This window comes from Pongo pygmaeus, chromosome 3, assembly GCF_028885625.2.
Source record: "Pongo pygmaeus isolate AG05252 chromosome 3, NHGRI_mPonPyg2-v2.0_pri, whole genome shotgun sequence".
NCBI classification, from domain to species: Eukaryota; Metazoa; Chordata; class Mammalia; order Primates; family Hominidae; genus Pongo; species Pongo pygmaeus.
Window position 1 is genome coordinate 203,271,017 of NC_072376.2, and position 144,179 is coordinate 203,415,195.

A 144,179-nucleotide genomic window follows, 5' to 3' on the forward strand; every position below is an offset into this window, starting at 1 on the left:
GCTGCCTCCTGCCACAGCCCTGTCCTTGACCAGGAAAGGAACTCTTGCTAAATACCTCATAGGCCCTGGGTTTCCTCAGCCTGCTCTCAGGGGTGTTCCCCCAAAGGCACAGCTTGTTATTCATGCTATCTCTTCCCCAGGCAACCAGAACCGGGGCCCTGTCCTGCTCTCCCTTGGATCAGGCCCCCTAGGCCACCAGGTGCTTGACTCAGCCTTAGACAGCCTCAGCTAGTTCTGGCGCAGAGCAGGTCTTTGACCTGTTCCATAAAGTCCACAGCTTTGCATAAAGTCATTTTCTGTGATCCTACACTCATTTCCTTTCCCCTTACAGGACACATCCTCACCTGTCAGGAGTAAGCTAGAGCTGGCTTGCACTGGCTAGGGAAGTTGACTATGCTAATGCCTTCCAAACTCTGCTCAGTAATGAGATGTTGATAGCTTAAAACTGGCCATGGAGGGAGTATTTACACCTCGGAAATGCAACAGATGTACATTAGAACTTTTTTACCCAGCTGCCACTCTGCCTCAGACCTAGAGGTGTAGAATTCCCCCAACCTCACTGTCTCTGGACCCCTCGGTGTAGACCAGAATCCTGGGCCTTTTGCCTAGTTGGAAAGAAAGGTGGATAATATTCTCCTTAAATGGTCTCTTATGTAATTCCAATTTCTTCTCCACACTGTTGCCAAAGTTTTCTTTATAAAACACATACTCTAATATGCACAGTTTAAATTTTAACATGACATTCACAGTCCTTCTAATCTGGCCCTAACCTTTCTTTTTACTGCTTTTATCTTAACACATATTTATACATTCTCTTCTTGATCCCAGTGACCACTTGCTATTCCCCAAAGATTACCTGCACTTTCAGGCCTCCGTGCCTTTACCTTCCCATAGGATGCTCAGCCTTTACCTACCCATGGGATGCTCAGCCTTTACCTATCCATGGGATGCCCAGCCTTTACCTATCCATGGGATGCCCAGCCTTTTAGCCTTCTTAGGCCACATGGGAAGAAAAATAATTTTCTTGGGCCACACATAAAATATACTAACACTAGTGATAGCAGATAAGCTAAAAGAAAAAGAAATCACACACAAAAAAACTCATAATGTTTTAAGAAACTTTACCAATTTGTATTGGATTGCATTCAAAGCCATCCTGGGCCCCATGTGGCCTGGTGGCTACGGGCTAGAACAGCTTGACCAATACTGTTTCCTTGTCCTAGAATGTGCCGTGTTTGAAACTGACCTCTGAGGCCATCTTCCTGCCTGTGGAGAACAGCCCTGGTACATCCCTTCTTCATCCCTCCAGTAGAATATTAGCAACACCTAATTTTAGATGGCTGTGCTCGTATTTCCTCTTCCCTGCTAAGTTTTCTGCTCCCAAATGGCCATCTGTGTCTTACCTTTATATCTACTAGACCAAGATAGACCTCCGCAAAATATCCATGCTCAAAACAACATTTGTGACTAAATTAATGAAGGTCTGGAAAAGCCATTGAAAGAAAACAATGGGAACAAAAACTCTTCTTTCTCTTCCCTTCCTGAACAATTCATTCCAAAGGCCATTGAGTGGGTTTGGGCAGGAAAGACAACTATGCCACCAATGAGCAGACGGGGACAGAGTGCGGTGGCCCCCAGCACAGTGGCAGAGCCTGGGTGGGAAAGGAGGGCAACCAAGACAGTGCCAGGCAGGAAAGATGCCGGTGTCAGAGCCCAAGCAGGGTAAGAAGGGCACCCACACAGAACTGTGTCAAAAGATACCAAGCCACCTGAAAGAGGCTCCGACTAGCAAAAGCCAGAAAGCAAAATCACAATCAAATAAATGATGGTAACTGGATAAAATTTATAGAATAAAATAGAAAACCACAAATCGTCATGATGTAAATAAATATATAAATCAATTGGAGTTTGATGAGGAACCTCATGTTTTTATAGTCTCAACATACTTCCCACCAAGTATGTGCTAATTGCAAAGGAAAATAAATAACTTTAATGAATAACTTTAACTTTAGTATATTACATACTAGACAATGTGCAATAGTTTATGAACACAAAGTACTATTATTATGGCAGCACTAAATACTCCATCTGCCTGTGGAGTAGACTGGTAGATATTATTTTAATCAAGTGATCCAACTACACATTATCAGTAATGGGGCATATCAAAGTTGGGCACCTCCTCTTATGATGCAGTGATAGAAAAAAGCAAAGTGTCTCTTTTTCACGGTATTTCCACCATGTTTTTAGTGGCATTTCTACCAGCGATGCGTATCTTGTATATAATCATGAAGAAACATCAAACAAATCCAAATTAACGGGCGTTCCACAGGCATTGGCCTGTCCTTTTCAAAGGTGTCAAGATAATGAAGGTCAAGGAGAAAATGAGGAGCTTTTCCAGAGTGAAGGAAATGAGAAGGCTGCGACACTCCCTTGATATGTGGGGATTACAATTTGAGATGAGATTCAGGTGGGGACACAGAGCCAGACCACACCAACATTTAAGTGCAACAGGGGATTCTGAACTTGATACGTTTGCTATGAAGAATAATATTGTTAAGACAATTAGCAAATTTGAATTGACTCTGCAAATTAAATAGTAGAAACATATCAATATTAATTATCTGATTTTGATGATTATATTGAGCATCAAATATATAGGAATATTCTTGCTTATAGGAAATACAGCACAGAATAGTCAGAGCGATGGAATATTAGATCAGTAATTTGTTCTCAAAAGGATAAGGAAAAATCATTCTTTGCATTGTGCTTATAACTTTTAGAATAAAAACTATAAAAATTGTGTTAATGTATAAATTATTTCTAGTAACTGATAATCAGTCTTTTCTGGAGAACCAACTACATTGATTCTCTGTGTAAACTACTTTTACTAAGTATTAGCAATAAGACCTTTTGATTTTCTTTCTTTTTCTCTTGGCATATTTGGTGCATGTTTTTAATTGTAAAAAATTAAATATATGTTTACTTCATAAATATTGTATTTTTTTAAACTTCTGAGTATGAGTATTGAATTTTTATGCTAAGAAAAATAATTGTGTTTTGGTTTGGCTTCAGTGCTATTTTTTAAAAAAATACTAGTAGTAGTAGCAAAAATTAATTTCTTTAACAATCTCTTTTCCTAGATCCACATTTGGTTTTCGGATGTTTGTGAATAGACAAAAGTAGTTTGGTCCCTGTTGCCTCAAGGTGTTTTAAAACCGAAATGGAATATATCAAAGCAGTCAACCACAAACACATACACCTGTGCCCTCAGAGGAGGCAAATGGAGCTAAGTGATGACCCTATGCCGTGCAGGTACAAACCTGACCTCCCAGCTCCTTTGTCCAGCCTGTCATCTTCCTGGGAAGCAACATGACTACTTGGGTTTCAGTTGCCCTCTTTTCCTTGATTCTGAGATTATGTGTCTTCATATTTTAACATTTCTGAAATAAAGAGTAATTTTTAAATCTATGTTCAAAGACATGTGATTTCCTGTACATGTATAAGCATAGCTAAGTATGTTGGAATAGATGACAAAATTTTTAGAGCAAGGAGAGTTGAACCCATGAAGAACCATAAGACAGGCTCAAAAATACTATCTAGCAACAGCATCAAGCAGTTGACCTCTCAGAGATCCATGAGTCAAACAAGGAAGGTGTGAAACAACAAGTGCAGACACAGCTTTTTCAATGGGCATCGAAGGCATAGAAGCCAGTCACTGTCCTAGCGCTGAGGAGGCATGAGCAGGAACATGGGTTGCAAGACGCAGAAGTCATTGCAATATTGCCATCACGGCAGATACTAGAAAATGATTCAGGAAAAACCTTAGACGTAGGATGTGATAAAGGTTTAGACTCAAACTTCAGAACATAGCATAAATTGGCATAAGTAGTGGCAGCCAAGATGGCCGAATAGGAACATCTCCCGGTCTACAGCTCCCAGTGTGAGTGACACAGAAGACAGGTGATTTCTGCATTTCCATCTGAGGTACCGGGTTCATCTCACTAGGGAGTGCAAGACAGTGGGCGCAGAACAGTGGGTGCAGCGCACCGTGCATGAGCCAAAGCAGGGCGAGGCATTGCCTCACTTGGGAAGTGCAAGGTGTCAGGGAGTTCCCTTTCCTAGTCAAAGAAAGGGGTGACAGACGGCACCTGGAAAATCGGGTCACTCCCGCCCTAATACTGCGCTTTTCCGACGGGCTTAAAAAAGCGCACCAGAAGATTATATCCCGCACCTGGCTCAGAGGGTCCTACGCCCACGGAGTCTCGCTGATTTCTAGCACAGCAGTCTGAGATCAAACTGCAAGGCTGCAGCAAGGCTGGGGGAGGGGCACCCGCCATTGCCCAGGCTTGCTTAGGTTAACAAAGCAGCCTGGAAGCTCGAACTGGGTGGAGCCCACCACAGCTCAAGGATGCCTGCCTGCCTCTGTAGGCTCCACCTCTGGGGGCAGGGCACAGACAAACAAAAAGACAGCAGTAACCTCTGCAGACTTAAATGTCCCTGTCTGACAGCTTTGAAGAGAGCAGTGGTTCTCCCAGCACGCAGCTGGAGATCTGAGAATGGGCAGACTGCCTCCTCATGTGGGTTCCTGACCCCTGACCCCCGAGCAGCCTAACTGGGAGGCACCCCCCAGTAGGGGCAGACTGACACCTCACACAGCCGGGTACTCCTCTGAGACAAAACTTCCAGAGGAATGATCAGACAGCAGCATTCACGGTTCATGAAAATCCATTGATCTGCAGTCACCGCTGCTGGTACCTAGGCAAACAGGGTCTGGAGTGGACCTCTAGCAAACTCTAACAGACCTGCAGCTGAGGGTCCTGTCTGTTAGAAGGAAAACTAACAAACAGAAAGGACATCCAAACCAAAAACCCATCTGTACATCACCACCATCAAAGACCAAAAGTAGATAAAACCACAAAGATGGGGAAAAAGCAGAGCAGAAAAACTGGAAACTCTAAAAAGCAGAGTACCTCTCCTCCTCCAAAGGAACGCAGCTCCTCACCAGCAACGGAACAAAGCTGGATGGAGAATGACTTTGACGAGTTGAGAGAAGAAGGCTTCAGATGATCAAACTATTCGGAGCTACAGGAGGAAATTCACACCAAAGGCAAAGAAGTTAAAAACTTTGAAAAAAATTTAGACGAATGTATAACTAGAATAACCAATACAGAGAAGTGCTTAAAGGAGATGATGGAGCTGAAAGCCAAGGCTCGAGAACTACGTGAAGAATGCAGAAGCCTCAGGAGCCAATGCGATCAAATGGAAGAAAGGGTATCAGTGATGGAACATGAAATGAATGAAATCAAGAAGGGAAGTTTAGAGAAAAAAGAATAAAAAGAAATGAGCAAAGCCTCCAAGAAATATGGGACTATGTGAAAAGACCAAATCTACGTCTGATTGGTGTACCTGAAAGTGACGGGGAGAATGGAACCAAGTTGGAAAACACTCTGCAGGATATTATCCAGGAGAACTTCCCCAATCTAGCAAGGCAGGCCAACATTCAGATTCAGGAAATACAGAGAACGCCACAAAGATACTCCTCGAGAAGAGCAACTCCAAGACACATAATTGTCAGATTCACCAAAGTTGAAATGAAGGAAAAAATGTTAAGGGCAGCCAGAGAGAAAGGTCGGGTTACCCACAAAGGGAAGCCCATCAGACTAACAGCGGATCTCTTGGCAGAAACTCTACAAGCCAGAAGAGAGTGGGGGCCGATATTCAACATTCTTAAAGAAAAGAATTTTCAACCCAGAATTTCATATCCAGCCAAACTAAACTTCAGAATTGAAGGAGAAATAAAATACTTTACAGACAAGCAAATGCTGAGAGATTTTGTCACCAGCAGGCCTGCCCTAAAAGAGCTCCTGAAGGAAGTGCTAAACATGGAAAGGCACAACCGGTACCAGCTGCTGCAAAATCATGCCAAAATGTAAAGACCATTGAGACTAGGAAGAAACTGCATCAACTAATGAGCAAAATAACCAGCTAACATCATAAGGACAGGATCAAATTCACACATAACAATATTAACTTTAAATGGAAATGGACTAAATGCTCCAATTAAAAGACACAGACTGGCAAATTGGATAAAGAGTCAAGACCCATCAGTGTGCTGTATTCAGGAAACCCATCTCACGTGCAGAGACACACATAGGCTCAAAATAAACGGATGGAGGAAGATCTACCAAGCAAATGGAAAACAAAAAAAGGCAGGGGTTGTGATCCTAGTCTCTGATAAAACAGACTTTAAACCAACAAAGATCAAAAGAGACAAAGAAGGCCATTACATGATGGTAAAGGGATCAATTCAACAAGAAGAGCTAACTATCCTAAATATATATGCACCCAATACAGGAGCACCCAGATTCATAAAGCAAGTCCTGAGTGACCTACAAAGAGACTTAGACTCCCACACAATAATAATGGGAGACTTTAACACCCCACTGTCAACATTAGACAGATCAACGAGACAGAAAGTTAACAAGAATACCCAGGAACTGAACTCAGCTTTGCACCAAGCAGACCTAATAGACATCTACAGAACTATCCACCCCAAATCAACAGAATATACATTTTTTTCAGCACCACACCACACCTATTCCAAAATTGACCACATAGTTGGAAGTAAAGCTCTCCTCAGCAAATGCAAAAGAACAGAAATTATAACAAACTGTCTCTCAGACCACAGTGCAATCAAACTAGAACTCAGGATTAAGAAACTCACTCAAAACTGCTCCACTACATGGAAACTGAACAACCTGCTCCTGAATGACTACTGGGTACATAATCAAATGAAGGCAGAAATAAAGATGTTCTTGAAACCAATGAGAACAAAGACACAACATACCAGAATATCCGGGATGCATTCAAAGCAATGTGTAGAGGGAAATTTATAGCACTAAATGCCCACAAGAGAAAGCAGGAAAGATCAAAAATTGACACCCTAACCTCACAATGAAAAGAACTAGAAAAGCAAGAGCAAACACATTCAAAAGCTAGCAGAAGGCAAGAAATAACTAAAATCAGAGCAGAACTGAAGGAAATAGAGACACAAAAAACCCTTCAAAAATTAATGAATCCAGGAGCTGGTTTTTTGAAAGGATCAACAAAATTGATAGACCGCTAGCAAGAGTAATAAAGAAGAAAAAAGAGAAGAATCAAATAGACGCAATAAAAAATGATAAAGAGGATATCACCACTGATCCCACAGAAATACAAACTACCATCAGAGAATACTACAAACACCTCTATGCAAATAAACTAGAAAATCTAGAAGAAATGAATAAATTCTTCGACACATACACTCTCCCAAGTCTAAACCAGGAAGAAGTTGAATCTCTGAATAGACCAATAACAGGCTCTGAAATTCTGGCAATAATCAATAGCTTACCAACCAAAAAGAGTCCAGGACCAGATGGATTCACAGCCGAATTCTACCAGAGGTAAAAGGAGGAACTGGTACCATTCCTTCTGAAACTATTCCAATCAATAGAAAAAGAGGGAATCCTCCCTAACTCATTTTATGAGGCCAGCATCATCCTGATACCAAAGCCGGGCAGAGACACAAACAAAAAAGAGAATTTTAGACCAATATCCTTGATGAACATTGATGCAAAAATCCTCAATAAAATACTGGCAAACCAAATCCAACAGCACATCAAAAAGCTTATCCACCATGATCAAGTGGGCTTCATCCCTGGGATGCAAGGCTGGTTCAATATACCCAAATCAATAAATGTAATCCATCATATAAACAGAACCAAAGAGAAAAACCACATGATTATCTCAATAGATGCAGAAAAGGCCTTTGACAAAATTCAACAACCCTTCAAGCTAAAAACTCTCAATAAATTAGGTATTGATGGGCTGTATCTCAAAATAATAAGAGCTATCTATGACAAACCCACAGCCAATATCATACTGAATGGGCAAAAACTGGAAGCATTCCCTGTGAAAACTGGCACAAGACAGGGATGCCCTCTCTCACCACTCCTGTTCAACATAGTGTTGGAAGTTCTGGCCAGGGCAATTAGGCAGGAGAAGGAAATAAAGGGTATTCAATTAGGAAAAGAGGAAGTCAGATTGTCCCTGTTTGCAGATGACATGATTGAATATCTAGAAAACACCACTGTCTCAGCCCAAAATCTCCTTAAGCTGATAAGCAACTTCAGCAAAGTCTCAGGATACAAAATCAACGTACAAAAATCACAAGCATTCTTATACACCAATAACAGACAAACAGAGAGCCAAATCATGAGTGAACTCCCATTCACAATTGCTTCAAAGAGAATAAAATACCTAGGAATCCAACTTACAAGGGATGTGAAAGACCTCTTCAAGAACTACAAACCACTGCTCAATGGAATGAAAGAGGATACAAACAAATGGAAGAACATTCCATGCTCATGGGTAGGAAGAATCAATATTATGAAAATGGCCATACTGCCCAAGGTAATTTATAGATTCAATGCCATCCCCATCAAGCTACCAACAACTATCTTCACCTAATTGGAAAAAACTACTTTAAAGTTCATATGGCACCAAAAAAGAGCCTGCATCACCAAGTCAATCCTAAGCCAAAAGAACAAAGCTGGAGGCATCATGCTACCTGACTTCAAACTATACTACAAGGCTACAGTAACAAAAACAGCATGGTACTGGTACCAAAACAGAGATATAGATCAATGGAACAGAACAGAGCCGTCAGAAATAACGCCACATATCTACAACCATCTGATCTTTGACAAACCTGACAAAAACAAGCAATGGGGAAAGGATTCCCTATTTAATAAATGGTGCTGGGAAAACTGGCTAGCCATATGTAGAAAGCTGAAACTGGATCCCTTCCTTACACCTTATACAAAAATTAATTCAAGATGGATTAAAGACTTAAATGTTAGACCTAAAACCATAAAAACCCTAGAAGAAAACCTAGGCATTACCATTCAGGACATAGGCATGAGCAAGGACTTCATGTCTAAAACACCAAAAGCAATGGCAACAAAAGCCAGAATTGACAAATGGGATCTAATTAAACTAAAGAGTTTCTGCACAGCAAAAGAAACTACCATCAGAGTGAACAGGCAACCTACAAAATGGGAGAAAATTTTCGCAACCTACTCATCTGACAAAGGGCTAATATCCAGAATCTACAATGAACTCAAACAAATTTACAAGAAAAAAACAAACAACCCCATCAAAAAGTGGGTGAAGGACATGAACAGACACTTCTGAAAAGAAGACATTTATGCAGCCAAAAAACACATGAAAAAATGCTCACCATCACTGGCCATCAGAGAAATGCAAATCAAAACCACAATGAGATACCATCTCACACCAGTTAGAATGGCAATCATTAAAAAGTCAGGAAACAACAGGTGCTGGAGAGGATGTGGAGAAATAGGAACAATTTTACACTGTTGGTGGGACTGTAAACTAGTTCAACCATTGTGGGAGTCAGTGTGACTATTCCTTGGGGATCTAGAACTAGAAATACCATTTGACCCAGCCATCCCATTACTGGGTATATACCCAAAGGACTATAAATCATGCTGCTATAAAGACACATACACACGTATGTTTATTGCGGCACTATTCACAAAAGCAAAGACTTGGAACCAAGCCAAATGTCCAACAATGATAGACTGGATTAAGAAAATACATCATGGAATACTATGCAGCCATAAAAAATGATGAGTTCATGTCCTTTGTAGGGACATGGATGAAATTGGAAATCATCATTCTCAGTAAACTATCGCAAGAACAAAAAACCAAACACCACATATGCTCACTCATAGGTGGGAATTGAACAATGAGAACACATGGACACAGGAAGGGGAACATCACACTCTGGGGACTGTTGTGGGGTGGGGGTAGGGGGGAGGGATAGCATTAGGAGATATACCTAATGCTAAGTGATGAGTTAATGGGTGCAGCACACCAGCATGGCACATGTATACATATGTAACTAACCTGCACATTGTGCACATGTACCCTAAAACTTAAAGTATAACAATAATAAAATTTTTAAAAAAGAAAAAAAATTGGCATAAGTAAACATATGCTATGGTCAGCATTAAAATTTGTCTACATTTCATGCATTTTTAATGCATAAAAGCTGTATATCTTAAAAATGAGCGTGTCATAGATTTTTTTAAAAACACCAATTCCATAGCGTTTTCACTGACACAATGACTAAAATGGCAAATCATTCTTCCTTTTCAAAAGCTAACGATAACATGAACAAGGATGGAGAAATACGGGATTTGAATTCCTAATTCCTTAATGTCTTGAATTAGAGAATTAAATCTCCATAAGGAAAGGGTAGCTGAAGAGCTTTCTCAAGGCAATGAGCCTGGGAAAACACGGCACTGTGCAAACAGCGTGATGTCATTATCAGATGGCTTCATTCTTCAGTTTATGACTTCTCTTTCACTTCCTAATTATTCTCTTCCATGTGTGCCAGTGGAAGACTAGGTAGGGTTACAAGATCTAATAATGTTGTTGACATAGAGTCAGCCCTCAATAAATATTTGCTGAGGGCCAACTAAATAGCTGCTAAATAAATATTTGTTTATTCATACTGGCTATTTGAATAAACCAATTGATTGAGTAGAATTAGTTCAACCACACAAAAAAGAGTGTTACCATCCCCTCTGACATGGAAAATGTTCTGAGCTCCATTTTCATTCTGTTTATGTGAACTTTAAGTGTCTTACTGTGGGACTGCTGAAGTTCTGTGAAAAAAATACATCTTACAGATCATATTCAACTACAAAAGAAACTTGTCAGTTAGAGAATTTTATTCTTAAAATGCCAAAACACCTGTCTGTTTTGAAAGCTAACCTATAAACCTTTTCCTTTGTAGATTATATTTCATTATGCTGTTTTGATTAGAACTCTGTTTTACTACACCCCAGGGTGTCAGCATGAAGAGTGAGGCTGAAATAAAATTCTGATTCATGGACTAATGAAAGTCTTGATACTTCACTTCCAACATGACTTTTATCTTCACTCTGGAGCTCTCACTCAAAGAGCTAAAAGGTCTTTCTGGGCTCAGGCATTCTATATTGTCTCTTTCTTCCACAGTCTAGATGCCAACGTTTGTAATTGTGCAGCAGATGGATATCAAAAACATACAAATTAGATACAAATGGGGTCATCTTTGGCCTCTCCAACTTGGCCCATTCTTTTTTCATCAACAGCAAAGGTGCCCCGTTTCAGCACACACTTCCCATTTGTCAGTCACTGGCTTCTCTTGTTTTAGGTGTCCTCTTTGATAAGGGGGGACAAGCAATCAAATCCAACAAGAAAGGTTTTGGCCCTTATTTTCTCCTGATGAAATTTGCACAAATATTAAAAGAAATATTTTGGCTGTGTGGACACAGTACACAAATGCAGACTTCTTTTTTTTTTGAAGGACTGTATCTGGTCAAAGTCCACAGGATGGTTTTAACCTAGTCCTTGGATTAGAGAAATCCTAAAACTCATACAGGACTCTTAGGTGTTTACTTCATAGTATCATGTAAAGTCAGTAAGCATTAAGTCAGAAACAATGGGTGAGGTAAGGTATTATATTAAATTAAGTGGTAAAAACAGCACAGAATGTGGAATTCGAAGTTCTGTTCTCGATTTTCAAGCACTGTCCATCAGTTAAAATTAATTAGATGTGTGACTTTTTCAGAAATTTGACCTCTTCATCCTTAAAACTGAGAATATGTATTTATACCTAATAATATCAAGAACAACATAATTACTATATTTACTTCACAAGATTATTTAGAAACTCAAAGAAGATAACAGTTGTGCAATAATTTATGACCACAAAGTACTATTATTATGGCAGCACTAACTCATAAACAAGAAGCCATCACATTTGTTGACCCTACAAAAGCACTGTACCTTCCAATAATTCTAGATACCTGGGAATGTGGCATGATTTCAGTATCCATGCTGCAGGATCATACGCCAGGGAATGCACACGATCCAAGACAATCTCTTCAGTAGCAAATTCATCATGGTCAGAGGTAAAGGCACGGTTAGAAGCTAACGTAGTCATGTGTAACACCATAATTAGATTGCTTGAAATTGACCTATGTCCAGTGCCAATATTTCCTAGGTTCTTTTAGGATTGTCCATAGTTTATTGCAAATTTGAGAAAATGGAATGAAGATAATATGTACCGTACACAACTTATGGGAAATGTAAACCCACAACGTGGTACATTTGCTGTGAAGTCGGTCTGGATCACTTTCAAGGACTCAGAGGTGGGTAAGCCTACACAAGACTATTCTACATAAGTGAAAACTAACTTCAAGGAGCACCTGGTGAAGTGAGGAAGGCCTAGGGCTTGGGAGTGTTTAAACAGAAACTAAATAACCCTTGGTAAGAAATGTTACAGGAGGGGCTTAATCTTTTGGTAGGACGTTGGGCCACCTTTGAGGGTTTTGAGTCAGTCTCTGTGACTCAGTGACGTTGCTTGTTTGATCAGTTTGTGTAACTAGACACTGCAACTAATGAAGTAAATAACACATATACATTAACTGAAAATTTTTCCAAGATTCAGATGTCAAATTTTATACCGTGTAACTTCTCTTAGACCACTTCTTTTGACATTTCTATAATCTAAAGACAGTATCTGCCTAAATCTTCCCCAAAAACAATAATTTTAAAGTTTGATATCCAAAATTTAAAAAGATACAGCAATTATTCTCACACACTCTTAATATTGGAGGGAAATTAGGAGGCTTGAAAAATGCTTATCCCTTTCTGGTTTGGTACCTCTGGTAATTCTTCTAGGAACTTATTCTAAAAATGGTCAAAACATACACAAAGTTTATATATAAAGATACTCAATTGGGAGTTATTTATACTGGTTAAAATGTTTTGTCCTGTTTTGAGATGGAGTTTCACTCTTGTTGCCCAGACTGGAGTGCAATGGCATGATCTTTTTTCACTGCAACCTCCACCTCTGCCTCCTGGGTTCAAGCTATTCTCCCGCCTCAGCCTCCCAAGTAGCTGGGATTACAGGCACCTGCCATCACACCTGGCTAATTTTTGTATTTTTAGTAGAGATGGAGTTTCACCATGTTAGTCAGGCTGGTCTCAAACTCCTGACCTCAGGTGATCCACCCACCTCGGCCTCCTAAAGTGCTGGGATTACAGGCAGGAGCCACTGCACCCAGCCTAAAATTTTAAAATAAACTTAATGACCAAAAATAAGGGATTAGTTAAATTATGCACATTTATATAATGAAATAATCTGCAGCCTATTAAAAGTCATGTTTTATAAAACTTTATTAAAAGAAATGCTCATGATATAATAAATTTTAAGAATATGTCTAAAAGCAATGTATATTGTGTGATCTCATTTTTATTTTATATTTGTATAAAAAAATGACATTTCCTCTGGTTTTTTCTTTGTGCACACACACACATACACACAGATACACACACACACAGACACACACACACAGGCTAGAGAAAATATGCCAAAATATTAGTAGTAATTGCTATCTCTGAATGATAGAATTAGGCATGATTGTTCTTTTATTCCTCATGTTTTACAGAATTTTCCAACTTTCTACTATGAACAAATACTTTTGTAATAGGGAAAATCATAAATGTTATTTCCCTTTTAAAGCTCTTCAAATAAGTTCTTCTGAATTCTACGGCTACCATTTAATTCAATAAACACATTCTGAGGATTAAGTTGGGCCAGTGTTTCATCATTACTATCAAAATAAGAGAGAATGATGGAGACAAAAAACTTCATATGATACACTTTGATGTGTTACATAATACAATGTTTAAATATAATTATATTATTAAACATAATACTTAGAATAATTAAATATATAATTATTGCTGAGTTGCTCTGTTTTATTTATTTACTTATTATTTTTTTTGAGACAGGGTCTCACTCTGTTGCCCAGGCTGGAGTGCAGTGGCACAGTCATGGCTCACTGCAGCCTCAATCTCCAGGGTTCAAGTGATCCTCCTTCCTCAGCCTCCCAAGTAGCTGGGACTGCAGCCGTGAGCCACCATGCCTGGCTAATTTTTGTACATTTTGTAGAGACAGGGTTTTGCCATGTTGCCCAGGCTAGTCTTGAATTCCTGGGCTCAAGTGATCCACCTGCCTTGGCCTCCCAAAGTGCTGGGATTACAGGCATGAGCCATGAACCCGAGGGGCTCTGTTTAATTTATATTCACAATTTAAAGATTTATACTATATGACACGTAATAAGGTACTTGTATTGTTTCCCATCATATTCTATTCTTTGTACATAATCAACACTCAGTATTTCTTAAGGAAAGAACAAAGGAAGGGAAAGAGTAACGATTAAATGTGTTCCTTATAAAAATGAGTATAGTTCCCTACTATGCTATTTCTATGAAAAACTTAAATTTGACATCACTATTTTAGCATTTGTCCTATTTTTTCAGAATATATTCCACAGAACGAGACCAAAAAAAAAATGGTGATTCTCCAAAGGCCACCAGTGAAGCAGGGACGGAAGTTTGTAGATATCACCCCAAACACACTTCGGCTCCAGGAGGCCACCTCAACAAATCCTGTGTTCAGTTTGGAGATGGAGACTTTCTTCACCATTTGACTTGCTCAGTACGACCTTGAGAAAAGGGAAGGCTGCAGCTGAGCTGCTGGTCCTGAGGTCCCTCGCCTGCCTGGCCACTGCATTCCTCCCACTGCCTCCCTTGTCGCTGTGGACCCATCAGACTGCTGCCTCTGCTGATTAGTTACGCAAGACCAACAGTGGTTCTGGAGAGACAAACTAACAAATTACACAGATTTAGCACATAAGTGTGGAAAACAAAAAATTCAGGGCAGAGCTTGGTTTAGGCAGCCTTTTGGTAAACAAATACAGTCAAATCTGTTTCGGATGATTATCTACAGAGTTGGACGCCATGGGAAAGTCAATCCTTTCATAAAAAACATGACTCAAAAGCTCATTAACTATTTTGGAAACGAAAGACTCAGTAAACTCATAAACTTTAATGAAAAAATTAACATATTAGGTTTTTTTAATTTAATAATATAATGTCCCTAAAGTTCCATGATATTTCTGAAGAAATTGCTTTGTATGAAGTCACACTGTTGGGGCTCAAGCTAAAAGCCATCAGCCAACCTCCATGGAAATCAAACACTGGTTTGAGTGGTGGCTTGGGAGAAATACACACCAACAATCAACATGTCCTGTCTCAGTATGATGTACCTGAGCGTCCTGTCTCAGTATGATGTACCTGAGCGTCCTGTCTCAGTATGATGTACCTGAGCGTCCTGTCTCAGTATGACGTACCTGAGTGACCCGAATCTTTAAGAGGCAAGAAGCAACTTGGTATGTGGTTCATGTTTTTAAGGAGAAGGGATGGTTTCTCTCCAGGGCTGATAACAGTTAACAGGCTGAAGATAACACAGAAAATAGGAAAAGCTGCCCTTCTCCTAAATGTTCCATTAAAAGTGAAAAGCTTCGCTGCTATATGCAATTGGTTTTGAAATCTCCATGACTGGAAGTCAGAAATGTTAGAAGTTAATACACCATTCAGGGACCAAGTGGATTTCTGATGTTCAGAGAGGATGTTTTCAAGGTGAATCCAAAGCCTATAAACAAACAAAAAACACTCCATCAGCTATATCAGAAACCTTATCCATTATCAGAAAACTTACCCGTATAAATTCTTCATTGCTTAAAATGACAGACTGAAAGCAAAGCCACATGTTGCTTGCTTCATTGCCTGTTGTGGCAGCTTTTAAATCCCTGCCTTCCTAGGAACTGACCTCATAAGAAAATCTTATAAGACTGTCCTGTGGGGAAATCCTCATAACATTTGGGTTAATGCGCTTACACTGCAGGAGAGGTCACCAGGAACATCCAATCATCAGAAAGTCCTACGGGGACGTAATGTTAGCTGGGTCATGGAAGGATCTCTCTCAACACACATCTGGGGTGTTTTGTGGCATATTCTATAGCAGGCCATGTGGCTTAACAGTTAAAATATAGGGCTGAAAGTTACAAGGGTTGGGGGATCATATAGCAGCTGAGCTATTGCCTGACGCGCTGACCCTACACAACTCATGAGTTCGTGGTACTTCAGTCAGTTTAGCTGTAAAATTGGGCACAAAGGCCAGCTTTTACCAAAACCAGATGTTGGACTCCAGCTCTGTTCCTCAACTAATATCTTTTTTTAACGTGGCTGTCAAGTCTCAATGTGTGTGTGTGTGTGTGAGTGTGTGTGTGTAGCAATATATATAGAAAGGCAAAGGCAAACTGGAGCCTACTCTCCGAGTAAGACTGGGAGGGATGAGCAAGGTCCAAGAATGCTGGCCCTGACCCATTCCATATCCTAGCCTCTCCCACCTGGCCAGGCTCATGTCTGTCACAGAAGTTGCAGCAGCTTGTGCACATTCAGAGCCTACTGTTTGGAATAAGTTAATATAACTAGAATCATTTTTACATATCCCTAAGAGAGGCCCTTAATGGGTATAAGTCATGGAAGAGCCACAAATCCCAGCATATAGATTCATACTGACCCTCCTTAGCCCACTACTTTTCTAGGTTGTGGGTCTCTACCACAGAAATAGTTGGTAGACATCAGTTTCCTCCTCTTGAGAACAGTAGAAACTCTTTTAGCTGACTTTCTCTGAAGTCAGCTCCCCCAGTTAGCCAAGCTCCCACTTCCTCTGCAAAGCATGTTGAATAATGCTGTTTCTGGATCCCAAGCACCCCAGGATACGTGCTCCCCTCTCCCCTCCCAGTTGCTGTTTGGGTACCACGAGTCAGTTTACTGTACCATGTACCATGCGTCAGTTTACCAAGCCCATTTACGACAGTTGCCATCATAATTATCTAAAGAACTATTACTGAAACTCAAGTAAGAGTGCACAAAGAAATTTATTGTTTCCTATTCATTAAAAAACTGAAGTGATTATTTTGAAATAGCTCAGTAGGGGTGAGTTCCTATTAAAAACAGTTATAAAATTACATAAAACTCCATAAGGGTTTTGCCTTCAGGATGCTCTACAAGTATCTTTAAATTCTCACTCCATTTGAAAGAAATGGATAATGCATTAGAGTTGTGCTTTCTGGAAGGAAGACAATTAGGATTACAATCAGCCAACCCACCATGACAGAAAAGGCCTTGGATCCATGTGAAAAGTTAGCAACAATCTATTGTATGTTTCTAAAGAGCTGGAAGAGAGGACTTGAGATGTTCCCAACACATGGAAATGATAAATATTCAAGGTGGTGGACGCTCTAAATACCCAGACTTGACCATCGCACATTCCATGCATGTAGCAAAATGTCCCAGGTGCCCCATAAATACGTACAAATGTTACATATTAATTTAAAAGATTGACAAACCGATATATGTGTACACGTTTAAAGTTCAAATAATAGATGCGTATAATAGGTATTTACATGCATAAATAGGTATGCCTATATTTTTATATATATATACATACACACACTAGCACCTACACTTTACATATCAAGTGACTGTTGATTAATCAACAAATAATCCTAATCTTGTCAATCAAGATAACTTTTGTACTATTTCATTATTTTCCTAATTAGTATTCTCCAATTACTAGTGAAGAAGCAAGTCTGTGGTTTCTGACTTTCTTTCTTTCAAGTGTCTCTAACTGTCATTGGCCCATGCAGATTTCACTTGAGCTGTGAACTGAGGTTTTCAGCCCTCACTGGAGCCAGATGGCAGAAAGATTGTTGGTGGGGCTCTAAGCCAGGCAGAAGGCACCCTGCTCTGGGGCACAGCTTTGTTTAATACAACAGCTCCCCTGTGCCCAACATTCATACTGCCCCAGGAAGTCATGCCAAAGCCCAATCCTGCCAACATTCATGATGCAGAGAAAGAAGCCACAGCCTAATCCAACTGGACCAAGCACCCATAGTCTCTCCTTCACTGACTACAGCAAAGCAAGGGCCAACTGGAACATTCAAAACCAGACGGTCGACGATCCTGTCAACTGGAACAGCATATTTTAATAGAAAATATAGTTGATTCCAAAATCCAAGAGCTACCCATCTGTACTCTCAACCAGAAATATAAACAAACAAAAGGATCATGCATTTTATTAATCTTTTTGAAAACTACTGACTCTTGGCTGATAGTGGGTAAGGACTCATATTTTGTCAGTAGTGGCCAAAAAATGACAATATTTTAATAGTAAAAAACTCAGCCTGAGATGTTGTTAGGGAAAGAAAAAGATTGTCTCCCAGTTCTAGTGATCTGTAGGATCCCAGATCTAGTGATCCTATAGGAACGTTTAAGACAGTGAAACATGAAGAGTTAATGGTCACTCATCATAAGAGGACACACAAGGAAGAAATTCTACAGACAACAGCAAAAAGAAATGCTCTTGTGGGGTGAAACTACACTGTCCATGGACTTTTACCACTGCTTTGTGGAGAATTGTTGTGAAAATATAGAATAAGTAGCTGCAGGAATTCTCTCATCAGACACTATTATGCCAGCTCCCAAGTGACATTAGTGTACAGTGCCAAATTTGGAACTAAGGGAAAAAAAACACTTATTTGAGAAAATATTGACATTTACAGGTAGTTACATTACATTTAGCAGCTTGTTGTGCCTTTGATCATCTATGAGCTGCCTAAAGCAGTTTGCTGCTGTATGGAAAAATCTAGACCCAGAGAACCAAAGATATTGTAACATGAGCCAGAATGACATTATCACTGAGAACGCAGCAACATGCGGTGAGAGGAGTCGGCCTGCCTGAGAAACTCAAGATCTCCTTGGAAATGCCTTCTTTTTCTTTAGACATAGTCACTGACTCTTTCTAGCTTGTCTCAAGGTGAGACTTCATCCCAGGTATTTCTTGTGAAGTAAGATTGTTTCACCAGAACCTGAAACATTTTTCCATCACACATTGCCTCACAGTATGTGACAATAAAATGGACTTCAGTCATGTTATTTACATGGAAGAACTGGGCTTGGCAAATTTGCTATGTTCTGTATGAAACCAAGTATACCTTTTAAACTACCTAAGAGTTTGATCTATTACAAATATAACAGGACAAACTCTTTTGACCCATGGTTAAACAAAGTTCTCCAAGACTGGAATTTAAAAGGACACTGCATAAATTCTGTGGTGAGTTGAGACCTTTAGATATCAAGTCTCAGCAAAGTCAAGTCTCCTTCTCACTGTCTCCCAGGCGGAGATTCAAGAATGAACGTGTTGGCTGGGCACGGTGGCTCATGCCTGTAATCCCAGCACTCTGGGAGGCTGAGGCGGGTAGATGACCTGAGGTCAGGAGTTCCAGACCAGCCTGGTCAACATGATGAAACCCCATCTCTACTAAAAATACAAAAATTCACTGAGTGTGGTGGGGGCACCTGTAATCCCAGCTACCCGGGAGGCTGAGTCAGGAGAATCACTTGAAACTGGGAGGTGGAGGTTGCAGTGAACCAAGATTGTGCCATTGCACTCCAGCCTGGGCAACAAGAGTGAAACTCTGTCTCAAAAAAAAAAAAAAAAAAGAAAGAATGAGCATGTTGAGGTGACGCATTCTAGCATGGACCTCCCATTATGGTAGATTATTCAGTCCAGCTTAGCAACTCATTTTATCCCAGGAACAAGGGACTGAATTCTATGTGGGTCACATTTGTACAGCTAAAAACCCCTGTGATCACCAGATAATAATGCATCCTTATGTTCTGCACAGTCTAGTTGTATGTAGTGGGGACACGTGATCACCTTCTCAGCCTTGGTTTTTTTTCTCTCTAGCCAATGGACTTCAGACTGTCAGAGAATCTTCACTTTAGACTGAATACAAATCACCTGCAGAGTTTCGTATACATACAGATGCAGTAGGTCTAGGATGGAGACCAGATCTCCTGTGTTAAAGAACCTTCCAGGTGGTTTGGACACCAATGGGGTGTAAACCACACTGCTGAACCAGAGAGAGATGATGACTTTGAACTCTGAAGGACCATCTCAGTTCTAAAGCATCTAGCACCAGAGTCAGCCCCCAGCAAATTGAGAAACTAGACTTTGGGCTCAGGAAATACCTCCCTGGGTCAAAGTAAACCAAGTTAAGGTGGCAAATTTCCCCCCAAAGTTCTTGTTATTGTCAGCAGCATCAATAGGAATAGGGTATTTGTTCAGCAGCCCTGTTACATTCCCAAAGGTAGATTGCAAAAGTCACGTGGCTGTGTCATTTAAATTTCAGAAATACAAGAGAGTTGGAGCCATTTATATTAGAGTCAGTTTTGTCAAAACAATTTATGGTACATCTCACACCCTGCATGTTTTATAAAATCCTTTCTATAGAAACGGAGATTATTGTGAACCAACCTACCACAGCATTGCCTACTACCAGTGACTGCATTTTGTGATATATTAAGTTATCCTGGTTGGAATTCTACTGTTGATTGTCTAGTGCTATATCCAGTAACAAATCACATGTATGTTATAGGACATCCAGACTGATGTGGGCTCAGAAGGCACCTGCATAAAGTTTTTCAAAGGAACAGTCATAAGTTTTACTAGATGTGACAAAACTTATAAAAGTTAAATAATGTCACGCTTTATAAGCATTTCATTTAATACAACTGAACACATGGAGGGCATTGAGGATAATATTTAATTTTTTCCATATGTGGATTTAATACCACAGAGAAGTTCTAGTCCCAGATTGCTAATTTTCCACCATGTGGTAGCCATTTAGTTGTATTTTTTAAAACACTTACCAAATTACAGAGTCGAGTTTCAGAGGCAGCAGCTATGAGGAGGTTTAGGGTGCATGGTATCCCTTTGGCTTAGCCCTGGGTCTCATGAGGAGGCAGTAAATCATGACAGTATTTTTATGACAGCACTCACTGCTTTTCATAAGAATGAATGTGAGTTTGCAAAGCCACATGCTAATGCACTTCTAAAAATAGATTTGATGAATGGGACTCCTTCGAATTCTGACCAGTTTTAGCCACCTATTGGAATGCAGACCAGCACGGAAGATTCAGCTTTTTCAGACATGTCTATGAATTATAAGGCTTTCAAAAAAATTTTTACTCTGGAAAAGTGAGCTGGATCCAGAGTTTTAATTGCTGATTCTTCAAAGTGAGACTCCAGATATGTCATTTAGCCTCTTCTTTGCTTGTGTATATTCATATCTTTAATTGGGACAATATTTTCCTTCATTTTCATAGCAAAGAAAAGAACAGTCTTAGATAGTCAGGTTAGAGGAACAACACCTCCCAATACCAGCTACAGTTTATCTTCTATGACCATAAACAGGGAATTGAATCTTCTAGACAAGAAAGACCAAACGTCTCTCTATTTATTCATTTTCTGTCTTATTCTAAAATAGCTTTGAGTAGCTGAATCAGTGTCTTGAAGAAATTCTTAGAAAGAGACAAAACCCTATTGGCAGGGTATTTGGGTCGGCAGGTGAAGGCACATATTCACGCCCAGCACCACCATCTAATGTGATAAATTCACAAGAAGGTGCTGTGAAACTTTAACGCTCCATCCAAATGTTAGTGATCATTATTAACTCAGTGAGACTGACCAGAAACCTGGAACCACTGGTCAGAGCCGACATCTGGATTCGATGGTCAGAAATAAGGACACCATGCTGTATACCTATTTGATGATTCATGTCTATCTGGCCCAGGATAAGAGATACCCTTTCAAAATCATCAACCCCTGGGCAGATATGTTTTATCTCCCTGAACCGATTACAGTTAATTCTCCCGGGTTCACATAGTTTGGGACCAAGTCTATTTCACACAAAACTGAATACTCCAGACAACGTACCTAGGAAAACTTAAAAATGCATACATGGGACTCTCCACGGAGCCTCGTAACACAGCGTGGGTGATGGGCACAACTGTCTGACTTTCAGGTTTGCAAAACTAGTGGGCGCAGCCATCAGAACCCCAGAGTGGGAGACTGTCCAGTGAGAGAGACTGCCTGCCAGAATTCTGGAGTGATCTCTCGGCCAAAGAGTATTTAATGGAATCAAAAGTCATACACACTTTTACTCAGGCAAAGAAAAAGTGGCATCTCATTTTCTATGACTAATTGACACTCTCACCCAGTCTCATGGGGCTGGCTACCAGAGGGAGTTGGAGTGAAACGCTTTCAACTTTCCATTTAATGGTGTCTCATTCTCTTACACTTCAAAAAGTCTCCTAGCAACTGGCTGTGTCTCTTGGGGTAAAAATTCTGACTTTCAGGTATCCACAGCAGTGGCCCAGGCAACAGGCATATGCGATGTGAGGAAGAGGCTTTGAGTCTGCATGGGTCCTTTGAGTCTTCGCTAATTTCTGCTATAGAGCCACCAGCTGGCCACGTTTCCTGGGGCCTGGTAGATTCTGCTAAGGCATACCTGGTGAGGTTGTCTTTACTTTATTTTCTGGGACAGTGCCTTGTGCGGCTGTGGGCCCTTTCCCCATCACCTCACCCCAAATCTCTTCCGTGGCCATGTCCGTCTCCTGGAGGGCTGTTTGTGCTGTGACCTTTGCAGCAGGGTCACACCCATTTACCACGGTGGCCCCTGCAAGAAAGGCCTCAGCTCCCAGCAGAGCTGGTGACCGGGGACCTCCCCTGTGCCCTCAGGGCCCCAGCAGGCTAACCAGGCTCCCTCTGCCCTGCCATAGCATGTTCCCTCTGTGATCGCAGCCCTATCCCACCAAAGTTCAAAACAGCGAACAGGAGAACAGGCCTCCTGCCATGGGCTGTCCCTCAGCCTCGACTCCTCTGTGAGATTTCAGCCGGGAGTGGGACCCACGATGCTCATTCGCCGTCTACCTGCCTCTCTCTCCCTTACCCGGCTGCGATGCTTGTCTGTGTCTACCTGCCTCTCTCTCCTTTACCTGCTGCGATGCCTGGCTGCATCTACCTGCCTCTCTGTCCCTTACCCTGCTGCGATGCCTGGCTGCGTCTACCTGCCTCTCTCTCCCTTACCTGGCTGCATCCACCTGCCTCTCTGTCCCTTACCTGCTGCGATGCCTGGCCGTGTCTACCTGCCTCTCTCTCCCTTACCCGCTGCAATGCCTGGCCGTGTCTACCTGCCTCTCTCTCCCTTACCTGCTGCGATGCCTGGCTGCGTCTACCTGCCTCTCTCTCCCTTACCTGCTGCGATGCCTGGCTGCGTCTACCTGCCTCTCTCTCCCTTACCTGCTGCGATGCCTGGCTGCGTCTACCTGCCTCTCTCTCCCTTACCCTGCTGCGATGCCTGGCCATGCTGTAAGGATTCTCCACCTCCTCTGCAGCAGGGAAAGGACTTCCCTAAGGTTGGACTCTGGTTCCCTCCATCCTATTGCTCACAATACACCTCTGTGATCCAGGCTGGTCACGGATATGCTAATAAAGTGAAAGAAATTTAGAAAACTCATTTCCACCTCTCTAGCCCCTGGCTTTTCAGCTTGAGGCAGACTCCACAGCAGGGGCATGTCACACAGACTCAGGAGGCAGCTGAGAGGTGCTCATGTAGGCCCAATAGGGGATAATTTGAACACCAAAATAATTAAGGACAGTAACAAATTACAGGCCATTTATAAGATCTTGTTAATGAGTCCAAGCCAATAATCAATAGGTAAACAAATCAGTGCAGGGAAAAGAAGGATCTCACAGTAGAATGCTAAGCGTCGACTGGGAAACGTGAAGAAGCAACCGTCACTTCGCAGCCACCGTGGTAAACTTCAGTTCAGGCACCAACAGAGGCCAAATCTAGGGGGAGATTTTCATGTGATTTGCATAGTCTCCCAGAGATTAAAGTGATTCAAGTTACCATCAACATTGAAGAACAGATGAACATCGCGTGCCCCTAGAGAAAAACACACATCACTTCTGGCCCGGAATGAGGAACCAGAATCTAACCACGCGGAGCCGTCGGACAAACACAAACCACACGGAGCCGTCGGACAAACACAAACCACGCGGAGCCGTCGGAGAAACACAAGCCACGTGGAGAAACACAAGCCACGCGGAGCCATCGGACAAACACAAGCCACACGGAGCCGTCGGACAAACACAAGCCACGCGGAGCCGTCGGACAAACACAAACCACACGGAGCCGTCGGACAAACACAAGCCACGCGGAGCCATCGGACAAACACAAGCCACGCGGAGCCGTCGGACAAACACAAGCCACGCGGAGCCGTCAGACAAATTCAAAATGAGAAACCATGTCTCTTTCTGAATCGGACTGTATTCTTCAAAACGTCCATGTCATAAAAGGCAAAAATAGGCTTCTGAAATGTTCCAGGAGGCTAGAAAAACGCATGACAATCTCTTCCTAGACTGGATCACGTACAGGAGGCAGAAAAAAGGCTGGGAAGGACTTTATGGGGTCAGTTGACAAAAATGGAACTCCGATGGTAGTTGGATAGGATCACTGTAGCAACATTAACTGTTCTAAAGAGATATCCTTATTCTTCAAAAATAGACACTGAAGTTTTAGGGCCATGATGAATGCAATTTACTCTGAAATAGTACAGGACAAAAATACCAAGAAAAAATTAAAATATGCATAAAACATACATAAGTAAAAATAGAGAGGGCAAAAGTAAAAAGAGAGAGATAAAAAAAGCAAATAAGAGAGAAAAAGGAAAATAATGCTAAAAGTAGATTAATCTGGGTAATCAAGTGTCCTATGTACTATTCTTACTTTAGTAATTTTTCTGTAAATGTGAAACTATTTCCAAATCAAAGTTGTTGTTGTTGTTGTTAATTTCTGTCTTTCCCTTACATGTATTGTATAACTTGGTGGTTTTATTGCAACCTGTAATTTCTGAAAATATTAGACTGGTCGATGAATAAATAAAATAAATTTTATGATGCTTTCAAATAATCTTTAACAAGAAAAAAGTATAGGTAAGGAGCAAAGTAAACATTTGAAAAATAAACTACAGATTTACATATAAAAGCATGATCACTGATTTGATCAGGAAAAAAGCTAAATAAAACTGTGAAAAATGCAAAATTTTTGTCAGTTTAAAAATATAAAGGAATATTTTCTTTAGCTAAAATTAGGCACCGAGTGAGATTATAAAACATATTTTCACATCATATTTTTTCAAAATTGTGTTTTTAATTCACAGATATTTCTAGACTGTCAAAATAGAACAAAATTTATTTCTATAGGGGATAAAGTTGTTAGTGTAAACACAATACATGATTTTTTTTTTTTAGGCAGTGGGAATGCTATTGTTTTCTCTGAATTCATAGGCAAGTTATAATAACCTCCTCTTTTCGATTCTATTAAGTTTTAGAGTTTTGTTTCAGTAACTTAAAACTTCTTTTCAGATTTTTGGTGAACCTTTTATTTTCTCTCTTCAGATGCCTGGTATCTTTATGTATTTTCAAAAGAGAAGCTGAAGATGTACTGAATTTAATGTTTAAATAAAGAAAATGTCTTACTATTCTAAATCTTGTGTTCTAGCAGGATAAACACTTTAAAGAAATGCAATGGAACTCTTTCAACAGAATTTCCGGGTCCAAAAGGTAGGTGGTGATTATTTTGGGGAGAGGTTTCTTGCAACTGGAAATTATGCCAGGTAAAGCCTACTCCCAATTTCTTAAGGGCTATCCTGTGGTTATTGCCTGTAAGACAGCTGACAAATAAACTGGCTTAAAAGAAAAAAGCTAAAATAAAATATGTCAAAAAGCTAAAATATAACATAAACACATAAAATGTAAAACTAACACAAAGCACAAGTTTGTAAGTAGCCTTTGGACAAAGCCTGCATTTCTTTGCCACATGAAATAGAACATGAAAGCACGATAATTCCTGCTTAAACAAAGATCGAGGTTCCTTTAGATCTCTGTGACAAAATCTCACCCACTCTCACTTCCACAAGCAGCACCGTTTTCTGTGGAACTGAGGAGATGCCTCCATCTGAGCAACAACATCTACCTTCTGACCTTCCCCACTTGAACCTCCCTGGCACCATGTCTCCCTGAGCTGTCAACAGTACAGCACACTCCCAGTCACCCACTGAAAATGCAAAAATCTCTTTTAAAGAAAAATAGGAAGACACAAGCTCACTGTGAGCTGGTAAACTTTAGATACATAGAATCCTTATCTGGTGACATAACTTGTAACCTGATTCACTTGAACACCGAGAGCCATGAACAGTCTACAAGGGCCCTTCAGGGAATGAGAAAAGGTTCTCTTTAGACAGAAGCAATCCTCCAGCACCTTCTCCAATTCTGTGGGTTTGCTCCGTGTGATAGCAACTGGAGCTGTGGTTGTCTGGGGTTCAACTGGGCTGAAATACGCGAAATGCTTCACTCACGTGATTGGCATTGGTGCTGGCCATCAGCTGTGAGCTCATCCAGGGCATCTAAGGGAGCATTTCCATTCCCTTCTACATGGCCTCTCCCTGCGTCTTGGACTTCTTACAGTATGGAGACAGGTTCCCAAGACTGAGGATCTCAAGAGCAAGCATTCCAAGAGAAATGAAGTGGCTGTCACTTAAGGCTTGGGCTTAGGAGTTCCAAATGCCATCTCTGTCACATTCCATCCTAAAGCAGTCACAAGGCCAGCTTGGATTCTAGTGACGGGAAATCTGTTCTTTTGACAGGATAGGCAGGAAGCATATGCAGAGAGAGGTGGAATGTTGTGGACCGTCTCAGGAGACCAGCTACCACACTGCACAGCTGACATCGGGCAGCCCTGCCCAAGCCCAGCGGCCTTGCTGATACCCATGTCCTCAGATGATCTGTTTTTGGTTTTGCTTTTGTTATTTTTGCTAGGTTCACAGTCAAATCAGGATAAGTCCGAACTCTCCCAAATCACCCGATCCTCAACCTCATTGTTCTGGCAATCTAAAAAGGAATCATGGTCTACCTACTCACATTTAAATACACATTTTAAAAATAATTCTTTCCTTAAAGCCGATCTTTAAATCAATCATCCTTCTGCATTTTAGCTGTCTGGATGCCAGTCTTATCTTTCCCCTATGGTCTTCTCATTTCCCAGTCATTATAAATTAGCGTGTCAAAAATTCACGTTGCTGTAGCACAACATCACATCCATAATGTAATTCGTGCCCTCAATGAACGAGTTATGCTTCAAAGGCAGATGTCATTAGTAAGTAGTGGAATTTCACATGTGGTTAAAACTTCTTTTTGCCGGTAAAAATAAAACACGAGTCATACTTTAGAGCCATTTTTAACCTCTTATAAAATACAAAAGGTAAGGCAGAAAAGGAGGAAACGATGTTTCTAATCTCTGTTTAATCTATTCCCACTGCGGGCAAATCACTTTTCCTTAGATTTACAAGTTTTCCTATAAATGTGTGACACTGCCTTTGAGTAATTGCTACCCAATAAGTAGCTCTAGCTTCCTCCATGTTTTATTACTGAGAGACAAAACCTTCACCAAATAGACTCATTTCTAGTTGGGAGTCATCCTCAGGGTGTCTGTGAGGACTTTGCTGGGTGCCAGGTCAGAAATGAATGAGCTTTGGCAGAGACTCTGCAGGTGGCCTAATCTAGTCCACATGATGCTCCAGGGAAAGACAAAACCCTCTTACAAAGCAACCTTCTCTTCCAGAAAGGGGGACTATCCCCCAGGGTGGCCATGCCAGACACCTAGTGGGCTCGGATGCTCAGAGAGTAATTGGATGTCAACTACCTGTTTAAGCACCATCTGCCTCTGACCACCAGATATGACAAGCTGTAATATATTATTTAAAAATTGTAGAGTTAAGAGGGTGATAAGTAGAGAAACAACTACAAAAGGAATATTCTTATAGATAGACCAAGTGCTAACAAGAGTTACATGGGAAAAAAAGACATGGTTGAAGTTAGAAGGTGTCAGTAGAAGTGTAATTAACACAGCCCTATAATAATTTTTAACATCAGAACTGGACTATATATGTTGTCATGTTCCTTTTCTTATATAATCCTCATATACTTCACTCTCTTTAAAATAAGTCTGAATTTTTGTATTAATTTCATTTTTAAAGCATTTTCATATTTTTTTCATGCAGCCTTGAGAAGACATGAGGACAGGAATTATTATTCCCATTTTACAATGAAGAAAGCTGAAACCAAAAGTCTTCTTAGATTCTGACCTTTAACATTAGCTCTCCAAACATTCCCTTAAAGGACCAAGTCTAAGCAATTTCAGCAAGAAAATGAGTTTGCACAGATACTAAATTTGCTTTTTTACTGTTTTATCATATACTCAAAACAGAATGGAAAAAGACATCTTGAAACAAATTAAAATACAGTCAGCCCTCCCTATGCATGGGTTTCTCTCATCCTTGGATAGAAACTCACAGATATGGAGGGTCAACTGTGCTATTTTCCATCTGGCTTCAACCACCTACAGATGGGGAGCCTGGGGACACAGAGAGCTGCCTGTATATTTGCCTCATGTGGACACTGGGAATCAGACCTCCTCCTATGTTGAAAGGAAATTATTCCATTTAAGAAGAAAACAGTGTCTTTTAAAATAAATGTAACTATGGAAAAGCACAAGGTGTCATAATTACCAGTAACATCCTTTTATGAGATAAAATGTCTTAATAGGCATCAAGAAAGTAGATCAATGTCCACTTCTCAGTGACTGCAATTATATTCAGTGACAAGATTAAGTGAAGTAACTAATTATTTATTGTATTTAAAATGCTGGTATCACAACTTGGATAATGTATTTTTAAAGGGGGATAATGCACTTTTAAGTTCTAAATTAATATTTGCAAAGAACTTAGAGACCCCTGTGATGTGCAAGTTGGATTTATACAAATGATCTGAAGGACAACGCCCACCCAGCCAAATGAAGGTAACCCTAGGGAAGGAAAGGGGTGCGAGATCATCCTATGATACATGGCACCGAACTGATTACTTTTGCTTGATTTTCAGGCAATCTGAATATACCAGCAGGATCCAAGCTGCTCTGAAATATGGTCTCCAAGGTGGAAATCAATTCATCAAGTCTGTGTCACAAGCAGCCACACAGCGTGAAAACAGCCAACACTTCTCCTGTTGACTGACATCACTTCACGGGTTTAACTTCTGTGCTTCCAAGCCCAACCTCTATATCCTCTCTCCAGGCATTTTACATTTTACTTGCCACTCTCTACTCTCTAAAAGCAGAGAAGCAGCTTTGCGAGAAGTAGTAAAATTATGAGAATAAGCTGGAAGAAATGTTTTGGATAAAGAGCTGGTAACATTTAAAGCAAATTGCTCTGGTATAAATTCAGTCCTGTACTAGCACCATCTCATAGATCACAGAGCAGCCGATCACTGAAATTGATGGGATATTGATTCCAGCAGGAAAATAAAGGGCTATAAAACAAAAGATGATTAACATGAAATCATTGAGTAAAGCAAAGTCTTAATAGACTGGGAGTTGTTAAATGAAAGAGTGGGTGAGAGGACTGGGCTTTCAGATCACTTACAACTGAATTCTTTTCATTGTGTATTAAAATTCTCCTGTGTGTTTTTACTCTCATGTATATTACCAATCCATATTCCCCCAGTGAAAAACATCTGAAATTGCATGTGGGGAAAAGTAACCAAATCCAGGACACATCATCAATCAGAGACAAGGCAACTCAGAAAGCCATGGCAATCAGGGCCTTAAAAACCTATAAATACTGTCAGAAAATGAATATTTTTTGATTACTTTCATGTCATAAAGTGCCACTAATGTTTCTCTACATACCATGTGCACCTCTTTTTTAATAAATGCTGCTGCAATGCACGTTACAGGTTGATTTGTTGCTTAAAATATGCAGTACTCAATGAACAGATATACTTCTAAAATATTCTTGTAGCAAATTTCCAGAGCCAAGTAGTTTTTTGGTCAAAATTACTCTACAAAGGAAACGCACCCCTGATTCCCTCCACCCTGTATGAACACGCACACACACCACCACCACCACATCACCAATGCCGCTAGTACACACACCACCACCAACACCACATCACCAATACCACTAGCACACACATCACCACCATCGCATCACCACTGCACTAGTACACACACCACCACCACCACCACCACTGCTGCTAGTACTGCCACAACCTCAGTTCCCACTAAATATTATTACTCCAGAATCTCCTCTGCCCAGGAAATCAGGCATTCTTCACTTCATGGTTTCATTACACAAGGAAAGAGGCAGCTTTTGTGAAATAGAGTCAGAGCTATTAGGGAAGTAACTACAGAGCTTACTGTGTCCAGTCAGCCACGCAGAACCGAGAGTTAAAGGGACAGCCTTAGGAGTCCCTGTGCCCGCGTTCCAGAGCAGAAACGCTCATCACACCTGAAAATTTCAAGTTCCTGCTGATGGAAGAACTTTTTACCAGAAGATCTCAAAGGCCCCGCAGTACACTCAGATAAAAATTAAACATTTGGAAATGTTAAAACAAGGTTTGCATTGAGTCTTATCTTGGGGGAGCTTCAGCGGAACTATTGATAAAGACAAAATAATCCTTGCGATTGTTCTAATCGTTACCATTCTACACAAAATATCAATGACTGAAAACACCGTTTGACACGGGCAAGATTTTATGAAAAGACTAATTATATAAAGCAAGTCGATTCAACTATTTACTTTCCCAATGTTTCTCTTCTCCCCATTTCACGGGAGTTTTCCCTTGACCTCAGCGGAATATCATGAAACGCCAAATCCAAGTTTCGTTCTTTGGACATACACTTCTCTAATTTAATGCAGGGCTGCCCGACACAGCAAATAAAATCATAGACACCTCATTAAATTCTAATTTCAAAAAACAATGAAAAATATTTCAGCGTAAGTATGTCCCATGCAGTATTTAGTAAATACTTACAACTTTTAAAATTATGTGTTGTTTACCTGAAAATCAATTTATCTGATGTTTTGGGTTTTACCTGGTAACTTTAATTTTACTCGCTGATGATTTACATTGTATTTTAGAACTTGCTCCATCATTAAAGAAAATAAAAACAGCTGTCAGGGATACAACAGCTGGAGAAATCACAATTTGTGAATGAGAAAAAGTACATGAAGGCCCTTTATAGCTTTATATGTGTAATACCAGTAATTCCCAGTGGGTCATGGCAACAAAGAGGGAGGGGAGAATTAGAATCATTGAGGAACGTTTACCTGAGACTGAAACCACTGCACTGTACAAATATTATGCAGTTCTTTCCTGTTTTTATTTTCATCCTGGAGGGCAGTGGTTATAGGCGCAAGCTTTGGAGTGAGACCGACCTGTTGAACCATGGGTCTGCCTCTTCCTAGCTGTTCGATCCTAGACCAGGCATTTAACCTCCCTAAGCCTCCACTTTTTCATATTTAAGATGAAAGCAATGATACCTATCTCATGTGGTAAGCAAAAGCACTGATGGCGGTAGTCCTCTTTCTAAAGCACTGGAACATGACCCGGCTTAAGGTGAGCCCTCTCAAATCTAATGCTGTTATTCTTGTCATATTGTGCAAATGTTTTCACCATGCCCGTTAGCAACAGATAGAGCTCCCTGGCAATAATCTTCACCTAAAATGTTCCCCCTACTTTCTCCAGGAGTCAGCAAGTGAGAAGGGCAAGCAGCCACTTGTAACTTGCAGAATATCAGGCTCTACAGGAGCATTTATTCTGAAAAGTCAGGACTCCAGGGAAAGTCAAGCTCCATTCACAGCCATTTCTCCCCTCATTTGTCCTCGTGCTGACTCTCTTTAGAATCTCCCTGGATGGAATTCCTTCCCAACTCCAATGGACAGAAGCAGTGAGTCCGTCCAGTCTGTAAGTCGAACAGTCCTTCGATGATTCCACTCCAGGGTGTGCTCTGCGCGATCAGAACAAGTGCTTCAGCATAACACGTCTACACATTCGAAAAGGTTTCGCACAGCCTTGTTCTGCTCTTAGACGCCAACACTCCCCACACCCAATCTACCACATAATGGAACAACAGAATCAGCCAAACCCCCTCTTCACGGAGGCAAAGGAGCTGCTGCAACTGACGGAGGGACCGTCCAATTGCTTGGAGGGTCCGTTCAGCCTGTGTGGGCAAAACCTCTCTAATCATTGACCCTGGAGGCTTACATTGCATTTTCAGGCATATTACCTTATTAGAGGAAACAGGGCAGCTGCTTCCCTGAAAGAAATGCTGGCAAAGCCCAATTTGTGAAATGTGTTTCATTTCAAAGGCTGTAGCTTACAGGCAACATGGATTTTGCAGGACCAACTTGTAATGCAGTTTCAAACCCACCCAAAATCTGGAGTTTCTCTTGCAGATTTTTACCTCTCTAACATACTTAAGGAAGTGAAGAATTACTCATAATATTCTTTGCTACCTACAGTGCCGGCAGGTGCCAGCACTGTTAAAACTGCTGTAGGTGGCGGGCGCTTTGCCCCCTGTGTCCTAACACCACACGAATATTTTCCACCTGATCACTTTTAAACTTTTAACAGACACCTAGAATTATGCCACTGAAGAGCAAATAGATAAGTACATAACCTCTTGAGGTTTCTTACAGAAAGAGAAAATGTTTTCCTAGGACTTAATAGTGAAAACGCTTTTGCAAAAATTTTGACAATGAGAAAACTCTGACATTGAAACATTATGACGTGAAACAAATCTGACCTAATCAGGTCCATCTTGCCTCTAACCTCCAAGCTGCCCTTGCTCATCCTTGAGTGTAAGCCATGCTATGGGATCAAGTCCATCTTGCCTCTAGCCTCCAAGCTGCCCTTGCTCATCCTTGAATGTAAACCACACTAACTATGGGATCGAGTCCATCTTGCCTGTAGCCTCCAAGCTGCCCTTGCTCATCCTTGAGTGTAAGCCACGCTAACTTTGGGAGGAATTTAGGTAATAGTTTAACTTTGAAACAAAGACGATAACAGCCCTTCCCTGAAACAACCCCCTCCTTGCCTGGGGACCAGATGACCTTTGGAAAATTAACAAATTAGCCACAAGATTAGAAATTATGGCTCAGGAATCATGCAGCCAGAGGCCACAAAATCACTGGCCTCTCCAATTGTTCCTGTGGATAACATTACTATTGTAAACCTAAGATTGGTGTTCAAGGTATTTTTCCGACCCTGAATTTTGATGGACCAGCTGGCACCACGCAGAAGGGTAAACTGGCTCATCTTGTATTATGGCCTCCATCCAGGAACCAACTCAGCACAAGAGGGCAGCTTCAACTCCCTGTCATTTCATCTTCAACCCAGCCAATCAGCACTCCCCATTCCCTAGCCCCCCACCCCACCAAACCAGCTTTCAAAAATCCTAGCCTCTGAATTTTCAGGGAAGTTGATTTGAGTCATAAGAAAGCTCCAGTCTCCCTTTTAGCTGGCTCTACGTGTATTAGACTCTTTCCCAGTTGCAATCCCCCAGTCTTGACAAATGGGCTCTATCTTGGCAGCAGGCAAAAAGAACCCTTTGGGTGGTTACAGTGGTCTGTTTATTTCAAAGTCACTCTCATTTCCAAACTCACTAGCAGAGAACACCCGCACATGGACAGAGGCACACCGTTTGTTTTCATGGCATTCCTAAGATGCTCTTTCAGAAACCATCCTTTCCCCTGGTGTTTATGCAGAGAAGGAGATGACTAGATGGTAGACATATTACACCTGCACCTCAGTGGTACCCATCCTTCCATCCTCCACATTCCCCTCCAAAGCTCTTCCTTCCTAGTCCTCTCACTAGCCCTATATTCAATAGAGAAACAGGGAGAACTAAGGGTGATGGCAATTCTTGTCCCGTGAATTCTGCCCTCTAGCCCTCTGTCAATGTATCCAGCAGCACTGCTCAGAATGTCTAGGGGATTAATCTATCACCCCTTCAAGTGCACAGGTTAGGAGGTGGATAATAATACTTGTATCGCTTAAAAATTATCAATAATTTTGATTATCTTCAAAATTTAAGGTCAAGAATGCTAAGATCAGAAGGATCTCCCAGGCCCACCACTAGGCAGTGGTGCAGGGCTTTAAATAACATGATCAAGATCCTTGCTCATGAGGCGCAGGAACTCCATGTATAAAGTGTCTGAATTTTAGATTTTCAAGGTGTGTAAACATGTTAAACCACATACAAGTATTTTTTGGTGTGATGCAATTGAGACTGTAAAATGCCTAATATTTGCTGATTACTTCTTTATATTTAGTGTATCACGCCTTTTAGATCAATGCTGAAATTTAAAAGAATACTTTTGACCAGAGATGGGCAGTGGCGCATCTTAAGTAGCATAGACTATCCCTGAAGTTAGAAACAAGTAGAAGTGGCTGTAGCAAGGTCACGTTTTAAAAACAGTGAGGAGCAACAGTCCTTAACCTCTCTGATCAGAAATACAGGTCTTATGTGAAAAGAAAAAAGGAAAACAAAAGGTAAAATCTCCAGAAAGAAGGAAAACGCCGAGAGCATCTGGGACTACCTTGTTAAAACAGCCTTGGGAATGCTGTGATGCACTTTGTTGCAGGGATGGCACAGATATCTAATATATGTAACTATAATCACAGAGCTACTGGTTCCTTGAGTTCTATAGTGGGTGATATTAAAAAGAAAAAACACTCTTCCAAGGAGGTCATTGACTACAAAGTAGATATTTTATATCCTCCTCAAAAATCAATTCTCCTTCAAAGCAAATTTGTCCTCCTAACCCTCTACTCAAGTAGTTGGCTCTCTTGGCAACCAGCCCCATTCTGAAGCTATCTAGGGACCCACCAAGGGTCATTACCATAAACTCAGGCACAGTTGTAAGTGGTTTATTATGAACAGCAAAAGATGGTCCTCTCACCCCATCTCCCAGAAAATTACAAGGGCTGTGGGAACTCTGTGCAAAGAACCTGGGACAAAGGTCAAATATATATTTCTTAGGATGTTGCAAATCACACCGCCGTTTAGCACTACAGCAACTCGAAGCAAGAAGTTTTCGTCTGAGTCTACTAGGAATGAACACACCTTGTCACGATATTGAGATTCAGGCACCATGTTTAGCCTACGGTGGGAAATGAGAAACTTGGGACCTAAAAGATTGAGTTTCTTTTTATCCCATCCTAACAACTTCCAATCACAGAGTCAGTATGCTGGGCACTGCGATGGCGTAACCTCAAACAAAACTCACCTGCTCAAGGACCCTGTTCTACTCTGTGGATCAACAATTGTGGTAAGGAGAAGTACAACAAATTGTAACTTTTTTTTTTTTTACATGGAGTCTCGTTCTTGTTGCCCAGGCTGGAGTGCAGCGGTGAAATCTCAGCTCACTGCAACCTCTGCCTCCCCATTTCAATAGTGCTCCCACCTCAGCCTCCCGAGTAGCGTACACGTCACCACACCTGGCTAATTTTTGTATTTTTAGTAGAGACAGGGTTTCACCATGTCGGCCAGGCTGGTCTCAAACTCCTGGCCTCAAGTGATCCACCTACCTGAGCCTCCCAAAGTGCTCAGATTACAGGCATGAGCCACCGCACCCAGCCCAAATTTTCTTGATAGATCTAATCCATCAGTCAGAAAGAGTTGTTGAATGCTGAACCCACCTTAAACACTAGCAGGGTGGACGACTGTGAGATTCATGTGTTCATTGCTCACATACTCTGAAGTGTCTACTCTGTGTCGCCTACTAGGTGGTGTGTTCTAAAGGGCGGCAACAAAGTCTCCCTGGCAGCCTGGCAACAGCTTGTAAATCCTATGCCCAGCCCCAGCTGCAGGAAGCTGTTAAATCCCAGGCCCAGCCACAGCTGCTGGAAGGTGTCTCACTGCATTTCCCAACATTTGGGCTGCGTCAGCCACCTCCAGCCACACACCCACCAGCACTCACATGTGCAAATCAGAGGGCAAATCAGAAAAATGTTCTCACTCCGTCCCTGAAACAATTTAAAACTGCATGACTTGTCTCCAGCATCGGCCGTAATCAAACAGCTAAGCTGGCAGCGTGGTTGTACTCTGTCATGTTTTCCCTTGTCCTCCAGCCTGACCCCCTCCTACCCCACATCACTCCTCCCAAGCTGACCACCAGGGGCCCTGCCAGGTGCAGCTATGCCCCCGCCTTTTAATATTGTTTTTTGAGACAGGATCTCACTCTGTCGCTTGTGCTGACTTTACATTTTTTAAACCTCTTTCCCTGGCTCATTTCCCTTCTTGCCTCCACTGCATCTGAATCCTGCCCAAGGTAACAGCTAGTTAATTTTAGATGAGATTGAGGAATTCTGCTTGACTTCTTCAGGTCATATATTTGCATTTGCTGAATGCATTCTCAGCAAACAAACCTTATGCAGTTTGCTTTAGGTGGTGCCTGTTCCAGCACACACAAGCCATGAGAAGTTCAGAAAGCAAGTGGGGCGGAGGCGGCAAGGTCAGCAGTTCGGAACACCAGCTCCAGAAGCAGGTGATTTGGGTTGGAATCTGCCCCACAGCTTACTAGTTTAGCAATTTCCCCTCTCTGTGCTCAGTCTCTCATCTGCAATTGAGAGCCATAACACCTAACTCAGAGGATTGCTACAAATATTAGATGAACTGATACAGGCAATAAGCTTAAAACAGTTCCTGTTAAGAACACAATCAATGTCACTTATTATGTTACTATCAGCAAGACGGACGACATAATTTGTGAGGCCCAGCACAAAATGAAAATGCAAGGCCCCTTGTTCAAACATCGTTAAGAATTTCAAGACCATAGCCACAAACCATTAAATCAGATACCGGGCCCTGCTAAGCACAGAGCACTTGTGAGCGCACGGCCACACATTCACAGCACCAATCCTGCATCCCAGCTTTAGCACAAAAACACGTTATTGCCCTAAAATCCAGGGACTCTTCTGGGTGATCACTGAGAAAAAAATCCTGGAAACCCATCTTTTGTTTGCCTCTGGGAGAGTGGGGACTGGCAGGAAAACATAGGTAGCACTTTCCAAAAATACAAATAAAATTGGCCCAGTGCGGTGGCTTAGGTCTGTAATCCCAGCACTTTGGGAGGCCAAGGTGGGTGGATCACCTGAGGTCAGGAGTTCAAGACCAGCCTGGCCAACGTGGTGAAACCCCGTCTCTACTAAAAATACAAAAATTAGCCGGGTGTGGTGGCAGGTGCCTGTAATCCCAGCTACTCAGGAGGCTGAGGCAGGAGAATGGCATGAACCCGGGAGGCAGAGCTTGCAATGAGCCGAGATCATACCACTGCACTCCAGCCTGGGCAGCAGAGCAAGACTCCATCTCAAAATTAATTAATTAATTAATTAAATCAAATGTAATACCCCCACCCCCCAAAAAATCCTAAAGCAGGTTCTGCAAGTGGCCATCTCTTGCACAGCTTTTTGATAGATCAGGAACAAAAATCACTTTGCATATTTCACTAAAGCTGCTCTTCAGTGACAAAATCTTACAAGAAATCCATGTTGGTCATTCACCATAAGCTCCTGCAAACAAAAGCTTTTACTACATAAAAGGAATGTTGGGACAAGAAAGTAGATTTGTAATAAGTTTGCATTCCATCTGAGATTAAAAAAAAAAGATGGCTCTTTAGATTAATTTATTGTTAAAGGCATATCCTTTACTGTTTAATGTTGTGTTTCAATTGCCTGTCAAACCATAAGAAAATAGAGCCTGAGTCCAGAGCTACATAAACCAGTTTTACTTTCACCAGCAATTATAGTTTTTTAATCTTTTTTACCAGTTCATTTTCAACCTCTTTTTATTTTATCAGTTGCAATCGAATCTCAGCAATTTACTCTACAAACGTGATCAAATCCCTTCCATTCATCTTAAGATCTAAACTCTGATGAAATAAGACTATGTGATCAATACAAATAGCATCCTGTATTCAGTTCCAGATCCTTGGTTGTAAATCATGATAGGACAGTGTCTATCCAGAGGCTGAATCACCGGAACCAGTTCACGTTGCTTAGTACCAGATCACAAAATCTTCATGAGTCATATTACTGATAGGACAGTACCTACTTAGAGGCTGAATCATGGGAACCAGTTCACGTTGCTTAGTACCAGATCACAAAATCTTCATAAGTCATATTACTTTTTCCTTTTTTCTTCACTTCACATCTTAGTAAAAACACATTCATTTTCCAAACTCATCATTTCCAGCAGCATTCATTTCAACCATAATTTCCTGGTCAATCTATTCATTCAGGTCCCTTTTCTGGAGTTTGTATTTGAGTACGCTGCACTACAGCCTGTCATTTTTTTAGAACTGTTCTCATCTGCTACATAACCCCTGACAAAAGGTTAATATATCCCCTTAAACATTCTTAAGTTCCAAATCTCTCCTACTCCATGAGCTTAAAACCATACCACGTAATTTCAGATCACTTGAACTATGGTTCCGGGCTGTGTCCCTCAGCTCTCTCCTATTCTCCATGCTGTGTCCCTCAGTTCTCTCCTATGCTCTGTGCTGCGTCCCTCAGTTCTCTCCTATTCTCCGTGCTGTGTCCCTCAGTTCTCTCCTATTCTCCGTGCTGTGTCCCTCAGTTCTCTCCTATTCTCCGTGCTGTGTCCCTCAGTTCTCTCCTATTCTCCGTGCTGTGTCCCTCAGTTCTCTCCAATTCTCCGTGCTGTGTCCCTCAGTTCTCTCCTATTCTCCGTGCTGTGTCCCTCAGTTCTCTCCTATTCTCCGTGCTCTGTCCCTCAGTTCTCTCCAATTCTCCGTGCTGTGTCCCTCAGTTCTCTCCTATTCTCCGTGCTGTGTCCCTCAGTTCTCTCCTATTCTCCGTGCTCTGTCCCTCAGTTCTCTCCTATTCTCCGTGCCGTGTCCCTCAGCTCTCTCCTATTTTCATATTCTCCATCCTGTGTCCCTCAGCTCTCTCATATTTTCCATGCTGTGTCCCTCAGCTCTCTCCTATTTTGGTTAACAAGAATAGCATTAGATTAATTTTCAGCTTTCAAAAAAAAAGAGAAACTTAAAATTTTTAATATACCTTTTATAATTCTCAAAAACTACATTTTCTTAAAAAACTGCCTCTAGAATCAAATGATTTAAAAGTCTAACTTTTACACTTTTAGTAAATAAAACTAGTACAGAAATGTACTGTTCTATGGTCTTTGAAAATCCTCTTAGCAAGCTATTTTTATAAATAGGCTGTCCTGACTAATGATTCTTGGGCTATAAGGTGACATGCCCACCCACCTCCCTTTCAATTCTTGGGCAATTTGTCTCCAACAATAAGATAAATAATAATTAGGAGATGATTTTTAAGTTTACCCAAGTGCACTGCAATTCCTCTGGTTTCTTTACATAACTGTGAATGATGGTGACCCTGAGACAGGACCCTGGGGTTCATTAGGAGAAGTGACACCTGCCATATAGTCACACATTCCTGCCCTACCCCAGTTTCATGCAGTGCTATCACAGTGGCTGTGAGAGGGTGTATATCCTTAATTCCAGACCACAACTACTAGCAAAGTGAATGGGGGTCCACAGTCATGCAGGGGAAAGCACAGCACTTGGAGAAGTGGTGGCCAAATGACTAACTCAAGGCTGGTGGCCCACAAATCTCTCTTCGAATCTATGACAGGGACCCTTAAGGGGAAGAGAAAAGACAATTGTCGATGAGAGTTGTATGCATATCCCCCAGCACCCTGTGGACTTGCTGAGAACAAGGGCCTTGTTTTCCTCGCCCTTTGTGCCTGACACAGTGCTGGACACAATGGTTGCAGCCTATAACTTAGGGTGATTCAATCAATGATCTTGTCTAGAGTGGGAGATAGCTAGGAGCAGTGGTGAAATAAGACCCTGAAAAGGAAGGTTTTGTCAGCAGAGAAAGGTATGGAAGACAGGCCTTAATGGGAATAACAACAGGAGACTGCTGATATCCGAGGGATTGATGGGAGTGACAAGAAAAAAGGAGTAAACAAGCAGAGTAATGGGAAAGGCACCAAGGACAGGTTGCTTAAAAAGAGCTCTGATTGTTCACCAGTAGCAACAAAATGGTGGCATATTAAAAGTTGAGACAGTTTCAACCATGGGGATGTTTAATCATCATATATAGGAAGTGCTAGAATAGTTTCTGGTGGGGAATCTATTTTTTAGTTCAAAATTGACCTTGACCTCTGAACATCTAGTCCCAATCAACAACCCTTGAAGCTTCAGCAGACACTATGTCAAAGGCTGCTCAGAGAAGACACCCAACAGACACTATGTCAGAGGCTTCTCAGAGAAGGGACCCAGCAGACACTATGTCAAAGGCTGCTCAGAGGAGACACCAAGCAGACACTATGTCAAAGGCTGCTCAGAGGAGACACCCAGCAGACACTATGTCAGAGGCTGCTCAGACAAGACACCCAGCAGACACTATGTCAGAGGCTGCTCAGAGAAGGGACCCAGCAGACACTATGTCAGAGGCTGCTTAGAGAAGAGACCCAGCAGACACTATGTCAGAGGCTGCTTAGAGAAGAGACCCAGCAGACACTATATCAGAGGCTGCTCACAGAAGACACCCAGCAGATGCTATGTCAGAGGCTGCTTAGAGAAGAGACCCAGCAGACACTATGTCAGAGGCTGCTCAGAGAAGACACCCAGCAGACACTATGTCAGAGGCTGCTCAGAGAAGACACCCAGCAGATGCTATGTCAGAGGCTGCTTAGAGAAGAGACCCAGCAGACACTATGTCAGAGTCTCCTCAGAGAAGACACCCAGAAGACGCTATGTCCGAGGCTGCTCAGAGAAGACACCCAGCAGACACTATGTCAGAGGCTGCTCAGAGAAGGGACCCAGCAGACACTATGTCAGAGGCTGCTCAGACAAGACACCCAGCAGACACTATGTCAGAGGCTGCTCAGAGAAGGGACCCAGCAGACACTATGTCAGAGGCTGCTCAGACAAGACACCCAGCAGACACTATGTCAGAGGCTGCTCAGAGAAGGGACCCAGCAGACACTATGTCAGAGGCTGCTCAGAGTAGACACCCAGCAGACACTATGTCAGAGGACCCTCAGAGGAGACACCGAGCAGACACTATGTCAGAGGCTGCTCAGAGAAGACACCCAGCAGACACTATGTCAGAGGCTGCTCAGATAAGACACCCAGCAGACACTATGTCAGAGGCTGCTCAGAGAAGACACCCAGCAGATGCTATGTCAGAGGCTGTTCAGAGAAGGGACCCAGCAGACACTATGTCAGAGGCTGCTCACAGAGGACACCCAGGGGACACTATGTCAGAGGCTGCTCAGAGAAGACACCCAGCAGACACTATGTCAGAGGCTGCTCAGAGAAGACACCCAGCAGGAAGGGTTTGGTTATTGAAAAGATAAAATGGCCAAGCTGTATTTTTAGGATGCATTGTATGAAATCACCTTCCTTAGAAGTGTTTGATAAAATATGCTGTCTTTTATGCTGAGCAAAAGATATCAGACACAAATGAATACATATTCTGTCATTCTACTTATATGAAGTTTGAAAACCAGCAAAACCAATCTATAGGGACACAAAGCAGCTGTTGATTTTCTGGGACTGAAAAATTACTGAGGAAGACTGACTGACAAGGGGCAAGAGGGAACTTCTAGAGTTACACAAATGTTCTACACCTTGGGTACACCAGCACATACATTTGTGAAAACACACTAAACTTGATCTTTAAAATGTAGGCCTTTTATTGTATATAAATTATATACCTCTTAAGTTGATTTAAAAAGAAGCTGTCTTTACTTAAATTTAGACTTTGAAACCCTTCAGAAAGTCCTAAAAATTCTGTACAATTAGTTTTGAACACTAGGATACACATGGGCAACCAATCCTACACAGCTCAGCACAGGACAAACAGAAAGGTCATCCTGCAACATGCAATCTAGATGACGAAGAAAGAGAACTCAAATGAGACACCTCAGAGACTTCTCTTCTCCAGTTCTGGCTCTGATTTTCATGAATTACAAAGTAAGGAAGATTCAGAGTTAATACCATAGCCACAATGTAAAATATATTTAGTTTGTTGAATATTAACGTTTTACTATAACTATAATGTACATTTAGTTTGTTTTTTTGTTTTTTTTCTTTTTCTTTTTTTTATTATTATTATACTTTAAGTTTTAAGGTACATGTGCACAATATGCAGGTTAGTTACATATGTATACATGTGCGATGCTGGTGTGCTGCACCCATTAACTCGTCATTTACATTAGGTATATCTCCTAATGCTATCCCTCCCCGCTCCCCTCACCCCACAACAGTCCCCAGAGTGTGATGTTCCCCTTCCTGTGTCCATGTGTTCTCATTGTTCAATTCCCACCTATGAGTGAGAACACGCGGTGTTTGGTTTTTTGTCCTTGCGATAGTTTACTGAGAATGATGATTTCCAATTTCATGCATGTCCCCACGAAGGACATGAACTCATCATTTTTTATGGCTGCATAGTATTCCATGGTGTATATGTGCCACATTTTCTTAATCCAGTCTATCATTGTTGGAAATTTGGGTTGGTTCCAAGTCTTTGCTATTGTGAATAGTTTGTTGATCGTTAATGTTTGTTTCCTGTATGAAAAAAATGTATGCATATATAATTCTCGTTCTACATCTAGGTTCATTCATTCTGTCTACTAATCCTTTTATTGCCTTTTAAAATCTGATGAAGAAATTTATAAGATGACTCTCTAGACCAGAGGAACTCAACTGACAATGGAAGTGATGATTCTGGCAGCTAAGCTAGGTAGATCTTACCCTTTACAGACTGGTGTTTCAAAAGGTCTTGCTCCTGTTGACGGGTGAGTTATTTCACCTCTAGTACAAGCCCAAGGTATCCTAAACCAAACAGCACTAACAGGGTCCACCTGTCTCTGGGCAGCAAAATGTTTTTGTTTGTTGGTGCTGCTATTTTTGTTTATAAATGTGTCGATTTTGTCTAATCTATAGACCATTCTTTACTGAACATCAGGAACAAGGCATCTTTCAGATGTAGCAGAGTTCAGTGCAAAAGCACTGAGCTGACTAATAACTTGGAGACTTGGGTTCCAATACTGGTTCATCATTAACCAGGGGCATTGCTTCAGGCAAGTCAAGGGACCTCTTTAGATCTCATCTATAAACTAGGGGAAAAAGAATAAATGAAATATAAGAAAAGATTCCTTCCACTATAAAAGCTTATGATTCTATATGTCAAAACCACCAGAAAATCTTAGACCTCACTTGGAACTTTAAAGACCAGACTTCCCTACAAAGGGATTCAGGACCCTTTAGGACACATATAAACTCACAACAATGGACCTCATATGCCTGGAGGCTTAACTGACCCAGGTTGTTGCAAATGACCAAGCTTCTTTCTCTTATAAGCTGAAGAGTATTTCATTGTATGTGTATAGACCAGGTTTTATTTATCCAATCATCTGCTGATGGTCACTTAAGTTGATACCGTAACTTGGCTATTGTGAATAGAGCTGCAATGAACACGGGAGTGCAGACATCTCTTTGGCGTAGATATGGGTTTTGTGTCAATACACAGAAGCAGGATTGCCAGGTCATACGGTAATTCTACTTTTAGTTTTTTGAGGAACCTCCATACAGTTTTCCATAAAAGTTGTACTAATTTACATGCCCACGAACAGAGTACAAAAGTTCTCTTTTCTCCACATTCTCACCAAAATTTTTTAATCCCTTCTTTTTTTAAATAGCCATGTTGAGAGGTATGAGGTGCCGTCTTATTGTGGTTTTTTTGTTTTTGTTTTTTTTTTGTGGTTTTAACTTGCATTTCCCTAATGATTAGTGATATTGAGTTTTTTTTCTTTTTACATATATTTGTAGGATATTTGTATATCTTCTCCTGAAAAATGTTTATTCAGGTCCTATGCCCATTTTTTAAATTAGTCTTATTTGTTTTCTAGAGTTGCTTGAGTTCCGTATGCATTTTGGATATTAGCTTCTTATCAGATATATGGCTTGCAAATATTTTCTTCTAATTTGTATGTTGTTTCTGTTGTTCCCTTTGTTACACAGAAGCTTTTATATTTCATGAAATCCCATTCATCTCTTTTTGCTTTTGTTGCCTGTGGTTGTGGAGTAAAATTGAAAACATAATTGCCCAAACCAATGTCATGTAGTTTTCTCCCTATGTTTTTTTCTAGTAGTTTTACAGTTTCAGATTTTATGCTTAAGTCTTCGACCCATTTTGAGTTAATTTTTTCACATGATACAAGAAAAGGGTTCAATTTAATTCTTCTATATATAGATATCCAATTTTCTCAAAAACATTAAAGATATTATCCATTTTATATTGTGTATTCTTGGCACACTTATGATCTTTTGTATTTATTTAGTTTTATAATTGATCCTTTGCAGAACCTGGAGAGGTGCTTGTGGTTTTGACTTGGCTGATTGCGTATTTAGAGTACAATTCAGTATGTTCTTCCAAACTCTGCTTCTGCTGCAAATTGTTAACTGAATCCAGAGGTTTATTTGACAAGACTATACCTGGTAGTGTGTTCTCCCATCAGGAATCACATACTATCTGGTTGACCCTCTATCTCTTTCATGTTGGCAGTCTTTAATGCTCAATGCCTAGATCAGGGGTCAGTAAACTCCAGCCACTGGCCAAATTCTGACAATCATCTGTTTTATTTGGCCTATGAATGCAGCCAGACTCATTTATTTAATAATTGTCTATGGATGCCTTATTGAAAATCAATTGATCATACATGTGTTGGTTCCTTTCTTGGCTCTCTATCCTAATCCATTCATTGATATGTCTATTTTTCTTTTTTTGTTTGTTTTTTGATGTGTTTATTTTTATGGCAGTACTAAGCTGATGTGGTAGTATAGTTTGAAATGAGTAGTGTGGTGCTTACAGCTTTGCTCTTTTTGCTCATGATTGCCTTGGCTATTCAAGGTTTTTTGCAATTCCATGTGAATTTTAGTTGTCTTTTTATTTCTGTGAATATGGCACTGAAATTTTGACAGGGATTGTATTGAATTTGCGTATTGCTTTTGGTAGTATGTACATTTTAGCAATATTAATTCTTCCAATTCACAAGCATGAGATATCTTTTTCCATCTCTTCACTTTTAGTCTATATGTGTTTATATATATATATATATATATATATATAAAAATAATACTTTAAGTTCTAGAGTACATGTGCACAACGTGCAGGTTTGTTACATATGTCTATATGTGTTTTTAAAAGTAAGATGAGTATCTTGTAAGTAGCATGTAACTGGGTCTTGTTTTTAATCCATTCAGCCACTCTGTCTTTTTATTGCAGCATTTAATACATTTACATTCAAGGTAATTAAGAATGTTAAGGACTTACTACTTCCATTTTGTGAATCGGTTTCTGATTGTTTTGTAGATACTTTGTTTCCTCTTCCTTTCTTTCTGTCTTCTTTTGTGGCTTGATGATTTTCTTTAGTGGTATACTTTGAATTCTTTCTATTTTTGTTTTGTGTGTCTACTGTAGATTTTTGCTTTGTGATTAGTATGAAGCTTACATAAAACATTTTACAAGTGTAACAGTCTATTTTGACAGTTCATATAATTGTTATGCTATAACAGTTGTACATAGTCAAAGTCCCACAACTCTCCACTTTTATCTCCCTGATATTTTATGTTTTTGATGTACGAATTTACATTTTATAATATCTATCCCTTGAAAATGTATTTTAGCTAAGTTTTATTAATAATTTTATTTTTTAACCCCCATACTAGGAATAAAGTTGCTTTACACATCATCATTACAGTCCTAGAGCATTCCACATATGATTCTTTATTATGCCATTGAGTTTTGTGCATTTGTACATTTTCTGTTAATAATTACTGGCCTTTTATTTCAGCTTAAGAAACTCCCTTTAGCAATTCCTGTAAGGCAGGCCCAGTGGTGATGACCTCCTTTGGCTTTGGTTTGTCTGGGAAAATTTTTATTTCTCTCTCATTTCAGAAAGACAGATTTTCTGAGTAAAATATTCTTGGTTGGCTATTTTTATTTTCCTTCAACATTTTGAATCTATCATCCCATTATCTCCTGGCCTTCAGGGTTTCCACTGAGAAATCTGGTGAGAGTCTATTGAGACTATTCTAGGTGCTGTGTTGCTTTTTATCTCTTGCCACTCTCAGAATTTTTTCTTTGTCTTTTATTTGTGATAGTTTATTATGTGTCTTGGTAAACTCCTCTTTGGGTTGAATTTGACTGGAGACCTCTGTGCTTGCTATACTTTGATATTGGGATATATCCTCATATTAGGAAAACTCTCAGCCATTATTTCTTTAAATATGCTTTCTTACCCTTTTGTGTCTTTCTTCTCTTTCTGGAATTTATATTATGTGTATATTCAGTCTCTTGAGGGTGGCACATATTTCTGCAGGCTTTCTTCATTCTTTATTTTTTTGGCTGCAAAAATGTCTTCTTTTGAGAAGTGTCTGTTCATATCCCTTGCCCACTTGTTGATGGGGTTGTTTGTTTTTTTCTTGTAAATTTGTTTGAGTTCATTGTAGATTCTGGATATTAGCCCTTTGTCAGATGAGTAGGTTACGAAAATTTTCTCCCATTTTGTAGGTTGCCTGTTCACTCTGATGGTAGTTTCTTTTGCTGTGCAGAAGCTCTTTAGTTTAATTAAATCCCATTTGTCAATTTTGGCTTTTGTTGCCATTGCTTTTGGTGTTTTAGACATGAAGTCCTTGCCCATGCCTATGTCCTGAATGGTAATGCCTAGGTTTTCTTCTAGGGTTTTTATGGTTTTAGGTCTAACATTTAACTCTTTAATGCATCTTGAATTAATTTTTGTATAAGGTGTAAGGAAGGGATCCAGTTTCAGCTTTCTACATATGGCTAGCCAGTTTTCCCAGCACCATTTATTAAATAGGGAATCTTTTCCCCATTGCTTGTTTTTCTCAGGTTTGTCAAAGATCAGATGGTTGTAGATATGCAGTGTTATTTCTGAGGGCTCTGTTCTGTTCCATTGATCTATATCTCTGTTTTGGTACCAGTACCATGCTGTTTTGGTTACTGTAGCCTTGTAGTATAGTTTGAAGTCAGGTAGTGTGATGCCTCTAGCTTTGTTCTTTTGGCTTAGGATTGACTTGGCGATGCGGGCTCTTTTTTGGTTCCATATGAACTTTAAAGTAGTTTTTTCCAATTCTGTGAAGAAAGTCATTGGTAGCTTGATGGGGATGGCATTGAATCTAGAAATTACCTTGGGCAGTATGGCCATTTTCACGGTATTGATTATTCCTACCCATGAGCATGGAATGTTCTTCCATTTCTTTGTATCCTCTTTTATTTCATTGAGCTGTGGTTTGTAGTTCTTGAAGAGGTCCTTCACATCCCTTGTAAGTTGGATTCCTAGGTATTTTATTCTCTTTGAAGCAATTGTGAATGGGAGTTCACTCATGATTTGGCTCTCTGTTTGTCTTTTATTGGTGTATAAGAATGCTTGTGATTTTTGTACATTGATTTTGTATCCTGAGACTTTGCTGAAGTTGCTTATCAGCTTAAGGAGATTTTGGGCTGAGACAATGGGGTTTTCTAGATATACAATCATGTCATCTGCAAACAGGGACAATTTGACTTCCTCTTTTCCTAATCTAATAGTCTTTATTTCCTTCTCCTGCCTAATTGGCCTGGCCAGAACTTCCAACACTATGTTGAATAGGAGTGGTGAGAGAGGGCATCCCTGTCTTGTGCCAGTTTTCAAAGGGAATGCTTCCAGTTTTTGCCCATTCAGTATGATATTGGCTGTGGGTTTGTCATAGATAGCTCTTATTATTTTGAGATACATCCCATCAATACCTAATTTATTGAGAGTTTTTAGCATGAAGGGTTGTTGAATTTTGTCAAAGGCCTTTTCTGCATCTATTGAGATAATCATGTGGTTTTTGTCTTTGGTTCTGTTTATATGCTGGATTACATTTATTGATTTGCATATATTGAACCAGCCTTTCATCTCAGGGATGAAGCCCACTTGATCATGGTGGATAAGCTTTTTGATGTGCTGCTGGATTTGGTTTGCCAGTATTTTATTGAGGATTTTTGCATCAATGTTCATCAAGGATATTGGTCTAAAATTCTCTTTTTTTGTTGTGTCTCTGCCCGGCTTTGGTATCAGGATGATGCTGGCCTCATAAAATGAGTTAGGGAGGATTCCCTCTTTTTCTATTGATTGGAATAGTTTCAGAAGGAATGGTACCAGTTCCTCCTTTTACCTCTGGTAGAATTCAGCTGTGAATCCATCTGGTCCTAGACATTTATGCAGCCAGAAAACACATGAAAAAATGCTCACCATCACTTGCTATCAGAGAAATGCAAACAAAACCACAATGAGATACCATCTCACATCAGTTAGAATGGCAATCATTAAAAAGTCAGGAAACAACAGGTGCTGGAGAGGATGTGGAGAAACAGGAACACTTTTACACTGTTGGTGGGACTGTAAACTAGTTCAACCATTGTGGAAGTCAGTGTGGCGATTCCTCAGGGATCTAGAACTAGAAATACCATTTGACCCAGCCATCCCATTACTGGATATATACTCAAAGGACTATAAATCATGCTGCTATAAAGACACATAGACACGTATGTTTATTGCGGCACTATTCACAATAGCAAAGACTTGGAACCAACCCAAATGTCCAACAATGATAGACTGGATTAAGAAAATGTGGCACATATACACCATGGAATACTATGCAGCCATAAAAAATGATGAGTTCATGTCCTTTGTAGGGACATGGATGAAATTGGAAATCATCATTCTCAGTAAACTATCGTAAGAACAAAAAACCAAACACTGCATATTCTCACTCATAGGTGGGAATTGAACAATGAGAACACATGGACACAGGAAGGGGAACATCACACTTTGGGGACTGTTGTGGGGTGGGGGGAGTGGGGAGGGATAGCATTAGAAGATATACCTAATGCTAAATGACGAGTTAATGGGTGCAGCACACCAACATGGCACATGTATACATATGTAACTAACCTGCACATTGTGTACATGTACCCTAAAACTTAAAGTATAATAATAATAAAAAAAAATTATTTTTTAAAATTTTTGCTACTCTGATTGGATAATATCAAATGTTCTCTCTTCCATCTCACTGATTCTTCTTTTAGCTTGATCAAACCTGCTGTGGGAGCTTTCAGTTGCATCTTTTCAGTTCAGTCATTGTATTCTTCAACTCTTGAATTTCTGTTGGTTTTCAAGAATTATTTCTATTTCATCGAAGTTCTCATTTTGTTCATGTATTGTTTTCCAAATTTCATTTAATTTTCTATCCCTATATTATTGTAGTTCATGATCTTCTTTAAGAGGATTTTTCTAAACTCATTGTCTGTCATTTTATAAATTGTCCTTTCCTTGGGGTTCATTGTTAAATCTATTTTAGTTGATTTTTCTTTTTAGAGGTGTCATGATTTCCTGAGTCTTTGTTATCCTTGTAAGGATGTTATCCTTCTATCCTTATATTAGTGTCTGCATATTTGAGGTGACAGCCACCTTTTCCAGTTTTTGCAGGTATTCTTTGGTAGGAATAATCTTCACAGTTTAGTGTAGCCTGTGGTTCTGAATGGGTCAGCTCATAACAACCCTGAATATGCAGAGCTTATTTGGGGGTTCTTTCATTGGTGGCATGCTGCCTTTTCTGTGAGTTTGAGTGGTGCAGCTGGCTGGGATCCAAGCTCAGCAAGACCACTAAGCTGAACTGCAGTGAGGATGGACTGCTGGATGGGCACTGCAATTTGCCTCTGATTAGACTGGGCCATGAAGTGTAGTATTCTCTGGCCAGTTGGTACCTCAATTTAAAGTCAGCAGTTAAACACGGTTGCAGAAAGCACTCTGAGGTTAGGTGGAGTCACTGACTAGGATGGATGGGACCAGCCACTATGCTCGGTAGAAATGCACAGTTGAGGTTTGCCTACCTGCTTAAGTGAGGTCTTGGGGTGGGCTTTGAGACTAGGCTGAGCATTATTTAAACTCCTGGGTGTGCTAGGTCAAGTCCCAGCTCTTTGCTGAAATTTGCTGCGGTGGCTGTCCCCTTCCTTGGGTGGGATATGGGTGTGGAATTTGAGGCCATGCAAAGTACTATTTAAACACTCCTCGGTGTGGCCAGGCATGGCGGCTCACCCCTATAATCCCAGTACTTTGGAAAGCTGGGACAGCAAGATTGCTTGAGCCCAAGAGTTAAAGACCAGCCTGGGCAACATAGTGAGACCCCGTGTTTACAAAAAGTTAAAAAATTAGCTAGGTGTGGTGGCATGCACCTGTAGTCCAAGCTGCTTGGGAGGCTGAGGCTGGAGGATCACTTGAGCCCAGGAAGTCAAAGCTACAGTGAGCTGTGATCACGCCACTGCACTCCAGCTGAGGTGACAGAGTGAGACCCTATCTCAAATGAAAGTGATAATAGTAATAAACTCCTGAGTGTGACAACACTAGCCCTGGGTCTTTGCCAAAATTTGCTGTAGTGGTTATCTCCCTCCCTGGACATGTTCTCAGGGTAGGGTCTAAGGCTGGTCCTCTAAGGATTCAAGCCAGGTAGAACTTCCCACCACTTCTGAGGGTGACCAGCTCAGATTTGCAGGTGGGTATGGTGTTAGCTGGTACCACTGATTGGGTGCTACTGCTGGCAGGTGCGCAGAGCTACAGCCAGAATCTGTCTGCTTGTCACTGTGGACTCTGCCTCCTCGCTTTGCTTCTATCTCTCCCAAGGTGGTCTAGCCGTGCCGTTTCCCCTCTGTTCCCCCTGAGGTGAGACCAGAGTGGGCTTCCTGGGAAGCATCTCAGAATGCTAGGGAAGCTTCATGTCTGCCTCTGATTCTCCTTTTGCTCTGTAGGAACCATAGTTTCTGTGGAATTCCATCTGTGAGGTGCTGTGCTGACTTAGGGGAGGAGGAGGAGTGACATGGTCAACATGGGATTGTTTTTCTTACCCTTTAATGTAATGTTTATTCCTTTCTGGAACACACAGCTGACTCTGGCTTATTCCCACATGCTAGGGTTTTCACCAAGGTATTCTTGTCTGTGGGTGATTGCTAGCTGAACTTTCTGTGTGTGGCAGGGGGCAGGAGATGGTAGTGAAGCCCGGGTCCTCTTATTCTGCCATCTTGCTGACGTCACTCCAAATCACAATTTTCAATTTTGCTGAATGCAAGTTACAACTGTAAAAACATTTCCAGAATTTTGAAGCACGAAACATTATTAGACCATAAGTCTCTAACAGATTTAAGGACCATCCACAGTATTCCATAAGGAGTAGATCAAAATGTCATTTTAGCAAAGTGGCATTTCCACGTGGGGTCGCCTATGTGTCTTCTTACTTTCTTCAACACTGTTGCAAAGTTTACCTACTAAATGAGGTTAGCTAGAATGAGTTCTTTTTTTAATGGAGTGGCAAACATAGTAGCTGTTTCTTCCATTATATTCTCTCATAACTCTTTGGGCCCTGGGGCCACAATTATTTGTGACATATTTGGATTTATAGAATTGTACTCTTCATAATTTAACTGTCTCAGGGCACAAGTACAGAGAACACAGTCAGGAAATAAACATAGTCTAAAAGATGAATTTGCGATCTGCTCTGAGGGTCAGTAAGCTAGCCCTCTGCCAAACCAAAGCAGGTAGAGAATTCCGTGATGAGGCCTGAAGAACCACATACTAGAAGAAATTGTGTACATTGTTACCTAGAAGATCCCAAATGACCCTAAATATTGCCTGTAATTCAGCACAAAATGACAAGTTTATGCTAATTTTTTAAAGAAAGCACATGCTTTAGAATACGTTTAGTGAATGTTTCTGCTCTCTTGGTATAAACAGAGTACTGAGTTTGAACATTGAACCAACCTAGTCATTAAGTATTTCAGCAGTACCTGCTATAAGTAATTGGTGAAATAATACTGATTGCACTAACATATGACACTTCAAATGTGTTTCAAGGTGTGACTCTGCTTGAATGAAGGGTGGTTGCTCTTTTAATACTGTGGCATTTATCATTAACCATCAGAACAGCTCCTTAAATAAGAATGATTGGAGCAGCATGTCTAACACTCCAGTCTTAATATAAAAACAACTTGAAAATAGGCATTTCTCTTTTTGTATCCATCCTTCTAATTACAAGCCTAAAAAGGTGTTTCCGCTTTTCAAAAATATTTATTGCATACCCACCTCTGTGCTGGTAGTTGGGAAACAGAGAAGAGCAAAACAGGCACCTCACTAACTAATGGGGTTATAGTCTGGCAGAGAAGACAGACATTTCAAAATCATCTTACAAACAAGTCATAATCTGTGATAAATACTATGAAGGCAAAGAAAGTGCAGAAACAAAAATAAGGGGCGTAATTTAGAGACGGATGGGGGAAACTGTTATGAAAGAGATCTTCGAGGAAGTGAGATCTGGTAAGCAGTAGTTATTCAAGCAAAACTCAGGTGAGTCTCTTAGGCAGAGGGATCAGCATATACAATACTCCTGGGTCAGACAAGAGCTTGTTCAAGAAATTGAAAAAAGGCCAGTGAAAGCAATGACAGCAACCTGAAGCTCGAAAGTAAAGAGTGGAAAGATGAAACAGACACCACCGGCAATGCTAATGATCTTTTACTTTATACTAATTATAAGGGGAGGTGTATTTGCTCTGCAACGTCAATCGTCTCGCTTCCAGGCCTCCCTATGAAAGCACTTGCGTTTCCGTTCCCTCTGGTCTGCTGTACTAGTTTTCTTCACTAGCTCATTCATTTACCAGTGGGCAACCATAGCAAAACTATCACAAACTGGGTGACTTAAACAATGGGAATTCATTCTGTCTCGGTTCTGGACGTCAGAAGTCTGGAAGCAAGATGACAGCATGGTCAATTCCTACTTGGAGACTCAGGGAGAGGAGCCGTCTCATGCTTTCCTCCCAGCTTCTGGTGGTTGCCATCAGTCCCTGGCGTCCACTGGCTTGTGGCATTGTCAATCCAACCTCTGCCTTCACGGTCGCATGGCTTCTCCTGGAATGCCTCTGTCTCTGTGTACACATTTCCCTCATGGAATACCGCTGTGGGCTAGGGCTCACCCTAAGCCAGTATGAGCTCATGTTACCTTGATGATATCTGCAAAAATCCTATTTCCAAACAACGCCATAGTCAAGGTACCAGGGGTTAGGATTTAAACAAGTCTTGTTGAGGGATGCAATTTAATCAATAACAGAAAGCTATTGAAGGATTTTTACCAAGGGAGTGATATTGAGGCAGGAAAACAGGGTCTGGAACTTAAGGCCAATTTGTGCTGAATCGAGGAAAAACACCAGGGTCTGGGGGCCAATTGGTGCTGATTTCTCAAAGCTGGATCAAAAGGAGGACACCTGGGTCTGGGGGCAGGGAACCTAAGGCCAATTAACACGAACTTCCTAAAGCTAAACCAGAAGGGGAAATCCCATCTCCCCACGCCGAGCAGCAAAGGATCAAATCTCCCCACAGCCCTCCCGCTTCCAGCACATCTCAGATGGAAAGAGACAGGGCCTTGATTGGCCAAGCACAGGCCACCCCTTCCTCTGCATAGGGCACCAATTCACCTCAGCCTTTAATTAGCCAGGGACCAAACCCTTCATCCAGACAAGAGGTAACTGATAGGAGCCTCAAAAGGGTGCTTAAAACCCAGAAAACTGGCTCTAGCCCCCACCCGTGGAGTGCTGTCTTGCTTCAGTGAATCCAGCTTTCACACCTTGTGGAGGGCCGTCTTGCTTCAGTGAATTCAGCTTTCGCTGCTTTGTTCTTGTGTCCCGTTCCTTTGTAGCTTTGTGGGTTTTGTCCAATTCTCTGTTCAAAACACCAAAGAACCTGGACAACTGACACTCAAGGCCCTCCTTCCAGTAACAATATGATCCTATTTTCACTTAACATCACTTTGGCTACTTGACGGAAAATGGATCAGAAAGAGTCAAACAAGAAGGGTGAGATGGATTGAGAGACTATTTTGGATTCCATTTTGGTAGAAGTGTTCTGAAAAATTTTCATCATATTTATAAATATTATATAAATAAATGTTTCTAAATATTTAAAACATTTAGCTAGGCAAGAAATAATATAATTAACTTTAAAGGGCATAAAAATATTCACAGGCCAAAAAATAAAAAGAAGACTTAAATTCCGAAGGGTGAGCTATTACTGCAGCTGTGGAGTGATCAGGCAGCAGCCTCTGGGCCTGAAGGCTTGCATTTCGCATGATACACAGGACAGGAGGAGAGGCATGATCTCAGCCCAAAGAGGAAGTTACAAATAAGGTCTCCAAATAAAGCCAGCACCCACAACATTGATGTAGATGTTTATATACTTTATATAGATTATATGGAAAGACATAAAAATATATCTCTATATATAGCCATCCACTGGTTTAAAAAGATGACAAAAGGTGACCAAAAAATGTCATCCTTAGTTTGGACTCAAAGTGACAAAAATAGATGTTTTTCATGACAACATCTATACAGTTGTTATACTCTGGAGTTGGGTTTAAAATCATACTACCCAGTAATTCCAGGAAAGTTCAAACCGAGAAACTATTTTACACAACCTTGAGTCAGGAATGCCCAAGAAACAAGAACACAAACTCTCTGTAGAAGGTGCACCCTCAACATAAACCTTGATAGATTCTTGAACATAAAGTCCAAACACTTAAATGTCAGCTTAATCCAAAATATGTTTTTAAAAAAGCAAAATACAAGAGTTAACAGAAACAACCGATAGCAGAAAAAACCACCAAGGACTTTCAAGTATAAAAATATAGGATACAAATTATAAAATAAGTATTTTTAAATTATTCAAAAAAGAAATTGAAATTATGAACTAGAAACAAAATGCTATACCAAGGAAAACAGGCTATTTGAAAAAAGAACCAAAAAGAACCTCTCAAACAGAAAATGAAATCACTCAAATTAAAAATTCAGTAGGTAAGATAAACAAAAGATTAATGTAGCTAAGAAAATAATGACTTACAGAGAAACTACTAGAATGAAGCTCAGAGACATAATGGAGATAATGAAATGCAAAATATGAAAGAAGGTTAAGATACAAAAAGATCAGCCCTCAAAGACACAACAGGTTCTGAAGAGTGGCCAGAAGGCGAGGATTGGCCAGGCGTGGTGGCTCGCACCTGTAATTCCAGCACTTTGGGAGGCCAAGGCAGGTGGATTGCTTGAGCCCAGGAGTTCAAGACCAGCTCAGGCAACATAGCAAAACCCCATCTCTATAAAATTAAAAATTAAAAATTAAAAAAATAGGAGGTGAAGATAGAGAAATAAGAGAAACCAAACATTTCTAAGCAGATTAGATGAAAAGAAACCCACATCTGGGCACAAACTTCAACTTCAGGCCACCAAAATTAGAAAAAAAAAAAGACCTCAAAAATAGCCAGAGTAAAAAGTTTACCTTCAATGAAATAACAGTTATATGAAAAACAATTTTTTCCAACAGTATCAGTGGATCCAGAACAAAGCACTAGCCTAAAATTCTGACAGAAGATAGCATCCATCTCAAGATGTTTGCTCAGCAAACTATTGTGTCATAATTAGGACAAAATAAACGCATTTTAGGCAAACAGAATCTATGTTTAATATAATCAGACTCTTGCTAAAAGAATTGCTAAAGGAAGGCCAGGCGCGGTGGCTCACGCCTGTAATCCCAGCACTTTGGGAGGCCGAGGTGGGAGGATCATGAGGTCAGGAGATGGAGACCATCTTGGCTAACACAGTGAAACCACGTCTCTACCAAAAATACAAAAAATTAGCCGGGCGTGGTGGCGGGTGTCTGTAGTCCCAGCTACTGGGGAGGCTGAGGCAGGAGAATGGCGTGAACCTGGGAGGCGGAGCTTGCAGTGAGCTGAGATCGCGCCACTGCACTCCAGCCTGAGCGACAGAGAGACTCCGTCTCAAAAAAAAAAAAAAAAAAAAAAATTGCTAATGGAAATACTTCAGATAGAGTAAAATGATTCCATAAAAAGGGTCTGGGATGAAAAAACGAACAATAAACCAAGAAACTGGTATAAATGGAATAATAAAAACACTGTAAATATGTGGAGGCGGAATCTAAATAACACACAAAAATACAATGTAAAGCAGGGGCAATTGATGAGAATTAAGATACAGCATTGCTAGGAAGGAGAACAGATTCATTTTGGATTTTATTAAGATTAAGAGCAACCATAGAATGATTAAAAAAAGGGTTTATGGCTTCCAAACCAGTAGAGAGGGTAAAAATAATTTTAAAATCAAAATTCAGTCAAAAAGGAGAGAAAGAAAGAAAGAGAGAGAGAGAGAAAGAAAGAAGGAAGGAAGGAAGGAAGGAAAGAAGGCAGGCAGGCAGGAAGGAAGGGAGAGAAACAGGGAGAAAGAGGGAAGGAGGGAGAGGGAGGAGAGAAAGAAAGAGGGAAAGAGAAAGAAAAAAGGAAAGAAAAGGACAACATAGTAACAGGAGGAAAATGTAAAGCACAAAACTAGATGATGAGAATAAATCCGACTCTAAAAGAAATCACACAAAATATGTGGATCAAAATCATCAATTTAAAAACAAAATTTTAGACCTAGTCTTTAATTCAGTAGTAAATTATTTATAAGTGACATATTTGAAACACACAAGCTCCCTCTCTCCTCCAAAAAAACTAGATTAGATGATAAAAGGCAGGAGAGAGAATGAACCTTTGCTTATAACCTACTGTAATGTACCCTCTCGTAATTTAAATTATGTCTCAGAGTTAGATTTTATTATTTCCATATTACAGACAGGGGATTTGGGGTGCAGTGCTTAACGGCTATACCCAGAGTCACACCTGGTAGTAATTTGCAGAGCAAAGATCTGCCAAGACTGGCTCTTGCTGACATCAACACAGTGCCATGTGAAACAAAGTGGCTTTCAGACCAGGACAGTGGTACTGAGATAGTCTTATGAAGACCCTGTAACAGGTAAAAAGGAAACAGAGCTAATCTCTGCTGATTATCCCATTAAGGGGTTCTCAATGTTTTCTGTTTTCATTTCTTTGGGGCAGTGAACACACAGACCACTTAATTCAGAAATCTTTATATTGTAAACCACTTTGTTCATTCTCTACTAAATTCACCTGGTCTGTATAATTTGAAAAGCTGCATATTTTATTCGTTTTGATCAATTGTTTTTATTCAAAATGTTTTTTATTCTTTTTGATCAATTGTTTTTATTCGAAATGTTTTACGTAAGGAGTTCAACGTTTTCGTAGGAATGGGCTACCCATGCAGGCATCTACCTGCTCACTGGTGGGACAGTAAACATAAATATTGTCCAGGAAAATTGAGAAGAAGGCAGCTGACATGTTTCTGCTAAGAAGCCATCTCTTCCTTTCCATCTCTCTCTCCCTAAGAAAGGCAGATCAGGCCTAAAGCCCTAGCAGCTTAGCCGTGTTTCTTCTAGAAGTCAGGCCTGCGATGGAGCGGTAGAAGCCAAAGGCAAGAGGAAAGAACTGGAACAGAGCTGGGCGCAGGGTGGCTCAGTCCACAACGTAAAAAGCTGAGGTCGCGTGATGTTTTTATTTCAATAGCTGACACCCTGCATTTTAAATAAGGCTTAACTTTTTAGGTACAAATTGTTAACCTAATACATTTTAATCTTTTTAAGATGATGCATAGTTTGATCTTGTACATATAAAATTTCACTTTTTGCCTGTCTGTAGCTGGCTGACTAGCGGTCCTTCACCCTCTCCATACGTGTATGTCCGCGCACCTGTCTGTGAGTAGATACACGGAGAAAAACAATAAGATGTTTGACATGACCTTCACCTCATTTCATAATGAGAATTTCTAAGTAGTAGATTTTAGATAGTATCTGTTTTCACTTTCACTTTGTTTTTTTATTTTGATACGGAGTCTCGCTGTCGCCCAGGCTGGAGTGCGGTGGCGCGATCTCGGCTCCCTGCAAGCTCCGCCTCCCGGGTTCGCGCCATTCTCCTGCCTCAGCCTCCCGAGCAGCTGGGACTACAGGCGCCCCCCACTGCCCCGGGCTAATTTTTTGTATTTTTAGTAGAGACGGGGTTTCACCGTGTTAGCCAGGATGGTCTCGATCTCCTGACCTTGTGATCCGCCCACCTCGGCCTCCCAAAGTGCTGGGATTACAGGCGTGAGCCACTGCGCCCAAATGAGAATGCACCTTAATAAAATTTTTATAAATAATTCATGCTTATTGTAGAACACTTAGAAAATATAAAAAAGTATAAAAGAGCAAAATAAGTATCACGGCTAATTCTATCACCGTTAACATTTTAGTGAGTTTTCATTACAATCAACTTGCATGTTCAATTTGGACTTCTACTTTTTTTACATAATGTGCTTTTCTGTGTCATTAATTATTTGGAAGCATGGAGAATGGGACTATATTCCAGGAGTCCAGAGAGTGAGGAATGATGGTGATCTGGACTCTGGTTGTGGGAGTAGAAATGAAAGTAAATGAAGAAACCTGAGCAATATTTAGAGATAAGATTGACAGAACACAGTGATGTGTATTTGGAAACAACTTTACGTGTTTCATTTCCACAAATGTAAAGGTCTCATCATTTTGTCATAAATCACGCACAAAGAACGCAAGGGCAACAATATCTTCCTTGGAGATGCATGCAAATTTCTTACAAAGTCAGAGTTTTAAATTGTGAATTCATGTGCCAGCATATTTACTTAAAGGGTATAAAGAATCATGTTATGGGTATTATATTTCCTAATAATTTTACTCAACGCTCTGAATGTGCATAGTCTATCCTAAAGATCAGGTAGAAATGATGGGATCTGAAATGATACAGGAGAAAAAGTCTTGGCTCTTAACCAGAGACTTCTATGGCATACTTCTGTCTTCACTACATAACAGTGACATAACAGTGAAGTCTATTAAAAATCCAAAACTGAAGCAAATTCAGCTTTTTATACTGCTTCAATAGTTGTGTTTTGAGGGTCTTTGCTACTTACTTGAAATATATTATATTTTCAAAGCTATCTGACTGATTTATGAAGAAACACACGTGTTTTGTGCTTCACAAAAGCACATTTGGATATTATTAAACAGAAAAGATAAAATATTACATAGGTCCTGAAGAATTAATTTTAAAATGTTTCTTTAAGATAAACGGTGTATCAACTATATCTTAAATGTCATCGCTTTGGATGACCAACTAAGCAGATTTACAGACAACCACATGGCTAAATAGGAATTATTTTGGTCTCTTTGTCATAAACTATTATGTCCAAAGACAGCACCGGCATCTCCATCGACCCTGCAGTCGGAAATCTGCCCTGTCACAGTGGAATCTCCACGGGCAACAAGGGAAAGAATATACTTCACACTATGCATAATTCCTCAAAAATTTTCTCATTTTGAGATTGGCTCAAAAACGATCTGATAAATAGAATTCCAGCAATCACAGTTAAGGAAGAAGGAACTGTCAGCATTCCATCCTTCGGGCTGTAATTCAGAGCTGCTGTACAAGTCACATGCTGTTCTTATCAGAAATCTGCTTTCTTAGCTTTTCTTTACACATTCCAACCTATCTTCACATATGCTGAGATTTCTGTGAGGAAGTGAGCACTCTAACATATAATTATTGGTTGCTATTTTATGACTTGCCAGGTCTATGGCATTCAGAATTAAATCATGTAGGAATGCATGCTGTGTGTCTTACCTGGCCAAGGCCCAAGTCAGCCAGCCCTGTGTCCCTGGGAATGGCCCCTCTGCTGATTGGCATTTGTCTTCAGGACGGATGCAGCCACCCCAAGACCTTCTGAATTCTCAAGTTTCCTTGAAGAACTGCAGGGAACTTTGCTTCTTTGATTACTGAAACTGGAAGATGCAGCAAACTCTTCCCAGGACAAAGAGCTGGAATAGAAAGGCAACCATGAAACTCCCTGGCAACACTGTCTCCCCATGTGAAGGTCATTGGAGGTCAAGCTCCAGTAAACCCATCCAATAAACCTATTTCATGGAGGATTCATTCATTCATTCCATAAATATTTCCTGAGGGTCTACTGTGTGCCAAGCACTATTCCCCACATCAGGACAGAATAGCCAACAAAAGAGGCAAAAACACCTTCGCTCGGAGCCTACATTTCACATTTTGGAAGGCTTCTTAGGCCAAAAGAACCCAGAGAGAAGGACTCCATCCCTTCTCCTGCAGCACCAGAGAAGGCCCTGCCTCACTCCCCAATGGACAGGTCCAGGAAAGAAAAGTCGAGCTCCTGGTTACAAATGATAACTAACAACAAAGACTACAACAACTGAGATGTTATGTTCCTTCTGCAAAGCTGAATTTCTCTAGTCTTAGTAAACATAAAGCCGTGCTTTTCTTAGAAAAGCCAAGAGGAAATCAGAGGACGAATAATCGGAATCCTTGGAGTGAAGTGTAAGCTATCTGATATTCGGCTTATGCTTCACTGTCTGTTTCTTAAGAGGAGTTACCTTGTGTTCATTACCTTACAGAAAATAAAGACAGAAAAAGAAAACTGTGTCACAGATGCTTGGAAAGTAAGTACTTGTATTAGTAACAGAAAACCACAGTAACATGAGGAGTCACTCTCAGAAAGACTTTAAATCCTCTCTCACTCTCCAGCACATGGGAGGCCTAGGGATCTTTAGAGAAATTGGGGAGAAGGATAGATAATATCTCAGCACCATGACTCTCCCAGGAACACAAGATAGAAGTGTGAGGCAGAGGCCCTATCTTTCAGCAGTTTCTACTCATTTGCAAGAAAACAAGGCTTGCTTTCTTATTTAAAGAACAAATCCTGTATCTACCATCGGAATTATTCTTGGAATCTGATGAGGGATGGAGACTACAGAGGCAAATTTGAAAGAAGAAATATTTTATTTTACAAGCTTGATTTGAATATAAGCCTTAAATTTATGTTGACTAAATCCAAGAATAATATTATACAACCAAAACATAGCAAGGGGCGGGGGAAGTTTTGAGTTTTTTTCTTATTTACAAACCCTACTAGGAGACTAATAATGGGGAAAACTTTCTCATGGAGCTGAATCCTGCAAAACCTAGTGATAAAGAAACAAGAAAATAAGAATTGCAGTTTATTTCCATTCTCTTTTTCTTTCATTATTTTATCTTTCTTAACCTATAATATATATGATTTTGCTTGCTCTAAAAGTGAGCTCACTAAAAGTGAGCCTTCCTTTTGTGACAATTGTAACCCAGTATATCTATTAGGAAATTTTTTATATGAATGCAGTGTCTATATCTATATAATATTCATTTTTGTAGTCTGTAGATCTGAATAGGTGATTAAATTAATTTTATGAACAGCTCACTTGAAACAACAGAGACCATTCCTTAATATATAAGCACAAAAATTAAAATCAATTTGCAATCTTGATCAAAGATATCAATACTCACAAACAAGGCTGATTAAGAAAGCAACGTGAACATTCTGTAACTTGATCACAACCCATAATGAGTGTTGTCCAGAGGAGAGCCTTTTAGCAATTCACAAGGCCCTGAGTGCCTAACAGTTAATTCCTGCTTACCCAGAGTGTACAGATTCATTCTCAGGCACAACATATAAAATGCTGGGAAATGCCCTGATTTTTCACTGTGCTGCAGAACTGCAGTTGAGCCATGAGGAGGACAGCCTCGGAGGAGACATAGGAGAGCACAGCTTTCCCATGAGGAAGACGGCCTCAGAAGAGACATAGGAGGGCACAGCTCTCCCATGAGGAAGACAGCCTCAGAAGAGACATAGGAGAGCACAGCTTTCCCATGAGGAAGACGGCCTCAGAGGAGACATAGGAGAGCACAGCTCTCCCATGAGGAAGACGGCCTCAGAAGAGACATAGGAGGGCACAGCTCTCCCATGAGGAAGACAGCCTCGGAGGAGACATAGGAGAGCACAGCTTTCCCATGAGGAAGACGGCCTCGGAGGAGACATAGCAGAGCACAGCTTTCCCATGAGGAAGACGGCCTCGGAGGAGACATAGGAGAGTACAGCTTTCCCATGAGGAAGACAGCCTCAGAAGAGACATAGGAGAGCACAGCTTTCCCATGAGGAAGACAGCCTCGGAGGAGACATAGGAGAGCACAGCTTTCCCATGAGGAAGACGGCCTCAGAGGAGACATAGGAGAGTACAGCTTTCCCATGAGGAAGACGGCCTCAGAAGAGACATAGGAGAGCACAGCTTTCCCATGAGGAGGACGGCCTCGGAGGAGACATAGGAGAGCACAGCTCTCCCATGAGGAAGACGGCCTCGGAGGAGACATAGGAGAGCACAGCTCTCCCATGAAGAAGACAGCCTCAGAAGAGACATAGGAGAGCACAGCTTTCCCATGAGGAAGACAGCCTCGGGGGAGACATAGGAGGGCACAGCTTTCCCATGAGGAAGACGGCCTCAGAGGAGACATAGGAGGGAACAGCTTTCCCATGAGAAAGACAGCCTCGGAGGAGACATAGGAGGGCACAGCTTTCCCATGAGGAAGACGGCCTCAGAGGAGACATAGGAGGGAACAGCTTTCCCATGAGGAAGACAGCCTCGGAGGAGACATAGGAGAGCACAGCTTTCCCATGGCAAAGGGCTCGAGAAGACCTGGACTCTGCTGTGAAGAAGGAAATTGTCCCAGAAAGTCCAGAGCAAGAGTCCTCCCAAATTCTTTATCAGCTCATCCTAAAAGCTCACTGGATGGCTTCTGCGGGGGGTCATTAATCCTTCTCCTCACTCAGGAGCTCTAGTCCATAAGTATCCAGTTTCACACACAGCTGCAAGACACTCCATTCTAGGGCCACAGTCCAGGATGCAGTCTTCACAGATTTTTTGATGAAATGAATCAAGAGTAGAGGGTCTGTCCATGAATAATAAAACATAGGGAGGAAATAAGACACATGGAATGGAATTCTTTCTTTGGGTTGAGAATGTATATACCCAATAATTCTTTTTTTATTCCTTTGTAGGGGAAGAAAGGTTTCTTTTCCTCACCCATCACTAGGACTATGGCCAACGCCCCTGTAACAAAATACAGATTAATGAAAGAAAAGTGTACACATTTATTTAAAAAGCTTTATGTGGCACAGGAGTCTTCATAAGAAAATGACCCAAAGAAACAGGAAACCTTGTGTATCATAGTGCTTAGTTAGGTTGGATGAACAGTGGACGCCAGGTATTGGTACAACTGGACAGAGTGAGTATGCTCTCGTGGAGATAAACTGGGGGAACTTAGCAAGGCCTGTGTCTTCAAATTCTACTCTGTGTCCTTGTGTCTTCAGAGATAAGGACGTTTCTTTCTTCTGAGTATAACGACTGTTTGTCTCAAATGAGGTTTTATGATCTGCTCCTGGGGGGGCAGAGAGTGTCCTGCCTGCTTCTGCTTCTTCTCAAATGCCACTTGTGATGCCCTTCCTGGGAGACAAAGCCATCTTTGAGTATTTCAGGATTCCAAAATAGACTCCATTCCTTGGATTTACCAAAAGCACCAGCCTAAAGGGCCTGTCAGGAAGTTCACCAGAAAGAGAAACCTATTTCCCTGTAAGGGAAGTGGCTGGATGGTCCAGCCCCAGATTCTCTGATGTGGACCTCAAGTGGGATGCAACCCTGGTACAGCTCCTCCATCTCAGTCATTAGAAGTAAGTTAAACAAAAATGGTCTTCTGATACAGTCATTGCTTAATTGCAATTTCAACTAATTATACCCCTCAGAATCTCCTTGAATTCTAACAACTAAGTAACTAAATGTCTACTAAGTACCTGTAATTGTGCTGTCAAGAGTAATAAGTGATGCCAGGCACGGTGGCTCTCACCTGTAATCCTGGCACTCTGGGAGGCCAAGGCGGGTGGATCACTTGAGGTCAGGAGTTTGAGACCAGCCTGGCCAACATGGTGAAACCCTGTCTCCACTAAAATTACAAAAATTAGCTGGGCGTGGTGGAGGGCACCTGTAGTCCCAGCTACTTGGGAGGCTGAGGCAGGAGAATCACTTGCACTCAGGAGGCGGAGGTTGCAGTGAGCCAAGATCACGCCATTGCACTCCAGCCTGGGTGACAGAGTGAGACTCTGTGTCATTAAAAAAAAAAAAAGAGAGTAATAAGTGAATAATATGCAACATTATTCTTTCTACAGCTTCATATGTGTTGCATTTACACATGTTCTTATGTTTTTTATCAGAATTATATAGTGTGCAATGTGTATTTTCAACAGTGAGACTAAAAACTTCTCATGTGTCTTTCTTCTTTGGCCTTAAAAATTATTTTTTATGCTAACTAAATCATCTACATTATTACTCTGTGCTAACTAACATAAATAAATTAGTACACTATTCTCATTTACCCAACTTTTTTATACTGTTCCTACTAACAGTTCCAAATATAAGCTGCATTCATCATCAGTTAGTTCTAAAGAGTTTAGGCCCTCCCCCAATGTGCTCCTACAGCACCCTGAACTTCCTGTGTATGAGCTTTGATCATCTTGTATTGAAATGAGAAAATCCTGCATTTCCACTTTCTGCTAACCACGTCTGCAGAGTAGGGACTGTGTGTATCTTACTCATCCTTGCAGTCGCGGTGCCTGGGACCCCAGCATAACACATCTGCAGACTACGGACTGTGTGTATCTTACTCATTTGCAGTCACAGTGCCTGGGACCCCAGCATAACATATCTGCAGAGTAGGGACTGTGTGTATCTTACTCATCCTTACAGTCATGGTGCCTGGGATAGGTGCTTAGTTGCTGAATGGCCACAGCCCGTGTGTTCTTTCTGTAGTGTGTGTCTCATTCAGAGGCTCAGCTGCAGACACAGGCTGAACTTTGACACAAACTTCTTTCCCACCAGTCTGTTTCAAAGGAGCTCAACCATGCCCCAACACACTTTGACCCTTTTCAGTATCGATTTTCAACTGCTGTTTTCTACTCCTTAAAAACATAACAAATAAAAAACTTTTCTTTTTCAGTAAATTCTGAAACATAATTACCTTACCAGTCATGTCGGGTGAATCTCATTAAGCTCTTTTGATTAAGGTAATGCTAATTCATAAAAGAAAGTATACAAAATTCTGGCTTTAACAAACAGGAAAGATTAGGGACTTGTCTAATTCAACTCACAAAATTGAGCCACGTTTCTTTTACCATGAGCATGGTGAAAGGGATTCAACTAACTAAATAAAAGAAAACAAAAGGTAAGGTTAAGTAATAGCATGTTACATTTGGGGATGAGGGAGAGTTTCTAATGCTGTAACAGAGGGATTACTTTTGAACTTATTTTCCCCATCTTTATTACTGACTTTGAAGAGGAGTAAATTGCATATTTTTTTTCTTTTTTTGAGACAGTCTCATTCTGTTGCCCAGGCTGGAGTTCAGTGGCATGATCTCAGCTTACTGTAGCCTCCGCCTCCTGGGTTCAAGGGATTTTCCTGCCTCAGCCTCCTGAGTAGCTGGGACTATAGGCATGCACCACCACACCTGGCTAATTTTTGTATTTTCAGTAGAGACAGTGTGTCACCATCTTGGCCAGGCTGGTCTCAAACTCCTGGCCTCAAGCAATCCACCTGTCTCAGCCTCCCAAAGCACTGAGATTACAGGGGAAGCTGAGATAGCAAATTTGATAAGGCTTTTGGAGATGTTGTTGGATTCTGAAGGATTAATGTCACAAGGGGTGCCCATGTGGAAGGAGCCCCTTTACTCACAGCATTTATCATGACCTGGGTAACAGGCCTATTCAGCTGGGGAATATCCTAGTCATCATAAAGTCAGCCCCACATGGTTCACATACAAAGCATATCAGCTGGGTCATCTGGGGTGCTCTGACATACAAAGCATATCAGCTGGGTCATCTGGGGTGCTCCACTTGGCATTTATAGGTGGAGTTGGATGGTCCGCTTATCACGGAAAACAGACCTTCCCATGGCTTTTCTCTAGTCCACTCGGCTGCCTGTTCCCGCAGGAATAACCTCCTGTATGTCTGGATCACATATACCCATCTGTGGTTGTTCAATAGTGAGTGTGGGTCCTGCACCAGCCCAAACAACTCTTCCACTCTGCAGCATTTAAAACCAGAGAAGCTGCTCCTAAATTAGTCACTCTCAATCTGTTTTAGTAAAAGTTCCTCGAGAAGTTGATGATATCAATGTTCAAAATGGAGCAGTTCCTTCACAGGACACCCTCTGATTTCAATAGTAGTTGGTTTTTCCCTTCTCCCACATTCACTGCCTTCTTGGTAACCAAAGTTCTGAAGGTACTTTCTGGTGCTCAGGCTTAACGTTCCCCTTTCTGGGTGGCTTTGAGGCTAGTGGCCTGAGTTGAGACAGACCCACATCTGAGTTTAGTCCAGCCTCAAGGCCTGACCCAGCACCCTCTTTAAATTTCATTTTAGCCATTATAGATAACAATAACCAAGGGACTGAATATTTTGCTTTTTTCTTGTTAGTTTGCCTTTCCTTATGCATCCAGTGAACCAGTTCCTGGGAAGTTGGATCCATCTCTAAATTCGGCTGATAACTTTTACCTTTAGTAACTGCTCTCAACATAGCTGCAGCTTCATACCATGGGTGACCACGTGGCCACCTGGGAATCGAAGATTCTTCATCCTGCCACCCTTTAATCCTTTCTCTTTTCAAAGCACATGCTTCCATCAGTCAGGGCCATTCAAGCAAATCCCACTTCAATGACAATTATGTAGGGAAAAACTCAAACATCATTTTTTTTCTCTACTCTCACACCACAAAAATCATCAGCACAGAAGAAGACTTCTATGACCAAATGTATGAGGGTCTTTCCCCCATGAATCAAGCACAGACACGAGTTGGGTGTCCTCGAATTCAGTTCTGACACTGTCTACCCTGAGATAGCATCAGGTCCCATAGGTTGGGGGCTCAATACCCAAGATTCTCCCCAGACTCCCAGACACAAGTTGCAAGTCTGGGCCTCCAGAACGTCTGACTGACTGGCTTCAAGTTGAAGTTCCCATGATCCCCTCATTGAGTTTGATTAATTTGCTGGAGCAGCTCATACAACTCAGAGAAACACTTATGTTTACCAGCTTATCATAAAAGATGCTACAACAGATACAGATGAAGAAACACATAAGGCAAGGTGTGGGAGAAGTGGCATGGCACTTCCTCACCTCCCTAGACACTACCATCCTCTACGAACCTCCATGTGTTCAGCTAACCAGAAGCTTTGGTGTCATTTTCAAATGCCATGGGCTCACTTTGTGTCTGTGTCACATTTTGGTAATTCTAGCAATATTTCAAAATGTATTAGTATACTTGTTATGGTGCCCCGTGATCAGTGACCTTTGACATTACTGCTATGTTCTGGGGCACCATGAGCTGCAACCATGTATGATGGCATACTTAATTGATACATACTGTATGGACTCTGACTGCCTCACCAACTGGCTGTTTTCCCATCTCTCTTCCTCTCCTTGGGCCTCCCTATTTTCTGAGACTCAACAATATGAAAATTAGGCCAATTAATAATCCTACAAGCCAAATAATAATCCTACAATGGCCTATAACTGTTCGTGTAAAAAGAAGAGTCTCATGTATTTCTCATTTAAAATCTAACGCTAGAAATGATTAAGCTTAGTGAGGAAGGCATGTCAAAAGATGAGACGGGCTGAAAGCTAGGCCTCTTGGACAAAACAGCCAAATTGTGAACGCAAAGGCAAAGTTCTTGAAGAACATTAATCCAGCGAGCACACCATGCTAAGAAAGTGAAACAGCATTATTGTTGGTATGGAGAGTTTAATGGTCTGGATAGAAGGCCCAACCAGCCAGAACATTCCTTTATGCCAAATCCTAATTCAGAGGAAGGCCCTGACTCCCTTCAGTCCCATAAAGGCTGAGAGAAGTGTGGACACTGCAGAAGAAAAGTTTGAAGCTAGCAGAGATTGGTTCATGAGGTTTAAGGAAAGAAATGCTCTTCATAGCATAACAGTGCAAGGTGAAGCACGAAGTGTGATGGAGAAGCTGCAGCAAGTTACCCAGAAGATCTAGCTCAGATCGCTGATGAAGGTAGCCACACTACACAATAGACTTTCAGGGTAGATGAAACAGCCTTCTCTACTGGAGGTACATGTCATCTAGGACTTTCATGGTTAGAGAGAAGAAGTCAATGCCTGGCTTCAAAATTTCAAAGGACAGGCTGAGTCTCATGACGGGTTAATGCATCTGGAGACTTTCGGTTAAAGCCAATGTGCCCTTACTGTTCTGGAAATTCCAGGGCCCTTAAAACTTATGCTAAACCTACTCTGCCTGTGCTCTACAAATGGAACAACAAAGCCTGAATGACAGCACGTCTATTTCTACTATGGTTTACTCAATATTTTAAGCTCACTGTTGATACCTACTGCTCAGAGAAAAAGTTTCCTTTCAAAATATTAGTACTCCATGACACCTAAGAGCTCTGATGGGGATATACAAGGAAATCAACTTCATTGCCATGCCTGCCAATACAAGATCATTCTGAAGCCCAGGGATGAAGGAGTAATTTCAACTTCCAAGTCTTATTCTTTAAGAAATACATTTCATAGGGTTATCACTGTCATATAATTCCTCTGATGGATTTGGGCAAAGTAAACTAAAAACCTTATGGAAGGAATTCACCATTCTAGATGCCATTGAGAACATTCATGATTCATGGGAGGGGGGCAAAATATCACCATTAACAGGAGTTTGTAAGAAGTTGATTAAAATTGTCATGGATAACTTTAAGGAATTCAAGACTTCAGTGGAAGAAATAATTGCAGATGTGTAGAATGTGTAGAAAGAGCAAGAGCAAAAGAACTAGAACTGGAAGTGGAGCCTGAAGATGTGACTGAATTGCTGCATCTCATGATCAAACTTGGTGAAATGAGGACTTGCTTTTTATGGATGAGCAAAAAAAAGTGGTTTTTTTGGGGGGGAGGGATGAAATCTCCTCCTGGTGAAGATACTATGAACATTGTTTAAACAATAATAAAGGATTTGGAATGTTCAATAAACTTAGTTGATCAAGAAGCAGCAGGCTTTGAGAGGATGGACTCTAGTTTTGAAAGAAGTTTTACTGTGGGTAAAATGCTATCAAACAGCATCACATGCCACAGAGAAATTTTTCATGAAAGGAAGGGTCAATTGATGCAGCAAACTTCACTGTCATCTTATTTTAAGAAATTGCTGGCCAGGCGCCTTGTCTCATGCCTGTAATTCCACAACTTTGGGAGGCTGAAGCTGGTGGATCACCTGAGGTCAGGAGTTTGAGACCAACCTGGCTGACATGGTGAAACCCCGTCTCTACTAAAAATACAAAAATTAGCCAGGCATGGTGTTGGGTGCCTATAATCCCAGCTACTTGGGAGGCTGAGGCAGGAGAAATCACCTGAACCCTGGTGGTTTCAGTGAGCCGAGATTCTGCCACTGCACTCCAGCCTGGGAAACAGACTGAGACTCCATCTCAAAAAAAAAAAAAAAAAAAAAAGATATTGCCACAGGCACTCCAACCTTCAGTACCCACCACCCTGATCTGTTGGCAGCAATCAACATAGAGGCAGGACCCCCATCATCAAAAAGATTACAACTTGCTGAAGGCTCAGATGATCATTAGCATTTTTATCAATAAATTATTTTAAATTAAGGCATGTACATTGGTATTTTCAGACATATTGAAATTGTACTCTTAATAGACTACAATATAGTGTTAACATGACTTTCATACATTGCAAAACCAAAAAATTTGTGTGACTGACTTTATTGCAATGTTTGCTTTATTTCAGTAGTCTGGAACTGAACTCACAATATTTCCAAGGTGTGCCTGTAAATAGGACAGAGATACAGTGAGTCATTAATGGTCAAGAAACCAAGAAATCTGATGATAGTAAACTAGCCTCAAGACTGAGGGAAAACTTTCCAGAAGAATTTGGGCCCGTTATTGTCCTCATTCATGCATGCAGTACTAACCTGCATGAGATGCAGCAATGAACAAAACAGTCTCTGCTCTCATGGAGCTTGCATAGGGCAGAGTGGAAGCAACCAGTGAAGAAATTTGAGAGTGTGTATACAAGATAGGTCAGATGGTAAGAAGTACTTTAAAGAAGAATAAAGTAAAATAAGAGAATAGAGAGTGAGAAGGTGCCATTTTAAGTGAAATGGTCAAAAAGATTCTTCTTATGACAGAGTTAATAATTAATAATTAAGCAAAGGCCTGGATAAGAGAGGAAGTAAGCCATGCTGATTCCTGATGAGAAAGCATTCCAGGCAAAGGGGACCACACATGCAAAGGCCCTGAGGCAGAAGCACATCTGCCTGGTGTCTTTGAAGATTGCAATAATAGAGGGGAGACTGATTGGACTAGAGATCAGAGAAGTGTCAGGGGACAAGATGGTTTAAGACATTCCTTGCCATGGAAGGTTTTAAGCAGATGAAAACATTATTTGCCTTATGCTTTAAAAAGACTTACTCTGGATCACCTGAGTTCAGGAGCTCGAGACCAGCCTGGCCAACATGGCAAAACCCCATCTCTATTAAAAATACAAAAATTAGCCAGGCTTGGTGATGCACGCCTGTAGTCCCAGCTACTTGGGAGGCTGAGGCAGGAGAATCGCTTGAACCCAGGAGGTAGAGGTTGTAGTGAGCCCAGATTGCACCACTGCACTCCAGCCTGGGCGACAGAGGAGACTCTGTCTCAGAAAAAAAAAATAAAGACTTACTCTGGTTGCTCAGTGAAGAACAAAGTGCAGGGAGAAAAAAAAAGTGGGAGAGGAGTTAGGAGGCTATTTTGATAATCCATGAAAGCAATGACATAAAGTGAAGCAGGGTGTACACAGTGGGTGTGGCAAGGGAAGCTCAGATTCTGAATGTAGTTCAACAGTGTATGCTGATATGAGGTGTAAGAAACAAAGAGGGGTCAGGGCAAGTTTTCTGGCCTAACGGCTGGTATGCTGGAGGTGCTATTTACTGTGACAGAGAAGACTGAGGAGTGTTGGGCCCAGGGGTTGAAGGTGGAGGATCAAGAATTCCCTTATTGATGTGTGATAGTTGAGTTGTCTATTAGTCTTCCAAGTGGTGATAATTGGCAGATAATTAGATATGAGTCTAAATTTTAGAGGAGAGGTAGGAGCTGGAAATATGCATTCATGGACTGTGCACACATATGTGGAATTTAATGCCACTGGGCTTCATGAGATCACAGAGGCATGAGTGCACCTAGAAAAACAGTTGAGAACTGAGACCCGGGATATTCCCTTGTTAAAAGGTAAATGTTCCTTTTACATTTTGAATTTATAGAAATAATGACACAGTAGCCAGTTGCTGAAACTCTACTCAGTTCAGAGTAAAGCAAAATTCCTATTTTATAGAATCACTGAATGCCATTTAAAATTCAGAATACTTGCAGAGATCCCAAATATCTTAATAAAGATGAAAGCCTAAGTTCAGATTGGTGGCCTAGACTCTGCCTTCCCTGATCGTCTATTTAAAAATAACAATAATGATAATAATAAGAAGAAAATATTTATGGATCACTAAATATGTTGAAATACACTCAAAGGTAGATTCATTTCTTTTCTACTATACACCTGTAACTATCAGTCTATAAAATAGTTTTATTAGAAAGGCACAGTCACCCTCAAGCCAACAGCAGCTTATAAATATGGGGCAAGGAGCCTGGCGTGGGGAGGCTGAGAAATAATTGAGAGAACCAGTAGATATGAAGCTAACAAATAACACTGTCGACCAGAATTAGGCAGATAAGCCAGAGCCTGCACAAGTGGCAGGTCAAGACAGGTAGAAAGACAGAAGCCAGGAGTGAGAGGCGGAAGGTCCAAAGTGCAAAAAACACTCAAGCACCAGTCAATCCATGGGAGCTTACAGCAGGAGGGGCGGCTGAAGGGAGGAGCATCCAGGTAGAGGGGAAGGAATGGAGGTGTGAACAGGAAGCCGAAGGGCACAAGCTATTTGATATGTTTGGAGAGTGAGGTGCTTTTCTGGGCTGAGAAAATAACTGCAAGCCAGAATCTGGAGGACTGGGTAGACCATGTTAAACAGCAAGCACTTGATTTTGCACGTGTTGGAAGCCAGTGCAGGGCTTCTAAGCAAGGCAGTGACATGATCACATCACATTTTAGGAAGGGTATAAATGAGGCATGGCCACAGGCAGGAAGACCTGAGGGATCTCTTACAGTCAGGGATAAGAGTCTAAATGACAAGGTGGCCATGAACATTCAAAGAAAGAAGACTGAAGAGACTTTAGAAGGCAGGCTTCACGGGACCTGAGTGAAGGGGTTTGGGAGACTCACAGCTTTCTGCTGTGAAGTCAAGGATATCACAAACTATCAGAATAAAAGAAACAGTCCTAGGGCTGGGGGTAGGTGGATGAATATGGTTCCATTTTGAACAGGAGGAGAAAATTCAGGTAATTCATTTTGATTGATCAAGCAAAATAATTTGAAGCTGAACATTATAGAAGCAACAACAATTCTTATGATGTTGGGGTATAGGAAACAGGCCCAAGAAAGCACAGTATTTCCTGTTTCTCTTCTGATTCAATAAATAATAAGAATATTTTCTGTTAAGGTTTTTGACAACCTGTTGTTTTAATTAATCAAAAGGAGACAAGATAAATTTGAACTTAAAAGCATAAGAAAATCAGTTGTCTTTTTAGAAAAGGTGAGTCAGCATGGGTAGGAAGAATCAATATTGTGAAAATGGCCATACTGCCCAAGGTAATTTATAGATTCAATGCCATCCCCATCAAGCTACCAATGACTTTCTTCACAGAATTGGAAAAAACTACTTTAAAGTTCATATGGAACCAAAAAAGAGCCCGCATCACCACGTCAATCCTAAGCCAAAAGAACAAAGCTAGAGGTATCACGCTACCTGACTTCAAACTATACTACAAGGCTACAGTAACAAAAACAGCATGGTACTGGTACCAAAACAGAGATATAGACCAATGGAACAGAACAGGGCCCTCAGAAATAATGCCACATATCTACAACCATCTGATCTTTGACAAACCTGACAAAAACAAGCAATGAGGAAAGGATTCCCTATTTAATAAATAGTGCTGGGAAAAATGGCTAGCCATATGTAGAAAGCTGAAACTGGATCCCTTCCTTACACTTTATACAAAAATTAATTCAAGATGGATTAAAGACTTAAATGTTAGACCTAAAACCATAAAAACCCTAGAAGAAAACCTAGGCATTACCATTCAGGACAACAGACATGGGCAAGGACTTCATGTCTAAAATACCAAAAGCAATGGCAACAAAAGCCAAAATTGACAAATGGGATCTAATTAAACTAAAGAGCTTCTGCACTGCAAAAGAAACCACCATCAGAGTAAACAGGCAACCTACAGAATGGGAGAAAATTTTTGCAACCTACTCATCTGACAAAGGGCTAATATCCAGAATCTACAATGAACTCAAATAAATTTACAAGAAAAAAACAAACAACCCCATCAAAAAGTGGGTGAAGGATATGAACAGACACTTCTCAAAAGAAGACATTTATGCAGCCAAAAGACGCATGAAAAAATGCTCATCATCACTGGCCATCAGAGAAATACAAATCAAAACCACAATGAGATACCATCTCACACCAGTTAGAATGGCGATCATTAAAAAGTCAGGAAACAACAGGTGCTGGAGAGGATGTGGAGAAAAAGGAACACTTTTACACTGTTGGTGGGACTGTAAACTAGTTCAACCATTGTGGAAGTCGGTGTGGTGATTCCTCAGGGACCTAGAACTAGAAATACCATTTGACCCAGCCATCCCATTACTGGGTATATACCCAAAGGATTATAAATCATGCTGCTATAAAGACACATGCACATGTATGTTTATTACGGCACTATTCACAATGGCAAAGACTTGGAACCAACCCAAATGTCCAACAATGATAGACTGGATTAAGAAAATGTGGCACATATACACCATGGAATACTATGCAGCCATAAAAAATGATGAGTTCATGTCCTTTGTAGGGACATGGATGAATCTGGAAACTATCATTCTCAGCAAACTATCACAAGGACAAAAAACCAAATGCCTCATGTTCTCACTTATAGGTGGGAATCCAACAATGAGAACACATGGACACAGGAAGGGGAACATTACACACCAGGGACTGTTGTAGGGTGGGGGGAGCGGGGAGGGATAGCATTAGGAGATATACCTAATGCTAAATGACGAGTTAATGGGTGCAGCACACCAACATGGCACATGTATACATATGTAACAAACCTGCACGTTGTGCACATGTACCCTAAAACTTAAAGTATAATAATAATAATAATAAAAAGAAAAGAATAAGACTAAAGTCAAACTGTTCATTAGCATTTATATAATTCAATTTTGAGATTTTCTTAGTATATAATTTACATACATGACATACATGTGGATATTTGGAGGTATATCCACATACATTCACCCATTTATTCTTTTATTTATTAATTTGTTTATTTGCTCATTAAAAAAAATACTAAATGATTACTCCAGGCATCAGGGGTCTAAAGATGTATAAGGCTTGGGGCCTCTTCTTAAACTCAAAATCCACTGAGGCAAAGATGGGCAAATAAATGACTATAATGTATCCTGAAAAAAAAAAAAAAAGAAAAGGAAAGTCAATATTTCCTATGGTCTTAAATCATCCTTCAAGTAATGGGCTGTGAAACAAATGAGATCCTACTTATCTAGCCTTTTCCTTGATAGATTAAAAATTATACCAAAATCCTACTATATTGCAAAGACACTAATTCACTCAATTGAGAATCCACAGCATACAAACATATAAATCAAGGGAATTTTAAAAACAATCATTGTGTTCAAAATGGGAAGATTATTCCAAATTTTTCTACATATTTTAGAATAATTTCACAGTTAAAAACCCTGTACTTTATAAAATCATTATCCAGTATTTAATAAAGTACATTTATAACAATATCAACACTGGAATTTAACAGTTTACAAAGCACTTTTGATACATCACATATAAATGAAGGCGGCAACGAGTTCAGTACATTCATGCAGATTAGAAAACAGTAGTTTTTGAAGATTGCATTTGTTCATGTAAGTCAGAAGGTTTGAACTATTTCCTACCCCTGCTATAGGTTTAAGCCTAAGAATTCTTATTCATTATGATTTGGTCTTTAAATAAATCACCAAGGTAGAGGGTAGAGCACACCACTTCAATGCACTGATGTGCCGTAAGGCCCCAAAACCAGAGGTCGAGGGTTGGAATTTAGTTCAATCATGCATTTGTTATGAGAACTCTGACAAGCTTCAGCTCTAAAGTAAGCTTGGAAACACAAAGAAACTCTGTGAAAAATACTAAAACACACATACACACACACACACACACACACACTCTCACTCCTCTCTTTTTAGCCTGGCATAGAAGATGTAAGTGTACCAACAAGCAACCTCCAAAGAGCAAATGAAACAGAAAATTCAAACGAGTGCCTGGTAGGAGTTGTAACTTCAACAAAATGCCTGTCATATCTGCCTCATAAACCCGTACTCATTTTTCACAACTAACTCACATAGCACCTCCTCAGTGACACCATTCCTGTTCTGCCCACCAGATATACCTGCGGGCCGAGTGTATCCTCTCGCCCAGAACACAGGGCACCTTATACAGGGGGCTCTATCTACAGGGGGCTCTATGCTTTGACACCAGATATACCTGAGGGCCAAGTGTATCCTCTCGCCCAGAACACAGGGCATCTTATACAGGGGCTCTATCTACAGGGGGCTCTATCCACAGGGGGCTCTATGCTTTGACAGGAACTGTGGACCTATGGGCAGCGGTTTTTCAACTCATGTTTGTGGCTCTCATTACAATTGTCCTGCCTCAGGCACCCAGCAAGCGGTAGTAAATGCTGGTTGAACACTAAAACCTTGGAATGCTACATCATTGTTCTAAAGGATAGCCATTTTTAAAAACATTTTGGAAGTTCTTTTGAAACTGACTTTTTAGATTATGAAAATATCTCAGTGATAGGTTTTGGTTTTCCAGGTTAGACCTTATTTTATTTTAGAAACTGTCAAAAGTTATACAAAACCAAGCATGTATCTCTGTGCATTTTGTTTTCTCTCCTCCCCTAATGCTAAGGAAGGGTTTCTTCTCTTTTCTAGGCCAAATGCTCCACAAATGAATGTGTTAACAAATGAACAAATTAATAAATGACATGAATGGGAGCTCAAACTGCATAAAAGTATATTTACTCAAAAATGAGAGGTGACGATTGCTAACATGTCATAACCAGACTCTGACATGACTTCGACAAGCCACAACTTTGACAATAAAGAGGAAAGAGGATCAAGTCCCTAAATACCGCAGGTGCACTAAGACCTTCCCATGTGCCCGAAGAAGATACACTTGCAGAGGAGAAATGATGATGCAGAGGCCTGCTCCAGATGCAGGAGGAAGTTTAATTGCCTGTGAATTTGACTGGGATGGAAGGGATGAAACGAGGTTTGAAAGGAAATAGAGATTGTTAAACTCCTGACTAGGTGATAACTGCCGTCCTTCTCTTCTATCTGCCCCCATGACTAGGCGATAACTGCCATCCTTCTATCTGCCCCCGTGACTAGGCGATAACTGCCGTCCTTCTCTAATATCTGCCCCCGTGACTAGGCGATAACTGTCATCTTTCTCTTCTATCTGCCCCCGTGACTAGGTGATAACTGCCGTCCTTCTCTAATATCTGCCCCCGTGACTAGGCGATAACTGCCGTCCTTCTCTAATATCTGCCCCCGTGACTAGGCGATAACTGCCGTCCTTCTCTTCTATCTGCCCCCGTGACTAGGCGATAACTGCCGTCCTTCTCTTCTATCTGCCCCCGTGACTAGGCAATAACTGTCATCTTTCTCTTCTATCTGCCCCTGTGACTAGGCGATAACTGCCGTCCTTCTCTTCTATCTGCCCCCGTGACTAGGCGATAACTGCCGTCCTTCTCTTCTATCTGCCCCCGTGACTAGGTGATAACTGCCGTCCTTCTCTTCTATCTGCCCCTGTGACTAGGCGATAACTGTTATCCTTCTCTAATATCTGCCCGTGACTAGGTGATAACTGTCATCCTTCTCTAATATCTGCCCCTGTGACTAGGTGATAACTGCCATCCTTCTCTAATATCTGCCCCTGTGACTAGGTGATAACTGTCATCCTTCTCTTCTATCTGCCCCTGTGACTAGGTGATAACTGCCGTCCTTCTCTTCTATCTGCCCCCATGACTAGGCGATAACTGCCGTCCTTCTATCTGCCCCCGTGACTAGGCGATAACTACCGTCATTCTATCTGCCCCTGTGACCAGGCAATAACTGCCATCCTTCTCTTCTATCTGCCCCTGTGACTAGGCGATAACTGCCATCCTTCTCTAATATCTGCCTCCGTGACTAGGCAATAACTGCCGTCCTTCTCTAATATCTGCCTCCGTGACTAGGCGATAACTGCCGTCCTTCTCTTCTATCTGCCCCCATGACTAGGCAATAACTGCCGTCCTTCTCTAATATCTGCCCCTGTGACTAGGTGATAACTGCCATCCTTCTCTAATATCTGCCCCCGTGACTAGGCGATAACTGTCGTCCTTCTCTAATATCTGCCCCTGTGACTAGGCAATAACTGTCATCCTTCTCTTCTATCTGCCCCTGTCACTAGGTGATAACTGCCGTCCTTCTCTTCTATCTGCCCCCGTGACTAGGCGATAACTGCCATCCTTCTCTTCTATCTGCCCCTGTGACTAGGCGATAACTGCCATCCTTCTCTTCTGTCTGCCCCTACCTTGGGCCCCAAATGGCTCAGCACTAAAGTGCCTTGAGCAGGCTCCAGCCCAAAGGTGGCCTCCATGGGCACCACTTCCCGCTCTGCTGTCCTGCCTCGCTTTCCTCCTCGGCCTTCCCAGATGGATAACAGATGTCATTCCCAGGTTCCCTAACGCTCAAGTCTAGCCCCTCAGTTTCTGGCAAGCATCAAGCTTCACCATGTGTCTAGCCTCTCATACTCTGAGTCAGACCTCAGAAGTACAGCTTGGTGGAAATTCAGAGGCAGGGAAGAAAGAAGGAAGGAAAGAAAACCCTGAGCTGGATTCGTACACATCATCGCAATTCATCTACACCACAGTCCCATAAGGTATGTGCCATTGTACTCAGAAAACTGAGGCTCAAAGAGATTGATCAACTTATCTAAGACCTTGCAGGTCCTTAGAGCAGAGCCTGGATTTCAAACACCTGGGAGACTCTGAAATCCGTGTTAGCTCTTCTATACATGAGCCCAAAATGCAGCTGTACACCAAGACTGACTTCCTCTTGCAGCTTATCCTAGCTCTGAATACAAGAATCCTCAAAATGCTTTATAAGCAATAGTAGCATCATGGGAATAAGTTGACAAGTTCCCAGCATTACTGCTTTAGATGTAGTTGAAATTTTTCTCCATGTATAGAGTCAAGAATAAGGAAAAAGGATCTAAAGGAGAAGGAGAGAAGTAAAACGGGACTGAGACTTGTACTTCTTGACCAGAACAGATAATGTTGGGATTTTCCTTACTTTTTTCCAGACAAATCCAATAAAGACGTCTGTTTCTGTTACCTAAAACCAACTTGAAAAGTTTGCTCCCTCCCACCTTAAGTGGCTTTGAATAGAGCCCATAGTTGAACATTGGTTCCTATGGCAAAGATTCATTTCAAAGTGTTTATAGTATTATTCAAAGCACATTTGATTTCAGCCTTGGCAACCACGGGCAGAATGTCAGCAATGCTCCCCATATTAGCTATTGGAGAGAAAACACTGTGAAACTCAGAGACCTTGGTTATTGGGCCAATGAAACATTTATGCCCTGATCAGATGGAGCAAAGCTTCGGCAGGGTTAGTGAGCCACCTTCCGAGTGTACCAATGAAGCTCTCGCCTGCTGTTTCAGATAAATGACTTTCATTTCACTGTTGGCTTGTGCTTGAGAAGGTTATTCGATTGATTCCAGTTGTTTGCAATGCCTTGAAGGCAAATAATGTTGTAGCATCCACTGTCCTCATAATACACTGTTTCTTTTCTAAGGAAAGTTCTTGTCATAATACCCTAGATATCAACAGAAAATATTCCTCTTCTTATCATATATTAATTTTGCTCTGGAATAAGTAAATGTAACTACCAGAATGCTAATGAGGATGTTACGCTGATGTTTATTTGCGTGCTCTAATCTGTAGATAAACAGCAAGGTCTCTTTTAATTCATGATTCCAAGTCTCAGGCCACAGCAGGACAAGTATCAAAACATCTATTCTCAATTCAGAGTTGAGATTTCTAACAAGAATTCTATTTTCTCCATAATCATAAAATAGCACCAGGAAAACTCAATATCTTAAAATACAGATCATTGAAAAGTAGATCTTTCTACCCTTAACATAAACAAACTGTAAAATCTGAAGTTAAAATTATTCCTTGTACCAGCCTCCTAATCTACCCAGAGTTAACAGAAAAGTTATAGCAGTGCATGAAGCTCTGAGGCTTTGATGGGTGTAGATATAGACATCCAAACCTATCATTTCACGCTAGTCAGAATACCAGTCATAGAAATCCCACGGGGAAAAATCTGAAGGTATCTGGTCTTATGGATTATATAATTAAACTTTCTTATCATTGTACCTAAACCGAAATATGCTTCCTATACAAAGAAGGTTTCTTTCAAGAGTTAAGACCGCCTCCCACCATCCTCCCTAACACACACACACAGAAAGAGAGAGAGAGAGAGAGAGAGAGAATTGACAGCATTAGTCCTTTTCTCCCTTAGACTGATTTTTTCTTACTGTTATTTTCAGCCACTTTGTTAACGGTGGGGTTAAAGGGCAGGATAGATGTAACACCCATTTCACATACATGTTGCAACATCAGAGATGCTGGTTTTCATTAAAAACACCAGATCTAAATTCCTTCTACAATATATTTTGAAAAATCAGTACACTTGGCACCTTGGAAATGCTGAAATGTTATCATGAATGCTCGTTATTTGTTATGAGTCAATTGAATATTATCTTCAATATAAACTATAATTTATTGGTCGGATAGCTCTTCCTATCTTACCTGTATATACTCAAAGGGAGCGATTTCTCATGTTTAGCAAATTGTTCTTTAGGTAATTTGTTCTTTATGTTTTTTGTACAAAAGTACAAAATAGTTATCACAGCAAACTTTCCAGCATTTGTTATTTTGAAGCTATATGGTTTTTTTTTTTTTTTTGCCATGTCAGGCTTGAGCAGGATAGCAGATATATAAATTGAGCTCTCTAATTATAATCTCAATATATGAATTCTTGCTAATTAAAATACTTTGCACAAGCAAAAACAATTTTCATGTATGTGTTTAGGAGGTAGTTAAGTAACCCTATATAAAAATAAGTGCACTTTCCTCTCCTTTCTTCAGTGACTAGAAAAATTCCATATTTTTAAAATAATCAAATAATAATTTTAGAGAGAAACAGCCCTCAACTCTTTGCTGGTGCTTATCACACTGCCTTTCTTCACTCCATTCTTAGCTCTGCTAGTTTCTTCTTGTCTGTAATGATAGTAAGGGAATGTGGGTGGGTCAGCACTTCTGTGTAGGTCCCCTTTCCAAATTTGCCTTCCAAAAAGCCAACCAAATAAACAACCAAACAATAGTGCAACAAAACACAAATAGCATTCCAATAGCAAGTGATGCATTCACCTGAGATTGAGTGGTTTTAGGTGGTCAGTAACAAAATGCTGCTTTGCTGTCATAGTAGAAAGGCAACAAATTCTTCAAAGAAACCAAGAAGGTTACAACCTTGACAAAGTCTCTCATTACCTTCCTCCTCTTATGTCTTTTTTCTCCACATTATCTGTTGCGTATCTACTACAGAAGGCTGCAAAACATACAGCAGAAAGGATGGCTTGAAGGCAATTGATGTTTGTAAATAAATCCACAACAGGATCCAAGTTGAAGAAGTGAACACGTCAGCCTGGTGGGACAATTCTCAGCATGTGCAAACATAGGTAAATTCTAGCCTATGTTACATTAAAAACAATGTCGGTGCATTTTTTCATGTTAAAGTTTTTTTCAAAGCTAAAGTGTGTTCCTTGCTGTGCTGACCACAAACGAGTTTTAAGAGTTTTGAAAGTCTGGCAAAAATAGAAAAAAAAAAAAAAAGCTGAAGCAACATTGAACTGCTCAATGTAAGCGTTGGGCATGCACAAATTTTCAAAACAAAGGAAGGAAATCATCCCTCTCTACAACGTGGTTAGGCTGATCTTTAAGAAATAACATGTAAGAAATCAGAAAAGCAGATGTTTGGTACCTACATATCCAATATCTGGCACCGTGCAGAGTAAAAGAGTGAAAGAAATAATGAAGAACAAAGTGGTTACTTTGCTTCAGGAGTTCATGATCTATAGTTAGAAACCAATATAAACATTGTGAGTATATTTCAAAGAAAGAGCAAAAGCAGGCCGGGTGTGGTGGCTTGCACCTGTAGTAATAACGCTTTGGGAGGCCGAGGTGGGAAAATTGCTCGAGCTCATGAGTTTGTTACCAGCCTGAGAAATATAGTAAAACCTCATGTCTATAAAAAAATTAATTTAAAAAAAGGCAGAGCAAAAACAAATATGAAAGAAAACGTTAGAAATCAGAGCTTGGGCAAAGAGTTCAATGTGAGCAAAGCATCTCTGCCTTGGGGGGCCTCTGGAGCATCCCGGCTTCCTGTAGAGGCCCCACCACATAGCCCTTTCCCATCACTGGGAATCGTCTTCTGTATCATGCCAGGATTTTCCCCCAAACTTCTCAATCTAATTTATTCAGCCAAAACATATATATTTCTTGAATCCTTACCAAGAGCAAGGCACTGTTCAACATAATGAAAATATGGCAATGATATAAAACAAAAATGTTTACCCTCATGCAAATTACATTCCAGTGAGAAAAGACAGATCATTAATAAAATAAATATGTAAAATATATAATATGCCAGAAGGTAATAAGTGGCACAGAGAAAAATGAAGCGTGGAAGGGAGCTCAGGAATGCTGAGAGCGGGTGGATGTGAAGGTAGTTGGAATGCTCAAGGAGGGAGTAATAGGCAGAAGAATGGCCTTTCTACATGTCCATATCCCTATATGGCAAAAAGGACTTGTGGATGTGATGAAGTTATGGATCATGAGATGAGATTATTCTGGATTACCCAGTTTGGCCCAATGTCATCACAAGAGTACTTAAAACAAAAGAGGGTGGCAGGAGAGTCCAAGGCAAGAGGCGTGACAGCTAGGGTCAGAATGATGTGGTTGCTGCCTGGAAGGGGGCCAGGGGCCAAGGGATGCAGGCATCCTTTCAAAGCTGGAGAAGGTAAGAAAGTGTTCTCTCTCCCCTAGAGAGAGTGTGTGTTCTCTTAGCCTACTAGAGGTGTGCTAATTTATTCCAGCAGTCACAGAAGACTTACATAGAAGGTCTCACTGAGAAGACAACATTTGAACAAAGATTCCAAGGAGGCGAGGGCACCAGCTATGCAGATATCTGGGGAAGAGCACTCCAGGAAGAAAAGGCAAGCAAACAGCAGGGTGCACACCTAGCCCAGATGCATGAAGTAGAGAACACTGGGAGTCAGAAGGCTAACAGGAGACAGGTCAGAGAGAGGGATTGGGGTGGGTCAACTCACACTCAGCCTCACTGGCTATTGTAAGAACTTTGAGTTATTCTGAAACACTGAGTATAGGAGAGTCTATGAATATTTATAGAAATTCTGAATGTTTACAAGATGAATAAAAGTGGTATGCTAGTAAACTTATTGGTTGGGTGGGGAGAAGCCCAGATTTGTAGCATTTGCTGACTTCCATTGTGTAAGTATTTCTACTGATGGTTTGACAAACACTTCATAAAATTCTTGGGTACTTAATTATCAGCTCCAGTAGAGCACTGCATGTATGACATCCCATTTGCCAATTCCACACTAGATTCTACCGGGGACAAGCTGTATGAGAGTCAACTAGCAACAGAAATAAGGAAGTCCTCAATAAAAATCAGCATTTACTTTTGACAGATGTGAGATTCTGGAATGTATTTCTCTTTACTTGCTCTGTCTGGTGATTAAATTATGATTTTAAAAGAAATAGTTTTAATTCCTTATCAGAATGCTGCCACCAAAAAAATAAAATACATACTTTAACTACATGCAATCTTATCTATATTATACTGTTGTCAACAGAAACATTATCAGGGGTCAGCTTCATGAAAGGAGATATGTGATAGAAGCTGGAGTTGTTGGAATGAAAAAAAAAGTCAAATTTTACTTTGGATTAATCAGAGGGAAGAAAACAGATAGGAAAGGAAAGGCAGGCTTAGCCAAGTTGAAGAGGCTGAACTCAGGAGGCAGTGGGAGAATAGGATCATAGTTTGAAGAGAGCTGCAAGGCTGTTTAGTCCAGGTGAGGATCATAATCCCAGAAGACCCAGTCACAAACACCATAACTCTGAAAGTTGAAATCCTGAAAGATCAAAATTCCTAAAGTCTAAATTCTTTTTTTTTAATAGAGATGTAGTGAATTAGTTCATTCTCGTGCTCCCAATAAAGACATACATGAGCCTGGGTAATTTATAAAAGAAAGAGGTTTAATTGACTCACAGTTCAGCATGGCTGGGAAGGCTTCAGAAAACTTACAATCATGGTGAATGCAAACAAGAAGCAAAACACCTTCTTCACAAGGCAGCAGGAGGTGCTGAGCAAAAGGGGAAAAGCCCCTTATAAAACCTTCAGGTATCACTCACTGTCATGAGAGCAGCATGGGGGTAACCACCCCCCTGATTCAATTACCTCCAACTGGGTTCCTCCCACAACATGTCAGGATTATGGAAACTAAAATTGAAGGTGAGACTTGGTTGGGGACACAGCCAAACCATATCATTCTGCCCCCGGCCCCTTCCAAATCTCATGTCCTTACATTTAAAAACATGATCATGCCTTTCTAACAGTCCCCCAAAGTCTTAGCTCATTCCAGCATTAACCCAAATGTCCAAGTCCAACGTCTTATCTTAGACAAGGCAAGGCCCTTCTGCCTATGAGCCTGTAAAATCAAAATCAAGTTAGTTACTTCATAGATACAATGAGGGTATAGGCATTGGGTAAATATGCCTGTTCCAAATGGGAGAAATTGGCCAAAATGAAGGGACTGCAGGCCCCATGCAAGTCCAAAATTCAATGGGTGAGTCAAATCTTGAAGCTCTGAAATGATTTCCTTTGACTTCATGTCTCACATCCAGGTCACGCCGAAGCAAGAGGTGGGCTCTCATGGCCTTGGGCAGCTCCACCCCTGTTGATTTGCAGGGTACAGCCCTTCTCCTGGCTGCTTTCGCAGGCTGGTGCTGAGTGTCTGTGGCTTTTCCAGGCATACGGTGCAGCTGTCAGTGGATCTACCATTCTGGAGTCTGGAGGATGGTGGCCCTCTTCTCTCAGCTCCACTAGGCAGTGCCCCAGTGGGGACTGTGTGGGGGCTCTGATCCCACATTTACCTTCTGCACGCATTGCCCTAGCAGAGGTTCCCCATGAGGGCTCTGTCTCCGTCACAAATTTGTGCCTGAACACCCAGGCATTTCCATGCATCCTCTGAAATTTAGGCATAGATTCTCAAACCTCAATTCTTGACTTCTGTGCACCCACAGGCCCAATACCTCGTGTAAGCTGCCAAGGCTTGGGGCTTGTACTCTCTGAATCCATGGCCTGAGTTGTACATTGGCCCTTTAGCCATGATTGGGACACACGGCACCAAGTCCTGAGACTGTACAGAGCAGCAAGGCCCTGCACCGGGCCCATGAAACCATTTTTTCCTCCTAGGCCTCCTGTCCTGTGATGGCTTGAGCTACCGTGAAGGTCTCTGACATGCTCTGAAGACATTTTCCCATTGTCTTGGTGATTAACATTCAGCTCCTCGTTACTTACACAAATTTCTGCAGCTGGCTTGAATTTCTCTCCAGAAAATGGGTTTTCCTTTTCTATCTCATCATCAAGCTGCAAAATTTTTAAAACTTTTATGCTCTGCTTCCTCTTGAACACTTTGCTACTTAGGAATTTCTTCTGCCAGATACCCTAAATTGTCTATCTCAAGTTCAAAGTTCCACAGACTTCTAGGGCAGGGGCAAAATGCCATCAGTCTGTTTGCATAGTAAGAGTCACCTTTACTCCAGTTCCCAAAGAGTTCTTCATCTCCATATGAGACCACCTCAGCCTGGACTTCATTGTCCATGTCACTATCAGCATTTTCCTCAAAACCATTCTGCAAGTCTCTAGGAAGTTCCAAACTTCCTCACATTTTTCTGTCTTCTTCTGAACCCTCCAAACTGTTCAACCTCTGCCTGTTACCTAGTTCCAAATTCACTTCCACATTTTTAGGTATCCTTATAGCAACACCCCACTACCTCAGTACCAATTTACTGTATCAGTCCATTCTCATGCTGCTAATAAAGACATACCCAAGCTTGGGTAATTTATAAAGGAAAGAGGTTTAACTGACTCACACTTCATCATGGCTGGGGAGGCCTCAGGAAACTTACAAGCATGGCAGAATGCAAAGGAGAAGCAAGTTACCTTCTTCACAAGGTGGCAGGAAGGAGAAGTGCAAGCAAATGGGGAAAAGCTCCCCATAAAACCATCAGATCTTGTGAGAACTCACTCACTATCATGAGAACAGCATGGGGGTAACTGCCTCCATGATTCAATTACCTCCCACTGGGTCCCCATCATGATATGTGAGGATTATGGGAACTACAATTCAAGATGAGATTTGGCTGGGGACACAGCCAAACCATATCATGGGGTCTCACTTTATTGCCCTGGCTGATTTCAAACTCCTGGGCTCAAGTGATCCTCCTGACTTGGCCTCCCAAAGTGTTGGGAATACAGGCATGAGCCACCATGCCCAGTCCTAAAGTCTAAATTCTTAACATCTAAAATCCAGAAAATCACAATCACAGGAGAGTTGTACCATGTTAGTTGCATCGTGTTAGGTACAACTGTTGCTTTGTTTTATTCTTATTTGGAAATTATATATGGTTGAAGGGGGTCCATATGGGTGCCAAATCTACAAGGGGTGGACTTGCGGACTTAATTTCAGATGTCAACTTGACTGGATTAAGGAATCCCTGCAAAGCTGGGAAAGCATTATTTTGAGTATGTCTGTGATGGTTTTCTCAGAAGAGATCAGTGTGTGGGTCTGAGCGGACTAGGTGGGGAAGATCTGCTGTCAACGTTTTGAATGTCTTGAATATCACAGAAGTGAAAATGAAAGTAAAAAATGCACAAAATCTTGTCTGCCATATTATGTAATCATGTACCAAGCACCTCTACACGTAGCACCATGCTTGTCTTCACAAAATGCCTTTTGTCAGATAATAAAAAGAGTTCAACAAATTCAGTGGCCTTCTGAACCAGACACCTCCTGGCACAGAGCTTCCTCCAGTGCTACAAGACATATCAAATCATGAACTATTCTTGATTAGGGATTTGATTGTCAAAAAATATAAACATATTTATTTACCACTAAGTCTAACATAACAAAACTGGTGCATGTTTCACTTTGGCTGATGAATGGCACTTTCAAAACTGTCCCCAGTGGGTTTTTATAATCAACTTTATACAGTTTATGCCCCCATTGGATTACAAAACTCTATAATTTAATCTTCATGTTTATGGTTTAATAACTGGAAAAAGTGAAGTACTTTATAAAAGTTTATTTGAAGATTTGGAGGGCTTTGCAGAAGAAAATAGATTTCAATCAGATCCCCAAATTATAATGACAAGTTTTTAATTAGGTGTGATCAAGGCTTCTAAAAGTGAATTGCAAGTTGTTACCAGTAAAGTTTGTATCTTCCATTCAGCCCAGTTCATTTGCCAGAAAATTCAAGTGAGTGGGTTGGCCAGGCCATATGGCAATGATGAAAATTTTAGTTCAAAAATGTGTCATTTTTCTGTATTGGCATTCCTTCCACCTGATAAAATTCCAGGAGCTTTTGATAAATTAAAACCACAATTGCCTGAAGAAGCCAGAAAAATTACATACTAGTTTGAAAATAATGATGTAGAAGGTAGGATAAGAAGTCATTTAGGCAACGGTGCTGCTGTTCAATCAAGAGTATTGTTTCTGCCAAATGAGTGGCCTCTATATGAGGGCCTGCAAAATGGATTTCCACATACTCAAAACAACAGACAAGAATGGCATAGAAGATTGGAAAATGTAATAGGAAATGCTCATGTCAGTGTGTATCAAATTACAGAAGCATTTCAAAAAGAGCAGTGCCACGTAGAAAATGAATGTGAATGTATTTTATGAGGAAAGTCAAATCCTAAAAACAAAAAAGGCAACTATTCATCATGATGAAAGACTTAAAAATATAGTTAATGATCATGAGAGTCAGCCAGCTATTATGAACTCTGCAATTGCCTATAATCTATCCATGTAATATACTTTTTATATGTCAATTTTCTTTTTAGTTGTTTCTTTTTCCATTTTTTCCACTATTTTAAATTGTCAGCATTATTTTTTACAACTTGGTATGCTATGTATTTCATCTTATTATCATTTCCAATACTGGAGGTATAAATTTTGCAAAGACTTTTAGAGAGTTCTAATTTGTTTTATGCTTTTTTTTTTTTTGCAAATTTGACTCCACAAGAGTGCATTATCACAACACTGACTTTGTGTGTAAGCATTGTACATGTACATAAAAACATAAAAGCTTCCTCAATAAATGAGAAGATATCCTTTTTGCACGTTTGTATTTGGGAAACAGAAAATTTCTCAAGATCTCAGCTCTTTGACTGCATATTAGATGGTGAGCCATCCCAGCTTTTGATGAATCTGGTCAAAAGACTTAGGTTGTCTGTCACAGTATTCCAGATGACCTAAGTTATAAAGCTGAGTGTACCCAGTTACCAACCATGCTTTTATACATTTTGCTTTTTGACCCATTTCTTTACGAGTACAACTCATCTGCTCATTACCGTTATACCCGTAAGACTCTCGTTAGCATACCTGAGTTTTATGCTTGCAAATATATGTATGTTATTATTGCCTATTGATTGTGTAAAGTGGCCTAGGAAGCGTTCTGTTGTGTTTTTATACGTTTCTCAAATAAATTCCATCTTAAAAATATAAATAAATGCTTTTTTGTTGTTGTTTTTAGACAGAGTCTCACTCTGTCACCCAGGCTGGAGTGCAGTGGTGTGATCTCGGCTCACTGTAACCTCCACCTCCTGGGTTCAAGTGATTCTCCTGCCTCAGCCTCCCAAGTAGCTGGGACTGAAGGCGCCCGTCACGATGCCTGGCTAATTTTTTGTATTTTTAGTAAAGATGGGGTTTCACCGTGTTAGCCAGGATGGTCTCGATCTCCTGACTTTGTGATCCACCCGCCTCGGCCTCCAAAGGTGCTGGGATTAAAGGCGTGAGCCACCGCACCCTGCCCAATAAATGCTTTTTAAAGAATGTGTTACTAATTTTTTTCCAGAATTGTATTTTCAGAATTTTGTTTTTTGAGGATTGTAATTTTCAGGATTTTAGACTGTACAGATTTAGATCTTTTGGGACTTCAACATTTGGGATTATGACGTTCAGGATTGTGTCTTCCTGGGCTGTGGCCCAAACCCATGTGGTCCAACACTATTTCACATGAGAGGAAAGCAAACCACATGCACAGATGCAACGAAGGCTTAAATAGGTGTCATGTATAGATTATATCCCAGGAAAACGTGATTAAGATGATACATAGCGACTTTTTTTTCCCGCAGTGAAAAAGATCCACATTGTTTTTCTTGTGTGGAACTAAACACAATTTCTGAATCAATGTAAGTGAATGCAAATCACCATGTTCACTTAGCTGATGCTCTTTTATTAACAGGGATAGAAGGGAGGTGATTCAATGCTCCTTTATCAACAGGGATAGAACAGAGGTGATTCGAAGAGATGATGGCGCGGGACTCAGGACCTGAGGAAGCTGCAGTGGGTGAAGGGGAGAAACAGAGGAGCAGGGGCTGGAGAAAGAGTGGGGAGTCATCAATGACCCTCCTTGCTCCCAGCGTCTGGTGTTTGGAGCCCAGAGGTCGTCTCTAGGGCCTCGGAGAAGCTTCCAAGTCTGTTCATTTCTCTTTCCCCACCCCTGCTTGTATCACAAATAAAGAAATTATTGACAACTGAGTTCCTGACTAGGTGGCAGGATTTTAGGGACCCTTCACCTCGTCTGAACCTCATGAAGGTAGTGGGAGTCCCATGGGTTAGTTAGCAATAGTCCTTGAGATTATTTGGTCATATAAATAATCACAATACTCATAGTCATCTTGCTTTTCTCATAATGCCCAGCTGGAGGACGGTGGGGGCAGAGAGGACTGGAGTGAGAAGAGATAGAACCAGAGCTGGCTTTCATGTATGGGGCTCTCCAGAGCAATCAGGCCTAAGTACAATCAAGAGGGGTCTTGAAGCAGTTCTGGCGAGGGCAGCCTGGGCTCAGGCCCCAGCTCACACCAAGCACATCACCTGTCCAACTGGGAAGCCTAAGCAATGTGTTTCTGTTTTTGTTTTCTGGTAAAGAATTGAATGTCATTAGCTACATTCACAATGCTGTGCAATCATCACCACTATCCATTTCCGGAACATTCTATCATCCCAGACAGGAACTCTGTGCCCATTAGACACTAACCCCCGCCCATTTCCACCTCCTGCCAGCCCTGAAAACCTCTATTCTACTTTCTGTCTCTGTTAATTTGCCTGTTCCAGGTTCTTCATATAGATGGAATCACCTAGTCTGTGTCTGTCGTCTCACTTAGCATAATGTTTTTAAGTTTTATCTATGTGGTAGCAGGTATCAGAATTCCCTCCCTTTTCAAAGATCACTAATATTCCATTTTGTCTATACCACATTTTGTTTATCCATCTATCCCTCAATAGACTTTTAGGTTGTTTCCACCTTGTGGTTGCTGTAAATAAGGCTGCTGTGATGCTGCAATGAACACAGGTGTAGCAGCCAGGTGTGGTGGCATGCGCCTGTAGTTTCTGCTACTCAGGCATCTGAGGCAGGAAGATCGCTTGAGCCCAGGAGTTCTGGGCTGCAATATGCTGTGTTGATTAGATGTCTGCATGAAATTAGACATTAGTACAGTGATCTCCCGGGATAGGGGACTACCAGGTTGCCTAAGGAGTGGCGAACCGGCCCCGGTTGCCTGGATTGAAGACAAAGCAGGGCACAACTCCCAGTTTGACCAGCAGGGGGATCACGCCCGTGGACAGCCCCGCAGCAGGGGGGTCGCGCCTGTGGACAGCCCCGCAGCAGGGGGTCACGCCCGTGGACAGCCCCGCAGCAGGGGGTTCGTGCCGGTGGACAGCCCCGCAGCAGGGGGTCGCGCCCATGGACAGCCCCGCAGCAGGGGGGTCGTGCCCGTGGACAGCCCCACAGCAGGGGATCATGCCTATAAACAGCCCCTGCACTCCGGCCTAGGAAACATAGTGAGACCCCATCTATTAAAAAAAAAAGGGTGGGGAGAGAACACAGGTATACAAATATCTATTTGAGTAACTGCTTTCCATTCTTTTGAAGATAGGTATAGATAGATATAGATACAGATACAGAGATTTATAAATATGAGTGGGATTACTGAATCATATGGTAATTCTATGTCTAAATTTTTGAGGAACTGTATGTTTTCCACAGCTGATGTACTATTTTTCATACCCACCCTCAATGCACAAGAGTTACAATTTTTCCACATTCTTGTCAGCACTTGTTATTTTCTGGGTGTTTTTGCTTTGTTTTGAGGCCGAATCTCCTTCTCTCTCCAGGCTGGAGTGCAGTGGCATGATCTCGGCTCACTGCAACATCCGCCTCCCAGGTTCAAGCGATTCTCGTGCCTCAGCCTCTCAATTAGCTGGGATCACACATATGTGCCACCATGCCGACTAATCATGTGTGTGTGTGTTTTGTTTTTTTGTTTTTTTTGTTTTTTGTTTTTTGGTACAGATGAGGTTTCACCATGTTGGCCAGGTTGCTGTCAAACTCCCGATCTCAGGTGATCCACCTGCCTAGGCCTCCCAAAGGGCTGGAATTACAGGTGTGAACAAGCGTGCCCAGCCCCCTGATTTTTTTGTTTTTTCTTTTTTGATAGCAGCCATCCTAATGGGTGTGCAGTGTGTGTGTGTGTGTGTGTGTTTTTAATGTCACATTGGTGATTCTAATGTATAACCAGCAAAGAAAAGCATGGATTCTGGGTATCAATTTTTCATCTAGGTAAGCCAGGGCAAATAAAACCTATTGAAGAGCCCTCCTGATGATTGAATGAGTTCCCCCGTAGAAGGCAAAATCTACGAATGTTGGTTCCTCTCTTATTCCCTTGGAATTCTACTAAACTTCCTGCCTCAACACACAGAGAAAGTCCCTGAAGCCTAAAACTATGCAGATTTGACACAGGGCTGATTTTAACTTCTGTTTTGCTTTTACCATGTAGCTAGCTGCAGATGTCACATGTGTCCTCCATGACATCTAAATAGCACTACACCTGCACCAGCTTTCCTCTCAAATTAACTACTCATCCGTTCTATTATTAAACAAACAGGGAACAGCTGTAATACTCAAGGAGTGAGTGAGATTGTGCTTTAAAATTACATCTCTGCCAACACTTTTAGTTTGCTTGTTGAATAACTGTAAGTTTTCCAGTTAAATTAATAGAATACATTATACCCATAAAATCCTGACATACTTGGCAATACACACAACAAAATATTTTACAAGTACAGAATATAATAAATGTATGACACTTTAGAAATGCATTGAGATAAGTTTAAACAGTGTTTACTTTTAATTGGTGTGCTTTCTTTCATCTCACAGTCATAAGCTGCGGTTTAGTTTATTGGCTGAATACTCACTATGCAGTCCTTTGTAAAATTTTGGAGGTCTGCAGTAATGTGATTATTGAGCTTCAACAGAATACACAGAAGATCCCAGGAACCACAAACCAATCCATCCACTATGCAGTATCTAAAGTGTTTGCAAAAATAAAAACAAACAACAAAAAAAAAACACCTGAACAATTGACTCATAGCAAAGCTATCAGGTTAGTGCAAAAGTAATTGTGGTTTTGCCATTGAAAGTAATGAAAGTAATTGAAAGAATAGGTGTTCTAGCTGGACATTCTACAATGCATGCCACAACCATGGATCAATGATGTATTGAAAACCCAAACCAACTGAGGATCACTGCTATGCATTATTCCCATCGTGTCATAATGTGGCAAACTAAGCACCTGTAACAAGGGATTTTCAGAGGGAAAGCAAACATATCAGTTAAAGCAAAGAAAACTGGCAATTTTCAATTTGCTCAAATCAAACTATTCACTACTTTGTAAGCTTCTCTACAAAATCCAGAACTTTTGATAGGATCACCCTTAGGTAAAACTCTAAAGTGAGCAGCTTCTGATCAATAGACCTCAACTCCTTTTCCCTTCTGTATCACAGACCGTGTGGGTGAATCCATCACATGACTTAATAAGATTTGGCCAATTGGGAAAGGTCTCTTTAAAGAACTAACACTCAGGCTGGGATCTAGAGCAAAGCACCGTAAACTTGAATGTGCATATGAACCACCTGGGGACCTTGTCAACATGCAGATTATGATTCATTGGATCTAGGGTGGTGCCTGAGCTCTAGCAAGCTCCCAGGGATGCCTATATGACTGCCTTGGACATCAGTTACAGTAGCAAGAATATAAGCAGATACCAGCCAACAAAGCAGGAGTGAACGCATCACGGCCCAGGCAGCCCTGGACCAGGCCAGCTCAGGGATCTGAGAAAAGAGTAACTGGACTGAGGTCTATGAGTGCTTCCATGAGAGATGAGGCTGAGAAGGTGGACAAGATCTAGGTCAATGTGTTAAGTTCCTACTAAATGCAAGGCTAGGCTCTGCATAAACAGAAACAAATAAGGCAAACCTAGTCCTTGCATCTTTAGAGCTTACAGTCTAGCAGAATTACTTCATGGGTAGAAAATCATTAAAGATTTTTAAATGAAGGAGAGACATGATCTAATTGAAATTTTTGATGAACCTCTCTGGGTGTGCCATAGAGAAGGTATTGGAGAGGCAAAAAGTTGGAAAGAGGAGTATATGTTTGCAGACCAGGTGAAAGATGCAGATGACAGAAGTGGATAATTTTAGCACATATTTTGAAGGTGAAATAACAGGACTTGGTTGCAAGTTGTGATGGTAGGGGGGTGGCAGGAAGAAGAAAGCATCAAGGATGATGATGCTTTCTGGAAGAAGCAAATGGGTAAATGGAGATAATTTTTATGAAGAATGGTAAGGCTGAAGAAGAAATAAACTAACAAAAGGGAAATGATTGAGGAAGTGGAATAGGTTTGGGGGCAGAACTCAAGAGTTTTGAATTCTGATTTTAGGAATGCCTGTGAAAATCCCAGTGGAGATTTCAAGATGGCAGGTGCACATAATGTTTTGGAGCTTGGGAGGAGAACTCTGTAGGAGCCATATGCATATAAATGGTATCTAAAGCCATAGGAATTAATAAAACCTTGTCTAGAGTCTGTGTAGGCAGGGGTGTCCAATCTTTTGGCTTCCCTGGGCTGCAGTGGAAGAAGAATTGTCTTGGGCCACACATAAAATATACTAACATTAACAATAGCTGATGAGCTAAAAAAATCATAAAAAAATCTATAATGCTTGACGAATGTTTGCAAATTTGTGTTGGGCTGCATTCAAAGCTGTCCTGGGCCACAGGTGGCCCACAGGCCACAGGTTGGACAAGCTTAGTATGGAATAAGAACAGAAGAGGACCCAGGATTTAGGAACTTCAACATTTAAAGTTTGGGCAAAGAGGGAGGAGCTGATAAGAAAATAGTTCAAGCTAGAGGAAGAGATCAGGGATCTACTCTACTGAATGTTCCTGAGACCCCACTGGACTTATATATTACATAATATGTACAATATATGTTACTTGGGTGATGGATACCCTAATAGCTTTGAACTGACCACTATGCATGGAACAAAATTGCACCTGTATCCCATAAATTTTATATAAACAAAAGTAAATAAATAGAAGGCAGGAAGGGAGAAAGAGAAGGAAGGAAGGAAGGATGGAAGGAAGGAAAGAAGGAAGGAAGGAAGGAAAGAAGGAAGGGAGAGTGAGGAAAGGAAAGGAAAGGAAAGGGAAGGAAAGGAAAGGGAAGGAAAGGAAAGAAGGAAGGGAGAGTGAGGAAAGGAAAGAAGGAAGGGAGAGTGAGGAAAGGAAAGGAAGGAAAGGAAAGGGAGGGAAAGAAGGAAGGAAGAAAGGAAGGAAGGAAGGGGAAAGAAAGAGAGAGAAAGAAAGAAAGGAGAGAGAAAGAAAGAGAAAGAAAGCAACAAAGAAAGAAAGAAAGAGGAATAGTGTTCATGATGTTTATGAATCACCAATTCTGGGGGTGCTGAATTGTGTCCCCCAAGATTCCTATGTTGAAGAGCTGATCCCCACTGCCTCAGAGGGGACTGTTTTAGAGAAGGCCTTCAAAGAGGTAAGTGAGGTCAAATGAAGCCATATGGGTGGACCCTAAACCAATATGGCAGGTGTCCATCTAAAAAGAGATTGAGACACAGGCAACACAGCCTGAGGACACAGCAGGAAGGGAGCCATCTGCAAGGCAGCAGTTCTCAGAAGAAGGCAAACCTGCTGACATTCCATCCTGGATTTCCAGTCTTCAGAGCTGTGAGAAGATAAACCATTCAATCTATGGCAGCTTGTGATGGAAGCCCCTAGCACTCTTATATGGTGACCTTAGCACAAGCAGTTTAATAGGCTTGGTGAAAGTGAAAGCCAAACTGACCTGAATAAAGAGTGAAAGGAAAAGGAGCAAAAGGAGACAGTAAGTGTGGAAAATCCTTGAGGAAAATTTGCCAAGAAAGGAGGAGATGGCTTGATAGCTAGAAAGACACACAGAGTCAAAGGTAAGGTTTCTCCAAGATAGAAGATTTTTTTAATGAAAAATTTATATTTAAATGCTGACAGAAGGCATCAAGAAGGAGAGAGATTGAAGATGCAGATGACAAATGGAAAAGCAATGAACAGAATCCCTGAAAAGTCAGGAAAAGAAGGGAGATTATTAGAGGGATGTCCTTTTACAGTAAGAGGAATACTTCCTCCACCGCCCCAGGATTTAAAAAGCTTATAAATGACAGGTAACATTCTACCTAATTATAGAGCTTTACACTTTTCAATAAATTTTATTGTACGTGATACAGTCACTCTGTGAATTCAGTGAGACAGACAGTTGTCCACATTTTACATAAAAAGAAAGAAAAGGCAGAAAAGAAGTGATTTGCTTGAAGTGACACAGAAACGGCTGGTAGAACCATGCACTGTGTAGATGGCAGGGCTCCTGACTTCTCATTTCACACCAGAAATGTAGGCAGAATTAGATATAATGACAGTTATTATATTTTTAAACCTTTCAAATAAGAATATCCTTAGATTTTCATTCATTAACAAAGCACAAAGCACGTGATTAGCATCTGAAAATGTTTTATTATATGATGACTAGACACCAAAAGAGGTTTCCATTTTCCTGTGTATTTGAAAGAGTTCAACAGCCCTAAGTCACAAAGTTGGAGGAAACTCAAACAAGGGAAGGTTCGTTTGAAGTGACGAAATTAGCATGATGAAGTTTACAATACAAAGATTTTTGTTTCAAGACTCTGAGGTTTGGTAGGGAGGAAGGGGAAAGGCAGATGACACCAAATAAGACTGGTTGGAGAGGGGATGAGAAGCATCAATTAGAAAGCTCTTCAAATTCAAACGGACCATTCAAACCATCCTAGGACTAGACTCCAATCGGGAAAGACTCTGAAGGAAATGATCTCCTACTCCCATGAGATGGCTAACGTGATTTAGGTAAAAAGCTTTTAGTTTTATGGCTGGGGAGGTAGCAATAAAGAAAATGAACTTCCTGCCAGTGATTCTTTTTCAAGCCCTGCCAATTCCTGTGTCTGGGGAAGCTATAAAGAATGTCCAGCCTCATGTCAAAAGAATTGCCACAGATCTCCAGCTCGCCTGCATTCAAGCATCGAAACATCCCTAAGCCTGTTCCCAGGCCAGCCTGAAACTGAGAATCCAGGAGAGTCTTTTCTGTTCTGCTGCTGCAGCTACACTATCTGCTTGTTAGCATAACCAGGGCCACCAGCAATAGATGCTAAAGAAATACACAGAGCAAAAATCAACAGCTGATGAAAAGCAGAATCTTTTCTTTTTGGCAGCAATACCAATAGCATGAAGCACGTCCCTTTTGGAGCTTTCCAAATCACTTCAAAAGCGAGTTTTCTGGTGTGGATCAAGAAAGCTAGGCAAATTGCCCCTGAGGGCATAGCCACTGGCCAAGATATTGATGACTGTAGGCAGCGCAGGACCCATCCTCGGCCCCGGTGCTGTCTTTCTCAGAGTTCTGTTTAATTCCATCTGGCACGGGCAGCATTTGGAGAAAGCTGTGTTGATTTTTGTGATCTTCAGCCAGCACAGAGGTGGCCAGTTCCCTAGCCTCCTAGCACCGTCCTCCTCCTGCCCTGCCCCTTCATCGCCTGCCTGGGCTCACTGGACCCAGACTTGCCTTTCACCGCTTTCAAAACCTCACAGTCCTGTGTGTCTGTTTCCCTTTGAACTACACAAACTAACTAATTTGGTGAACCTATTAAGTGAACTTCTTTATACTCATGGTCTAGAGTGCATTGAACGCTAAAGGGTTTGCTAGAGATTGTCAAAATCAATTCTATCTTCTTCCAACTGGACCAAGGTTTCTTTGAGTTAACAAAACTCTGAGAAATCTGAGTTGATTTTTCGTAGTATCTCTTTGTATTCTTTTGGGGTTTTTTTGTTTTTTACTTATCATGGAGATTTTCCTTAATTTAACCCAAAAGATATACCAATATGACATTTGAACTAATATGAAGGAGGTAGTAGGACAAAGAATTTGAAGACAGCCTTTCAGAGCCCCACAAAGTACTTGAAATTTATCAATAAACCCCTCCCGGTGCTTCCCAGCATGTTCCACATTCCATCTCCATTTTAAGCCATGAAGCTTCAAGTGGCATCTCCTCCTGTGAAACCTACAGTTTAGAGATAAATTATTGATGACTAATGACTTAGAAGAACCAAAGAAAGGATCCTCTAGTGGAGACACAGCATAGAAATGGTGATCCAGGGTGAGACGGAACTGCTTCCAATCCCAGTGCCGCCTGTGTGGTTCCAGCTGTGTGCTTCTCTTCCTCTAATCTTGTTTACTCGTCTCTAATACGGGACTAATAACATATACATCAGACTATTGTGAGGGTTGAATGTAACAATATTCCAAATTGTTGCATGTGTCCAGTACTTAACACAGTGCCAAGAACAAAGCATGTATCAATAAGTATGAATAGCCTTCCCAGTGCACACCTCCAAACAGTGGATTCTGGCCGGTGACAGGCAATGGTTCCCCGCGGTCCTACAGGCCATGGTTTAACTTACCACTAGCCAATCAGTAAGTTTGCCTCAGACCACATCACAATTCTTTTGCAAGCCTGGAGGTTGGTGAAAAACAAGGGGGAAAATAATCAATGTCCCTAAGGCAGATGCTGAAAGATTAACCTCATAACATAATTCTCTCACCAGACTTGTTTCCTGAATGTCCATTTACATTTTAATTCTGCAAATAAAATAAAGTTGGTAATAATGAAAGTGATTAAGATGGTATTTGTCCAGGGAACGAATCTCCCCACAACACACCTAAGAAAGAGATATATGTGCAGAAAACGAAGCACAGTAAAATACCACTTCATTACTATCTGGAGATTTTCCCCAAACACAGAGAAAGCTCTACAAAGCTGAGCTTAAGGCAGAAGAACTCTGTTATTTACTTGGTCTAATGCCAAAACAGGCCAGAGACCCCTTTCACTTACTTCTTTTTAATCCCAAACCCATGTCTCAATTTGATCTAAGAAAGAGCCAAACACCCAAGAGGCGCCAGGGTAGAGAAAAGCAGCCAGCCAGAGAGTAGCCTCCGTGCCAGGGGAGTGTGTCTGAGCTTTGTTTTATTTTTCTTATTTGTCTGTAGTTGTGTGATTGGTAGAAAAGAGTAGATATGAAGTCTACTGACACAGGATTGGTCTTCAGACATGTCTTACCAAGCATTTGGGGGAACAGAGGGGTTCCACAAATAAGAGAGCAATGATCAGACTTTCTTCTAAAAGGAGCAGCCACAAGCTACCTTAACCCTCCAACTTGCCCGTAAATCTTCACCTAGAGTTAGGAAGATTTCACCATTAGCTGTGGCCCATAAAAGATCCTTAAGCTTGACCAACCACAGTGTTCCATCTCCTTGAGGAGGAAGTGAAAGGGGTATGGACAGAAGCTGTGAGGTTTCTGTCTTCCGCAGGCCCCCAGCTGTGTCTTCTACTTCTTGTAAAAGATAGTCTTCAAATGATGTTTTCTGGCTGACAATACCACAGAACTGATCCTTATCTCACTATGGAAATGAAAGATTTCAAAGAATTTGTTGCCTGAAATATGGTGCCCTAATCACATATTAATAAAGCTGCTATCCAGAAAGAAGGCAGATTTCAAAAGAAAGGTTGTTAGCATTCTCAGGGACCTAAAAAGTACATATTGTAGAAAAATGGTAAATAGATCTTGGAATCAGGTAGACTTTAATTCAAACCCCAGCTATGCCACTTATTAACTTATGTGACATTGGGAAAGTCTCTCAAATTTAGTTTTGCAAAATCAGAATAATATAGGTAGCCAACAAATAGGGTTTAATGGAGGTAATAATGAAGGTGATTAAGATGATAAAATTAAATAATGAATATAAAGTACTTAGCATGTAATAAGTTTTATTGTATGATTTCAAAGCACATGCTTTTACCTACAGTGCTATAAAGCTGCTTGCAATAGTCAAAGCTAATAGAAGTTCTAGTCAGAGCTAATAGAAGCCTTGTGTATGTAATTATTTAAGAATTCTGTAAATATACATAATAGGGTGGGAATGAGAAAATCTTTAGAGGAAATATTCAAGTATGCTTGGTTTCTAGCAAATCCAGATAGACAGTTTTGGCAACAACCAAGTCATAATTTTAAGTCTTGTTATAGGAGCTAGAATTTTATTCAAGGGGCAACTGATTTGATTAGATAAGATGCTGTGCACTGCATGTTTGCATCAACAAACACACATGTTGAAACTCTAACAATAGAATGGCATTAGAAGGAGGACCTTTGGGAATTAATTTGGTTTTGATGAGGATGGAGTTCCCACGATGGGGTTAGCATCCTAATAAGAAGAGAAGGAGACTAGAGCCCTCTTCTCTCAGCCATGTGAAGATACAACAAGAACACCTGCAAACCAGTAAGAGGGCCTTTACCAGACACTGGCTCTGCTGGCCCAGATTTTAATCTTTAATTCCCACAACTGTGAGAAAGAAGTATGTGTTGTTTAAGCCACTCAGTCTACAGTTGTTTGTAGCAGCAGCCTGAGCAGACAAAGACATAGGGTTCCTGTTATTTTCAGAATTCGGTTTAGCTGTAATCACCTACCATCCTGAGATGCTGTTTCCTCCCTCCTCCCTTGAAATATAAGCTCTGGGACTACAGCTTCATGGACATATTCTGAAGAATTTGTCTCTGCTCCTGTGGGATGCTAACCTAACCAATCAAGGAATGTTTTCTCAATGGAATGAAACATCTTAATGCAGCTTGCCAGCCAATATCTGCAGAGCACACCTCATGGGTTCTGGCTGGCTTGGATTTCTGAGACTACTTCATCCTACCCATCAGACTGTGGACTCAGATTCAGCCAGGAGGCCCAGATTCTAGCGTCAGTTTTGCCCTTGGGATATAAATGCACGCCCTGCTTCACTGAACATGAAACCCTGAATATTTGGCCATTACTCTGGCAATTGCCCTCCCTCCCTGTGCCAATTGCCAGTCAACCCAACTCCCAGGCAGCCTTGGCAATTATGTCTGCTTGGCCTGCTGTAGCAGCCAATGACTTAGTAAAAGTCAGAACATAGATCTGCTAGCTCCCAGTCCAGGATTTCCCCTTAACTCATCCATGTATATATTAAACAACTAGGCTTGCTTTTAAAATTCTTTTTCATTTAGCCTCTTCTTAGAACTTATCATTTTGAGAATCCTGACCTGCCAATATTCCATAAACTTTCTGAAAGTGACACAGCAAATACAATGCATGCACAGTGCTAACTGCAGCTGATTTCATTTTTCCATCATCTATAAAGCACATAAGATAATTTCTAAACCAGCAGTAAAATCTATTTATAAAGAATGCTGATTTGTTTTCTGCACTTTCCAACACAGAGCTTCAATTTATTTCCTTACCATAAAGAAAACATTACTTTTTAAAACAATCATAGTTAGTATATTTTATAAATGTTTTAATTTTTGTAAAGTCCAACTTGCAAATTGGAGTGTAAATAGCTTTCTTAAAATGGAAGGAAGCGTGTTAGACCCAGTATGCTGACTGATGATTTCACTGTGCTTCAAAGCAGACGATTTCACAGTCATTGGGTATATAATGTAATGAGTTTTTATAAAGCAATTGATATCACTAAAAATATAATTATAATAAATAAAATTGTAGGAAAAAGGAAATCTTCATTCAGACAATGCCAAATTTTTTAACTAACTCATTGCTAAAAGATTATGTTTGTACATGAAAAATTTTACACATTCTTTCTATGAGATAAACCTGATAACACCTTGAAAACTTAATAGTTATGGAAAAGTAACTACTGTGATTTTTTTTAGAGAATGTCATGTTCTTGATGTTCTTGAGTGAGCTGTCTCATGTTATTAGAAGGGAAACAGCAACACCTTGTGGCTAAACAAAGAAAGTGAATGAATTTTTAGGGCCCGGTGCAGTGGCTCAGGCCTGTAATCCCAGCACTTTGGGAGACCTGGGAGGAGGGTAACTTGAGCCCAAGAGTTCAAGACCAGCCTGGGCAACACAGTGACACGCCCATCTTTACCAAAAATTTGAAAAATTCGCTGGCCGTCGTGGCTGATACCTCATGTCCCAGCTACTTGGAAGGCTGAGGTGGGAGGATCGCTTAAGCCCAGCAGGTCAAGGCTGCAGTGAGTGTGATAATACCACTGCATTCCAGCCTGGGTGACACAGCAAGACCCTATCTCAAAAAAATTATGTTTATGTAGCACTTTCTACAAGGAATATAGTATCATGTTTGTATTTAAATGACATCGGGACCAGCATGGTGTCTTACAGCTGTAATGTCAGCTCTTCAGAAGGCAGAAGGCAGGAGGATCACTTGAGGCCAGGAGTTGGAAGATCAGCCTGGGCAGCATAATGAAATAATAATAATACTAATAAAAAGCTAGGCATGCTGGCACACACCTGCAGACCTAGCTACTGTGGAGGCTGAGTGGCAGGATCTCTTTGAGCCCAGGAGTTTGATTGTATTGCGTATTGTGAGCTACGATCGAGCCACTCCACTCCAGACAACACGGCAAGACCCAGTCTCTAAGCAAAATAAAGGGACGTCAGAGCATTGCTTACAGAGATTTATAAATGATCCCAAAATGTCTTCAGGGAGATAAATCATCTAAATATAGCTATATGGACTCTTCCTAAATTCCAAATTTGGGTGGGAAAAATAAATGAGATAGAAGACTTCTTGAAATGTATCAAGACTCAGAAAGACAAACCAAAAACTTTCATTAGGCAGCATAAAGAATGTTTATTAATGCCATTTCTAATTTATGATATGATCATCTAAAGAGGAAATCCCAGCCACAAGAAGGCAAGGGAAAGGGAAAAGAAATGACAATAATGACCATACTTTCTACACTTCCAACCTCTTCTCTACCACCACTCAGCAAGACCTCCCACAGCCAATCACTGCCTTCTCTTGTGGACTTACCCTCTACTCTGTGAACACATGAGCCAGAGAACCCTGAGAAGTCCCTGGGTCCCTTCCAGGGGCTCTGCAAGGTCAAAACTCTTTTCATAAAAATACACAGGTTTTGTTGACCTTTTCCACTTTCATTCTCTCACAAGTATAACTGGAGTCTCCCAGAGGCTAACTGACGTGGGATGTCACAAGAAATTAAATGTAGAAGCAGAAAGGAGAACCAAGTTTTCTTCTATTAAATCAGACATTAAAGACATACCTAAAAATATAAAACAATGTCACTGTTCTCACCAACTTTACTGTTTAAAAATGATAACTTTAAATAAAAATGTGATTTATGTAAACATATAAGTATATTATTTTATTTTTTTAATTTCTCAGTTTTAATGTTTAATATGATAAATATAGATAGATATAATCCAAATAAATAAAAGCTCTTTGGGGTCCTCAATAACTTTTCAATGTAAAGTGGTCCTGAAACCAAAAAGTTTGAGGACCGATGCTCTAAGCTCATACTCTCTGATATAGTTTCCACCCAGGTCATTTCTTAAATTCTTGATCAGTCATTTCCCATGTCCCTCACCCTATCCTTGTTGCAAAATTCCATTTTCCTGCTCCAGCCCTCCCTGTCATGAGAAAGTTCCCAGGTTGTAGACATTATTTACTAAATCTTTCTTAACAGCTTTATGATGATAACATGACATATACAAATTGTATAAATTTAAGGTAACTTAATGTTTTGATATTTCTATGCTTTTTGAAATGATCACCACAATCAAGCAAATTAGCATATTTATTATCTCTACAATTTACCATTGTGTGTGTGTTGACAGTAATTAATTTATGATCTAGTCCTTTAGCAGAACACAAGAATATGATACAGTGTTGTTCCATGTTGTATATCTCCAGAAATTATTATAACTTGAACTTTGTACAATTTAACCAACATCACCCTGTTTCCCCTCCCTGAGCCCCTGGCAACCACTGTCCTATTCTCTGTTTCTACGAATTTGACTGTTGTAGATTCCACATGTAAGTGAGATCATGAAGTATTTGTCTCTGTGTCTTGCATTTTTGCTTGGCGCAATATCTTCCAGCTCCACCCATGTTTTCACAAATAGAAGGATTTCCTTCTTTTTTAAGGTTGAATAATATTTCATTTTATGTATACACGCCACGTTTTCTTTACCCTCATCTGTTCCTCTGCCAAAGGACATTTAGGTTATTATCATATTTTGGTCATTGTGTGTCATGCTGCAACGAACAGGGGAGTACAGACACCTCTCTAAGACTCTTATGTCAATTTCACCGGACATACATCCAGAAGTGAAATTATTGGATTATGTGGTAGTTCTTTTTTTTATTTTTGAAACGGGGTCTCAGTCTGTCATCCAGGGTAAAGTCCAGTGGCAAGATCATAGCTCACTGCAGCCTTGAACTCCTGGGCTCAAGCGATCCTCCTACCTCAGCCTCCCGAGTAGCTGGGACTACAGGTGTACAACACCATGTCTGGCTAATTTTAAATTTTGTTCAGAGATGGGGTCTTGCTATGTTACCCAGGCTGGTCTGGAGCTCCTGGACTCCTGCCTTAGCTTCCCCAAATCCTGGGATTACAGGTGTGAGCCACCACACCAGGCCAGTGCTATTTTCAATTTTCTTTGGAGGAACCTCAATACTGTTTTCTGTGTTTTACTAATTTGCATTCCCATCAATAGTGTATAAGGGTTTCCTTTTCTCCACATTCTCACCAACACTTACCTTTTGTCTTTTTGATAATAGCCATTTTAACAGGTGTGACCTGATATCTCATTGTGGCTTTGATTTGCATTTCTCTGAAGTTTAGAGATGTTGAGCACATTTTCATATACCTGCTGTTAGCCACTTGAATTTCTTCTTTTGAGATATGTTTATTTAGATTCTTTGCCTTAAAATAAAATTAGGTTATTTGTAATTTTGGAATTGATGTGTATGTGTCCTTATTTTTTGAACTCCTTATAAGAGATATGGTTTACAAACTTTTTCCCCATTTCCTAGATTACCTTATCATTTCATTAGTTGTTTTCTTTGCTGTGCGAAGCTTTTTAGTTTGATGTAATTCATTTACCTATTTTGCCTTTGTTGCCTGTGCTTTTGGCATCATATCTAAACAGATTATTGCCAAGACCAATGTCAAGAATGTTTTCTCCTGTCTTCTTCTAGGAGTTTTATGGTTTCAGGTATCACATTTAAATGTTTAATCCATTTTGAGTTAATTTTTATGTATGATATGAGCTAGGGATCTGATTTCATTCTTTTGCATGTGGACATCCAGCTTTCCTAACACCATTTGTTCAAGAGCATATCCTCTCCCTATTGTGTCTCCTTGTCACCCTCCAGGGTGATCAATTGCTGCAAATGTGTGGGTTATACCTAGGTTCTCTATTTTGTTCCACTGGTTTATGTGTCTGTTTTTATGCCAGTACCACAGTGTTTTCCTTTCTACAGCTTTGTAATTTAATTTGAAGTCAGGAAGTGTGATACCTGTAACTTTGTTCTTGCTCAAAATTGCTTTGGCTACTCAGGGTTTTTTGTGATTCTATATGAATTTTAGGATTATTTTTTCTATTTCTGTGAGAGACACCATTGAGATTTTGATATGGATTACATTAAATGTGTATATTGCTTTGAGTAATATGGAGTACTTTAATAATACAGTACTCACTCTTTCAATCCATGGGTTGTCTTTCAATTTACTTCAGTTTAAATTTTTGTCATCAATCTTTTGTAATTTGTAGTGTTTAAGTCTTTCACTTCTTTGGTTAGTTAATTCCAAAGTAGTTTATTTGATATTGTTTTTTAAATTTCCCTTTCAGACAATTCATTGTTAGTGTTTAGAAATGGCAATGATTTTTGTACATCGACTGTGTATCCTACAACTTTAATAAATTTATTATATAGTCAGTCCTTCATATTCATGGGTTCTGCAACCATGAACTCAACCAACCATGAACCAAACTTGTACATATTTTCCATCTGTGGTGGTTTGAATCCACAGATGTGGACCCATGGATACACAGGGCCAACTGTACATGATTTTATGTGAGGGAGTTGATCATCACAGATTTTGTTATCTTAGGGGGTCCTGAAACAAATCCCTGGCAGATATGAAAGACTGACTGTATTATTTCTAACCATTTTCTGTGGAGTCTTTAGAGTTTTCAATGTATAATAATCATGTCTTCTCTTAACAGAGATAACTACTTCTTTCCTTTCAATTTTGACGCCTTTTATTTCTCTTGCCTGATTTCTCTGGCTAGGACTTCCAGTACTGTGTTGAATAGGAGTGGTGAGAGTAGGCATCCTTGTCTTGTTCCAGATATTAAAGAAAAAGCTTTCAGTTTTTCCCCATTGATTATAATATTAGATACAGGTTTTTCATATACAGCCTTTATAGTGTTGAGGTAAGTTTCTTCTATACCTATTTTGTCGAGAGTTTTATCATGAAAGTATGTTGAATTTTGTCAAATGTGTTTTCTGCATCTATTGGAATGTTATTTTTGTCTTTCATTCTGTTAATGTGGTATATCACATTATTAATTTTTACACATTGAACCATCCTTGCATCCCATAGATAAATTCCAATTGGTCATGGTGTATGACCTTTTCAATGTGCTTTTGAATTCAGTTTGCTAGTTAGTAGTTTATTGAGAATTTTTTCATCTATATTCATTAAGGATACTGGTTTGTAATTATTTTTCCTTGTGTTCTTTTTGTCTAGCTTTTAAGTCATGGTAACATCGGCCTCATGAAATGAGTTTGGGAGTATTCTCTCTTCTATTTTTTCTAAAGAGCTTAAGAAGTTTTGGTGTTAGATCTCCTTTGACTGTTTGGTAGAAGTTGCCCATGAAAGCATCTGCACCTGGGGTTTTCTTTGTTGGGAAATTTTTGATTATTGATTGAATCTCTTTGCTTGCTTTTGGTCTGTTCTATTTCTTTTTTGTTCCATCTTGGTAGATTGCATCTTTCTAAGAATTTATCCATTTCTTCTAGGTTATCCAATTTATTGGCATATAATTGCTTAATTGTCCTTTATAATCATTTGTATTCCTGTACATTTGCTATAATGTCTCCATTTTCATTTCTGATTATATTTACTTGAGTCTCTCTTTTTTCCTTAATGTAAGCTAAGGGTTTGTTATTTTTGTTTGTATTTCCAAAAATTCAACTCTAGCTTTGTTGATTTTTATATAGTTTTTTATTTTAAAGTTATTTTATTTATATTCTAATCTTTATTATTTACTTCATTATGCTAACTTTGGGTTTAGTTAGTTCTTCTTTTTCTAATTGTTTATTTGTAAAGTTAGGTTGTTCGATTGAGATCTTTCTTATTTTTTAATATAGGTGTTTATCACTATAACATTTCCCTCTTAGCACTTCTTTTGCTGCATCCTGTAAGTTTAGTTGAGTTGTATGTTCATTTTTGTTTGTCTCAAGATATTTTTTAAATTCCCTTTTGATTTCTTCTTTTACCCAATGGTTGTTCAAGAGTGTGTTGTTTAGTTTCTGCATTTTTGTAAATGTTTCTGTTTTCTTTGTTATTGATTTCTAATTTTATTCCATTGTGGTCTGAGAAGATACTTGGCATTATATCAAACTTCTTAAATTTGTAGGATGCCTTGTGACCTAAGATTTGATCTATCTCAGAGAATGTTCTGTGTGCACTTGAGAAGAATGTATATTCTGATGCTGTTGTATGGAAAGTTCTGTATATGTCAGTGTCTAATCTACCATGTTGTTCAAGTCAGCTGTTTCCTCTTTTTTTCTTTTTTTTTTTTCCTGCCTAGATGTTCTATCCATTATTGCATTTGGGGTACTGAAGTTGGCTACTATTATTTTATTGTTACTGATTTCTCCCCTTAGCTTTGTTGATATTAACTTTATATATTTAGGTGTTCTAATGTTGGGTGGATATATAATCTTCCTGTTGAAGTGAACTTTTATCATTATATAATGACCTTCTTAGTCTCTAGTGACAGTTTTTGATTTCAAGTCTATTTTTTCTGATCTAAGTATAGATACCCTTGCTCTTTTTTGGTTACCATTTGTGTAGAGTATCTGTTCCCTTCCCTTCACTTTGAGCCTCTATTTATCTTTATATCTAAAGTGACTCCCTTATAAATACGTACTGATGAGTATCTTTTATGCATTGTGCCACTCTATGTCTTTTAATTAGATAGTTTAATCCTTTCACATTTAAAGTCATTGTTGATAGGTAAGGAGTAACTTGCATTTTGTTAATTGTTTTCCATATGTTTTGCAGTTCTTTTTTTTTCTTCTCTTGCTGTCTTCTTATGTTTGGTTATTTCTTGTAGTGGTTTGGTTTCTTTTATTTTTCTTCACATTTTGTGTATCTCCTATAAGTTTTTAATTTGTGGTTGCAAATTAACATCTTCTATAAAAAGTTGTCTTAATGTTATCAGCTTTTTTGGAATCATTTTCTTTCTCTTCCCTCTCCAGACATATTTGCAAATACTCTGTTTTTCAAGACACGAGTAAATAGGGCTCTGGTTAGAAATTTATCAATATGAAAAAAAAGATCCTCTGAGTCTTTTGATAAGTTAGAAAATAACGATAGACTGTGGTAGAATGTCATGTATTTCAAGTTCTGTCATCTATGTTACTCTGCAATATATTTTCTGTGTGTATTTGTCAATGTTATATATTTATAAGGTAAATCCATAAAGCATACATTCTAGAATGTCCTAACTCAGGTCCTTAAGAGATATGCTCCTTATAGCCTTCTTGGCACTCCTGAAGTGTTAAATATTTCCATTGAAGAAGGTTGCATATGGTTTCTGAGATGAAGTCTAGACAGGTTACGATTATTTTTTGTTCCTTTTGCCCACACAGCACCCACTGTCCCCTCCCTTTGTTATTAGCCATTATCTGATACCCTTGATGAAGCCACCTCTGTCCTTCAGTTTTGGCATGCGGGCTGATTTCACCCCCAGTTTCAGGAATAAGCACAGGACAGCTACTAACAAGTATGTTGTTCACTCAAGGAAGAAACCCAGGTAAGGGAGAAAGGGGGGCTGAAATCCAGCCTGCATGCTCTTCTCCAAGCCACATGCCCCGATACAGGGCTGCATCTAACTGGAGAAAGGGGAGCCATTTTCTAATACTTGCAAAGGCACTGTGTGGACAGTGCAAACTCTGTATGAGCTTGTGACACAGGCCTGGCCAATAAATATACTTCTAATCCTGGCACAGATCAGACTAGAGATGGACATGAAATCCAAGCCTCACACCCAAAGTCAATCTCTAGTCTCTTATTGAAACTATGAGAAGCGTTTCTGTGTTTGCTTTATTCTGGGGCTGTGGAACTAAGGAAGTGTAAACTGGAGGAGTGATGATGGCCACATTGCAGCACAAAGGGAAGACTTGTCTGAGAATAAAGTCAATGGGGAAGAAAAAAGCAAGGAAGCTGAGAAGAGCCAAGTCCTGAGTCCCTACGTTCAGCCATTCTGAAGCTACACCCTGGATTTTTCCATTACACGAGTCCACAAATTAATATTTTTTTTTGGCTTAGACCAGTTTGAGTTTGAATTCTATTATTTATAACCAAAGGAGTCCTACCATATTATCTTAGCCGGATTTTCATAAACACGGTATATGTTGATCAACAAACTTCCTAGATGTTTCAAGTTCACTCCGAAGAGGGGAAAAAGGAAAGAAGAGGAAGAAAATGGTTACTTATCATCCACAGTAGTCAAGGAAGCTACAGAAGCATCAAGCAAAAGCAGCGGAAGTTAGCTTTGTACTCCCACAAACCCTGCTCTGAAGTACTTCGCCTAGTGGCCCACAGCAGAAGCTGCATTTCTAAAATCTTTAAAAAGATAGAACAGGAATCACCACTTAGCCTGGGAACCCTAACAGGTGGGCAGGCCACATGGGAATGTGTCCCATTGGTTTGAGGTAGATAAGTCCATTTTCAAAGCTGTAGTAATTCCGGAAACAAGAACATATTTATTTTACTTTGATCACACAATGCCCAGTTATATTAAAAGTAAAGAGACATTCAATAAATACCTTTTATGGAAATAAAAACAGACAATTTAGGAGAGAATTAACCATCGATGGATTATTTTCAAAGGTAAAGAAAAAAATTATTCTGAATACACAAAACTATTTTATCAAATATCATGGTAAATTATCATTATATACTAGGTCACTTAATAAATTTCCAGAGATGATTGTAAACAGTTTCCACAATAGATTTTGTTTTACCCCAGGAAGTTTCACAAAAAGTTAGTTACTTATCTCCATTGTTACTAGTGCCAACTAATCCTATCGTTCTGAGTCAAATTAAAAATAACGTCCACACTTTTCTCCAGTGATATCACAGGAGATGCCTAAGTGGAGTGTGTTTTAATGTGAGGGGATAATTGGTTTATATTTTTCACTGACAACAACAAATAAATTCTAGACAACTTAAGCAAAATAGGAATTCAATGAAAGGATACTGAATAGTTCACAAAATCATTGAAGATGCTGGAGAAGCAAGGTAAGAGCCGAGGGAAACTCGGCACAGCCAAGTTTATCCTACGGAAGCAGATCTTGGGATGCCACCACTAGGATGTTGCCATTTGACACTCGTCACCATGTAGCTGGGCTCTGCTGAACCTAGGCACTTGCTGCCACATTCCTGGACCTGCATCTCTCCTCAGTTGCTCAGAATCATCTCTGATTCTTTCAGGTCTTTTGCATCATTTCATCGGGTTCCAAGTTCTAATAAAGAGACATCTGTTGGCTGGGCCTAGATATATGCCCACACTTGAGTGGCCAAGAAACTGGAAAAAGGATCATGCACTCCCTTTCAGTTTTTGTAATGGAAGGTGGGGCCTGTCCTCATACTTTGCTTGGGGTTCAAAAAACTAGGAAGGGTGTTTTGTTGAAATGAAACCCAAAACTATAGCTATCCATTTATAGCACCTTATTAGTACAGGAAAAAACCATGAGACAAAATGTATAAAAGTGCATGGGAGGTCTAAACATATGAGGGGGTTTCTGAGGAGTGGAAGATCATACTTGATTGGTGCTGTGGTTTCACTGTGCCTCCTCCGAGATTCAGCATTGACAATGTGATAGTGTTGAGGTGGAGCCTACAGGAAGGGATTAGGCCATCAGGACTCCTACCTCAGGAATGGGTTTAGGAGCCCTCATGAAAGGGCTTCATGGAGGGAGTTCATTCCTCTTGCCCTCCCACCTTCCACCATGTGAGGACACAGTGTTCCTTGACTCTGGAGGATGCAGCATAAAGACACCATCTTGAAAGGAGAGAACAGCCCTTACTAGACATCAGACCTGCCAGCGCCTTGATCTTGGACTTCCTAGTCTCCAGAACTGTGAGAGATAAATGTCTGGTTTTCATAAATTGCCTAGTCTGTGTTATTTCCTTGTAAGAGCATAAATTGACTAAGACAACTGGGGATTAGAAAAAGTTATATGAAGTGGCATTTGAGAAGGGCTTGATAGATAAGATCTCTACAAATAGAAATAGAGAAATGGTTTCACATCACCCAGGTGAAGGGAATAACATAGCCATGTTCAGTCTGAATGCAAAATGGAGATGGTAAAAAAAAGTACATAGGATTCCACTACCAGTGGGAGGACAGAATTGCAATGTGGCAGCAATCTGTAAATATATTTATCACTCATTCCCATTTATTTGGAGTCTAATGTCTTCTAGGCTCTGAAATTAAGCAAAGAAAATCTAGATATGAGTAAGCTCAAGACTTTGCCTTTGTGACAGTCAAAATAATGACCCCATAAAGATGTTCTAGTCCCTGGAATCTGTGACCATATTACTTTACATGGGGCAAAAGGGATTCTGTAGGGTGATTAACCCTTGAGTTAGGGGGATTATCCTTGATTATCTTGGGGGCCAATCTAATTGCATGTGTCTATAAAATCAGAGAATCTTTCCTAGCTACAGTCAGAAGGTGACATGACCACAGAATATAAAATCAGAGAATCTTTCCTAGCTGCAGTCAGAAGGTGACATGACCACAGAACAATGGTCACAGATATCCCACACTACTGGCTTTGAAGAAGGAGGGATGGTCCCATGATCCAAGGAATGGGGACAGCATCTAAAAGTTGGAAAAGGAAATGGATTCTCTCTAGAGCCTCCAGAAAGCAATACAGCTCTGACAACACCTTGACTTAAGCCCAGTAAGACCATGGTCAGAGGTTTGCCCTACAGAACTATAGGGTCGTAAGTCTGTGATTTAAGCCACAAAGTTGTGGTAATTTGTTATGGCAGCAATAGAAAATTAATTTTAAGGAGTTTATTATTTGGAAGATAGGCAGACTAGAAAATCCAAATTATAATATAATTCGATTAAAACCTCTGGAGATTTGGGCTAGGTGTTTTGGAAAAGAACTGAGTATTAACAAGACTAACAGAAGAAATGTTCTAAAATTTACATCATATTTTTCTAATGATCACATTGATAGAGCAACTTAGAATCCATGGTTTCAACAAACCAACAGGCTTATATACATATACATATATCATTTTATATATATAATATATATAGTATATGGAATAGCCCCACGGGCATGGGCAGCCCTGGGCCACAGGACAGCACTGTACTAGCAGCCCACACACCACCTCACCTTCCTACCCTGAGCTGACTTGTCTGCTAAATGCTAAATAAACCTGTCAACCTGTTGGGTTTAACTCAGAAGGGCCTGGATGCAACAAGCCTGAGGGCTGTGACTGGGGGAGGAGAGAGCACAGACGGAGCTCCTCCTCCTTCCACCACTGCCCACCAGCTGAAAACCACCAACTGAAGTTTGCCTAGATTCTCAGCCTACACCTTGTTCCCAACAAAACTCATGCAATACTTTGGCCCCCACTACAATCTCTTGAATAAAATATTCTACGGATCTGCTTTTTGAGCTGCAACTTATCTTACTAAATTCCAAGACGCTTATGTAAGAGAAAACCACCACATAATACAAGATTTTCAATGTGATCATCATTGCTACTTTTAACTAGAAATTATCCAGTAAATGTATTGTGAACTGCTTTGTGACTATGGTGATTTATTTAGTCTTTCTGATCCTTGGTTTGATTATCTCAAACATATGAGTATCACCAATTTTATAAAGTTGCTCTAAAAATTAAATGAGAGAAAAATAATTCTCCTTCTCCATATACTGAACACTTACAAAATTATAGGCATTGCGTCCAGGTTTTTACATACTTACCTGATAGAAGTCTCCTAACAACCCTCTCTTTTAAATTACAAGCATTTTGCCATGATTTTTACACATGTAAGTTATGGAAGCCTCATAACAATCACATCTTTTATAGGTGAGCAACCTGAGGCTCAGATGAATTAAAAACACATTCACCATCAAATCATAATGAGGGACGGAACTGGGATTCAAATCCAGTTCTCTCTGATGCCAAAAATGGTTCAATTTAACAAGGACCAAGTTACACCCAGAACATGGAGGGATCCAAACATGTGGATTCCCTTTTCTGCCCCCTCATGTGGGAATTTCAATAGCTTTGACTGCCTCAGAGCAATCCTAAACTCCCTCCCGGGTTGCCTTGCAATGGCCCCCTTATTCGTGGGGGTGATTAGGAATCTGCATTTTTGGACCACAAGCATCTATAAAGAGTTGTGTTGATCGAGAAATAAAATTTTCTAGGCCATAGGTTACTGTGAATTTTCTAGGTTCTCTGCAAAAAAATAAAGGGGCTATTCCATGTAAAAAAATCACAGGATCCACTGAATTTGTGCAGAAAGACTTAGAACTATACTGCAGGAGGATCCTACTGACAGCTGTGCCTGAAGACCAGCCCAACCACACACCTCCAATGGCCAGGTGTGGTGGTTCTTGCCCTCATCCCAGCAGTGTGGGAGGCCAAGGTGGGTGAATCACTTGAGGCCAGGGGTTTGAGACTAGCTTGGGCAACACAGTGACACCTTGTCCCAACAAAAAAATCAGTTTTTATTATTAGAATCAAGAAAAGTACCTCTAACCCCCTGCCGTTGCTCTAGGGTAGAGAGCTCTGGTCTAGAACTGAAGATATGAAATTGTGAGTCCCAGTGTAGCTACTTAAGCTTAAATACAAGAGCTGCCAGACATTTCCTCTACAGCAACGAAATCTGTAGCATCCATTTTGTATTTTGAAAACTTAGTTTTTGGCCGGCCTCTGGGAAGAAGAGGGCCCAGAACTGGGCATTTGGGTAGGGAGGGGAAAAGAAACCGGCTGGATGCAACAGGGGAAGACGGAAGGGATGGGGACGCCAAGCAGAGCCAGTCCTCATGCTTGGGGCCTGGGCCTAGGAAAGCGAACTAGGTGAAGAAGAGAGGAGCCCCAGGCTGTGGATGTCTCTGGGGGAACCTTGGTTCAGTAATGGCCAGAGGAGTTCCTGAGGTCAAGCGGTATCTGTCACCTCCCTACCTTTGGGCGTCTTCTGGTCGCCAATGTGCTGAGGTCATGGCTCCGGAATCAAACTGGGCTCAAACTGGGCAAACTCCAACACAGTGGAGCCTGGCGCTACTCCCACCTCCACCTCGTGGATCTCAGAGCTGCAGGATGGCTCTGCCCACTGCACCCTGAGCTGGCCCCGCTTGGGGCTGGCATTGGGGGACAGCGTGTTCTGGGCGTCTCTGCCCCTCTTTGCTGGTGCCTGTGCCTCTACTGGCCACCCACTCATAGATGTCAGAGCCACAGGACGGCCCCGCAGAATCCCTGCGCCGGCCCTGCCGGGGGCTGACTTTGGTGCACATGCGACCCGTCATCGTGGCCCCCACGGGGCACCTCTGCTCTTCTCGAGGCAGCTTGGGCCTTCGCTTGCCCCCAAGTCTGCAGAGCTGAGCACCTGCCGCCTCTCCCCAGGAAAGGCAACCAAATGCCACCAACTTAAGGCACCCACTGAAGGCACTAACTGAAGGCCACCAACGGAAGGCCGGTTGCCCTGCCAGCCAGATCGCGTCCTGCTTAGGAAGAACCAATCAGGCCTTGAGTTCCCTCCACGCGCTGCCCTTCCATTTGTGATGTGGGAGTCCAGGCACTGGCTCACTAAGCTGCGCCCCCCAGCGACCCCGCCCCACCTTTCATTTATTGGTAGCTGGTAGCAACTTTCAGGTTTCCTCACTGTGAATTATGAATATGAATTATGATTAAATTACTGTATCCTAATGTACCTCATGCACTATCTGACTGTCAGAGTCCCCTCTTTCCCCATGGCCTCTGAGTTTTTTGGAAACTAGAAAGAAGACACATTTCTGCAGGTGCTTTCAGAAAAAAACATTGCCACGACCTAAGGTTACTCTGTGATGTCAAGTCATATTTCATATATCATACATATTCATATTTATATTCATAATTCAAAATGCACATATTCAATCAAATTAACAGGACTAACAAAGGAAATTTTCTAAAACTTATACACTAAGTATATTGTATTTTCCTAATGATCACTTTGATAGAGCAACTTAGAATCTATGGTTTCAACAAATGAAAAGGCTTATGTAAGAGAAAACCACCACCTAACACAAGATTTTCAATGTGATCATCATTGCTACTTTTCACTAGCAATTATCAAGTTACTGTATTGTGAACTGCTTTGTGACTATGGTGATTTATTTAAACTTACTGATCCTTTGATTATCTCAAAAATATGAATAATATCAATTTTATAAACCTGTTCTAAAAATTAAATGAGAGAAAAATAATCCTCCTTCTCTATATATTGAAAACCTACAAAATTAATAACATTGTATCCAGATTCTTACACACTTACCTTATTGAAGCCTCATCACAACCCTGTCTATTAAATTACAGGCATTATTCCCAGATTTTTATACACTTACCTATGCAAGCCTCATAACAATCCCATCTTTATAGATGAGCAAACTGAGGCTCAGATGAGTTAAAAACACATTGACCATCAAATCATAGTGAGTGATGGAACTGGGATTCAAATCCAGTTCTCTCTGACACCAAAGGTGGTGCAATGTAATGAAGACCAGGTTATATCCAGCACATGGAGGGACCAAAACATGTGGATTCCCTTTCTCTACCCTCTTACATGTGAATTTCAATGGCTTTCACTGCCTCAGAACAATCCCAAACTCCCTCCCAGGTTGCCTTGCAGAGGATCCCTTCTTCTTGGGGATGATTAGGAATCTGCATTTTTGGACCACAGGCATCTATAAAGAGTTGTGTTGATCAAGAAATAAAATTGTGTAGGCCATAAGTTACTGTGAATTGTCTAGCTTCTCTGTAATAAATAAAGGGGCTATTCTCTTTACTTTTTATTATTCCGCTATTCACAATAGCCTAGGATCAACCTAAGTGTCCAAGAAGACTGGGTTTAACCCTGGGGATTACTAACGTTTTCACTGTGGTCATTGTGGTAGATTATATTACCATTCTCCCATTATCTGGTCTTCCTACCGCAGTGGCCCTTTCCTAGAAGATTATACACTTCTGTTCTATTGAAGGAAGGGTCAGATTTAGACATGTGACCTGTTTGGCCAGTGAAATGCAGGTAGAAGTGGCAGAAAATTTCCTTTTTCAAGGATCTGGGAGCCATCCTTTCAAATGTAATCCTTCAGAAAGATAATACCTTATTTCCCAGTCTCCATGAGAGAGTAAGAGCCTAATCTTGCTCCAAGTTGTAAAAATTACCTTATATCATAAAGATAAATGAACGTTTATTTTTCCTTTGAGAAAAGACAGATAGCAAAGACAGGTGGCCTATGATCACCCCCTTACCCTCGCTTTCAAAAACTCCACCGCCCTTTGCATCAGGGGAGCTGAGTTCAGACTAGGTTCTGGCCTCTCTCCCCTATTGAATAATATCTTCCTTACTTATTTAACTTTTTCCAGTGCAATTTTTTCTTTGACTCTTTCCCCCCTCTCTGAAACTTGCATTGAAATTTTAGTAGGATACAAGGCAGCCAATCTCGACCCTTGAATATATAAAAGAACTCTTTAGGATTAAAAAAACCATGTTCTCTTCCATAAGTTATTTCTTCAGACTATTGCCTTATTAAAAGTTTCTAGTTCTTATTTTTGCATTGAAAAGGAGAATGATGATTTTTAAATAAGTTCCTACTCACTTTTAATTTCTACTATCACAGTTTTATTGCTTTTCATGGCAATAGATTCCTCTGGTTCAACAAGAAGGCCAGAACAAGGAAGTACAGAAACATCTCAATATATCTTAAAAAGTTATTTAACATGGACAGTGTCATTTAATATCTTTAACATCCCTATCAAGTGGATGCTATTATTATCCCCCTTTTATAGGATATTAAAACTTACATACTGTAAATAACCAGCTGAAAGTCATATAGCATGGAAGATACAATAAGCATACAAAGAAGCAATGGCATTAGAAGTGGAGGAGGTTGAAGGATTAAAAGGCTAAACTTAGTTTGGTTAAGAAAAAAGAAAACTAGGAGGTGGCAAACTCTTGTTGGAAAGGGGAAGGATTTGGGCAGAGCAAGGTAGTGGAGTAGATCTCTCCAGTATTCATACCCCTACGGACACATCTATATGAACAACTATCCACATATGAAATTACCTTTACAAGAGCTAATGAACCCTGAATACATGAGTGAGTCTATGAAGCCCCCTTGGACTGCAAAGATGAGTAAAACCATGCTTGGACAGTAAGGGAACCAGTACTCTGTGACTGTGATACTCCTCCCCCAGGCCATTATGGTATTATATGCAGAAAGTCCTCCTGAACTCACAGTTTTTACACTGAATAAAGTGAGCAGAAGTTGAACATTTTTTTCCACCATACTGAGTCCCTTCACAGTAGACTCACTCTTGCATCAGCCCACAGGCAGCACCATGGGTGTCAACAGAGCTGAACCACCCGAGGCATGCTAGGGACATAGAGAAGGGGTTGTGTTAGCAATACTCATTATATGAAACTTAGCGGTGGTTAGCCATTCCTACCAGAGGAAACATTACACCAGAGAGGTTGTTTATGGGCACCACACTGTGGGAAACATGATACACAGACTGTCCATATTTGACAGCCTGACTTGTTCTCCCCGACAGCCAGGAGCCTTTCTGTGGATCACCCATGGGCCCATTCAGTTACGTTGCATCAGTGGTGAAGCCCCATTGCAAGACTTATGTCTAACCTTTGCTTTGGCCACCTCCTAATGCTAAAATGGAATATAATGGAAATCCACACAGAATTTCTAAACAAGCCCACTGAGAAACAGTCAAAAACAAACCCAGACTGAGAAGACTGAAATAAATATTTAATTCATCAATGTGTAGACAGAGATGTACATCTACAAAAAATATGAATAGCCTAGGAAAAACTGCCTCACCAAATGGAGAAAACAATGTGTCAGCAACTGAACCTAAAGACATGCGAATGAATGATGTGGCAGACAAAAAAAATCCAAATAGCTGTTTTTTTTAAAAAATTTGTGAACTTCAACAAAGTACAGATAAACAATATGGAAATTTATGAGAAATTCAACAAAGAATTTAAAATAATGGGAAAAAATCAAATGGAAATCCTGGAGGTGGAAAGTTCAGTAAACAAATTGAAAAATGCACTAGAGGGCATCAAGAGCAGAACTGATCAAGTAGAAGAAAAAAACAGTGAGCTCAAAGACAGGCTGTTTGAAAATACACTGTCAGAGTAGAAAAGAGAAAAAAAATAAGAAGAAACAAAGAAAAGTTATGAGATCCATGGGACACCATCAAAAAAAAAATCTGCAGTGTTAAAGTGGAACTATGAATTAAAAAGAGAAGATTATTCAGAGAAATAACAGAAAACTTTTTAAACTTAGAGAAAGATTAAGATGTTTAGGATGGCCAAAGTGTACTAATCTGATTTAATCTGAATAAGACAACCACAAGACATATTATAATTAAACTTTCAAAGGTCAAAAACAAAGAGTACGTCCTGAAAGCACTAAGAAAAAGGAAGCATATAACACATAAGAGAATTCCAATGTGCCTGGCAGCAGACTTCTCAGCAGAAACAATACGGGCCAGGAGAGAGTAGGATAATAGAATCAAGTGCTGAAGAAAAAAACTGTCAACCATGAATACAGTATCCAGCACAGCTCTCATTTAGAAATGAAGGAGAGATTAAAACATTCTAAGACAAACAAAAGATGAAGGAATTCATTGTAATCATATCTGCCTTAAAAAAAATGTTAAAGAACAGTCTTCAAATTGAAAGAAAAGGGCACTAATATGTAATACAAAAAGTTGGAAGGTATAAATCCACAGGTAAAAATAAATATTCAGACAAATTCAGGATGCTCTAATATAGTAATAATTGAATGTAAACCACTTACATATTTTTAGTAAGAACGTTAAAATACAAAACAAAAATAATAACAACTACAATAATTTGTTAAGGGATAAGTGATATAAAAGATGTAAATTAAGACATCAAAAATGCAAAATGTGGGGGAGTAATTGAGTTAAAGAGCAGAGTGATTGCTTGTCCCCATTTCTTATTATCAAAGTAAGTTGTTATCCATTCAAAATTACCTATTGAAACCATAAAATGTTCTTCGCATGCCTCATAGTAACCAAAAGACAAAAATTTTTAATAGATACACTAAAAATAAAAGAATAAGAAACAAAAACACACAGAAAAAAATCACTTAACTACAAAGGAAGACAATAAAGGAACAAAAAGGTATAAAAATTCTAAAGGACAACAAGAAAACCATGTATGGCAGTACAAGTCCTTATCTATCAATAATTACCTTGAATGTAAATAGATTAAATTATCCAGTTAAGAAGACAGAGAATGGGTAAATGGATTAAAAACAAGATGTAACTATATTCTTTCTACAAGAGACACCCATCACCTGTAAATATACACATAAATTGAAAGTGATCAGATGGAAAAATATATTTTATGACAATGGAAATCAAAAGAATGCAGGAGTCGGTATATTTATATCAAATAAAATAGACTTCAAGTAAAAAAAACTATAAACACAGACAAACAAGGCCATTATGTAATACTAAAGGGGTCAATACAAAAATAGAATACAATAATTGTAAATATATAATGCACTCAACATTGGAGAATCTAAATATATGAAGCAAACATTAATATATCTAAAAGGAGAGACAAAAAACTGTGCAATAATAGTAAGAAACCTCGACATCCCATTTTCAGTAATGAACAGATCATTGAGAGAGAATGTCAACAAGGAAACATTTAAACTGCACTCTAGATCAAAAGAATTTAGCAGTTATTTACATAACATTTCATCCAACAATTGAATAATTCACAGTCTTTTCACCTGCACATGGAATATTGTCCATGATAGATATGTTAGACCACAAAACAAGTCTTAGCTAATCAAAAAATCAAATCATATCACATGTTTTTTCTGACCATATGGAATAAAGCTAGAAATAAACAACAAGAGGAACTTCAGAAATTGTGCAAATACATACCAATTAAACAACATATCCCTAAACAACCAATGGGTCAATGAAAAAAAAATTTAATTTTAAAAATGTCTTAAGACAAATAAAAATGAAATCAGAACATATGAAAACTTATGAAATACAGCAAAACAGACCTTAGAGGGAAGTTTATAGCAATACGTTTCTACATCAATAAAGAAGAAAGATAATGAATAAACCATCTAACGATGTATTTCAAGGAACTATAAAATCAAGAACAAACTAAGACCCAAATCAGCAAACGAATATAAAGATCAGAGCACAAATATACAAAATCAGGACAAAAAATACAAATGATTAATTAAATGAAACTATCTTTTTTGAAAAGGTAAAATTGACAAATATTTTGTCAGACTAAGAAAAAAAGAAAATTCACATAAAATCAGAAATGAAAAAGGATATACTATGATGGACACTACAGAAATACAAGGAATCATGAGTAAGTACTACAAACAATTATACACCAATAAATTGAAAAACTTAGAAGAAATACGTATGCTCTGGACACATATAGCCTGTCAAAATTGAAGAAAGAAGAAATAGAAAATGTGAACACACCAATGACAAATAATGAGATGGAAGGAGCGATTTAGTCTTTCAGTCAAGGAAAATCCAAAAGACTTCACACAGTAGCTCACACCTGTAATCTCACATTTTAGGAGCCCAAGGCAGGAGAATCACTAGAGGCCAGGAGTTCAAGATTAGCCTGGGCAACACAACGAGACTCCATCTCTAAAAATAAAAATAAAAATTCCCCAGGTATAGTGGTATGTACTTGTACTCAGGAGGCTGAGGCAGGAGGATCACTTAAGACCAGGAGTTTGAGGCTGCAGTCAGCTATGACTGCACCACTGCATGCCAGCCTCAGTGATAGAGTGAGACTCTGTCTCTAAAAAAAAGAAGAAAGAAAAGTTCATGACTTGATGGTTTTCACTGACAAATTCTACAAAACATTTAAAAAACTTATACAGATTATTTACAAACTATTTCAAAAAAATGAAAAGGAGGGAACTCTTGCAAACTCATTCTATGAAGACAGCATTACCTAATTCCAAAATGAGACAAGAACAGCAAATAAAAGAAAACTCCAGGCCAATATCATTGATAAACATAGATGCAAACATTCAAAACCAGTGGTGCTAGCAATGATAATTCAAAAGCACATTAAAAAGATTATTCACCATAATCAAGTGGTATTTACCTGGGGAGGTAAGGATGGTCTAACACATGTAAATCAATAAATGTGATACATCACATTAAACAATGAAGGATAAAAAACATATTTCAATAGTTGCAGAAAAAGCATTTGACAAAATTAGACATCCTTTTACGATCAAATCTTTTGACAAATTAGTTATAAAAGAACATAATAAAATAAAGACCATATGTGATAACCCACAGGAAACATTATACTGCATGGTGAAAAGTTGAAAGCTTTGCCTCTAGGATCTGGAACAAGACAAGGATGTTCACTTTAATCACTTTTTTCAACATAGTACTGGAAGTCCTAGTCAGAACAATTAGGTTAGAGAAAGAAATAAAAGGCATGCAAATTGGAAAAAAAAAGTCTAATTGTCCCTCTTTGCAGATGACATGATCATATATGTAAAAAACCCTAAATACGCCACTGAGAATCAGAAATAGTAAATGAATACAATAAAGTTTCAAGATACAAATGCAATATAAAAAATCAGTAACATCTCTATACACCAATAGCAGACTATCTGAAAAAGGAATCAAGAAAGCAATCCCATTTAAAATAGCTATTAAAAAAACAAAATACCTACAAGTAAGTTAAGCCACAGAAAGATGAAAATTATTAAATATTGATAAAAGCAATTAAAAAAATTAAAATAAATAGAAAGATATCCCATATTCATGGACTAGAAGAATTAATATTGTTGAAATGACCATACTACTGAAATCAATCTATAGATCCAATACAATCTCTATCAAATTTCTAATTTCATTCTTCACAGATATTAAAAAAGATCTTAAAATCCATGTGAAATTACAAAACACCCCAAATAGCCAAATAAATCTTAAGCAAAAAGAGCAATGCTAGAGGTATTACACTATCTAATTTCAAAATATATTACAAAGCTATCCTAACTAAAAGAGCATGGTATTGGCATAAAAACAGGCACATACAAAAATAGAGAGCCCAGGCATAAATCCACACATTTACATGCAACTTACTTTTGACAAAGATGCAAACATTCAATGGAGAAAAGACAGTATTTTCAACAAATGGTGCTGGGAAAAGTGGATATCCACATACAAAAGAATGAAAGTAGACCCCTATCTCTCATCATATACAAAAATCAACTCAAAATAAATTAAATATTTAAATGTAAGACCCCAAACTATGAAACTAGTAGAAGAAAACATAGGTGAAATGTTATATGTCATTGGTCTGGGCAAGAACTTTTTAGAAAAGACATCAAAAGACATGCACAACAAAAGCAAAAATAAGCAAATGGGATTGCACCAAATAAAAACTTCTGCACTGCATAGGAAACAATCACGAGAGTGAACAGACAACCTACAAAATGGGAGAAAATATCTGCAAACTATTCACTTGATATCCTAAATTCATAGAAAACTCAAACAACTCAATAGCAAAAATACAAATAATTGGTTTAGAAAATAGTCAAGAGATCTGAATAGACATTTCTCCAAATAAGACATAAAAATCAACAGGTATATGAAAAAAGTGCTCACCATCACTAATAATCAGAGAAATGCAAGTCAAACTTGTCAGGCCTCTGGGCCCAAGCTAAGCCATCCTATCCCCTGTGACCTGCACATACACATCCAGATGGCCGGTTCCTGCCTTAACTGATGACATTCCACCATAAAAGAAGTGAAAATATCCTGTTCCTACCTTAACTGATGACATTATCTTGTGAAATTCCTTCTCCTGCCTCATCCTGTCTCAAAAGCTCCCCTACTGAGCACCTTGTGACCCCCACTCCTGCCCACAAGAGAACAACACCCCTTTTTCCTTTACCTACCCAAATCCTATAAAATGGCCCCACCCCTATCTTCCTTCACTGACTCTCTTTTTGGACTCAGCCCACTTGCACCCAGGTGAAATAAACAGCTTTATTGGTCACACAAAGCCTGTCTGGTGGTCTCTTCACATGGATGCAAGTGAAATTTGGTGCTGTTACTCAGATCTGGGGACCTCTCTTAGGAGATCAATCCCCTGTCCTCCTGCTCTTTGCTTCATGAGAAAGATGCACCTATAACCTCAGGTCCTCAGACCGACCAGCCCAAGAAACATCTTACCAATTTCAAATCCAGTAAGCGGCCTCTTTTTACTCTCTTCTCCAACCTCCCTCACTATCCCTCAACCTCTTTCTCCTTTCAATCTTGGCGCCACACTTCAATCTCTCTTTTCTCTTAATTTCAATTTATTTCATTTTCTGGTAGAGACAAAGGAGACACGTTTTATCCGCGGACCCAAAACTCTGGTGCTGGTCACAGACTAGGAAAGGCAGCCTTCCCTTGATGTTTAATCATTGCAGGGACGCCTCCCTGATTATTCACCCAGGTTTCAGAGGTGTCAGACCACACAGGGACACCTGCCTTGGTCCTTCACCCTTAGTGGCAAGTCCTGCTTTTCTGGGGGAGGGGCAAGAACCCAACCCCTTCTCTCCGTGTCTCTACCCCTTCTCCACTTTTCTGGGGGAGGGGCAAGAACCCCTCAACCCCTTCTTCTTCACCCTTAGTGGCAAGTCCTGCTTTTCTGGGGGAGGGGAAAGAACCCAACCCCTTCTCTCCGTGTCTCTACCCCTTCTCCACTTTTCTGGGGGGAGGGGCAAGAACCCCTCAACCCCTTCTTCTTCACCCTTAGTGGCAAGTCCTGCTTTTCTGGAGGAGGGGCAGGAACCCCAACCTCTTATCTCTGTGCCCCGATCCCTTATTTCCACACCCCAACCTCTTATCTCTGTGCCCCAGCCCCTTATTTCCATGCCCCAACCACTTCTCTGCTTTTCTGGAGGGCAAGAACCCCCCACCCCTTCTCCGTGTCTGTACTCTCTTTTCTCTAGGCTTGCCTCCTTCACTATGGGCAAGCTTCCACCTTCCATTCCTCCTTCTTCTCCCTTAGCCTGTGTTCTTAAGAACTTAAAACCTCTTCAACTCTCACCTGACCTAAAATCTAAGTGTCTTGTATCTTATTTTCTTCTGCAATGTCGCTTGACCCCAATACAAACTCAACAGTAGTTCCAAATAGCCGGAAAATGGCACTTTCAATTTTTCCATCCTACAAGATATAAATAATTCTTGTTGTAAAATAGGCAAACGGTCTGAGATGCCTGATGTCCAGACATTCTTTTACACATCAGTCCCTCCCTAGTCTCTGTTCCCAATGCAACTCATCCCAAATCTTCCTTCTCTCCCTCCCACCTGTCCCCTCAGTCCCAACCCCAAGTGTTGCTGAGTCTTTCTAATCTTCCTTTTCTACAGACCAATCTGACCTCTCCTCTCCTCGCCAGGCCAAGCTAGGTCCCAATTCTTCCTCAACCTCTGCTCCTCCACCCGATAATCCTTTTATCACCTCCCCTCCTCACACCCGGTCTGGCTTTCTGTTTCGTTCTGTGACTAGCCCTCCCCCACCTGCCCAGCAATTTACTCTTAAAAAGGTGGCTGGAGCTAAAGGCATAGTCAAGGTTAATGCTCCTTTTTCTTTATCCCAATCAGATAGCTTTTAGGCTCTTTTTCATCAAATATAAAAATCCAGCCCAGTTCATGGCTCATTTGGCAGCACCCTGAGATGCTTTACAGCCCTAGACCCTAAAAGGTCAAACGGCCATCTTATTCTCAATATACATTTTATTACCCAATCTGCTCCCGACATTAAATAAAACTCCTAAAATTAAATTCCAGCCCTGAAACCCCACAACAGGACTTAATTAACTTCACCTTCAAGGTGTAAAATAATAGAGTAGAGGCAGCCAAGTAGCAACATATTTCTGAGTTGCAATTCCTTGCCTCCACTGTGAGACAAACCCCAGCCACATCTCCAGCACACAAGAACTTCCAAACACCTAAACTGCAGTGGCCATGCATTCCTCCAGAACTGCCTCCCCTAGGAGCTTGCTACAAGTGCCAGAAATCTGGCCACCAGGCCAAGGAATGCCCGCAGCCCAGGATTCCTCCTAAGCCATGTCCCATCTGTGCAGGAACCCACTGGAAATTGGACTGTCAAACTCACCTGGCAGCCACTCCCAGAGCCCCTGGAACTCTGACTCAAGGCTCTCTGACTGACTCCTTCCCAGATCTTCTCAGCTTAGCAGCTGAAGACTGACGCTGCCTGATCACCTTGGAAGCCCCAAAGACCATCACAGATGCCGAGCTTTAGGTAACTCTCACAATGGAAGGTAAGTCCATCCCCTTCTTAATCAATATGGAGGCTACCCACTCCACATTACCTTCTTTTCAAGGACCTGTTTCCCTTGCCTCCATAACTGTTGTAAGTATTGACAGCCAGGCTTCTAAACCTCTTAAAACTCCCCAACTTTGGTGCCAACTTAGACAATACTCTTTTAAGCACTCATTTTTAGTTATCCCCACCTGCCCAGTTCCCTTATTAGGCTGAGACACTTTAACTAAATTATCTGCTTCCCTGACTATTTCTGGACTACAGCTACATCTCATTGCCACCCTTCTTCCCAATCCAAAGCCTCCTTTGCGTCCTCCTCTTGTATCCCCCCACCTTAACCCACAAGTATAAGATACCTCTACTCCCTCCTTGGCAACCGATCATACACCCCTTACCATCTCATTAAAACCTAATCACCCTCACCCCACTCAATGCCAATATCCCATCCTACAGCATGCTTTGAAAGGATTAAAGCCTGTTATCACTCGCCTGCTACAGCATGGCCTTTTAAAGCCTATAAACTCTCCTTACAATTCCCCCATTTTACCTGTCCTAAAACCAGACAAGCCTTACAAGTTAGTTCAGGAGCTATGCCTTATCAACCAAATTGTTTTGCCTATCCACCCCATGGTGCCAAACCCATATACTCTCCTATCCTCAGTACCTCCCTCCACAATCCATTATTCTGTTCTGGATCTCAAACATGCTTTCTTTACTATTCCTTTTCACCCTTCATCCCAGCCTCTCTTCGCTTTCACTTGGACTGACCCTGACACCCATCAGGCTCAGCAAATTACCTAGGCTGTACTGCCGCAAAGCTTCACAGACAGCCTCCATTACTTCAGTCAAGCCCAAATTTCTTCCTTATCCATTACCCATCTCAGCATAATTATAAAAACACACGTGCTCTCCCTGCTGATCCTGTCTGACCAATCTCTCAAACCCCAAACCCTTCTGCCAAACAACAACTCCTTTCCTTCCCAGGCATGGTTAGATACTTTTGCCTTTAGATACCTGGTTTTGCCATCCTAACAAAACCATTATATAAACTCACAAAAGGAAACCTAGATGACCCCATAGATCCTAAATCCTTTCCCCACTCCTCTTTCAGTTCCTTGAAGACAGCTTTAGAGACTGCCCCCACCCTAGCTCTCCCTGACTCATCCCAACTCTTTTCATTACACACAGCTGAAGTGCAGGGCTGTGCAGGCAGAATTCTTACACAAGGACTGGATCGCGTCCTGTAGCCTTTTTGTCCAAACAACTTGACCTTACTGTTTTAGGCTGGCCATCATGTCTCCATGCAGCGGCTGCTGCCACCCTAATACTTTTAGAGGCCCTTACAATCACAAACTATGCTCAACTCACTCTCTACAGCTCTCATAATTTCCAAAATCTATTTTCTTCCTTACACCTGAGGCATATACTTTCTGCTTCCCAGCTCCTTCAGCTGTACTCACTCTTTGTTGAGTCTCCCACAATTACCATTGTTCCTGGCCTGACTTCAATCCAGCCTCCCACATTATTCCTGATACCACACCTGACCCTCATGACTGCATCTCTCTGATCCACCTGACGTTCACCCCATTTCCCCACATTTCCTTCTTCCCTGTTTCTCGCCCTGATCACACTTGGTTTATTGATGGCAGTTCCAGCAGGCCTAATTGCCACACACCAGCAAAGGCAGGCTATGCTATAGTACAAGCCACTAGGCCGCCTCTTAGAACCTCCCATTTCCTTTCCATCGTGGAAATCTATCCTCAAGGAAATAACTTCTCAGTATTCCATCTGCTATTCCACTATTGCTCAGGGATTATTCAGGCCCCCTCCCTTCCCTACACATCAAGCTCAAGGATTTGCCCCAGCCCAGGACTGGCAAATTAGCTTTACTCAACATGCCCCGAGTCAGGAAACTAAAATACCTCTTGGTCTAGGTAGACACTTTCACTAGATAGGTAGAGGCCTTTTACACAGGGTCTAAGAAGGCCACCACGGTCATTTCTTCCCTTCCGTCAGGCATAATTCCTCGGTTTGGCCTTCCTACCTCTATACAGTCTGATAGCAGACTGGCCTTTATTAGTCAAATCAGCCAAGCATTTTTTCAGGCTCTTAGTATTCAGTGAAACCTTTATATCCCTTACAGTCTTCAGTCTTTAGGAAAAGTAGAACAGACTAACAGTCTTTTAAAAACACACCTCACCAAGCTCAGCCACCAACTTAAAAAGGACTGGACAATACTTTTACCACTTTCCCTTCTCAGAATTCAGGCCTGTCCTCAGAATGCTACAAGGTACAGCCCATTTGAGCTCCTGTATAGACGCTCCTTTTTATTAGGCCCCAGTCTCATTCCAGACACCAGACCAACTTGGACTGTGCCCCAAAAAACTTGTCATCCCTACTATCTTCTGTCTAGTCATACTCTTATTCACCATTCTCAACTACTCATACATGCCCTGCTCTTGTTAACACTGCCAGTTTACACTGTTTCTCCAAGCCATCACAGCTGATACCTCCTGGTGCTATCCTCAAACCGCCACTCTTAACTCTTAAAGTAAATAAATAATCTTTGCTGGCAAAACTATGTTGAACCTCCTTAGACACTCTCTAATTATATGTCCTAGGTCTTCCCAATTCTTAGTCCTTTAATACCTGTTTTTCTCCTTCTCTTATTCCGTTTAGTTTTTCAATTCATACAAAACTGTATCCAGACCATCATCAATAATTTTAAATGACAAATGTTTCTTCTAACAACCCCACTATATCACCCCTTACCACAAAATCTTCCTTCAGCTTAATCTCTCCCACTCTTAAGTTCCCACACCGCCCCTAATCCCGCCTGAAGCAGCCCTGAGAAACATCGCCCATTATCTCTCCATACCACCCCCAAAAAATTTTCACTGTCCCAACACTTTACCACTAATTCATTTTATTTTTCTTATTAATATAAGAAGACAGGAATGTCAGGCCTCTGAGCCCAAGCTAAGCCATCATATCCCCTGTGACCTGCACATACACATCCAGATGGCCTGTTCCTAACTTAACTGATGACATTATCTTGTGAAATTCCTTCTCCTGCCTCATCCTGTCTCAAAAGCTCCCCTACTGAGCAACTTGTGACCCCCACTCCTGCCCACCAGAGAATAACCCCCCTTTTTTCTTTACCTACCCAAATCCTATAAAATGGCCCCACCCTTATCTCCCTTCACTGACTCTCTTTTTGGACTCAGCCCACCTGCACCCAGGTGAAATAAACAGCTTTATTGCTCACACAAATCCTGTTTGGTGGTCTCTTCACACAGATGCAAGTGAAAAAACCCATAGTGAGATATCATCTCACCCTGCTTAGAATGCCTTTTAGGAAAAAGTCAAAAAACAACAAATGCTGGCAAGGATGTGAAGAAAGGGGAATGTTCATACACTGTTGGTGGAAATGTAAGTTAGAGCAATTGTTATGGAAAGCAATATAACTTCCAAAAACATTAAAAATAGACTTACCACATAATCCAGCAATCCCACTACTGGGTGTATATTCAAAGAAAAGTAAATCAGTATGTCAAAGAGATTTCTGCACTCTCATGTTTATTACAGCACTATTCACAATAGCCTAGAATCAACCTAAGTGTCCATCAATGAATGAATGGATAAAGAAAATGTGGCATATATGCTGTATTTGGCCATTCTTGCATTGCTATAAAGAAATACCTGAGATTGGATAATTTATAAGAAAAGAGACTTAATTGGCTCCTGGTTCTGTGGGCTGTACAGGAAGCATAGTGCCAACATCTGCTTCTGGGGCCTCAGGAAGCTTGAGAAATTGTTCACTATCATGAGGACAGCACCAAGCCATGAGGGATCCACCTCCATGACCCAAACACCTCCTACCAGGCCGCATCTCTAACAGTGGGGATTACAATATAACATGAGATATGGGTCAGGACAAATATCCAAACTATATCATATGCACATTTAGCCATAAAAAAAGGATAAAATCCTGTCATTTGTGACAACATATACGAGCATAGGGGACATTGTGGTAAGTGAAATAAGCTAACCACAGAAAGACAAATATCACATGATCTCATTCATATGTGAAATCTAAAAACACTGATCTAATAGAGAGTAAAAGAGTGGTTATCAGACTGGGAAAGATAGGGAGGAGAGGTTTTAACAATATGTCATGTATCAAAATACCATATTGTACCCCATCAACATGTGAAATTATCATGTGTCCACTTAATAAAAAAAAAGAAAATGGAAGAGTCAAGATACTGGGGCACTTGAAGAGATAGAAGAGAAGGTGAATTGGCAGTAAGGAAGAGAGAGTCTGAAAGAGCAGGTCACAGAGTGGAACATTAAAGTTTATAACATTAGAAATCAATTTTTAAGTTATTGAAAAGTTAAGTTTATAGCCATGAAAATGAGTAGCTCAATTGAAGTGAAAGTAAAAGTCAATGAAAGATTAAATTAGAAAATATATTGCTTGGCATTTAGTAGTTACTTCAGAAATATTAATAAATCTTAAGAAAATTAAGAACACCAAAGCATTCATAGTGGGCCATTATCATAATACGAATTTATGTGGTAATATTTTATTCTTTCTAGTGAAGGGAGTAATTCAACAGTCTTTATTATAGGTTAGGAAATGATTTCTCCAGGTGTGACCCACTGACCACATTCATTGTATTTGAATTGCTTGAGCAACTTGTTTCAAGAGAAAATGGAAAGATTTTTAGATGGACCAAAGAAATTACCACTGAGTGTCTTCAAGAAATCTCAGCCTTGTCTAGAATAACCTGGGTTATCTGTTTCTATGGGGTCTCTTTGCCTTTTGTTTTCTTTGTTATTTGCAATCCTGTTAGTCGTAGATTACTGATAGTAATGCAAATATTCTTGTCTATAGACATGCAAATGATAGATTTTGCTGGAAGTGTAATTAATTTTCCTTTTTCCACCTTCCATCAAGAAGTCAGTTTTGAACCTATCAAGCAAATTTATTTCAGTGTTCCTTAGTGCCTAGATATGTGTGGCTCTTTTAATTTTCCATAAAACTCATTATAACATCTTACTGACTCCCTCATTAAATAAATGAGTTAAACAAAAATCTTAGATAAATGTTCATTTTATATTTGTAAGTCATAATTTACCCTACTTGAAGCAATTTTCCTTTAACATTCCTAAAAATACAGATTTCTATGCCCCATGCTAGACCTATTTAGTCAAAATCTCAGGCCTAAGGCACAAGAATTTGCATTGTTCGTAAGATTTTCAAGTGATTTTTAGGCATACTATATTGTATTAACCATTACCATTCTAATTCTTTAAACTTGAATTATTGTGTTTATAATTCCAACTTCACCAAAGTAAACTTTTGGTTAGCAAAAACGGTAGAAACCCCCTTATTCAATAAGATTGGGACCAGTAATAAATAGATTAATAACAAATTTAAGTTAGATGGAGGAATCATAAGAAGTATTAGATGTAAGTCCTTAAAACTTAACTTTAATTTAAAAGACGTGTAAATAAATTTGCCAGTATTTTGATGACAAGGTCAAAGCCTTGCACAGATTCACTGAGTGGAGTTTCTTGTGGAAACTATGCCAATGATATGTTGTCATTCATTTCTTGTTCACTTTTTGTGAAGACAACTGGGGTAAAGCAATCTGAAATTCTAGATTATACAATTTTTCCCATTTGTTTCTAGTTGTCTTGCCAACAGTTAAGCTGGCAACAACTGTTTGAGTGTCTCATTTTCCCAACACATTTAGTTTATTTCTCAGAGAAACAACAATACTAGTCTTGTTATACTCATTTTCTCAGTTTACATAATTTTTTTATTTATTATTTTATTTATTTATTTTTTTTTTGAGACGGAGTCTCGCTCTGTCGCCCAGGCTGGAGTGCAGTGGTGCGATCTCTGCTCACTGCAAGCTCCGCCTCCCGGGTTCACCTCATTCTCCTGCCTCAGCCTCCCAAGTAGCTGGGAGCACAGGCTCCCGCCACCACGCCCTGCTAATTTTTTTGTATTTTCAGTAGGGACGGGGTTTCACCATGTTAGCCAGGATGGTCTCCATCTCTTGACCTAGTTATCCACGCACCTTGGCCTCACAATATAATATTTAATTAAATTGCATAACTACAAGAGCAAGAACAAATGGTGTAAACATATTTAGGAATGAACACAGCTTCCTCTTAGAAACTATACAATTTCTGTGATGGAAGGAGAAATGTACAGGCATTAAAAGTAGCTCAAAGGCTTTCAGTTTGCAGTGGACTTCAGTCAATAAGTTGTACAGGGGTACCAGAAAGTGCTGATTGCAAATCAGTTAAGTGGAGGTCCCTTAAGGCAGCATCCACTATATCTTAATTTGTAAAGTGAATGTTCTAAAACTGGGTCCACTTTTGCTATAAAGGACAAGATGATAAATATTTTAGGCTTTGCAAACCATACAGTCTCTATAGCAATCATTCAACTCTACCATTGTAGCAGGAAAGTAGCAACCATTCAACTCTACCATTGTAGCAGGAAAGCACCAGAGATCCATGGATGTGCTCCAATAAAACCTTATTTATTAAAACAGGCAACTGGTCTGAGGGCCATGTATATATCTTGCTGTTTTCATACAATTTTCTAAGTTAGTAGGTCCCTGCCTTTTTAACCATCAAGGATTACTTTTAATCCTCTCCTCTGATTTTTTGTTTCAAAAGCCTTAAGAAAAACCCATAAAATATATTTACTTTGTAATTTTTGGGGAGTTCTTATTTTATTAATAATTAATCAATGATATGTAAAGGCTACCCATTAGGTCAATATGAAATAGTCAACATTACTAACTCTAATGACTTAGGTCTGGATAGAAATAAAAAGTATTCAACTATATATATAACTTAAAACCTGTATAGCTTTTTCTGGTGTAAATATATAACTTTTCAAGATTTTTCTTTCTTTTTTTTTTTTCGGTCTCAAACAGTTTAGCTCTTTTTTTATTATTATACTTTAAGTTTTAGGGTACATGTACGCAATGTGCAGGTTAGTTACATATGTATACATGTGCCATGCTGGTGTGCTGCACCCATTAACTCGTCATTTAACCTTAGGTATATCTCCTAAAGCTATCCCACCCTCCTCCCCCCACCTCACAACAGTCCCCAGAGTGTGATGTTCCCCTTCCTGTGTCCATGCGTTCTCATTGTTCAATTCCCACCTATGAGTGAGAATATGCAGTGTTTGGTTTTTTGTTCTTGCAATAGTTGACTGAGAATGATGATTTGCAATTTCATCCATGTCCCTACAAAGGACATGAACTCATCATTTTTTATGGCTGCATAGTATTCCATGGTGTATATGTGCCACATTTTCTTAATCCAGTCTATCATTGTTGGACATTTGGGTTGGTTCCAAATCTTTGCTGTTGTGAATACTGCCAAATAAACATATGTGTGAATGTGTCTTTATAGCAGCATGATTTATAGTCCTTTGGGTATATACCCAGTAATGGGATGGCTGGGTCAAATGGTATTTCTAGTTCTAGATCCCTGAGGAATCGCCACACTGACTTCCACAATGGTTGAACTACTTTACAGTCCCACCAACAGTGTAAAAGTGTTCCTATTTCTCCACATCCTCTCCAGCACCTGTTGTTTCCTGACTTTTTAATGATTGCCACTCTAACTGGTGTGAGATGGTATCTCATTGTGGTTTTGATTTGCATTTCTCTGATGGCCAGTGATGGTGAGCATTTTTTCATGTGTTTTTTGGCTGCATAAATGTCTTCTTTTGAGAAGTGTCAGTTCATGTCCTTCGTCCACTTTTTGATGGGGTTGTTTGTTTTTTTCTTGTAAATTTGTTTGAGTTCATTGTAGATTCTGGATATTAGCCTTTTGTCAGATGAGTAGGTTGCAAAAATTTTCTCCCATTTTGTAGGTTGCCTGTTCACTCTGATGGTAGCTTCTTTTGCTGTGCAGAAGCTCTTTAGTTTAATTAGATCCCATTTGTCAATTTTGGCTTTTGTTGCCATTGCTTTTGGTGTTTTAGACATGAAGTCCTTGCCCATGCCTATGTCCTGAATGGTAATGCCTAGGTTTTCTTCTAGGGTTTTTATGGTTTTAGGTATAACATTTAAGTCTTTAATCCATCTTGAATTAATTTTTGTATAAGGTGAAAGGAAGGGATCCAGTTTCAGCTTTCTACATATGGCTAGCCAGTTTTCCCAGCACCATTTATTAAATAGGGAATCTTTTCCCCATTGCTTGTTTTTCTCAGGTTTGTCAAAGATCCAGATAGTTGTAGATATGTGGCATTATTTCTGAGGGCTCTGTTCTGTTCCATTGATCTGTATCTCTGTTTTGGTACCAGTACCATGCTGTTTTGGTTACTGTAGCCTTGTAGTATAGTTTGAAGTCAGGTAGTGTGATGCTTCCAGCTTTGTTCTTTTGGCTTAGGATTGGCTTGGCGATGCGGGCTCTTTTTTGGTTCCATATGAACTTTAAAGTAGTTTTTTCCAATTCTGTGAAGAAAGTCATTGGTAGCTTGATGGGGATGGCATTGAATCTATAAATTACCTTGGGCAGTATGGCCATTTTCACGATATTGATTCTTCCTACGCATGAACATGCAATTTTCTTCCATTTCTTTGTATCCTCTTTTATTTCATTGAGCAGTGGTTTGTAGTTCTCCTTGAAGAGGTCCTTCACGTCCCTTGTAAGTTGGATTCCTACGTATTTTATTCTCTTTGAAGCAATTGTGAATGGGAGTTCACTCATGATTTGGCTCTCTGTTGGTCTGTTATTGGTGTATAAGAATGCTTATGATTTTTGTACATTGATTTTATATCCTGAGACTTTGCTGAAGTTGCTTATCAGTTTAAGGAGATTTTGGGCTGAGACAATGGGGTTTTCTAGATATACAATCATGTCGTCTGCAAACAGGGACAATTTGACTTCCTCTTTTCCTAAGTGAATACCCATTATTTCCTTCTCCTGCCTAATTGGCCTGGCCAGAGCTTCCAACACTATGTTGAATAGGAGTGGTGAGAGAGGGCATCCCTCTCTTGTGCCAGTTTTCAAAGGGAATGCTTCCAGTTTTTGCCCATTCAGTATGATATTGGCTGTGGGTTTCCAAGATGGCCGAATAGGAAGAGCTCCAGTCTACAGCTCCCAGCGACAGCGACACAGAGGATGGATGATTTCTGCATTTCCATCTGAGGTACCGGGTTCATCTCACTAGGGAGTGCCAGACAGTGGGCACAGGACAGTGGGTGCAGCGCACCGTGCGCGAGCCAAAGAAGGGGAGGCATTGCCTCACTCGGGAAGTGCAAGGGGTCAGGGAGTTCCCTTTCCGAGTCAAAGAAAGGGGTGACAGACGGCACCTGGAAAATTGGGTCACTCCCACCCCAATACTGCACTTTTCCGACGGGCTTTAAAAACAGCTCACCAAGAAATTATATCCCGCACCTGGCTCAGAGTGTCCTACGCCCACGGAGTCTCGCTGATTTCTAGCACAGCAGTCTGAGATCAAACTGCAAGGCGGCAGCAAGGCTGGGGGAGGCGCGCCCGACATTGCCCAGGCTTGCTTAGGTAAACAAAGCAGCCTGGAAGCTCGAACTGGGTGGAGCCCACCACAGCTCAAGGAGGCCTGCCTGCCTCTGTAGGCTCCACCTCTGGGGGCAGGAGACAGACAAACAAAAAGACAGCAGTAACCTCTGCAGACTTAAATGTCCCTGTCTGACAGCTTTGAAGAGAGCAGTGGTTCTCCCAGCATGCAGCTGGAGATCTGAGAACGGACAGACTGCCTCCCCAAGTGGGTCCCTGACCTCTGACCCCCGAGAAGCCTAACTGGGAGGCACCCCCCAGTAGGGGCAGACTGACATCTCACACAGCCGGGTACTCCTCTGAGACAAAACTTCCAGAGGAATGATCAGAGAGCAGCATTCGCGGTTCATGAAAATCCACTGTTCTGCAGCCACCGCTGCTAGTACCCAGGCAAACGGTCTGGAGTGGACCTCTAGCAAACTCCAATAGACCTGCAGCTGAGGGTCCTGTCTGTTAGAAGGAGGACTAACAAACAGAAAGGACATCCACACCAAAAACCCATCTGTACATCACCATCATCAAAGACCAAAAGTAGATAAAACCACAAAGATGGGGAAAAAACAGAGCAGAAAAACTAGAAACTCTAAAAAGCAGAGTGCCTCTCCTCCTCCAAAGGAACATAGCTCCTCACCAGCAACGGAACAAAGCTGGACGGAGAATAACTTTGACGAGTGGACAGAAGAAGACTACAGACGATCAAACTACACTGAGCAACAGGAGGAAATTCAAACCAAAGGAAACGAAGTTGAAAACTTTGAAAAAAATTTACACAAATGTATAACTAGAATAACCAATACAGAGAAGTCCTTAAAGGAGCTGATGGAGCTGAAAGCCAAGGCTCGAGAACTACATGAAGAATGCAGAAGCCTCAGGAGCTGATGTGATCAACTGGAAGAAAGGGTATCAGCGATGGAAGATGAAATGAATGAAATGAAGTGAGAAGGGAAGTTTAGAGAAAAAAGAATAAAGAGAAACAAACAAAGCCTCCAAGAAATATGGAACTATGTGAAAAGACCAAATCTACGTCTGATTGGTGTACCTGAAAGTGACGGGGAGAATGGAACCGAGTTCGAAAACACCCTGCAGGATATTATCCAGGAGAACTTCCCCAATCTAGCAAGGCAGGCCAACATTCAGATTCAAGAAATACAGAGAACACCACAAAGATACTCTTCGAGAAGAGCAACTCCAAGACACATAATTGTCAGATTCACCAAAGTTGAAATGAAGGAAAAAATGTTAAGGGCAGCCAGAGAGAAAGGTCGGGTTACCCACAAAGCGAAACCCATCAGACTAACAGGAGATCTCTTAGCAGAAACTCTACAAGCCAGAAGAGAGTGGGGGCCAATATTTAACATTCTTAAAGGAAAGAATTTTCAACCCAGAATTTCATATCCTGCCAAACTAAGCTTCATAAGTGAAGGAGAAATAAAATACTTTACAGACAAGCAAATGCTGAGAGATTTTGTCAGCACCAGGCCTGCCCTAACAGAGCTCCTGAAGGAAGCACTAAACATGGAAAGGAACAACCGGCCACTGCAAAATCATGCCAAATTGTAAAGACCATCGAGGCTAGAAAGAAACTGCATCAACTAACGAGCAAAATAACCAGCTAACGTCATAATGACAGGATCAAATTCACACATAACAATATTAACTTTAAATGGAAATGGACTAAATGCTCCAATTAAAAGACACAGACTGGCAAATTGGATAGAGTCAAGTCCCATCAGTGTGCTGTATCCAGGAAACCCATCTCACGTGCAGAGACACACATAGGCTCAAAATAAAAGGATGGAGGAAGATCTACCAAGCAAATGGAAAACAAAAAAAGGCAGGGATTGCCATCCTAGTCTCTGATAAAACAGACTTTAAACGAACGAAGATCAAAAGAGACAAAGAAGGCCATTACATAATGGTAAAGGGATCAATTCAACAAGAAGAGCTAACTGTCCTAAATATATATGCACCCAATGCAGGAGCACCCAGATTCATAAAGCATGTCCCGAGTGACCTACAAAGAGACTTAGACTCCCACACAATAATAATGGGAGACTTTAACACCCCACTGTCAACATTAGACAGATCAATGAGACAGAAAGTTAATAAGGATACCCAGGAATTGAACTCAGCTCTGCACCAAGCGGACCTAACAGACATCTACAGAACTATCCACCCCAAATCAACAGAATATACATTTTTTTCAGCACCACACCACACCTATTCCAAAATTGACCACATGGTGGGAAGTAAAACTCTCCTCAGCAAATGTAAGAGATCAGAAATTATAACAAACTGTCTCTCAGACCACAGTGCAATCAAACTAGAACCCAGGATTAAGAAACTCACTCAAAACCACTCAACTACATGGAAACCAGACAACTTGCTCCTGAATGACTACTGGGTACATAACAAAATGAAGGCAGAAATAAAGGTGTTCTTTGAAACCAACGAGAACAAAGACACAACATACCAGAATCTCTGGGACACATTCAGAGCAATGTGTAGATGGAAATTTATAGCACTAAATGCCCACAAGAGAAAGCAGGAAAGATCCAAAATTGACACCCTAACATCACAATTAAAAGAACTAGAAAAGCAAGAGCAAACACATTCAAAAGCTAACAGAAGGCAAGAAATAACTAAAATCAGAGCAGAACTAAAGGAAATAGAGACACAAAAAACCCTTCAAAAAATTAATGAATCCAGGAGCTGGTTTTTTGAAAGGATCAACAAAATTGATAGACCGCTAGCAAGACTAATACAGAAGAAAAGAGAGAAGAATCAAATAGACACAATAAAAAATGATAAAGGGGATATCACCACCGATCCCACAGAAATACAAACTACCTCAGAGAATACTACAAACACCTCTACGCAAATAAACTAGAAAATCTAGAAGAAATGGATAAATTCCTTGACACATACACCCTCCCAAGACTAAACCACCAAGTTGACTCTCTGAATAGACCAATAACAGGCTCTGAAATTGTGGCAATAATCAATAGCTTACCAACCAAAAAGAGTCCAGGACCAGATGGATTCACAGCTGAATTCTACCAGAGGTACAAGGAGGAACTGGTTCCATTCCTTCTGAAACTATTCCAATTAATAGAAAAAGAGGGAATCCTCCCTAACTCATTTTATGAGGCCAGCATCATCTTGATACCAAAGCCGGGCAGAGACACAACCAAAAAAGATAATTTTAGACCAATATCCTTGATGAACATTGATGCAAAAATCCTCAATAAAATACTGGCAAACTGAATCCAGCAGCACATCAAAAAGCTTATCCACCATGATCAAGTGGGCTTCATCCCTGGGATGCAAGGCGGGTTCAATATATGCAAATCAATAAATGTAATCCAGCGTATAAAGAGAACCAAAGACAAAAACCACATGATTATCTCAATAGATGCAGAAAAGGCCTTTGACAAAATTCAACAACCCTTCATGCTAAAAACTCTCAATAAATTAGGTATTGATGAGATGTATCTCAAAATAGTAAGAGCTTTCTATGACAAACCCACAGCCAATATCATACTGAATGGGCAAAAACTGGAAGATTTTTCAAGTATTAAATACAACATTTGGGAATCCCCACACCTGGCTCCCTAGATGACATTCAAGAATTCCTTTGGATTCTGGGAATCTTAGAATGAAAGTCACTGCTCTGTAGGAATGAATGAATGAATGAATGAATGAATGGAAAAGAAAGGGAAGAAGAGCATGTCTACTAATTGTAAGTTAATCATCAATGAACGTTTATTTTATTAATAAATTTGTCAACTTTGAGTTGTCAAATCTAACAAGATACCAACATGGCATTCATGGTGATGACACATCTAGTCAAATTTTATTTTAGTTTATTGACTATACTATTAATATCACCCTGAAATACTCAAAACTTCTGTCTTAATTCTGTGAATAATTCACTTATTAATCACCCTATACACTACTTAATGAATCGAATGGTGCTTGGAATAAAGATAATTACAGAGCTAAAACGTTTTTCTCTGAAGGCAGGGCATAGGATTTTGTTGTATGACTGGAATAAAACAAAATTAATCAATATTTTCTGTAACCAGTGGCTTTTGACTTAGTTGTCTATTAATATCTATCAATCACTAACCTCAGTCCTATTTCCTCCATTCTTGTTTTTGCTATCATAAAACTTGTCCATTTTTTTCATTAGATCTATGTTTCTCCTCTTTTCTTTTCATCCAAACCGCACATCAACTTAGTACAGATAGTGCAATTGATCTGAACCCTACAGAACTCACTGTTTCCATTTACGTAACTTACATAACTGTCAAGCTGAAATCACTCTCAAATTTTTTTAATTCAAAATTTTAATTTAATTTAATCACATTTATTTATTCATTTATTAATTTATTTTGAAAATAATTTTAACTTGTATTTTATATTCAGGGGTACATGTGCCAGTTTGTTACATGGGTATATCTCATAATGCTGAGTTTTGGGGTATGAATGATCCCATCATCCAGATGCTGATTTGATATGGTTTGACTCTGTGTCCCCACCCAAATCTCGTGTTGAATTGTAATTCCCAATGTAGGGGGAATGACCTGGTGGGAGGTGATTAGCTCATGAGGGCAGATTTCCACCTTGCTGTTCTTCGATGGTGAGTTCTCATGAGATCTGATGGTTTAAACATACGACATCCTCCCTGGCTCACTTGCTGTCCTGCCGCCATGGCAGAACGTGCCTTGCTTCCTCCTTCACCTTCTGCCATGACTATAAGTTTCCTGAAGCCTCCCAGCCATGCTTCCTGTACAGCCTGTGGAACTGTGAGTCAGTTAAACCTCTTTTCTTTATAAATTACCCAGTCTCAGGTAGTTCTATATAGCAGTGTGAGAACAGATTAATACATGAGCATAGTACCCAATAGTTTGTCAAATCTTGCCTTCCTCCTTCTCCCCTCTAGTAGTCCCAGTGTCTATTCTTTCCATCTTTATGTCCATGAGTACCCAGCGTTTAGCTCCCACTTATAAGTCAGATCATGTGGTATTTCGTTTTATGTTCCTGCATTAATTCACTTAGGATAATGGCCTCCAGCTGCATCCATGTTGCTTCAAAGGACATGATTTTGTTATTTTTATGGCTGCACTGTATTCCATGGTGTATGAAATGGCTTGGAAGGTGGCCCCCATAAATCTCACGGTGAAATGCAATACTCAATATTGGAGGTGAGGCCTGGTAGGAGGTGTTTGGGTCATGGGGGTGGATGTCTCGTGGCCTGATGCCGCCCTTGTGACAGTTAATTCTTTCAAGGTCCGGTTGTGTTAAGGGTGTGTGGTACTTACCGCCACTCCCATTTTCTCTTGCTCCTGCTCTGACCATGTGATGTGCCTACTCCCGCTTTGCCTTCCATCATGAGTAAAAACTCCCTGGAGCCTCCACAGGCACCATGCAGATGCCATCACCATGCTTCCTGTACAGCCTGCAGAGCTGTGAGCCAATTAAATCTCTTTTCCTTATAAATTACCCAGCCTCAGGTATTTCTTCATAGCAATGCAAGAATGGCCTAATAATACAGTGTAAATGTACCACATTTTATTGATCCAATCCACTGTTGATGGGCACCTAGGCTGACTCCATGTCTTTGCTATTGTGAATAGTGCTGCGATTAACATGCAAGTGCATGTGTCTTTTTGGTAGAATAACTGATTTTCTTTGGGTTATATACTAGTAATGGAATTGTTGGCTTGAATGGTAATTCTATTTTAAATTCTTTGAGAAATTTCCAACAGCTTTCAACAGTGGCTGAACTAATTTACATTTGCACCAATTATGTGTAAATGTTCCTTTTTCTCCACAGCCTCCCAAGATCTGTTGTTTTTTGATTTTTTAATAGTAGCTATTCTGACTGGTGTAAGATGGTATCTTGTTTTGGTTTTCATTTGCATTTCTCTGATGATTAGTGATGTTAAGCCTCATCTTTGCCACAATAAAACTGGGAAAATACAGTGTTACTTGTCAAAATAAATTGTTTTACTTTGCTTTAAAAATAATCGAGTAGTATATTTCTTCCAGCACAATTAAGAAGTAAACATTTTGAAATGTACAGTACCTTGCTGTTAAGTCTTTGCACAAATATACCAATCGAACATAAAGACCACCTTAAACTTTCATTTGAAATGAAAGAAAATTTTTAAGAGGTTAAGGGCTAGTAAATTGTTAGTCCTGAAGTTAAATTAGCTCAAGTAAATGGAAAGACTTTCCTTTAATTAAAGCCTTTTAAATGAACACTTTAAAGCATAGTTGGTTTCTCCCTCAAATCTTGTCCAAACCAACTGTTTACAACTCAGTGTATCAAAGAAGGTTTCAGACATGATTATGAAGCTCCCTCAACTTACAATGTGCTATTTGCAACCTTAGATGGTTATCATTCTGGCTTTTCTACCTTTTAGCAACAATAAGCACACCCCTCCCATTTCTCCCACACCCTGACTTACCCCTTTTTTCATTTAATATATAATTTTTCTCAGAGTGTTCTTAAGCATCTTTAACTGTAAATATGACAAAAGCACACAGTATAGTACATGTGTCACATGTATAAATATTGTATCTAGTCATACAATTTTTTTTAAAAAGAAATATTTTATTTTCAAAAAGCAAAGACTCTAGGAACCTTTTATAGCTGCCAGTCATAAAAACATAAATTCCTGGTTAGTTTCCCAAATTTGCCTGACCATAAGAACAACTTGTGATACTTGTCAAACACATGTATTCTGAGTCCCATACATGATCTCCTGAATCAGAATCTCCAGGTGAGAGGCCTGGGAATACACATTTTAAACAAACATCCACAGTGATTATTATGATTAGTAAAACTTGAAAAAAAATTTCACTAGGATCTTTATGACTGAATAACCTCACAAACATAGGAAAGTTACTGCAAAAAAATATGAGCAGAATTTCAGAATTCTGCCTTTGCTGAAAGTATTTGTTCCCTCCTCTTCTATTCATCAAGACCTGACTACTTATGTAACTCCCCAAAACCACCAACACCTGGAAGGGGTTGAAAATGATTTTAATGAAGAAGAAAAGCTGATGTTTAATTTGAAAACTGACAGTGAGAATAGAAGGGAGAGGCATGAATTTATCTTGATTCTAACACAAAGCATTGTATTTGAGTCTACAAACGAAATTGGTTTCTTCTTTATTTTTTGTAAGTTTTTGCCAAACTCTGTGCATATACAGAGGCTGGGCAAGAATGAAATCCAGAAATATGGCATATGCCATCCCTTATTTATTTCCCCATGTGACCAGCCAACAACTTCTTCACCTAGTCCCAGCTTCAAGCTGACTTTGTCTACTTCTCTATCGGAAATGGAGCTTCCCCAAAGACTGCCTCAATGTCAGTTACCACAAGGCCTTTTTTCCATCTTATGCTCCTAAACTTCTACGATATTAAATTATATTATCCCTTCTGGAAACTCTCCTTAGCTTTGATTTCTATAACGTTACTCTAACTCTGTTTCATTTCTTCTTTTATAGACTCTCTTTCTTTTCTCTATCCCTTTACTGTAGACATGTTGTACGGCTTTGTTCTTAACCTTCTGATCTCTCCACATTCATTCCCTCAGAGCATGTATCCATTTTCTTGGTATCGACCTTCCTATCTGATTATTACCATCAAGTAAGGATGTTGGTGATGAGCATAGCTAACATCTCCTAGACATTTTCCATGTAGGTTATAATAAGCACCCTATATAATTTGTACCATTTAAATCCTCAATCCTAAATGATACTATCACTAACCACATTGTATGAGATGAGGAAACTGAGATTTTCATCAAAACCCTGGAAAGCCAACGTGAGGCGCCCCTGTGTGTCTCCTTTGTTAATGACTCCGGGCATCATGGCATGTGGATTGCCATGGAATGGGGATTAGGAAGCACAGCACTGTGAAAACACCGGAAAATACATTATGATAGCGGGTAACGACGCTCATCTCCGCACATTGTGACGGTTTTGTTTCTGACTCAGGTTTGAGATGGGCCAATCCTAAGTCGATCGTGCCACCAGGGATCACGAATTTAATAAGATCGTGGATGCTTGGAACCCAACTGGTCTCTGTTTTCTACTTTAGGGAAAGAGCCACAGCTTGAGTGGGGTGGTTTTGGTGTCACATACGCGATCAATAATACCCACCACTGCAGAGCAATCACCGTGGACTACTCCTCGTTTCATCCCACACTCTTGCGATTGATGCCTCTCACCTGTTTACTGACTTCATTCAAATTCTTCAGCGACCACAGGACCTCGACTTGCCTTCTCTGTCCTGGTTCTCTCACTCTGCTTTACAGGCCTGGCCTGCTCGCGGTTCCCTCCAAGCCTCCGCCCTGTTTCCTCCATCAGACAGGACTAGCTTCCTTCATCTCTGTCCAGCAAAAGCCTGCCCAGCGTTCAAGACCCTCCTCAGAGACCGCCTCCACGATTAGGCTTCTCTTGACCCCTGAGCCTGTAACACGCGCCACCATAACTCTCCACCTCAGCCCACATTCCCACAGCACTCGTGACGTCCGCGGCCCTCAACATGGCGCTTCATTCTATTTTAGGGTATTTCCTGCTTGCTTCCTGCACACACAGTCGCACGAGGCACAGCCCCGAGTGACCCGCGCACGAGTGGCCCGCGCTTCCAGCCGCGCTGCCGCAGGCCAGCGAAGGCAGCCGGAGCCGCTTCCCGCCCCTGCGGGGACCCTCGCCAGCCCGCAGCCCTAGCGGAAGGCGGTTCCACAGCGCGCCCGGAAGCTCCGCCACCGCCAGCACCGGCGCCTCGGGCGGGCTTTCCTCCCCTCGGGGAGGCGCGAATCCTCAGGAGCTCCTCGAGAGGGCGCCAGGGAGCAGCTGCGCGCGGACACCTTTCGGCCCTCTACGGCCGCCGTAGCTCCCCGGCAGAAACCCGGAAGTGGAACTCTCAGCCATTCAGCGTTTGAGTGAAGACGGAGGTGGGTTCTGGAGAGACCTACGCTGTCAGGGAGTGTTTACTTCGCCTCTACTTCTGTTCTTCCCCGCCCTGATGCTTCCCCGGGTCACATACTCGTCCTGAGCCGGCTTCAGCCTGTCCGCGCAGAAGTCTCCCGGAGCTATGGCCGAGTACTCCTATGTGAAGTCTACCAAGCTCGTGCTCAAGGGAACCAAGGCGAAGAGGTGGGTCCTGCAGCTCGGGCGGGAGCCTCCTCCGTTCTTTTCGGAAGCACTCCACCCCCGCGAGCCTGGTGGAAGCCGTGGCGCGGAGAGAAGGTTTCGTGGCCTCCCAGGCTTCGCCCTGGCTTCTGTCGGGGCTGGACGGAGGCCGGGCCGCGGTTCCTGGCGCCTGTGCAGAGACGGGCAGCCTCCCGCGCGGACGACCCAGGAAACAGGGTAGACGGGCGGGTGACCGGTGACCCCGTACCCACGAGTTTGAGTCCCCTGAGACATCTCTCCAGGCCTCTGCCTGGTGGGTCTGCGTTAGTCTGATCTCGTAGTTCATGATAATAATTTCCTTTATTAGGGATTATTCTTTTCTCCATTGTCTCTTCCTAGAAAAATTATTGATTAATTTTTTTAACCTAATATGTACAGTGAAACCAGGATGAATCACACAGTGGTTGAGGTGTATGTGGGCTTTGATAGGGATATGGGCTCGAACCTACACTCTGTCATTTACTGATTTTGTAATTTGTGGCAAATTGGTTAATATTTCTGAACCTCCATTTACTCATTAAGAGATCAAATATCTGAACCTCCGTTTACACATTTATACTTTCAGACGATGTTTTATACTTTTAGAAGACTGTGAGAATTAAATGAGAGAACATATATGCAGTAAATAAATTGAGCCAAATGTGAGGAGGAGGTCGTAGTGGTAATTTATTAACTCTTTAGGAAAAAATACCTGTGCACTCATATCCCCGCTTTTTTAACTGGAAGATTTGCCCGAGGTTGACTGTACATACAGATGTTGAGCATTTCCTCCTGGTCTCCGTGATAAA

At 40.6% G+C, this 144,179-nt stretch overlaps 1 protein-coding gene and 1 long non-coding RNA gene across 2 annotated transcripts in view; one reads left to right on the forward strand and one right to left on the reverse strand.

The window, feature by feature from the left end:
- Positions 1-13,628: 13,628 nt before the first annotated feature.
- LOC129035144 (uncharacterized) lies at positions 13,629-113,744 on the reverse strand. The gene is made up of 3 exons (XR_008502125.1): positions 113,166-113,744; positions 59,509-59,702; positions 13,629-15,619 (listed from the first exon to the last, which is right to left on the reverse strand). It is a non-coding gene; the product is annotated as an uncharacterized LOC129035144 (long non-coding RNA).
- Positions 113,745-142,454: 28,710 nt separating this feature from the next.
- The window catches only part of FRG1 (FSHD region gene 1), a 22,999-nt gene continuing 21,274 nt past the window's right edge, over positions 142,455-144,179 (forward strand). Inside the window, exon 1 of the mRNA XM_054485302.2 lies at positions 142,455-143,355. Within this exon, the coding sequence (XP_054341277.1) occupies positions 143,294-143,355 (62 nt within the window). The 5' untranslated portion in view covers positions 142,455-143,293. The remainder of the gene's footprint in view (positions 143,356-144,179) is intronic.